Source organism: Python bivittatus, unplaced genomic scaffold (assembly GCF_059951505.1).
Source record: "Python bivittatus isolate LINGU-HERP-01145 unplaced genomic scaffold, Pbiv_v1 ctg000090_np1212, whole genome shotgun sequence".
Lineage (NCBI taxonomy): Eukaryota > Metazoa > Chordata > Lepidosauria > Squamata > Pythonidae > Python > Python bivittatus.
The window spans coordinates 6502043-6627705 of NW_028277046.1; the positions used below are offsets into that span (position 1 = coordinate 6502043).

General features: G+C 56.3%; 10 protein-coding genes and 1 long non-coding RNA gene across 35 annotated transcripts; 4 read left to right on the plus strand and 7 right to left on the minus strand.

Moving 5' to 3' along the window:
- Nucleotides 1-5809: 5809 nt before the first annotated feature.
- On the minus strand, nucleotides 5810-14770 carry ARHGEF19 (Rho guanine nucleotide exchange factor 19). Of its 2 annotated transcripts, XM_088136969.1 has the most exons (10): nucleotides 12277-14770; nucleotides 11282-11812; nucleotides 10350-10510; nucleotides 10063-10215; nucleotides 9634-9763; nucleotides 8910-8984; nucleotides 8677-8769; nucleotides 7728-7888; nucleotides 7408-7569; nucleotides 5810-6877 (listed from the first exon to the last, which is right to left on the minus strand). In XM_088136969.1, the coding sequence occupies exons 2-10, from the start codon at nucleotides 11624-11626 to the stop codon at nucleotides 6835-6837; spliced, it is 1323 nt and encodes a 440-aa protein (XP_087993095.1). In that variant the 5' UTR covers nucleotides 11627-11812; nucleotides 12277-14770; the 3' UTR covers nucleotides 5810-6834. The 2 variants fall into 2 exon arrangements, with proteins under 2 accessions (XP_087993095.1, XP_087993094.1); XM_088136968.1 differs by having other exon boundaries at nucleotides 11282-14770.
- A 2166-nt stretch (nucleotides 14771-16936) lies between these two features.
- On the minus strand, nucleotides 16937-32661 carry LOC103067646 (anoctamin-7). 4 transcript variants are annotated; one of them, XM_088136979.1, is made up of 23 exons: nucleotides 30772-32661; nucleotides 29877-29979; nucleotides 29302-29486; nucleotides 28920-29027; nucleotides 28678-28814; nucleotides 28266-28323; nucleotides 27928-28038; nucleotides 27370-27535; nucleotides 26659-26749; nucleotides 25933-26029; nucleotides 25197-25340; nucleotides 24288-24425; nucleotides 24094-24192; nucleotides 23483-23585; nucleotides 23120-23227; nucleotides 22191-22245; nucleotides 21638-21772; nucleotides 21360-21496; nucleotides 20632-20837; nucleotides 20282-20424; nucleotides 20108-20198; nucleotides 19174-19308; nucleotides 16937-18077 (listed from the first exon to the last, which is right to left on the minus strand). In XM_088136979.1, exons 1-23 carry the CDS (start codon nucleotides 30898-30900, stop codon nucleotides 18051-18053), a joined length of 2706 nt encoding a protein of 901 aa, XP_087993105.1. In that variant the 5' UTR covers nucleotides 30901-32661; the 3' UTR covers nucleotides 16937-18050. The 4 variants fall into 4 exon arrangements, with proteins under 4 accessions (XP_087993105.1, XP_087993104.1, XP_025029891.1 ...); XM_088136978.1 differs by having other exon boundaries at nucleotides 19146-19308; XM_025174123.2 differs by having other exon boundaries at nucleotides 21638-21735; nucleotides 23116-23227.
- Nucleotides 32662-32813: 152 nt separating this feature from the next.
- Nucleotides 32814-34284, minus strand: CPLANE2 (ciliogenesis and planar polarity effector complex subunit 2). The gene is made up of 4 exons (XM_088136992.1): nucleotides 34092-34284; nucleotides 33702-33979; nucleotides 33447-33583; nucleotides 32814-33354 (listed from the first exon to the last, which is right to left on the minus strand). Exons 1-4 carry the CDS (start codon nucleotides 34195-34197, stop codon nucleotides 33108-33110), a joined length of 768 nt encoding a protein of 255 aa, XP_087993118.1. The 5' UTR covers nucleotides 34198-34284; the 3' UTR covers nucleotides 32814-33107.
- A 2140-nt stretch (nucleotides 34285-36424) lies between these two features.
- On the minus strand, nucleotides 36425-49195 carry FBXO42 (F-box protein 42). Of its 3 annotated transcripts, none has more exons than XM_088136980.1 (10): nucleotides 49036-49195; nucleotides 45099-45362; nucleotides 43765-43881; nucleotides 42949-43083; nucleotides 39750-39903; nucleotides 39518-39628; nucleotides 39312-39408; nucleotides 38532-38588; nucleotides 38026-38145; nucleotides 36425-37703 (listed from the first exon to the last, which is right to left on the minus strand). In XM_088136980.1, the coding sequence occupies exons 2-10, from the start codon at nucleotides 45346-45348 to the stop codon at nucleotides 36573-36575; spliced, it is 2172 nt and encodes a 723-aa protein (XP_087993106.1). In that variant the 5' UTR covers nucleotides 45349-45362; nucleotides 49036-49195; the 3' UTR covers nucleotides 36425-36572. The 3 variants fall into 3 exon arrangements, with proteins under 3 accessions (XP_087993106.1, XP_087993107.1, XP_087993108.1); XM_088136981.1 differs by lacking the exon at nucleotides 49036-49195 and adding an exon at nucleotides 48019-48147; XM_088136982.1 differs by lacking the exon at nucleotides 49036-49195 and having other exon boundaries at nucleotides 45190-45330.
- A 669-nt stretch (nucleotides 49196-49864) lies between these two features.
- On the plus strand, nucleotides 49865-56674 carry SZRD1 (SUZ RNA binding domain containing 1). 6 transcript variants are annotated; one of them, XM_088136984.1, is made up of 4 exons: nucleotides 49865-50142; nucleotides 53283-53332; nucleotides 53608-53859; nucleotides 54234-56674. In XM_088136984.1, exons 1-4 carry the CDS (start codon nucleotides 50092-50094, stop codon nucleotides 54334-54336), a joined length of 456 nt encoding a protein of 151 aa, XP_087993110.1. In that variant the 5' UTR covers nucleotides 49865-50091; the 3' UTR covers nucleotides 54337-56674. The 6 variants fall into 6 exon arrangements, 4 of the variants coding, with proteins under 4 accessions (XP_087993110.1, XP_087993113.1, XP_087993112.1 ...); XM_088136987.1 differs by having other exon boundaries at nucleotides 49982-50142; nucleotides 53605-53859; XM_088136986.1 differs by lacking the exon at nucleotides 49865-50142 and adding an exon at nucleotides 51550-52694.
- Nucleotides 56675-56811: 137 nt separating this feature from the next.
- On the plus strand, nucleotides 56812-62028 carry NECAP2 (NECAP endocytosis associated 2). 2 transcript variants are annotated; one of them, XM_088136990.1, is made up of 8 exons: nucleotides 56812-57126; nucleotides 57393-57493; nucleotides 57628-57732; nucleotides 58716-58797; nucleotides 59399-59507; nucleotides 59773-59941; nucleotides 60298-60388; nucleotides 61335-62028. In XM_088136990.1, the coding sequence occupies exons 1-8, from the start codon at nucleotides 56981-56983 to the stop codon at nucleotides 61378-61380; spliced, it is 849 nt and encodes a 282-aa protein (XP_087993116.1). In that variant the 5' UTR covers nucleotides 56812-56980; the 3' UTR covers nucleotides 61381-62028. The 2 variants fall into 2 exon arrangements, with proteins under 2 accessions (XP_087993116.1, XP_087993117.1); XM_088136991.1 differs by having other exon boundaries at nucleotides 60301-60388.
- Nucleotides 62029-62145: 117 nt separating this feature from the next.
- Nucleotides 62146-82014, plus strand: CROCC (ciliary rootlet coiled-coil, rootletin). 3 transcript variants are annotated; one of them, XM_088136970.1, is made up of 36 exons: nucleotides 62146-62311; nucleotides 62888-63037; nucleotides 64384-64569; nucleotides 65206-65289; nucleotides 66079-66176; nucleotides 66344-66509; nucleotides 66713-66819; nucleotides 67307-67534; nucleotides 67671-67767; nucleotides 67991-68083; nucleotides 68225-68413; nucleotides 68884-69083; nucleotides 69755-69937; nucleotides 70253-70397; nucleotides 70675-70821; nucleotides 71207-71437; nucleotides 72556-72749; nucleotides 73163-73290; nucleotides 73583-73749; nucleotides 74140-74319; nucleotides 74754-74888; nucleotides 75189-75332; nucleotides 75487-75725; nucleotides 76235-76394; nucleotides 76736-76903; nucleotides 77125-77488; nucleotides 77573-77766; nucleotides 77872-77992; nucleotides 78403-78566; nucleotides 78906-79121; nucleotides 79250-79474; nucleotides 79584-79733; nucleotides 79990-80190; nucleotides 80433-80564; nucleotides 80968-81111; nucleotides 81201-82014. In XM_088136970.1, the coding sequence occupies exons 2-36, from the start codon at nucleotides 62903-62905 to the stop codon at nucleotides 81285-81287; spliced, it is 5802 nt and encodes a 1933-aa protein (XP_087993096.1). In that variant the 5' UTR covers nucleotides 62146-62311; nucleotides 62888-62902; the 3' UTR covers nucleotides 81288-82014. The 3 variants fall into 3 exon arrangements, with proteins under 3 accessions (XP_087993096.1, XP_087993097.1, XP_087993098.1); XM_088136971.1 differs by lacking the exon at nucleotides 62146-62311 and having other exon boundaries at nucleotides 62320-63037; XM_088136972.1 differs by lacking the exons at nucleotides 62146-62311; nucleotides 62888-63037 and adding an exon at nucleotides 63057-63692.
- Nucleotide 82015: 1 nt separating this feature from the next.
- On the minus strand, nucleotides 82016-86091 carry MFAP2 (microfibril associated protein 2). 4 transcript variants are annotated; one of them, XM_088136996.1, is made up of 10 exons: nucleotides 85951-86021; nucleotides 85674-85738; nucleotides 84280-84357; nucleotides 83918-83992; nucleotides 83724-83756; nucleotides 83549-83629; nucleotides 83389-83427; nucleotides 83070-83157; nucleotides 82656-82729; nucleotides 82016-82455 (listed from the first exon to the last, which is right to left on the minus strand). In XM_088136996.1, the coding sequence occupies exons 3-10, from the start codon at nucleotides 84314-84316 to the stop codon at nucleotides 82352-82354; spliced, it is 531 nt and encodes a 176-aa protein (XP_087993122.1). In that variant the 5' UTR covers nucleotides 84317-84357; nucleotides 85674-85738; nucleotides 85951-86021; the 3' UTR covers nucleotides 82016-82351. The 4 variants fall into 4 exon arrangements, with proteins under 4 accessions (XP_087993122.1, XP_087993121.1, XP_087993120.1 ...); XM_088136994.1 differs by having other exon boundaries at nucleotides 82018-82455; nucleotides 83918-83995; XM_088136995.1 differs by lacking the exon at nucleotides 85674-85738 and having other exon boundaries at nucleotides 82017-82455; nucleotides 85951-86091.
- A 1206-nt stretch (nucleotides 86092-87297) lies between these two features.
- On the plus strand, nucleotides 87298-99620 carry LOC148216408 (uncharacterized). Of its 3 annotated transcripts, none has more exons than XR_015795496.1 (4): nucleotides 87298-87436; nucleotides 88615-88969; nucleotides 89132-89461; nucleotides 99401-99620. It is a non-coding gene; the product is annotated as an uncharacterized LOC148216408 (long non-coding RNA). The 3 variants fall into 3 exon arrangements; XR_015795494.1 differs by lacking the exon at nucleotides 99401-99620 and adding an exon at nucleotides 91177-91759; XR_015795495.1 differs by lacking the exon at nucleotides 99401-99620 and adding an exon at nucleotides 90236-90838.
- On the minus strand, nucleotides 88198-104216 carry ATP13A2 (ATPase cation transporting 13A2). 6 transcript variants are annotated; one of them, XM_007440919.4, is made up of 30 exons: nucleotides 104151-104216; nucleotides 102961-103305; nucleotides 101931-102004; nucleotides 101545-101712; nucleotides 101300-101358; nucleotides 100858-100966; nucleotides 100463-100542; nucleotides 100208-100285; nucleotides 99547-99616; nucleotides 98767-98901; nucleotides 98555-98621; nucleotides 97738-97875; nucleotides 97296-97463; nucleotides 96358-96468; nucleotides 95625-95671; nucleotides 95003-95191; nucleotides 94710-94916; nucleotides 94205-94318; nucleotides 93820-93976; nucleotides 93496-93616; nucleotides 92483-92607; nucleotides 92173-92327; nucleotides 91756-91866; nucleotides 91332-91411; nucleotides 90778-90930; nucleotides 89957-90053; nucleotides 89250-89473; nucleotides 88909-89060; nucleotides 88635-88807; nucleotides 88198-88350 (listed from the first exon to the last, which is right to left on the minus strand). In XM_007440919.4, the coding sequence occupies exons 2-30, from the start codon at nucleotides 102992-102994 to the stop codon at nucleotides 88198-88200; spliced, it is 3549 nt and encodes a 1182-aa protein (XP_007440981.1). In that variant the 5' UTR covers nucleotides 102995-103305; nucleotides 104151-104216. The 6 variants fall into 6 exon arrangements, with proteins under 6 accessions (XP_007440981.1, XP_087993100.1, XP_087993102.1 ...); XM_088136974.1 differs by having other exon boundaries at nucleotides 102961-103450; nucleotides 104151-104185; XM_088136976.1 differs by lacking the exon at nucleotides 104151-104216 and adding an exon at nucleotides 103724-104142.
- Nucleotides 104217-105454: 1238 nt separating this feature from the next.
- On the minus strand, nucleotides 105455-108606 carry SDHB (succinate dehydrogenase complex iron sulfur subunit B). Its single transcript, XM_088136988.1, has 8 exons — nucleotides 108447-108606; nucleotides 108135-108280; nucleotides 107857-107942; nucleotides 107584-107720; nucleotides 106900-107016; nucleotides 106251-106352; nucleotides 105869-105991; nucleotides 105455-105695 (listed from the first exon to the last, which is right to left on the minus strand). Exons 1-8 carry the CDS (start codon nucleotides 108525-108527, stop codon nucleotides 105618-105620), a joined length of 870 nt encoding a protein of 289 aa, XP_087993114.1. The 5' UTR covers nucleotides 108528-108606; the 3' UTR covers nucleotides 105455-105617.
- Between the last annotated feature and the right edge of the window lie 17057 nt (nucleotides 108607-125663).

Consider the following 125663-nt stretch of genomic DNA (forward strand, 5'->3'; position numbering starts at 1 on the left):
TAATGTGAGATGTTAAGCTGAGAGACCTGCTAGTACTAATCAGGCATCCAGCTATTTACTTTTTGAATTTATATCCCAACTTTCTATGAAGGAACGTCATTCAAGAAAGCATTCTTCTGATATAAGCGCGAACTGTTCTGTCCAGCTGCTGTCACTTCGTATTTACAATGCGGAGGGAAGCAAAGCCAGCCGGCATATTTGAGGCTGTAATCTAGCCTCTCGCCCACATCCCCACCCAGGCCTGCTGGCACAGGATTAAAGGAGGGGATGAGATGGGCTGGTGCCATTGTGTTTACGGTGGTTTCTGCTGTCTGGACTTCACAAATAAAAGAAGGTCCTTCCGGAGCTATAAGTACCGTAAATGAGAGGGAATATGTTATGCTCTGTAGGACAACCCTGACCTGCAATCAGGAGGTAATTCTTCTTTCTGTGACGGTCTGAAAAAGCAGAGGTCCCTTTGCACTCCACTCCCAGACTCTCACATAACTAGCATGGCTATAACCTCTGGCACGAGAGGCATTTGGCCTCTCTGAATGTCCCTGGGTAGAGGTAAGAGCTGAAGCGGTTTTTGTGTCGGTGTGTTTTATTTGTAGACTTCCAGAAGCATCTGAATGGTCACTGGGAGGTAGGAGTGTGGGCTAGGCGAGCCTGGGTCTGATCCAGCACAGCTTCAGCATCAGCACGATCTTATAGTTGTGTGTTTGTGAGCACGAGCACAGACAGTGCCTTTTCTCTCATCCCTGCCCTTCCAGTAGCCCGGGAGTAGGGAGCATTGTTCATTGTTTCGATTAAGGCAAGCCTAGCAATTCTTTCCTCTCACCTCCATCATGGAGACAAAAAAACAGGTATGATTTTTTACTTTGTGATCCAAAGATTGGGAAAATCTTATTTTGCCAAATTAGTATTGTATGAAAAAGCAGTATTGGCCACCGTGGTGGATAACTGACGTTGGACCTGATCCTGTCAGACCTCTTAGTGGCGGTCAGTACCGTCAACCGCGGTCTTCTTTCGGACCACCTGTGAGGATTAGGGGCTGGGGCGCTATTTCACGGCGGTGCCGTTCCAGTATGATTTCACTGGCAGCGGTAGGAGAGAGGAGGTCAGTCTGGTGGATGCTGGGTTGTGGGGTGTCTGGGGTTTGGTCATGCTGCGCACGCTGATGATACGCAGCCACACCTCTCCACCCCAGGCTGGCTGGAGATGCTGTAGAAACCTGGAAGCTGTTGGGTTCTGGATGGAATAAATAGGCTGGGGCAAGAGGGAAGTTGTTGGTTGTTCAGAACGGATATCTTTGGCTCTTGTAAGGTGGCATTCTTCTTGAAGGAGGACATTGGCACCTTGGGGCTCCTCCTGAACTCCCCACTGCTAATGGGTGGGCAGGGGGAGGTCATGGCCAGGGGGAGCTTTGCTCAGGCTTGGCCTGTGCACAAGCGGTGGTCCTACCTGGAGCTGAGAGCCTTAGTGGTAGTAACTCCGGCTCTAGGGCTACGTGGGGCTGCCTTGGAGGCCTCCCTGAGTCGGTTCAGAAAGCAGCAGCCCGTTTACTGGTGATCATATGGCACTGGTGCTGTGTGGGTTGTCAGGACGTTTCGAGGTGCAGTTCAAACTGCTGGTTTTATGCTATAAGTCTATGCGACTTGGCTGCTAAGCTCCTGCAGGAGCACCTTCTCCAACTGGAATTAAACCTGTCGAGTGTGTGCTTTCCAGCATAATGGGCGGGCTGTATGGATTTTATTTTCTGTGTTTACTGTTCTTGTTGACATCTCAATCACGGAGAGTCCTTGCTGATTACAGTAGTATATAAAACAAATTCTTGTGCTCCCCCATACTTAACACAAATCAATGCATCGGAGGTAAATAATGGAGATTAGTCAGATCAGGGTTTGTGTCTCTAAAGACCCTCTGGCCAATAAGATGGGGGTGGGTGGGGAATTGGAGCTGTTCTTTGCATATCACAGAAGAAGAGAGAAGGTAGTGAAGCATGTTTTTCCATAAAGAGGATGACAACATTGGAGCTGGCTTATGAGAAAGGTACCAAATCTTAACATGTAGATTTCAGCTATGCCTCTCCCGTTCCAACGCTGGCACAAGGAGTGTTTCAGGAGTTTGCTGATTTCACCTGTCAGAATAATACCTTGGATCACTGGGATCCTCAAGAAAAAAAATGGCTGGATGGGAGAGGATGGCTTAGCGGGGTAGGGGATTTCCTCGAGTGGGGGCTGTGCTGCGCCCCGAGGAAGTCCCAGTCGTGTTAGATTCTGCCAGGCCTGCTCCAAGCCTCCGTTGTGTCCAGAGAGGGAGGGAGACTGACCAGACCAGACCAGACCAGACCAGACAGTGGGTTGGGAGGAGTTGGCTGCAAGCTAGAAATGCCGCGGTAGGTGAATACGTGTGTCTCCTCCTCCTGCTCTCCTGGTGGAAACGTGCCATGGGTACGGAGGCTTGCCTTCCTGTCCTCCTTGCAAAAGAGTCCGTTTGGGCTGCCCCAGATCTGATAGCACCTGGCCCAGCTGGGAGGAAACTGTGCCTCTTTACCCTTAACTGAGGTTCAGAGTAAGAAAGGAGATTTCCAAACGTTGGTTCTTGCATTTCCTCCGGCCCTTTTAAACCCTGACGATCAGGAACTACCAACAGTTAAAAAATAGAGAAATCGGGCAGCTCGTAGAGCCCAGGACATTTCGGCCTAGGTCTTCCCTTAAGCGCTGCCAGTTTTCCCCACTCTCTCTCCTGTGCTCCTTTTGCATCCCTGTTGAAGGACCCAAGCATGTGCCTGTGGCTGCCTGCACTGAGGGCATTACTGAACAGAATGCACAGATGTAGCTTGGCTAGCTTGCAGGAAACATCTGGAAGGGGTTTACCTTTTAAGCGCTGCCTTTCTTCCTTTGCTCACCTGACTGCTGGCGGAGGCATACCTGTGGGCTCAGAGAGGAAAATTGCTCTGGGCATTTTAGGGTTCTTGTTTCTCACAGGACAGACTTGAGGGGCTTGGCCTGTTGCCAGTCATGCCTTCAAGATCATGCTTGTTGACACGATCGGGATCCATTGCTGACCTGCCACATTCCTTCCATTTGTCAAGCAGAACAATCATCCCAGTGGCAATAAAGGAAGGAAGGAATGATGAAGGTAGATGGCAAGCTTAGGCAAGCGGATGATCCTGAGGAGCTCATTCCCAGCGAGGACAGGGAATGGCTGAGCCGCAGAAGTAGGCATGGCGAGGAGCGACAGGAGCACCCCTCCCAGCTCCTCAAACAAACCCTCCCAACATCAAAGGACAGCACTGGCTGAGTAAGAAGAGTTCCTCCCGGGAAGGCCTGGGATTAATTGCCTGACACAGCCCTTCAGAGGCTGCCCCAGTCTGGTGCGAGGGAGGGGTTGCAGCTCGGCCTCCAGTGGAGCCTTTGCTCAGCCTCCAGAAAGCTCTGGGTCACCGTCAGGTGGCCCAGAAAAGCTCTGGCTGAACTCCAAAGAGCTGTAGCTACCAGTCGGTGTCAAGAAAACTGAGGTGGAGTGACCACAAGTCAGATTTTGTATAGGGCAGCCTTGGTGTTTCTTTGCACGAGACCGCAGATGTAATTTTGGGCGGCCTCTCCACCTGGCCGCAGGTAATGTTTTGCCGAGGCCTTCGAGCATCACTGGGCATCGCTGGGCTTGCTGGACCAGCTTCAAATCTTCCCAAATCTTTGGCCCTCGCCAGTTTAAGAACGTATCCTCCTGATATAAAACGAACATTGTCTTCCTCTTCTACATTTCTTTTCCCTCTGATTTCTCTTTTCCAACCCATGTCCAACTATTGGCATATATATGTTGGTATGTATTAATAATGCAAAGTATTTTTTTCATATTTCATTTATTAATTAGATTTATATCCTGACTTTCCTCTAAGGAGCTCGCTTTATCCACACAACACCTTTCTCTAACTGAGAGTAATCTCCATGCGTCTACTATAAACCACGAAAGCTCCTGCCAGAATGAAATAGTCTTTTCTAACAAAAGACGGCAACTGAATGCAAGTACACAACTGCTTCCGATCTGGTTCTTTCCCCTCTTCTAGGCCCACTACAAAAAAGGGCGTTCCCTAAGCTCCGTAGGTTGCTTAAAAGGGAATCGGCTAAAGCTGGTTAGGGCTAACTGGGCGTTAATAATTAGCCTGATCCCGGGCAAAGAACTTGAGATGCCCTTGGGCTGAGGGCCGCGGGGTGGCGTAGAGCTAGAGCGCAACCCTGATTTTCCAGTGGCTGGGTTCGGGTGGGGAAGCGTGGCGGGAAGGGCCTCTCGGCGTGGAGGGATCTTACTCCCGAGACCGAAGCCGTTGCACTTAAGGAGGGAGGAAAATCCCCCCGCGGACCTTCAGCGCTGCCCTTGTAAGTGGCAGAAGGCCGCCTGGGATTCCCCGAAGCACATCCGGACAACGTGGGTCACTTGTTTACTACTTCCCCATGGGGCGCGAAGCTGAATTAGAGCCCTCCGTGCAGTCCCACGAAATGCAGTAGTCCAAGTGCAGCCTCTCCCACGCACTGTCAACGTTAGCTTTCTGACACAAGGGTGGTCAGACCTTTGAACGTTTTCTCCGAGTAGCAGTCACGCTGTTGTAATTTTCACCACCAGCACCAGCAGCCGTGGCAGGATTGAGCTGGGTGCACCCGCGCTGGCCTCGGAGCTCATTCTCTGCACCGTAGCTGCGGTGGATCGGGGAGGTCGGGATAGTACCAAGCGGCCCTCGGGGGTCTTTCCGTCCTCCCTCACCCTACTGCGGACGGTAGCCTCTCTACCTCTGCTGCCCTAGGGGGAGTTGGCGTCCCAGTATGAAGGGGCGATGGGTGGTTTGTGGAGGAGACACAGTGAACCCGCCCCCCTTTTGCAAATTAAAAAGGCAAAAGATGGAGATAAATATATTTAGAGGAGATCTGTAATTAGGGACGTGAAGGGACGCAGGAGTTATATGAAGGTGTTGGGGGAATTGAATCCCCGTATGCTATATGCCTGTGACTTGCTTTAGAGAAATCTAAATTTATGGAACCTTGTCTGCAGAATATGAAGGGCTGAAGCCCAATTCTGTTAGGATATCTCACAGTAGCCTTGCTGAGGAAAGAAGTCACAGCAATGTTTTCTGTGGGTTACATCGCCCGCATCAATCTCACCCTCTCTGTAGTTTTGAATAGGCGGATTTATTTGGAGGATCCGCCTCAAGGCCAGAGATGCTTGCAAATTGCATCAAAGCCGGCTGGAAACTCAGTCTCACACTAATAGCAGGTTGCTGCCTCCTAGTGATCAGGAAAAGCATGGGAAATTCTGTGCTGGAAAACAGAATTATGGTTCAAGTTAATTCCGCTGTTGGAAATTGGCCTTTTGCAGCATGGCAGATTAGAGTCTATAGCTGTCTTTTAAGTTGCCTTGGACAGCCGCTCCGCATAAGAAAGGCACGAAGCTTTGGAGTTACTGCGATACGTTCTGTGAAATCGGAAAGTTTCGTCGTCTAAGCATCACTTCCTTCTCTTGCAGACGCTAGCCTTTTGGATTTGTCAGTATCTACTGAATGGGAGATACTGCTTTATCGTTTTTAGAAAAAGAAGGTGCTTCTTGAAAATTGGCAGGAGGACTTAAGTACGCTGGCCAGGGTGTTTTAGAATGGTTAGAATACAACATCCCCCTCCAAAATGGAGATGTGGCTCCAATTTGTTGCTCTTTTGTTAGTGGGATATTTTTAAAAATCTCATCTTCCGTGTCTAGGCGGCCAAGCGTATGAAAGTCATGCTACTAACTCATGAAATAAATAGAACTTTACAAATAAGCAACTTTAGCAGAGCCTTCAACATTTAATGCTTAAGTGAGCAGCAGCGGGGGAATACCGAGGCCAAAACGCATTGGTCCGGTTAGAACGGTCCCGTGTGGTCCACCCTGAGCATAACTGCATCTCCATGGGGCAGGATTCTCTCGTCGTCATTCCGGCTTTATGACTCTGAGGCCCCTTCTCCGTTTGTTCTCTGCAGGGGTAGTAAAAATGTTTAAAAGGACACCCCCCGCCCCCCAGGTAGAGTGCTCAAGCAGAGAAGGGAAAAGAAGGTGCAAGTAAAGGGAGCGTTTGAGAACCAGTGTTCAGTTGCACACAACGTCACCCTCACACCCCAAAGCTTTTATTGTAGCCAAAGAAAGAAGAATGAGATACTCCAAGGGGGGGGGGGGAAACAGCAGAAAGGGACACTTGGTGAGGCCTGCAGCGTCGGTCCTGTTGGATATCTGGCCCGTCTGTGAGAAGTTGGCGAGACTGTGACAGACAGGGGAAGATGCTGCAGTCTCTCCTGGCCAGGTAACGAGTAACGCAAGACTTCTCTTAGAGGGGCCTTTGTTTAAAGGGGGAAAGCACGGCCCTCTCTGCAGTCTCCAGTCGTCCCATCCACCAGGATACGAAAGAGCGTCTGAGCCCAACCCCGAGAGCACGCTTTCCGGGCGTCTGCCAAGAGGAGGGTGAAGAAGCGGCATGCTTTTGCCTGGCGTGGTCATCTTCTGCAGTGGCACCGGCGTCCCTGAATCGAACTGGAAAACAGCCTGATTCTGGGGCAGGGACACTCGTTTGCAGAATGGGATGAAACAGAGACCCGGCTGCTCACCCCTCGTTTAAAGGTTGTGGAAATACCTGAGGTGCGCCCCCCTCTCTCGAAGAGGCAGTCAAGGCAGAAGCCTCGTTGACCCACGGTTACCCCATTTCCACGCTCTGAAGCCTTCCCCCTGTGGTTCTAATGCAAGACATCTAGTTTGGCCATCAGAAACAATAAGGCCCCTTGGAGAGAGATCCTGATCGAGTCTCCTGAGAATTCCTGTATCGAGGTTTTTAGGAAGTCAGTGGCTTGCGAGCCGTGAGATCCAGTCCTGTCTCTGGGCCCTGGGGGAAAAATGAAAAAACAGCCCAAGGTTAGTTCCACGGTGACGAGGGCTGGCCTGCTTTGCTCCACTAGCAAGCGGGAGTGGGAAGAGGGCGATTCACTGCCTCTGCAGCGAGGGAAGAGGAGCACAGCCCTTCCAGCTGCGAAAGGGATCGTCCTGACTTCCGGCAAGCAAGTGGAGCCATCGGGGTGTGGCTCGGCAACAACAAGGAAATGGATTGCCGTCGGTCTGTTTTGCTTTTGCTTCTCTGCAGTCTATACCACTGGGATTTCCTGCTGGTTTCATGTCCAGCCCAAACCAGGTCTGACCTGCTCAGCTCTTTTGAGACCATCCAGGGCTGGCTAGGCGCTCCCGCCACTTGTGACACTGTTTTGTAAGTTGCTCTAGAGTGACTACATCCAGATTAATAAGGGGGAGTCGTGTCCTGCCCGGTGGTCTAGAGTCCTCTGGTTATCAAATGTATCTTAAATTATAAATATCTCTCATTTACTTGGGAGGAAGATAGCTATCTAGCTCCAGGTCACTCACTCGGTGTCTGCCTTGAGGATCAGCTCTCTGCTTTCATCTCTGTAATTCTGGGAAATGCAGAGGTAGAAACTCCATTCTGGGAGCCCCAAGGATTTTGCTCTGAAAAGCTCAGCTTTAATATGACAGGTCCAGGCGTAGTCCTTCACTAAGAAGCGTCCATCTCTGGAAGGGAGAGAAAGAGGGAGATATTTTAACATTTGTGGCAATATTATAAGATTTCCTTCACCTAACGGACAGATTTTCTTGGAATTCTGATTACTAAATTGCCTAGGTGAGTTTCTGTCGCCTAGAAAGCACCTTTTTTGGAGGGGGGCACTTACTCCTTGTGGTGAGAGAGCAGCAGTAAGTCATTGAAGAGGTGCAGGTGGATGGGCTTCATGCTCAGGTGGGGCCGGTAGCTGAGCCCTGCTTCCTGGACCAGGACCTGCAAGAACTCTCCTTCCTGAACCAGCCAGCGGCCCTGGCTGAATAGAGGAAGGGCCTGGAGAAAGAAGGGATCCACGTTTAGCTTCGTTAAGGAAAATACTAGAGCACAAGGTGACAGCTCTCAGGACTTCTGTTCCTAGCTCTAAGCAGGCCGTGGGACAGAGAATCTGATCCTGGCTTCGTTGAGCAGGTGGGGCCTGATGGGACTAAAAGGAGTGGAGGAAGGTGCTGCTACGGACTGAGCGGGACTTTGGGCTTATGCGTCAGCTCTCCCTCCAAATAAGCGTACGTTTCCCCCTTCAAAAAACAAAGCAAAACAGACCATTGGTAAGAGAGTGGATCTTAGTATTTCCATCATAATTTTCCTTTGAAGTAAAATTGAGAACCGTTTTAGATTGCAAATATTTTGCCAGCTATTTGACTCTGGCACTGAAAGAATGATGGATGAAAATTCAATACACTTTGTTCTCTCCATGTTACAAAGACTGGCAGCCCCGTTGCCCTGTTGGCAGAGAAACAGGCATTGATATGTAGGTGAGTAGAAAGATGAAAACAGAATATAGCAGAAACGCAACTGTTCTGGATCAGACCAGGATGGGTCATTTTCTAGTCCACCATCCTGCTAGTCAGGCACTTAGTATAACAAAAAAAAGAATTTTCTCTTCTGCTCGACTGCTGTGAAAATGCAGGTACGGTAGCTTCTGATCATCTCGTACTGTATATTAAGTTGTCTAGTCCCCCCCATCCCACCCCTCCCCCAGTATTTATATCTGTCATTATATGTGTGGTGATGACTGTACTGCATACATGATAACTCTTGACATGTAGGGAAGCTCGACTCACTTTGACCTTGGAGAAGTCCATCCGTTTTTCCAGCATCACCAGTTCCTCTTTCTGTTTCATGAGCCGGAGGTTCTCGTTGCACTGGGACACAATCTGAAAAGGACAGCACTAGCTTTGTGGGTGCAGGCTGAGTCGCCTCACAATCCCAATCAGGGAAGAAAACTGGAAAAAGAAGCTAGAGAGGGCAAACACGGAAGGATCTCGCCACTCGTCTTTCGTCCGTGAGCGCTTACCTCCCCCACAGCCTTATGGGCCAAGCCAACTGATTTTGCCAGCTCAGAATCGGGTCCGGTCCATTTCAGGATGTTCTGACATGGGGGGCGGGGGGGAAGAAGCACAGGAGTGTCAAACAGTAACGAGTGGAGGAAGACCCCCGATTCCCTTCCCCCACTTCTCCTAGGCAAGAAAAGCCCCTGGGGCTGAACATCCCCCCTCCTCACTTCGGGAGAGCCAGGTTAAGCCGCAGCCAGGGCTGCTTCTCCCCGAAGGAGTCGGGCACTCGGTCTGGGTGATCGTCCAGCCCCGTGCAACATGTACAGAGAACCCCGTCAGCCCCACCAAGCCAGTACAGCCAACTCCCGCTACGCAGGGCCAAGCGGACGAGGCGGAGGCTTTCGTGGCATTTTCCAGGTCGTGCTGCTCTTCTCTAGGCACCAGATCAGCCGCTGGGTCTTCTTTTGGGGTGACCCGGATAGCCTTGTCTTGGCTCGGAAACTAAGCAGGGCCAAGCCTGGTTCCCACTTGGACGGAAAACTAGCAGGCCGCAGGCTGTGCCCGGAAGAAGGCAGCGGTAAACCCCTTCTGCACTGTGGCCCAAACCCTGCACGGTTGTATCCGTGCAGACGGCAGCAGCTGAGCCCAACTCAAAGGTTTCTTCACCTTAAAACCGAAAGGGAAATAAACAGCTGTAACGGGCCAGGCGGCTTTGCAAATCTGATGAAGAAGCGGCCGCCCCACCTGCAGTAAGATTTTGAGCCGAGTGATCCTCTGGAAGGGTAGCACCAGGAAGGATTTCAAGGGCTGCCTCTGGCAGACGGGCTGCTCCTCCAGTTTGCACAGGACCCGGAGGAAGCGGCCGGGCCTCTTCCTGGCTCGGTGGAGGGAACGAAGGAAAGGATGAGGCTCTGGAGGCACTCCAAGTGCTAATGCAGACACCGAAGTGATCTGAGCTTGGCCGCGTGCAGGACGCGAGGCTAGCTCTGTTGAATCAGGTCAAGCCTCCGTCCAGCCCACCGTCCAGCGTGCCCACCGTCCAGCCTCCAAAAGTGGAACGTGGCCAAGGGGGTGCTCCACCTAGAGCAGCAAGCCACCACCCACGGTTGCAGCCTGTCACCCCCCACTGTCAGGTCCCCGTGGCGGCCAGTCTCCACCCCACCTGCTCCTCACATCAGCTGTTGCATGAGCCGCTCCTGGTGTATCTGGTTGGTGACGTAAGGAACGTAAACACGGCGAAAAGCAGGGCAGTGCCTCAGCACCACTTCCCCGAGGCCTGGCAGGAAGACGTCCTGGTCCAGGTGCTCCTCCAGCTGCAGCAAAAACCTGCCGCGGGGAGAGAAAAGGTGCAGCTCGGAGCCCGGCGATGCTCTGCCGGCCGGTTCTGCTCAGGAGTCTCTCTGAGTAGAGAGGCCGGTTAAGAGCCTCGGAAAGAGCGAGGAGAGCAGAGGCCACCCTACCTCTCGCTGACATCCTTGACCTGCGACAGATTGGAAAAGAGCTGCCGTAATTCGGCCCCCGTGAGAGCCCCGCGTAGCCCGGGAGAGAGCTGGAAGTGGGAGACGGCCACCAGGAGGCTGCGCAGGTAGGACGCCTCCGAAGTGACCACCTCGAACATGGCCTGCCGCGAGACAAAGGCAGACGGGCTGTTAGGAGCGGGTTCAAGCCCTGCGGAAATGGATCTTGCTGGAATCGGGAATCGGCAGTAGGGTTGAGCCCCTGCTGAGCCCTCCAAATCAAGGCTGTGGGGACGGGAGCACCACGACCGGGGCCTTGATCTCCAGCATTTCAGAAACACCTCTCCCTTTTGCGCTGAGCTGCACTGAAGTGTGAAAGGCTAGACGGCACAGATTAAGGTTGCTTGGAACGTTTTAAGCTTCTTGAGGAAAGTTTCTTTTGGCTTTTTCTCTAGTAAGCTAAGCAGAAACGTTCTAGGTCGCAGTCCCTAGCCAAAATGATTTCCTGGAGGATAATGCAATGCCGAAAAGTCTTTATTTCTTTTGGCACGGTTAACTAGTTAAGCTAACCTGTTGGACATGCATATCTCCCTCCTTGGTGGTTTAAAATCAGTTTGCGTCCTCAGAGTTGCTAATTCCGAGACTCTGTCCAAAAGGAAGCCACAGCAATTACTCCCTTCGTAGGATTGCCATGAAGTACAACAAGCTGTGGCCAGATATTTTGAGTAATTAATTAAACAATATTTCTTCTCCGCTTTCTTATCCAGAAGCGTTCCGTTATGGCTCGTGCCCAGTGCGCGGCTGCCACGCTTGGCCCAGCCTGCTAGACGTTGCCTCCTGCTCCGTCTGAACCAAGGCACGGCAGCGGCGAGGACAGCTCGTGCCGTCCCCTCTCTTCCCCCCCCCCCCGCCCGCCCGGCAGTTCTTTCAGGTACCTCCTGCAAGCGGCGCTGCTGGGCGGTGAGGCCGTGCAGCAGTCCTCGGCTTTTCACCTCTGGCATCTCCTGCCAGAAGGAGAAGCTGTAGTCCCGCGGGGGGTGGTGTTGCGAGGCCGTCCTCAGGAGGAGGGAGGAGGAGAGCAGCGCGGCGGCGGAGAGGCCGGCATCCGCCTGGAGGGCCTGGGCCGGGGGCTTCTGTTCTGGCGCCTTCTGCCGCTTGGTCCAGTAATTTTGATAGAGGGGCTCTGGCCGGGAAAAGCAGAAGGGAGGGAGGGAGGGAGACCCTCGGTCCAGGACCCCAAAATGCACTGGGCCCCTGCCGTAGTTCTCAGGGGTGTGCATCTTGTCACAGAGTCCTCAGGAACCACCCCACACGGATGGACGTTGCTCGGAGCTAGGGTCCTTCCTTCTACCCCAGAGACAGCCCCATGGCAAGCATTAATTTACATACGGGTCTGGACGTATTTTGATTCTCTGGGCTGATGGCCGGCTTCCTTCTTCCCTTTTCCAAAGGCTCTCCAGAATACTCTAGAAGCAACGAAGAAAGGTTTGGGCGAAGTTGGCTGTGCCAGTCCTAGTTGCCTTCTCTCTTTTCCATCGGTAGAGCTCAGATACGCAGAATACGCTTCAATTCTCTTTGGACAAGATGCGAACCCTACCCCAGTGGGGCTTTATTTTCCCCTTCCTTGAGCGAAGATCTCAAGTGATACACGGATGGATTATTGCTGACATAGGGACAGCAGTATGGTTGAAAAGATTTTTCTAGGGAAAGCTTGATTTGAAGTCTTGCTGATAGCATGAACACTGCTAAAATTGTAATATAGCAAAGCATCGTTAAAACAACCACTCTGGAGCCAGCATTTTCCCAAGCAACAAGGGGACAATGAGGACTGTTAGATGGCAGTGCTTGAGGACGGTTACCCAGAAGAGCGGAGGCATCTTCCATACAGCTTTGCCCCCCCGGCCCCGGCGAAGTAGGCAGACGAAAATACCTGCTGTCTGGGTGCGGTTGTGGGTCTGGCCCGGCCTCGGGCAGGCGCTCGCAGGGAGCGCAAGAGGCCGGCTTCGTGGGCGCCGTTGCCTGCGATCCCGTTGCAGGCTCTCGGGTGCCTGACAGGTTTGGCAGCTGGGGGGTCGCAGAGGATGGCGGTTCCCGTGGGGGCTCCTCCATGTCGACACGGTTGGACGATGACACTGAGAAAAGAGGGGGGTTGAAGCCACCTGGATGCACCTCAGCGCCTGTCGGGAAGAATAAGCCTTAGAAGGATTCTCCCAGCAAGGACTTGGTTGTCAAAACACAAAACCCTCCAAGGGTTTCTCCTCCTGCCACTGTATTCGCTGCTCTGGGGCCTCTCTGCGCAGCTGCTCCGCGGGGAAAAGGCCTTTCTCTCCTCTCTAGTAGCGGTGGCGGTGGTGGCGATACTACGACGTTTTGGTTGTAGCCATGTTTCCAGAAGCCAGATGTCACGTAGGGGCGAGGCTGTTGCAGAGTTCGCAGCAGTGTTTTTTTCTGGCCAGACTTCGCCAGTCTAGAGTGGGCTGGAAACCTCACACCGGCCTCTCTTGGGAAGAGGGTTGCTTCAGTTCAAAGCTCATCGAACTTTAAAGTTGCCCTCGTTAGCTTTTATGTCACTCGATTGGAAAAACAGGGTTTAGAAACTCACCCTCTCGGGGACTGGCAGCACAGGAAAATTGTAGCTGAACGTTGCGTTTGTGAAGGCTGCCATGCCAAAGTATTTGAAGGTAGCAGGGAAAGAGATCATCAGAGTAGATGCAGAGTGTTTTTTCCACACACACCTCCACCTATCTCTTTCTAACTTTCCTTTCCTCTTTGGTTTAGTACCTTTTAGTGAAACTCCCTTCTTGAATGACCGTTTCACAGAATCATCCACTCTATAATTATCCACTCCTGCAGGCCTTGTGGGAGGAAGGTCAGAGCGGTTTTCCTCCAAGCAGGGCAGACTGACAGCAGTTCGGGATGGAGGCTTCCCGTGGGACATCTCGGTGGCTCTGCTGTGTCGAACAAGGTAGTGCTGTCCCCCCAAGATAACGCCCCTGTAGCTGTACCAGCATCTTGAGCCGCGCGGCCTTTCAGAGAGGCGGGATGAGGAACAAAGTGAAGGGGAGACGCTGGAATACGGCATCTTCCTCCAGCCTGGCAGGGGCACCTGGGAATTTGGGGTTCTCCTTTCTGGGCGGCTAAGAGAGCAACCAGATCTACCTGGAGAAAAGTCTCTTGCGCTGGACTCACCTCCCTGGAAAAAAGGCCTGAGGAGTTCCAGACAAAGAGGACGGAAACTGGTCTGTGTGCAGTGGCCGCTGGGGGTCTGACCTTGGCAAGCCTAGTTGGTGACAGACGGGACCCAGATACGGTGGAAAGTCGTCCAGTGCAGGAGGACGGTGTCCCACGCATCCAGGTGGAAGATGTCCTCCTCCAGACACGCCTCCAGGTCATTCTCAAATCTAGGGAGATTGGGCACATGACCAGAACTGAGACCTCACCTCTTCAACACCCGTAGTCACCCTGGAGTTCGTGAAAAACAGAGTCTCTCTCTCTGAGCACGTGCAGAGTATTCCTCTGTCTTCACAGGATGTTGTCCTCAGGATGTTGTCTGATTTTGCCTTCCAACACCTGCTTGCAGCAGCTGCTGTGGTTCCTCTCTGGGGAGGGTCGTGCACTTCGCACGTATTTCAGGGATGCCTGCGTCTTCGTTGTTGTTTTTGTACCTTCAGATGCCTTTCTAAAGGTTCTGTAACGGCGCTTTCTCGGTGATGAAATAGCTTTCTTGGCAGAACAGATTTTTGGCAGCTCTCTTGGGAGAAATCAGTCTGGCCACCTTGCCCGTTTTGTAAGTCTAGCCCTTGCTGGCAGCATTGGTGAAAGGCTCCAGATCTGGAGACTGGGGTAGATCCTCTGTTCCCAGCAGCTCCACGTGACACGGAACTGAACGCAGCCCACTCTAAACTTCTTTCCCCCAGCTCGGTGAGCGTTTCCCGTGCCTCCTACCGTCACCGTGCTTCCAAAGAAAGCGTGCAGATTTTGAAGCCAAAGGCCAAACCACTGACCTTTCCCTGAGGCCCTCGGCCTCTGGCAGCTTTGACGAGACGCTGCTCCTGGGGAGCGCTTGGGTTCTCGGTCAGGGGGAGAATTCCTGAAGTGCCCCACGGCAGTGGGGAAGCTGAGAGTGGAGGAGAAACGAGGCAGGGCCACCTTTTGCCTCCGACCCAGGTGTTCAGGTCTGGAACGGATAGTACCCGGCATGCACGCATTCAGAAGTAGCCCCTGCTTTAAAACCAGTCTGAGGATTCCTCTGAGTTGCCTCCTTCCCTTCCTCTTCGTCTCCACCTGCTCTTCACGCTGCCCTCTCAGCCACGAGGGCTGCACGTCTAGCACTTCGCTGGTCCCTGGGCTGAGGGTGGATCGTTATCGGAACCGGCGGCGATGCCCTTCACGCTCCTTCCTTTCTCAGCCGGTCCATTGGCAAGGAAGACCTGTCAGCAGGGATGTTAAAAGCATTAGTTATTCCTGCTAAGGAAGGAAAGCAACACCGAACCAGCAGCCAGGATTGTGTTCTTAGGACAGAATCAGTCGATTTCCTTTTGTTATCTCCCAGGAGCCGCTGGCGACGGGCTGAATCGGGTCCCTAGCTATTAGCAGTTTGTCTGTTGTACCTTGGATTACTTCTGATCCTCTTGCCACCTGCTCTTCCCCATGAAGTGCTCATTTTCTATCTGTGGGGAACTTTACCCCCAGCGAATACAGCGGATTCCTGCGGGCCTCACCTGCAGCATGAGGCGGTACGGTTCAGATTAACAGGTTGACTAACCCGCTCAGGCTTGGTGGGTTGGAAGATCTCCAGGAGGCACCGGAGACCTCCCACACAGACAAGGACACCTGGATCCTCAGGTGGAAACCAGATGAGGCCGAAATCTCTTTCTCTGGAAGAACGCAGGGTGGAGACCCCAGTCAAAGTTATTTTTCCTTCCTTGTGGGAAAAATGGCAAGCCGCGTGAGCCTTTCTGCACCCTCTCCGTGAGAAAGGCCGTCTCCTGGCTGGCATGGGAATGTCGGGTGGTCTTGGAGGGGCATGGGCGTGCTCAGTCATTTGGGGCATCCCGTGAGCTTGCTTGTCCCGCTGCCATTTCTCCCCTGGACCCAGCGAAGGGCCCTTAGGCTTATGCTAGCCTAAGGGCCCCCGTTCCTTGCAAAGCCCAGGGCGATTTACCCGCAGAGCTTCTTGTTCACTTTCAACGCTCCCAGTCACCCCGAGATCCAGCCACGGAAGCTGTTAAGTTTCCCGAGAGCTGGATTTTTCTGCCTAGTTGGTGGCTGTTGAATAAGGAGCAGAACTGGGACAAAAAGTTGGCAGCTGTAGCCTTGGCTATCACAAATCATGGTGGTCTCCCCCAAGGATTTTTTAAAGGACAGGTTCCATTAAAAAGAAAGCAAAGCAGCGTACCTCATTTAGTAATTAGTGGCAGGGGAGAGAGTCCTGGGAGTTTTGATTCACTTCCAACGTGGGAGAGAAGCCCAGTGTTGCTCACTGGCATACATGGGCAGGAGAGTAAAATACTGTGGAGCTCTGGATACTGGAAAACAGATGATGAAGGAAGGACGCTTAGGGGAGAAGAAAGTATCCGGCAAGACACAAAGCCTCCCGTCCCCATGCCAGGCGAGGTCGGGTGCCCTGCGGCTGACCTGATGCTGGGACGGGCAGGGAAGGGGGGCTGTCTCTGCCCCTTGTATTGGGTTGGGGGGCAGAGGCTGGGAAAGGGGGCTTCACTTCTTTCCTTCCTTTGTAGCCCAACTCGGCCGCAACTACTTGTTGACGTAGTTCATCGCTTCGCTTCCACATTGAGGGAGCCCCCCCCAGGTCATCTAGTTCCGGGTCAGGGATTTGTGCAAGCTGTCCCAAAAGGGAGGGAGAGGGGCTGCCCCCTTCCCTCTCGTTGGAATAGTTTCGATGCCTCCCGCGGGAGCCTTCCCGATCCCAGCGTGTGGCAAGATCCACGCAGCCCCGTATGAGCTGCCCCCTCCCCGGCCCGCCATCCCCGTCTTCTTTCTGCCGCAGCTGGAGTGGGGCGTATCTTCCTTTGGGGCTGGCTGCTTGAGGGGAGGGGGGGAGCATGGCTGGAGGCTGGGAGTCTGCTTTGGCTTAAACTGCAGGGTGACCACATAGCAAGGTTGAAGTGACTCAGCACATGCCCAGGGACACTGTTGTTTGCACTTCTGTTAAGACGTAAGGGGCGTCCTGGAAGTGACCCAGCCAAGTCTTTTGTTCGCTTAAGAAAGCCAGCCAGCCAGCCAGCCAGCCGTGTGTTTTTTATGCCCTTTAGACTGAATCTTGTCTTTTGATTTGCCTTCTATCGACTTCTCTCCCAGATGGAAATTACCAACACGGGGAAATCAAATACCCTTTCATCATATAAGTGCACCAGCAAATGCTTGAGTACACCACAAGTGGTTTAGAAAACTGCCCACGCTAGAGTTTCCCTTCTCCCTGCAGGGCCTTCCAACTTTGTGCTCTGTGTGTTTGTCGCCTATGGTTCCATAATTCCCAGCAGAGCGCTGCTGGTGGCAACTGCCTTTCCCAGAGGAAGGACTGCTGGCTCCCCCCGGCCCCTTGCCACTCATGGAAACAAGACATCCAGATCATTCCAGATTTTATTAAATCCCCTGATGATACAAGCTGTAGAGTTGCAACTCTGAATAACAGACGTGTCAGAAAGGCATAGGATGGGATTTGTAGTGAACTGTGACAGTGCTAAGCGTGTTGGATTTCATTCCCCAAACCGTCAGCGAGAGCTGTGAAACAAGGGAAGGGACGGAAGCACCACCTCTCCCACAATCCACAGCCTTCTTCCCACTGCTTTTGACTGCCTAGGGCTCCTAAGGTTTTTTGGAGATTGCATGTGCGCAGACTTGGATTTTCAAATTTGAATCCCGCCATATGATAATAGTACGAAATGTTAGCTTGTGAAGGCTATCCACGTAACTCCTTGTTTGTGATCCCGAAGTGGAACACATTCCCCGATGGTGACGGTGGTGGAGGATGAACAGAACAGGAACTGTAGGCAATCACAGAGAAGCTGGCCAACCCATCAAGGGCAGGATTTCTCCTCGGCACCCACAATTCCTTATCCATCGCCTTCCGCAATGATATCTGCTGGTTTGATTGAAATTTCATTTTGGGGTACTTGCTCTTTGAGTATTTCCCTGCCCTCCAAGCTAGCCTAGATATCAATGGGAGGGAGTTAGATGTAGACTCAGGTTAAACTCTGCGTGGCCCAGAAGAAGCCACTGCCAACAGAAGCAAAGCCTCCCGGGGGCCTCAGAGGAAGCGGAGCTGCGTTTGCCAGCAGAACCGGTCTCTAGAGCTAGCAAGCTAGCAGCCCTCAGCCCTCGGCCTCGGCCCCAGCGGTGCCACAGTTGAGAAAAGAAGGACTCCAGCAGGACGCAGTCACAGGAAAAAGGCCGGGAAGGGTACGTCACGGTCTCCGTGGGCTTCTTTAGACGGCAAGAGGGAGAAGGAGGGCGAGACAAGCGAGGCAGGAGTGAGCATGTCACGGTGACGCAGAAGCAAAGCCAGTTGTAACCTCCAAACTCAGCGTCTGTGGTCCATCTGCTTTCTGGGTCTCCAAAAGACCGGTGCAGGAGAGGGTTTTCCTCTGCTCTTCGCTGGCGTTCTTCACGCTGCTTCACGTGGTCAGAAATTGAGGGGGATGCACTGATGCCCATGCTTTTGACCTCACCAGTATTGCTAAATCATACTGCTGGATAAAAGGCTGCTTGCTGTACAAAAAGAGAAGAGATAGAAATAAAACAGAATAGAACGTTCAGAATAACAGGGCAACATTTTGCTCCGGTTTTTGTTCAAGATCTGGAGAATAATGCAGAGAGCTGCAGCACAGAATGTGCAAGGAGGCCTGGAGCAAGGGATTGAAAGAGCAGCTATAACGAAACCAGCAATTTTAGCTGGGTATTAAGTGGAGTGTCGTTTATTTAATCCAATAGATAGAGTGTACTGCTGCCAGGTCAGATCTGAAAGGAGAAAGACAGCTCTTGGAAGAGCTTGTGAAGCTCCCAAATTGAGCTCTCTGTGGCTTTGCCTCTTAACGTCCTTTATTTTCTGTTATTTAGACATCTTGAGGACTACATGGATGAAAGGGTCAGAGGAGAGAAAGACATGCCTCCTTCTTCCTACTTGGGTGACGCTTCCGTATTAAATACCTTCTGAGTAAAGAGCCCCACATACCTGTATCCATTTCTAGAGCGGATCTGAGACACCCTTGTGACTGAGAGGAATGAGACCCACTTACCATGAGACTTCCATCTGATCGTGTTGCCGTAGAGAAGCACAGATGGTACAGGCATAACACTACACACTGCACCACAACACAAGATAGATGGGGATCACACCACAGTTACAGTAGCTGAACCCCCAGCTAGGTGTGAAGAGAGAGGCACAGATTCTGCAGTGAAGACACTTGTGCGGGAGAACACTTGAGAATTACCCCAGCGTTAGAAATAGGGGACTAAATCTCCCAGAGTTTCTCAGCTAGAAGTCCGATCTTGCCACGGCGTAATGCATAGCCACTGTTTTTCATGCCTTGTTGATTTTCCAAAACGAGGTGGCTGAAGTGGCAGGAAGGATTAAGGTGAACCAATGTGCCGGCCTGGCGTTGAGCTGTGTGGCCAAAGCAGCTGGTTCTGGTGGAAGATTCTGCCCCTGTCCCCTTTTTGAACCCTCCTCTTGCTGCTGGATATTTGGCACCAACAGCAACACACACACCCAAACACACCCAAACACACACACCCAAACACACACACACTCGCTTTGTGCTCCTGTCATGGACTGACCTGGTGTGGGAGAAGAGTCGTGACTCACCGTCAGCAGCACATCCTGGTTGTCGGCCAGTGCCTGCTTGGCTAGGTAACGCTCACGTTTGATCTTTACTTCCAGGGATTCAGGGACGTCTGGAACCAGCCAGTCAATAAGTCGCAAGCAGAAGAAGACCACGTGCTGGGAAAGAGGAGGAAGAAGAGGAGAGAGCCTTTACCCGTTCTGAGCGTCTGAGGTCTTCTGAGATACCGTCAGCCTTACGACCATCTGGCGAGGTAAGTCAACGTCATTCTTTCTGTTCTGGAAATGAGATTTTGACTGAAAGAAAAGGGTTGCCTTAAAGCCAAGCATCAGGGGCTCTTGTATTCATAAATCAGCTTCAGAGTACAGAAATCTTGGGAATTCTGTTCTTTCATGAAAAACAGATAATAAAAAATGACAGATGAAAAATGTCTTTTCGAACTTGGAAAACGCAGCTGAAGTTAAACAAATTTCATGTATGTCTCGATAAAAAGTAGACACTTCTAAGAGATTATTCAACTGAATAAATCCTGGTAAATCGTAATTTTCAGTTACAGAAGGTTCTTTGAAAAAAACTAACATGGGCAGAGAATTTTTGCCAAACCCTGATTTTACACTGAGAAAATTCAGATGTTACATTTGGCATAATAATGAAAATTCCCAGTCAACTAAGTAAACAAATGGCAATTAAACCTAGGTAAACCAGATAATTATATTCAATCCACGATTTTTTAAATGGGCAGAAAGTTTGTGCCAAAGGATACACTGATGCTGTCCTTGGAATATCAGATACTATAAGTGGAATAAACTATGAACGTTACTGGAGGATTAACTTTTTTGAATATATGCTTTTGTTTGACTTCATGGGTGCTTTGCTTGCTCCCGATAGAGGAGAGCTGCTTAGTCCCACATAGCGATGCTCTATTCCAGCTCTTCCATAAAAATGTGTGAATCTCACCTCAAAGGCGATGATGAAGCCCAGACGAACGGCCAGAAGTTTCCAATAAAAGAGGGTGTAGTTCCCATTTGCATCTCGGAAGGCTTTGTACCTGTTGATAAGCCATGGCAGATCAGCATAGTTGGGGAGGGTGAGACTTAACCATGGTTATTGGCTCAGAGAATCTCTGCTCACCTGCACATGGTATGGTTGTTGTGGACGTAACTGGGTGGGGAGTAAGCCAGGGTGAAGTTCACGTAGCCGTGGAGGTGGCTGTCGTATTCGTATTGGTACAGGAGGCGTGGCAGGAAGTCAGATGTGAAGGCAATGAGAAAGGCCTATGGGCAAATAGATCATAGTTGAAACAATCAGGAATGACTGGGACTGGGATGCGGGGTTTTCTGTTGTATCACTTTTGGCCCAAGAGAACGGGCAAACTAGTTAAATGATCCCCCACGGTTCCCCCAGTGAGGGGATCTTGAGAGCCGCCAATCTGTGACTATTGGGAACAGCTTGAGGATCTCTGCTGCTTCTTTGAGACTCACATTGACAATAACAGATATTTGTGCCAGGACCTCGAGGATGAAGAACCAGACGCTGATGTCCTGGGCACGCTCAGCCACCGGTCGGCGGTACTCGCAGACAAATTTCTGGGCATCCAGACGGATCTCTACCCAGTTGTTGAGCAGGGCGAAGAGAGGGGCCAGTGGAAAAGCAGCCACAAAAATGGTGATGAAACCAAACTGGAGCACTAAGAAAGAACATACCACTTTCAGTGTTAGCATTTACAGAACCCTAAATACTCCTCACAGTGACCGGAAGAGCAAAGCTTGTGTCTGTTAGACTGAAACGATGGTGGGAGTCTGTTTCTTTGGGTGGCTCTTCCTCATCTTGCTTCTGCGTTTCATTCTTGTGGAAGATCAAAGCTTTCTGGATGACCTAACTTTCAGAGAGACAAGATAGAGGAGAACTGGGGAAATTCAGTTATCCTAAACATCTGAAGTCTGTTGAAAGTGGAACATCCAATATAATTTTGACTCACTTTGCTGAAATGTTATCTTTTGGAGGTTGGAAAGATGGACAAGATCTGCTGCCCACAATTTAATTAGTGTACCTCCTGATCTTTGGAAAGCAACTCGTGAAAAGGATCTCAACGTCTTAGTGGACCAGGTGGCTGCCAGTCAGCAGGGATGGTATGAATCTAGACCCCAAGCTACCTTTGCTCATATATGTTCCAAAGTAGTTGAATGCTGTCCAAGAATGGTCTTCTTACCCATCTCCAGGTATTCCTCAAAGAGACCTTCACATTCAATCAGTTCATAATCTTCCTCCCACCGTTTGGACTCCTGGCAGATCTGGGCACCTCGTACCTTGGCCAGCTTCCTTTTCTGCTGCCAAGCTTTCAGCTTCCTGGAGGAGAAGAAACGTCTGGCTGTCCTTGGGGGAGAGGACTGCACTGCTATCTTGGAGAGAAATGCTAGAGAATGATGGGCATTCCTTTGACCAAATCACCCCCCCCCCCTCCGCTGTTAGCCACAGAAGGCAACTCACGGGACAAAAAACTCCTGGACGTTGCTGACAATCTGCTTCCCAACCATGATGATGAACAGCTGCTGGGCCAGTTCAATTAGACACCCACCAGGACCGCACTGCAGGGTGAGAGAGAGAGAGAGGGTGCGGGTGCACCTGCGGCGTTTGTAAGTCATCTCTGTACTTTTGGTACACCGAGAACAGCCGTTACTAGAGCCTCAAGGTGGCCTAGGAAAATCTAGGCACTGGTTTACAAAATGTCGTTTTGTGCTATTACAAAGAATTATTTCAGGTAAATTAATAGTAACCATAAAAAGAAAATTGCCGCTCGCAGTCCCATATTTATTCTAGGTGACCTTGCTTAAATGGGTAAGGCAAAACTTTCTTTGAAATACCTCAGTAACTGACTGAACCCATTTGCTCACAAGTGACAGTGCAGCAAAACAAAATGTGTGTGTGTGATGTGAAATAAAGGCTCTCCCCAATTCTTTGAGAAGTGGTTGGCCAGTGCCCAGAAAAAGGAAAACAGAAATGCCTGCGTGCACACAGTTGAGGGATCCGCTCCTGTACTTACATCTTCGTTCCTCGTGCCCAGGAGCTTTCCGTACTGACCAGGGTAGCCCACAAACCTGCTGGGACAAAGGAAGGCGTTGAAAAGGATCGAATGCCACCTTCGGTTGGGCAGGTCCAGCTTTAAGGATTTTTTTTTTTTTTAATCTGCACTCAGTCGTTACCGACTCTGCAGTGACTGCTTGGACGAGTCCTTGCAGTTTTCAAGGCAATTGTTTCAGAAGTGGTTTGCCAGAGCCTCCTTCCTAGGGCAGAGCCCAGCTGGCGAGCGCAGGAGGCGGGGTTTCCGTTGCTTCGCGCCCTTTTTGGGCGCGCGCGGTTTTTCGCGCTTACCGGCAACTGCTCCCGACTCCTTTTTGCAAGGCGCCGCCAGCATTTTTCCTCCCACCAGAGTGAGAGTCCCCATTTATCTACTCACGTGAGTTTTCGAACTGTTGGGTTGACAGGAACTGGGGAGGAAACAGGAGCTCACCCTGCTAACGCGAAGGCTGGACTCGAACCGCTGAAGCGTCGACCATTTCTGGCCGGCAACTTTCAGCGTCATTAAGCCCCTGCGCCACCGCGTCCCCTGCTTTAAGGATAGGAAACCCCAATTCTTGCCCATAACTGTGTGTTTGGGTCATTAACCTAATTCTGGACAGCCACAGATCTTAAAAGATTTTCAACAGTGAAAGATTCAGATTAGGCTAGTAAGGTTGGAGGAAGACTTCAGGAGGCAGATCCTAAGAACGTAGGCTGAAAAGCCCGGGCACATGTTGCACCTGAGTAAGCCCCTGGTCAACTCAGAGGCTCCTCGACTCTGGCCTGACATCTCAATAGACTTGTAACCAAGAGCGTTTGTGAGAAGGGCCAGATGGTGCAAGGACACCCTCCTAGGAGTCTCCTTCCGCCCCACCTCTGAACGGAAACCTTGTCACTGCGTCCCATACCTGCCTTTGAAGAAAGCCACGTAGAAGGGAGATGAATAGAAGTTCACAAACTGGAAAATGAACACTTTGAAGGTGAAGGCATCCTCGTGCTGCGTTTGAGTCCGGTGCATTTCTAGGAGGGGAAGCAGAGAGTTAAATGAGGACAGTCAGGTCAGTAGAGGATGCAAATGGTCGGGGCAAGAGTTCTGATATGCTACTTTTCCAGCAAAAAGGAAGCACGGTAGCCAGCAGCCAGTGTTTTTTTCACAATTGTCCCAGATGATGTCAGAGAGGGTTTTGAGTTTCCTAAAAGTGAAGCCTCCTGGGCTAATTGACCACCTGTGGCCGATTCATCAAAGAGCAGGAACGACTAAAGTCTTCTACTCACCCCATCGCGTAAGCTTCTCAGCCAGGGAGGTATATACTTGGCTCATGAGCAGGATCAGCACCAGGTTCACCATGGAACTGCTGATGTTTGCAATGTTACCTGCCTGTAGGGAACAGGAAGAAGCGGCTGAACTGTACCAGCCCCTCCCCTCAACAGCTCTCCTCTTCCTCAAGTCCTTTGAGCTTCCCTAAAGTTTAATTTCCACCACAGCTTGAAATTCTCGAGAGCGCATAGGTATAAAGATGCATAAATGGAACGGCTGAAGGTTAAAGCACAAAGAGCCCAAGTGCTTTCAAGATCGTGTTTACACAGAAAGTAATTTCAGATTACCATGGCCACCAACCAGGTTGGAAGGCAGGTGAAGGCCTGTCTTCGTAGCACTGCTGTTGCTACCTCCTGGCCTTTACTGAGTAGTAGAAAACCAAGTTCTGCCTTCACTTACTCTTTCTGCACAAGTACAAAGGCTAGAGGAACTGCCCTTGTTTCTGTTTTCTGTGAAATCCTAAATTCAGGGGAAGGATGTGGAATATCTCTGGGGAGGACCAAAGGAAGCTTTCGTAGGTCTCTTACCGAGGGCAGAATCCAGGCACAACCAACGGCGCATCTCTCACCTGGGTCATCAAAACTCTGTTCCCGGTGTGGTACATCGCGGTGCTTACAATCCCACGGTACATGATCACTGACACCAGAAAGATCATCACAACACAGAGCTATTGGAGGAAGAGGAGGAACCAGGACACGAAGGGAGCGTCAGCCTGGGCCGGGAGTCTCCGTCTCCTCTCCCCGCCCTCGCTCGGTCCCTCACCATGATGACGATAGCCATGGATCCGGTCAGGATTCGTGACAGCCGGTCCTGCTCAGGGAAATGGGGCTCCTTCACCCCTGTGACGGGGTTCTGTTCCAGGCAAGGGGCCATAGCAGCAAACTCTGGGCGAGGGCGTTCCTGGGAGCGCGGGAAAGAGAGCGGGAGAGGAAAGGGAAGGGAAGAAAAATCAGGGTTGGGATGCGCTCCTAAACAGGGAATCACCTCGTTGAGCTCAACAGGAGGGTTTTTTTGCTTTGCTTTGTTTTTCGTGCCTTCGAGTCAGCTTTGACTCCTGGCGAGCGCCTGGACAGGTCTCTGCGGTTTCCTCGGCAGGTTTTCGGACGTGGTTTGCCCTTGCCTTCTTCCCAGGGCTGCGAGAGAGTGACTGGCCCAAGGTGGGACTAAACTCACGGTCCCCCGGCTTCTAGCCTGGTGCCTTAATCCCTACGCTCTCAGTAGGAGTTACTTCCAGTTAAATTAGGACGATGACCTCCACCTGGTATTATTACGGGTTGATTTACGATGGGTATCCTTCCCTGTATTGTGCTGTTTTACTTGAGTTAGCAGTGGCTGAATTCGATGCCTTTCAGCAAGGCAACGTTTAGTTGAGCAGAATTACAGCTTCACTGGCTGAGTCAATCTCTTACACTCTTTTGTAAGCGCCTCTGGGAACGCCTGCTGGCCATCAGAAGACAGAACGTGAGACTTCATGGGAGCTTTCCTAACGCTAATGACTGGCTTGTGTGTGTTCGGCTTGCTGGCACCAATTGGTTTCCATTGGTGTCTGCAGAACCTGGACCGAGCAGGCTTCCTCGCGCAGCAGGGGGAAGGGGTTACGCCCCCCGCCAGCTTGCTTGACGCTTAGTGGCGGGTGGGGCAGTGGGAAATGGGTGGAAAGAGAGCCCTTGCCTCCTCCTCTTGGAAGTCCACGCAGTCCCAGTGGTGAGCCAGGGTGGCGTTTTTCCGCTTCCAGTACTCCAGGAAAGTGACCGCCCAGAAGGACATGAAGATGCTGAAGAAAACTGTCCCGGGATGGTCAAAAAGGTACCCAACCTGAGGACACAGAAAAACAACATACTTTGGAAAAATTCTCCCGGGCCGGAGGACTTGCAAGCGCAGAGCTGGTAACCTCCCATCTTTTCCATTCCCGAGGGAAGAGCAAATTTGTCCTTGGGGGATCTATCCTGCTTTTAACTACAACCCAGGATTCACCAAAAGGGATCTCATTCAAAAGTCATACAGTTAGAACGAATGAATTCTGAGCCCAGGAATTTGGATATTAGAACTGGTTTACCCTCTTGTTCCAGTGAACTCAGGTCCCCCAAAATAGAGCTGTTGTCCTTCGGAATACTAAATGAATGAATGAGGAGTGAACACATAAAAAAAAAAAATGCTGCTAATATAGTTGGACAGTTGTTCCCATTTTACACATGGAGGAACTGAGGTGTCCAGGAGCCGACTGCACCTGCACCGGAGACTGAAAATGACTTCCGTATGCCCGTCTTGGGAGCCGGTGGATCTAAGCTCTTCTCCCTACCTCTCCGTAAGGAGGTGGCTAATTTGTGAGAGGACATGGCAACCCCTGTTCCCCCTCCAGCACTCTCCAATTAAGCACCACCCAGGAAGCTGTGGGAAGCCGCCTCGCCTTTGCCATGGGGCAGATCTCAGAGATGTTCCAGTTGCCGCAAGTATCACAAAGGGGGCACATGAGGAATTGCCCCCCACTGTTGCAGATCTCTTGCCTGGAAAGGGTGGAAAAAGACAAGGGTTACCGGGTTTGGAGGAAACAGCCCTTGCGCGTGGGGATTCTGCTTCCCAGTGCCCTGCTTAATAGGAGTGCTAGATTCTTACAACCCCCACTGAGGGGGCCTGTCTAGTTCCGGATTCTGCTCTCAGTGAGATCCCTCCAGGAGGACCACCGGCAGCACATATTTATGCCCTGGTATTCAGAGATAGTCTGCCCTTAAACCTGGAGGCTACATTTGGCAATCTTGGCTTGCATGACAGTAGATAGAGGTACGTCACTTAAATAATGTAGGAAGAACTTTTTCATTGGGCCAGGATCCTTTCAGCACACCATCCTGCTCCCACCCAGTGGCCAGCAGATACAGTGGGGCATGAAAGGGCTTTGGCCGTGCGCGAGGGCAGGCTTGAGGCATGGACCCTATTTCCCTGCTAGGAAGAGCTTCGTCAACCCCTGTTGTCAGTGTTGTATGGACAGAAAGGTGCTGTATAAATTCACTAAATAAGTTCTCACGCTTGAAAAGGATGTAGGCGTGTGGCAGGAGAAAGCTGTTACTCCTGGATTTCCACAGGCTGCTATGTCCTGTCCTCCCCCCCACCCCAGTGCCCAACGTTCTTCCGCACTCACGCCGGCATGTTCGTATCTAGGGTGAAGAGGCCTGCCAGGAATACAAAACTCCCAACAGCTGCAGCTGGGATCAGCCAGGCTGTGTAGAAGCCTGCAAAGAAGAGAGTCAGGGTCAGAAGGGACCACCCTAACCTCTTCCCCATCTAGAGGGTTTGCCAGTCCATCCCACGAACGTGATTTCCAAAGCAGAGCAGTTTCGGAATCTTCATGGATGGCCCTAGCTCAGAGAATGCTAAATAATTTCAGAGATTGAAATCACTTAACACATGTAAGGCTTCGTTCAGGCCAGGGCTCACACACTTGAGCCCGTGAGCTTATGCAAAGGTCACGGCTTGCCACTTCCAAAATAATTGGATTTGCCTATATTTTTAATTTGCTTTTGCATTAACCCATTTCAGGTTTCTCACAGTAGAAGCATGATCTATCTATGAGCTGAGATTGCACAATACTTTGAGCCACTAAGCAAGGGCAAAACTAATTATTTAAGGTTAAAACTTATAATGTGTTAATCAAATGTGAGTTGTGCAAATGCGTCTGCTTCGTCTTTCACTGACCTTGCTAAGGGTCTTGTGTAACGTAGCCAACGTATTCTGTGGTTTTAAATGGAAGCTTTCTAGGCGTTTGCTCAAAACCTGAGCAGTTTTAAGCTCTGGAAGGGGAGGGGGATATGCAGGGAGAGGGAAGCAAGGCCCCACTGTAGATGCGTCTCACCCAGCCAGGCGAAGTAGATGGCCACCTTCTCTCCAAAGTACTCCCGGATGTGGTCGAGGGGCTGATACTTGTACCAACGGTTCCACTGGGCCCAAAAACGATACAGGATCTGCCGGGGGTTCAGCTCTTCGCTCAGCACCTCGTACTCGGGTAGCTCATAGGGGCCCTAGAGAAAGAGGTTGTGGGGTTGGGTAGTCAAGTTCATCCTCTGAAAGGGAAGGAGTCAGGGCAGGGCAGGGCAGGGGAGAACAATCCCCCCCCAGAAATCAGAACTCTGTTAAGAGGGAGGATACAGAGCAATTCATTTCTGAAAAAGAGAACACAGAATTTAGGGGCTATTACAGGTAAAGGGGTTTTAAACAGGACTGCTTTGCGATGCTCATTTTGCTTTGTGGACGGTAAGAATGCGAGAGAGCCCTTCGCCGCCAAGAAGTCATGACCAAGGGCCACAGTGGGATTCAAAAGGCAGGGTTTCTAGGCAGGCGTGGGGCCAGCCCGTCTGCGTGCAACCTCCCTGCGTCGCCGCTCCCTGTGGGGAACCCTCCTTGACACGCTTACCTCGTGCAGTGGGAAAGCTGCAGAATATACTCCTTCGTTCAACAGCCGGTCGATGCCTATTTCCGCGTGCTTCCGTTTTCCGTAAATAGTCCGTGCCAAGATTTCATACACCTGCAGGTGGTATTTATTTAGGTCATGCACCAGGATACAGAGAACCAGAACAAGAACTGCTGACAGAAAAAAAGAAAAGCGGGATGGCTGTGGCAGGTTTCGGTCATCCCCAAGAAAGTGAGCCAACTCAAAACAGCGGAGGAACAGAGGGCTGCGAGGACAGTGTCCTCCCGTATCTGCCCTGCACCCTGGAACTGGGCTGGGCGTTTTCCCCTAAGAGAGCTTACGATGCGATGCCTTTGCGTGTGGGTGAAGTACGAGTCGTGCAAATCGCTGCCCAGGAACCTGGAAAAGAGAGCAACAGATTCAAACCGGAAAACCGGCCTAAAGCGCTCCTCAAAGCTGAAAGGGACCCGGGAGAGACGGGTCGGCTTTGCGGTGCGCAGGTGTCATCTCCGCCTAACCCTGCGGAATCTGTCCGGCGATCCTCACCTCCTCCCATAACGATAAAACGTACAAGAAGATAGCATCTGTGAAAGTGCGTGGGCACAGGGACGCTCTCTGCGTTCGCTGCTGTGGCGGCTAACGTGCAGCTGGAGCCCTTGCTCCCAGCCTGGGTGACAGGGCGGGCGGGCAGGATCCTCCGTCGGAGGAACATGGGCGCCCTTGCCCCAGCCACCGTTCCCTGCCATCACTCACTTGTCGAGCTTGGACTTGCGGAAGGCACAAGTGTAGTAGTCCACGGGCTTGTTGGGTACCCTCTGATCCATTACGTTGGGGATGCGCAGCTTCCGGAGCAGATCATCTGAACTGTTTCTGTCTGGGTTGGGGTGAGCCTGGGAAGGAGAGCGCTGCTCAGGGGACCCCTGTGGCGGGAGAGAGGGGCAGGCAACGGCTGCACTGCGCCCCAACACGCGCAGGGAAGGAAGCCCGGGGCTTACTTGGAGAGGCGCACGCATGCACAGCTCCTCGGCATAGTACACCAGCACCTCCCATGGGGCGCTCAGCTTCAGGTAGTGGATGCTCTTGTGCTCGCTCAGAGTCTCCTCCTGGAAAAGCAACCACCGGGTCAGGAGGAGGAGGAGGGAGGCAGGGACACCCCCAAGCAAGGGCCACCCAGCAACTTTCTGAATGGGGTGAGGGTGGACCTCAGCAGTCTGCAGAATATGAATGGGTCAGTCCCACTTTAGTGCCAAGATAAGTCAGGGTCGGGGTGTGTTTGTGCTCATGCAAACTGAGGCCCCGATGCCAGCATGGCAGCTCTCCCTATTGCTACTCGTGTGGTGGCCTTTCCAAGCCAGAACTTGCCATCCCCAATCTCACCTTCTCCATCAAGAGACCCGCGTTCCGCAGATTTCTGAGGAATTTCCGCTTCCACCTCTCGTGCCGCCCGTAGCTTTGCTCCCAGCCACCCCTTCTGCCTGCTGTCGCATCACCTTGGCGGTGCGGCCGTTTGCTTCGCCTCTTCTTTGCGGGGTGGGCTTTCTCCTCCCAAACCAGCATAAAGTCTGCAAGCCAACCAGACGGGCATTTTGAAACTTTGGTCCAAAGGCTTTAATGACGTACCACCTCATTAGAAAAGAAGGGTTGCAATTCCCTTGTTTTGACTGTTCTGAATTCTCCCGAGCGCGCTCTCTTGTGCTGGAAGCTACTTTCTGGCTTCGTTTACCTTGGCCATCTGGAAAAGAGCTCCCGGGGAGGACACCTGTTTCATCGAGGATTCTGCTGTTACCAAACCCTCTGGACCAGCTTGTAAAAAGTTTACATTAACTGATGGGATATCACGTACCCTGCAGTGAGCAAGGGTTCGGTTGAGGTGGCCTCTGAGATCCCTTCCAGATTTATAATTTTACGACAGCGGGAAAGCCGAGAAATGGGGTAGAAAAAGACACACTCACCAATCTTTGTTTTCCCGTCTCTGAAGTAATTTCCTCTGGGGCTGTTTGAAGAATCGTAACCGTCTCTGCCATAAATGCAGATTGTGTCGTCCCCTTCTACATCCTGCCAACAAGAGTTTTAAGTGAAAATAGACAGAAAAGGGCCCTGGGAAGCCTCTGGGGCCAGCTGATGCTGTGGTTCTGAAAAATTGACTGCTGGAAAAGACATTGGAGAGTACCACTGTTGTGTGTGTATTTAAAGGCTGTATTTTAAGAGATTTTAACACATCCTACTCGGACCACAAATCCGGTGTGTCCTGTCTCCCTTTTCTGCCTTAGAAACCCAGTACTGCATCAGAGAGGCACTCCTGTTTTGGGGTGATAGGTTGTGCCACACACAGCACTGAGCGCTTTGGCATCGCAGAACGTATCGCCGTGGCAAGGACGCGGCCATCGTGCTCTCTCTTTTCTCTACATCATCCAATTGATGGAGACCTACAGCTAGATAATTTCAGGGCCCTGCCCGAAATTATGGCAGCGCCAAAGGAAACATCTGGCTCTCTTCGTGGTGGAACTCTACAACTCTTCCCATCTAAATTCATTTCTTTTTTACTTGCACGGTGGCAAGTAACACGCTGTCAGGTTATAGAACTTCACGGGTGCCCCTGGGCCTTTGAATCTTTCTCCTGTTCTCTTGTGGGAAACTTCCAGTTGGTCGTGGTCCGAGGGCTTGCATGCTAGAGTTTCACGCTAAGCGCACACAGAATATTTTCACCTTGCTACTCCATCACAACCAGATCCCACAGTCATCCACGAGCAACACAAACCGTGCAAGACAGGAGGTTTTTAAGACAAAACACAGTTGAATCCCATAGTTTCTTGCTTCAGAAAGTATTCACTCTACCCGCGTACTTACCAGGCTACCGGCGGAGGCCCCATTTTGAATGGCACTGACATCGTTGAAGTGGCCCAGGGGGCCCTTTCCAGCGCTGAGAAGCAGATTGGCGTCTGGAGGACCCAAACCAGAGGCTTTCTTGCGGATCATGGTGTTCGGCAGCGGAAGGAAAATTCAAGGTCCTGCTTCCTCCAGATTAGCTCTTGGGCATGCTGGGAGGGGGCACGCAAGCAGTGGAGGGAAGGCTCTGGAGTCCGAGAGGCTTATTGCTGGTCCTGGAACCGTCCGCAGATGTATCCGTGCAGCATCCTCTGGGGGCGAAGCAGCCTTGTCGGAGAACAGCCGTACCGCCTGGTGAAAGGGAGCAGCTACGAGGCTCTGCAGCCCCCAGCCGCTCTGTCTCCCTTTCAGGGCAGGTCCCTGCGCGGTCGCCTGCGTAGCTATGGAAATCGGCTGGAGCTGCAGCGGTAGGAAAAGCAGCAGCAGCAGCAGCAGCAGCAGCAGCAGCAGCAGCAGCAGCAGCAGCAGCTTCACAGCGTGTCTTTCCCAGGCTAGCTCTAGGCAGGGCTGGAGGAGGAGGAGGGGGCGAGCAGCAGCAAGCCGGAAGTGGAGGCGCACGGCATCAGCCAGCCGGTTTCTGTAGGGAGGGGAGAGGGATGGCCCTTCCTTACTTGGCGGGCAGAGGGGCGTACGCAGGTTTCCTCATCCTTGGACACAAAGACGGTGGTTTAGTGTGGCGATGAAGGCGAGGGGAGGCTTGAAAACCAAGCTTCTGATTCTTACCATTTCAGCCAGATCGTGGCTCCCTGTAGACTTTTACAACTGGTGGAGGGGGGAGAGGGGGGGAGTTTAGGTTCAAGGAAGCACTGGATGCTCGAAAGCGCCCATCAGCGACCCTGTTCATTGTTCAGCTGTAACATCACAGGACGCTCAGAATCCAACTGTTCTGTGGACCACTGTCGAGACTTTGCCTGTGCAAAGTCCCCATGAGATGGATTGGAAGATGGACTGATACTGGGGGACCTATTGCAGCCTAAAACCAGCAGCATTGCTCTCACGTTGGCACCAAGCGTACCTCTCCAGGGCAACGGCCCATTAAATATTAACACTGGCTGGGTGAAAAATGTGCAGGAAGGAAGTCTGCTGTTAATTCATTGCTAAGGCGGGAGGCCAGGAAGCCGCCTGCATCCATTTCGGGTGCGTTAGACTCGCTTGAAGCTGCTTAGATCACAACAAAGAAAACCGAAAATGTCAGCGGGAACAGAGGCGGCTTTGGCGGCACTGCAGCGTTCGCACTTGGAGGGAAGAAACCCCTACCAGGTCTTGGGGCTCCGGGTGCCCCCTCGCTACTGCAAAGACACGCATCTGGCAGGGCCCGCCAGACTTTTGGCAGGAAATGCTGGCCTTCGCAAAGCAACCGAAATCGCTGCACCGAGAAGAGTACTCGTTGTGCTGCTGAGAGCAGCTGGCTTTGCTCAGACGCTACGCGTCCCATGTCCCATGGCGCCATCTCCGTGGCCCTAGAGCGGAGCTGCCATATCCTGCGGGCACTTACCGAATGTCAGATGCGGCCTCGTATCTGGACTGTGGAGCAACACTTTCACGTGCCGGCGCCTGCAAATTTATTCCACTTTTCCCCCCACCTAGAGTTGTTAGACTAGGTTATGCTATAAATCTAACTTAACGCCGCTAACACCGTGTTAGGCAACGGTTGGGGAGAACGCGCACGCTGAGCCGAGCAGAAGACAGTCCTTTGCGGCAGCGCAGCAGGGGCTGTGGACGGCGCTCGCTCCGGCGGGCGAGGCGACGTGCAGTGAGGCCGCTCTGAGCTGACCGCTGCTCACGCGCGGCGGGCCGGGAGTGGGGCACCCACCCTGGAGGAAGGCGGCCCCGGAGAGACGCACCTTTTAACATTGGCCCCGGGCCGGGAAGAAGCCGGTGACCGAGGAGCGCGGCAAGTGCAGCTGCTCGGATGCCGGCACGAACGGCAAAATTAAAACGAGCGCGTCGCAAGGGAGCACAGATATAACGGCTGTACACAGGGAAGGCCGTAGACGGTCCCATCTATTTCAAAATATTTATTTAGGGGGGGCACGAAGACAGCGAGACAAGGGAAAGAGCCCGTCCAGCAAGAAGCGCGAGTCGGCCGTCGTGGCGAGATCATGCAGGCGCAGACTCTTCTCCCGGCCCGTCCGTGGCTAGAGAGAATTCAGGGCAAGGCGGCCGTCGCCCCGCTCTTCCCGCAGCAACCGGGCCGGAGGCGGGAGGCCTGCGACACGCGTCCGAGCGCCCGCGTCTGTGACCCGCCGAGCCCCGGGCTCCCGCCGGCCGCCGCGGTCGAGGGCTGGAGGACGGCGTCACGGAGCCGCGCCCTCCGGGAGGGCAGGCGGCGGCCCCGGAGGGAGCAGCCCGGCCGCCGCCTGGTCCCGCCGCCAGAGGTGCTCGACGAGCCCGTTGAGGAGGGGCGCCACCTCGGCCAGCCCCGCGAGCCCGTCCGGGGCGCGCCCGCCGGCGCCCCTCGCCCGCAGGACCGGCAGGCCCCAGGCGCGGCCGAACGCCCGCAGGTCGGCCTCGGTCACGTCGGCGTGGGCCAGCTGGTCGGACCTGGCGCGGGGTCAAGGAAGCGCAGCCGGAGCGGAGCGGAGCGGAGCGGACCCCCCGCGCGCCCCCCCGCGGCCCCTTCGCCGGAAGGATACTTGGTGCCGACCACGATGCGCAGCGCGCCCCCGGCTCCGCCCGCCAGCCGGGCGATCTGGCCGGGCAGGTCGTCGAAGGAGGCGCGGTCCGCGAAGGAGAACACGAGCAGCAGCGCGTCCGCCCTCTCCCGGCAGGCCTGCGGGCGGGAGCGAAGGGGGAGCGGGCGGGCGGGGGCGGAGGCGCCGGCCGAGCCGAGCCGAGCCGAGCCGAGCCGGGCCGGGCCTCCCCGCCCCGCCCCGCCCCGCCCGACTCACGGGCAGCAGGTGGCCGAAGCGCCTCAGCGCCGCCTCGCCGCAGTCCCAGAAGCAGAGCCGGAAGAGGAGCGCGCGGCCGCTCTCGCGCAGCCGCGCCGGCCAGAACAGCGCCGTGGTCTGGATGCCGGCCGTCTCGTGGTGCGCCGCGGGCGGCTCCAGGCCCGCCAGCCGCGCCACCAGCGCCGTCTTGCCCACGCCGCTCCTGCCCGCGACGAAGACCTTGTAGCTGGCCACGTCCGCGGCCGCGCGCGGGGGCAGCGCCGGCCTCTCGATCAGCCCTGCCGCGGAGAAGGCGCCAGGTCGCTCGGCCGCCCCGCCCAGCCCCGCCCCGCCCCGCCCGCCCGGGCCCCGAGGCGGGAGCGCCCGCTGGCCCGCCCGCGGGCGGCTCACCGAAAGCCCGGCGCCGCTTCCGCCGCAGGAGCGCGGCGAGGTAGCCCCGGCCCTCCTCCGTGCGGTGCCACTCCGGGTCCACCACCGACCCCGGCGGCACCAGCATCTCCGAGCGGCGCCTCGCACTGCCGGAAGGCGCTAGGGCCGGGGGCTCGCCGCCGCCGCCGCCGCCCGCTCCCCTCCAGCGCGCATGCGCGAACGGGCGCCGCGGCCGCGTGCGACGTCAGGCGCACGGATCGCCCCGCCCCCGGCACCCCGGCGCTGAAACGCCGCCCGTCGTGGCCGGCGCGGAGGGGAAGGGGCCGGGCAGACCCGGCTGCGGCCAGGCTTGGGGGGCCGCGGAGCGGTTCCTTCTGTGCGCATCGGGGGTTCGGTGGCACGCGCAGCCCGCGGGCCTCGCTCTTCGAGGCGGAGGGCGCTTAGTTTCCGCCCCCCGCGCTTGCGGGAGCCCAGAGCCCTGGAGGGCTTCCGCCTTAGGGCGCCGGCTTCGTGTTTCGCTCGCTGTCCTGGGGGGGCAGCGGGGGGCGCGGAGGAAGCCGCCGAGGGCGCTTCTCCTGCAAGGGGAGGCTCCGCGCCGAGAAACCGAGCGAGCGAACTGGCCCGCGGCGGGAGGGCGCTGCTCTCTAGGTCGCCGCCGCTGGCAAAGCCCGCGGGCGGGGCGGGGCGGGGCAGGCTTGGGGCGAGGAGCGGCGCCTCCCCCGAGACCCGCGCTCCGGGTAGGACCACGACGGGGGTCCCGCAGCTGTCCGGCGCGTGCATCGGTCGGTCGCGGACTTCGCGCAGAGATCGCTGCACGACCGGAGGCGGGGCTGTGTGAAGCGGGGGGGGGTTGCTGCAAATGCCTCCTGCGCCGTGTGAGGCCCCCCTGCCCGCTGCCCCTGTCAAGCACGGGGGGCCGGGGGGCTCCGCGAGAAAGTCCCCGGTGGTCGTCTTGCTCCGTCCAGTAGGTACAGGGGGGCGGGCTCGGCTCGGCTGCTCCGGCCCCAGAGGCTGTCGCGGCTTCGCTGGGGAGAAGCGCGCCGCCTCCTGCCGAGCTGCTCCTGGCGGAGCCCCCAAACCCTCCTGGAACCGGGGATCTTGGCCGCCAGCCTGGGAGCTCGAAGGTGCAGCTTTCCGTCCTCCGGTGGAAAAGGGGGGGCCAAGCGCGACCCGGCCCTCCCGGGGAAAGGCGTTCGCGCTGAGCTCCGCAGCAGCGCGGAGCCGACCGTCGGCGGGGCTGCAAGATCCGAGGGTCGCACGGGGGCCCACCCTCTCCCCCTTCGCTGAGCTCGCTGCCCAAATGCTCTCAACCGTCAGGTGGTCTTATTCGTGGGTGGCCGGCCGGAGGCAAAGACGGGGGGGAAAGGCGCGGGTTTCGAGAGCGCGGTCACCCTGTATGCCAAGCAGAAAGAGAGCGATCCTTGATGTGATTACCCCAGCCCCCAAGAGGTCTTTCCTGGGGTTCTCCGCAGCCTTCCTACGATGAAGGTTCCCCCCTCCCTCCCCCGAGCCACAGCCTCTCAGGGACTACGCGCTGAAGGTCCCCAATCAGGGCCGCCGAGGTCTGGGGAACAGCCCTGCCTGACCCTCACCTGAAATGCAGCTGGTGCCGCCCTCCCGCTTGCTTCTTTCTCGGGGTGTGCCAGGTAGCTGATAGCAGCTGTGCTCCGCTCTCGTTCGCCCTTTTCCTAATCTGGGGTTGCCGAGACTGACGGGGTGATCTAGGCCTCCCCGCAGAAGCCTCGTGGCATATCCTGTCCCCAAGAGGCCGCTCCCACAGCTGCAGCACAGGAGTGGGAACAGCCGGTCGGTCTCTCAGCCCCCCTCGCTGCTCTGTCACAGGTTGGGGCTTCAGCCCACGCGCGGCCCTCCACCCCGTAAGTGGAGAGCGAGGCCTTGGCTCCCGGGCTGGTGCGACGGCTGCAAAGCTCCTGGCCCGGGGGGCTTTGGCTTCTCCTAGAGGTTGCTTTCCAGAGGTCAGCTCCAGCCTGAGAACTAGGAGGAAGGCCGCAAGGGGGGAGGGTGCCTATCCCTAAGCCCGGGGTGGGCTCTCCTCCTCCTGGCTGTAGTTTCCTGTCTGTGCCACGGGGCTCAAACTGGGCCCCCCTCTTTGAAACGTGCCGGCCTGGAGCTGACGGAGGACCGTTCTCCCCGGATGGCTTCCGTGCGCAAGACAGCCACCTTGACGGCCTGCGGCACCTGGCTCGGAGGCAGCCTGAGCCACGGCTGGATCCCGCTCAGCCGGGTTTCCTGCAGCTGATCTTTGAGCCTAGAAGGCTCTGTACCTGCTGCTGCGGCGCTCAAAAAGGGGCTTCAGCCCTCGCCGGGAATTGGAGGAAACCATTTGTGCCGTTTGCTTAGATCTCTTTATTGGTGGGTGGGATGCCACATTCACAACCTGCTTGACAGCGCACCCAGGGTAGGGCAGATGGGCTCGGTGGGAGCCGCGAGGCCAGGGCAGGGGAGGGCAGGGCAGGGGAGGGGAGGTCGCCCACGGCCATGTTATCTCTTTGCACGCACAAAGTACAGGGCATTTGTTTTCGGATAGTACTTGACGTTCTGCTTCTTGTCCATCAAGCCGCCAAAGATGATCACCTCCCCCCGCCCCTGAACCACAGTGTGCAGGCTGGTCTCGGGCGGCCCCACCACAGCGCTGCCGTGGAACACTTTCCACTGGACCCGCCCGCGCACCTTGGCGTCCTTGACGTCCAGCACGTACATCTGCATGGGCTTGCAGTTGACGCTCTGATACAGGGGCTTGCCGACGTTCAGGGACTGCGGTGGATGGTGGCCCAGGCGACGAGCAATGGGTGGTAAGGCGTGCCCGTCTCCTTGAGCAGAGCTGGGTCGAGGGGCAGCGGGCACAGCTGCTTCAGCAGTGCTGGTAATGCTCTGGCTGCCTGGGGATCCGGGCGAGGACGCCACGGGAGGGCTTCGGACTGCCAAAGTGGGCAGGGCCTTTGAAGAGAGCGCTTGAACTGCCTCCAGACTCCGCCGCAGCGCACTAGGAGAAACTGCCCCCATCAAGGAGCTAGACATATGAGGCGGGGTGTGAATGCCGTTTGTGTGGTCTGGCGGGTTCCTGAGGCCTATCGTGCTGACCGTCCTGCTGTCTGCACCATCCAGCTGGCAAACAAGAGAAGGGGGTTTTGGCTCCCAGTTCAAATCTACAGCTGCCAGTCGCAGGTCCTTTTGATCAGGGAGAGAGCCCCGTCTTGGTGCCAAGGAAATGCCAACCTTCAGATCATAGCCTTCTGTCACAGAAGCTGTGCTTGGCGAGAGCAGCTGGAGCGGGCTGTCTGGAGAGGCCCCACCCACGGCTGTGGTGCCAGGAGAGAAGGCCTCGCTGCCGTTCAGCACTGGCGAGCTATCGTCTCTGGCCGGGGAAAGGCTTCCTTCTCGGGACCCGGAAGGTGTCTGCCTCTGCCCCCGGGGCCTAAGGGTGCCCCAGCGGCCGTTCACACAGGGAGCCTCGTCTGTAGTCCGAACGGGGGACTGAGAGCGGTATTCTCGTGTCTCAGGAAGCAGGGCTGGTGGAGTGGCGCTGATGGGAGAAGGGCGAGAGTTCAGACTAGGGCTGAGCGGTGCTCTCCCGCTGGGGGCTTGGCTGAAGACGACCACGCACTGCCCCACCTGGAAGAGAAGAAGCAACTAGCACGGGACGGCCGCAGGATCCCCCAGGCACTCCTGCTTATAGCTGGTCTCTGCCTAATGTGGGAAGGGGCGGACGGAGGAGAGGACCCCTCTGAATGGTGCAACAAACCTGTGTTCCAGCCCACAAGAAAACACTGCACCCCTGCTCAGGGAGAAGATTAGCCAATCGAGGGACTCACTTTTAGCTTATTCCATACATCACACCCTTAACAGAAGCTGTCCCCCTTTTTGGCTGATTACGAGGCGCGGAAGAGGAAGGAGAATTTCACCAAGGGTTCCTCTTGCTTTCCCTCCCATTCACCTTGCACGCTGGGTGACACCACAGCTCAGGGGCTCCTTGGTCTTCGTTCTCTACCTTCAGGGGCTGCCATGCCCAGGGACGGTCGGAGCTCATATGCAGTAGCCAAGCATCCTTGAAAAGCTGCAAAAGCAGGCAAACGCGTAAACATCCGGATAACGGGGCACTCTACAGTTTTTCTCTCAAGAGAAGGCTTTGCAATCCTCAAAGCTCACAGAATTTTTGGCCATTTGTCCATTGTGCTCCATCTTTTTGTCTTCTTCAGGAGAAGACAAGCAGTACAGCACAAGGGAGCTTCTGCGTCGTCTCCCCAAGAAGGAGACGTTGGCAGTGGGCAAATCAGACCTGGTAGCCAGAGGATGCCAGCAAGCCGTGTGTTGCCCGTGTGTAGACCAGAGCCTTTTCAAATGGAAGCAGTCCCAGACACAAAGGTCTTGAAAGGGCAGAAAAGAGACACCCTGGGGAAAAGGGAATCAATGGCCAGAGCAACCCTAGCTTGGTCTACTCACCGCATTTGGGCCCCCACAGCCCCCAAGGACCAGGATGGTTTCGTCATCTATGACAATCTGAAGAACAGGGAAAGAAATGCCCACAGACGTCAGCCACTGAGTCCAGAGAAGGCCTGGCTAGCACAGGCAGCGATGCAGGCCGCTGACAGGTGGGTCCTGGGGGTACTCATCCCCCCTCTTTCTAAGCCAAGCTTAATCTCCGAGGCCTATCGGGGGAAGACTAATCTGCTCCCTCTAACAGGGCAACGTTACCTCAAATGGTCTCGCGGTGAAGGCTCCGGGCTAGAGGGCAGGAGATGGTGAGTTCTAGTTCCGCCTGAGGCACGAAAGCCGGCTGGGTGCCTTTGGGCCAGTCTCTTTCTCTCAGCCCAACCCACCTCACAGGGTTGTTGTGGTGGGGAAAATTGGAGGAGGGAGTATTAGGTACGTTCACCTCCTTGAGTTGTTTATGAAAATAATAAAGGCGGATAAAAAAACCTTTAAAAAAAAGTGAACGGGAAACGCTCCACCGATCCCTACTCCATCTGGGACCTGCTTGGCTCTGGCTCTGAGAAGGCCCTTCTCTGGGTATAAATTTGTGTTGAACAGTCCCCGCTGTAATCCTCAGCGTCTGCTCAGGCCAGGAAAGGGTAGTTTCCTGCCTTCCTTTAGTTGGAGCTGCGGGAAACGCCAGGGCTTTATCTGGGAGCCTCAAGGCTTGCTCGTCTGTGAGGAGAACGGGGACACCTCACCGCCTGCACCATTTCTGGAAAGAGCTGCTACTGAAGCGGGGGGCCTTACCTGGGACTGGCCTCCTCGCGGGTGGGGCCCAGGCCCAGAGATGCTTGGCTTCGACCAGGTCCAGTGCTCCAGATCTAGCACCCAGACATCGCTGCTCCTGCGGGGAAGAGCAAGACGCAAGGGCCTCAGGGAGCTTTTTAGAGATCGTGGAAATTCTTTATTCATAAGAGGAGGAAAGCTGGCCAGGGAGGAGGAGAGAGACTTACATCTGCCGGGACCCGAGAGAGCCTCCAAAGACAATCATCCTGTCCTGTATGACGCAGGAGGAGTGGCCAGCCATGGGAGGGGGGCCGTGGGTTGTCACTACGCAGTTCCACCTGGAGGAGGACGACGCATGGAGCCGGCTCAAAAGGCATGCACGTACCTGCTACACACCTCTGTCCTCAGCAAAAACAAGGTGCTTGAACTGGAGGCTGAAAAACAGCCACGTGCTCTTACCAATTTTTGGAAGGCGAGTAGGTATGTATTTCATCAAAGAACCTCTCTGGCTGGTGCAGGGGGTAAGGGCTTGGCCGCGTCCAGCCGCCAAACAGCACCAGCAAGTCCTTATAGACGACGAGGGTCGCTCCAGCTTTCGGCGACGGGTAGGAACCTGCAACAGAAAAAGAGCATCTTTAGGCGGCGTCTGCAAAGGGATTCTGGGCACCGCCGTGGTGGTCTGATGTCACGGCAAACAAGGCCTGACGATCCAGCCGAGGGGCTTCCTCCCTCCCCTGCCGACTTGTCAGAAACAGCCAGCCAGCCTACTTGAGTTGGGCAACCTTTTGCCACAATCCATAGCTTGCCTTCGTTGGAGGTGGGTGTCCAATTCAAGCAGAGCCGCCTGCCCGCCCCTGCCTTTCCTAGGGGTGAGGTCTTTGTGCTCCTTGAGAGCTCTCCTGTGAAAATGGGGCTCTCTTCGAACCCAGAGCCGTTCCCTCCCTGCAGCAGAAAACTAGAAGGATGGTAGCCCTCCGTGTTTGCCGGAGAAGGGGCCAGTAAAGTGGCCACTTGCCATGATTCAAAGGGGAGCAACAGAGGCAAAGGCCACCTCAGAGACCCTCTGTTGGCAGGGGGGATACAGGGACCCTCCCTCCAGATAGAGCATGACCCAGGGTGGCCAGGGATTCCCAAGGGAAGGGGCCAATGATGCACAGGCTGGTTTCACTGGGAGAGAGCACACTAGGTCTCTTAAGTGAGAAGCAGCAGGTTGGCGGGGTGCTCTCGGCCACTGGGTTAAAAGCTGAACCCCAGCTATCCTCTTTCCAAATTTCAGGGATGCAGCGGAAGGAAGTTCCTGGCAAGGGGCGCAGGAGACCCACTGCTGGGTGGAGCGGAGAACTCAGAGCCAGAGGAACTGGGGCTCCGTCTGCCTTAAGTCCTGCGTCCAGAACCTCCCAAGACATCCAAGGACAGCAAGCCGGTGGCCGAGAATACACAGCCGGGGAAGTGGGGGTGGCGACAGTCCACCCCCCTCCAAATGCCCATGCGCCCTGCAGTGCAGTAAAGGTAAGTGCACAGGGGGAGCCTTGACTTGCTCCTTGAGAATTGGCACTCTTGACACATGCAACATGACCCCAAGGTCAGGCTGACAGGAGGAGGAGGACCCCACATCAAAATTGGGGGCAGGATTGTTTGTAGCCTGGGCCTACCAAATGAACCAGCCCAGACTTTTCAAAAATAGGTACCTAAAGTTAGACCCCTGAAGCCCCGGGTGTGGGGCGGGGGCTGGTTCAGCATATCCAGCAATTCCCAGGAGAAAGTAACTGAATTCCGTAGGAGGCGAATAAGGCAAGAACAGGGCATGAACAAAAATAACCACCCCTGCCTGCTGGAAACACTGTCGAACGCTCAGAAAACAGAACCTAAATACCAGGGACTACAAGCCTGTGTGAACAAGCCCGTCACTCTGGAAAAGCAAGAGAACCACAGCAACGAGACCAGCCTGCCCCTGGCCCAAGGGAGAAGACTGGAGGCACAGAGGGCCTTCCAGGCAGCGCCAAGGCCCGCTTCTCTGTGGGAGGAAGATGTCGGCTCCTTTTCTCCCCAGGGTCCCTGCAGGTTCAAGCTTCTATCAACCTGATGCATGTCATGGAACAGGCTGCATTTCCAGGACCCCCTAAGAGACTTCTTGCCTTCCTTTGCAAGAAGCTGAACTGTCGGTTGAGCAGAGAAGGGAATTCAGCTCCCACTGCCATTTAATAATGTAGATGGGGGAAGAAAAGGGCCTGGAAGCTATGCTTGCTGCTCTTACTAAGTGGTGCAGCTTTTCAAAAGGCAGTGTTGCAGCTCTAAAGGAAAGGGTGAGAAAGGCCACGATTGACAGGAGCTTGGGCCATGAGGAGGACTGGAAATGCATTTTGTTTTGGACTCTAACTACTTTCTCACTCCCAGAACCTCCCTCCTCTGAAAAAGATCTGCCGCAACTGGAGAGCAGCACTGGCTTCGAAAAGATTCGCAGGGAACTCGGGCGTCGCGGTGGCCAGTCGCGCTTCCTCCCGAGCCAGCCGAGCTCCAGGAAAACCCTAACCCTTTGGACCCGCTCTTTGAAAACCACAGGCTGCAGGGGGAGGAAGCCAGCCGATCCATTCCTGCACTGTCTCGTCTCCCCAAAGAGATGAATGTTCTCCCCAGCTGCCAACGTCACCCCCCCTCCTCCAAAGGGCACAGCTGGCAGGAAAGCACAGGGAGAAAAGCTGGGCTGGGTTTAGGGAAGGAGACCGTCCTTGGCCAGGTTCCTCAGCGCTTCCGGCTCTTGCGGCTTCGCCCTATGCTCAAAAGGCCTCCCAAACACCTAGCAAAAATGTATTTTTTATTAACATGCAAAGTCAATCACTTGGGATTGGAATGGGAAAAACGCCTTTTGTTTACAACAATGGATAGCCCTCATGGTGGGAACCTGAGGACGGTGAGAACACACTGATTTCCCACACTCTTTCTGGCTGGTGGGTGTTAACTAGCAGAGACACGTCTGATCAGCTCGGTCAAATACCTGTCCCGGGAACGCCCAGAACGACGGGGAGTCCTCGGCTGGGGAAGATGGTGAGAACGCTCCTGACCTCACCAAGGCAGCCCGAGTTGCACTCCAGGGTGGGGGGGGAGCAAGAGCTGCTGCTTCTGCCAAGAGTCTCCCCCCAGGAGTCGGTCAGGGGGGCTGCCTGAGTGTGGCGTTTCCTTACCCCCAAGGGAGAATCGGATGTCCTCAAGGAGGCCACACGCAGGGGAGTGGGGGGCCTCCCTCTCCTCCCAGCTCTTCGCAGAGAGGCCCTCTGTTCCCCCCCATAACACCGTCCCACTGTCCCCAGCAACTGGGAGAGCTCTGGAGGAGAGTTGGGAATTGGGGCCACCAGAACTGGCAGCAAAGCAGGAGTGGAGAAGATCAAAGAAGGCCAGGCTTCAAAGAGAGAGAGGGAAGAGAGGGAAGGGGTTCCAGGCAGGCCGGCATCCACCCTGCCGAGAGTGTCAGCCTCCCTCAGGAAGAAGGTGCTCCCTGGTGGCCCTCCTGCTGATCTGGAGCCAGCAGCAGCCCAGGGCCAGTGTCAAAGCTGAGAAAGCCCCAGAGCCAGCTCCACCCTGGCAGCTCTTTTTGCAAGAAACTGTTCTCAGGCAGCTGCTGCAGCGATGGGGCGAGCAAGAGAGAACACCCAGCCCTGCTCACCTGAAGCCAGGGGCCGGATCCATTCCTTGCTGTTAAGGTCGAGTCGCCAGAGGTCGTTAAAAGCTGCGTTGCAACTGCTCTGGGTGCAGCCCCCAAAGACATACATGGACTGATTGGCGTCATAGTAACAAGCACCTAGAAAGCACCAGACCAGAATCAGGCCAACTTTAAAGCTGTTCCTGCCGAAACCACAATTTCTCCCTCCTCCAGTTCAAGACCTCAGGGAAAGGCCCCAAAGCACGTGTTACTACAATGGTTCTTTTCCGTTTCCCTTGCTCCCCAGATTGAGTATTATTTAACGGCCTTTTGCCCTGAACACCGTCCTGCAAGAGCAGCATGGCTGTTTGAACTCCTATGAAACTGAGGAAACTTGATCTAGATGTGTCTTAGGTTCTCTGACTTGAGACTTTATGGTTGCCCCAGCTGATGTTCCATGGTGACACTCTCCTTTGAAAAAGATGCTATTTTATTTACGTAGCTATCCAATCTCAGCATTTCACTTATCATATCTCATCTGAGACTCTCTCATAAATCAGAAAAGCATAAACACTTAAAAATGAAAACCTATCTTTCTTCCAGGACTGACGTTTACTCCTTTCCCCTAGGATCAGTGTTTAAAGGGTGAGAGGTGTTCTCTGCAGAACCTTCCGCTTTCCAGCAACGTTGGGGGCTCACCTCTCTCAGCTCCTGCAGCCTCAGCCGCATCCAGACTCTTTGCGAAAGGTAAGAGCGTGGGGTTCTCCACAGGATCCTAGGACCCCCCTCCCCACCCTGTGGTCCTCTGAGCAGGACACCTTCTGCCAGTTAGGTACCTACTGTGCGAAAAGCGCTGAGTGATGGGGGTACCAGGATAGGGGTATGTGCGGCTCTCCCACTGAATGTTCCCTTCTTGGACTGACTTGATAAAGCCGTGGTAACACTGGTGGGCTACGCCTGGAAGAGGAGGAAGAGCAGCGAGACATTGTGACAGGAAATGAGCGGGCTGAGGGGCTACCGGATCTGGTTTGATTCAGGACAGCAAATGTGCAAAGCCAGAGTCTCCTGGGGGAGCTTTTAGGGCCCCTTTTTGGAGGGGGAGGCAGCATAACAGAGGAAGCAACAGACACACTTTCTGTTCCCATGCCTGAAGACAAGCAGAAGCCAGCAGCTCCAGGGAAGTCCCCTCCAAATGTCAGAGAAAAGCCCAGAGTTGTGGAGTCTTGTTTCTTCTACAACAGGAGGAGGAGGGTAGAGGCCGCCCCCATCCAGTCTTTCCAACTCACTTGGCAAACTGGTCCCAAATGAGGGGTAAGTAGCGGGGGGGCGAGAGAAGAGGTTTATAATTGCGTTTAGCAATGTTTGGAACACGTGGGGCTTGAAATGCAGGCCAAGCCAGTTTCCTAGAAGGACTGAATTTTCCATTCTTTGGAACACGTTCTCCGTCTCGCACGCCCACTTAGGCACATCTCTGAATCCAAAACTTCTAGCTGCAGCATTCAAGTACATGCATAAGAGCCCACGTGTTGCTCTTATATGCTACAGATCTGGGGTTTAAAAAATCATTACTACACCCCCCCCCAGAGATCAAAGTGGCCCCCAAACAGCCACCCTGCCACACGGAATGGCTGAGAGAAAGGGACTGGCTTGGCCCCCCGGTGAACCACGCGGTTGATGGGGCTCAACCTGGGCCTCTCCGGTCCGAGTCCAATTCCTGAACCCCACAGGGATCTTTCAGCATTCTGTTAAAAGTGCAAAAAGCAACCGACCCATTGTACAGCAATACTAACAAGACAGCTTCTACTTTTAAGGAAAAAACAGGCAAAAACCAGAAACCAAGGGAAAGCAACCAGCCAGGCCGACAGAGGAACCCGGAATGGTGCACGTGAAGGCAGTGGCGGCACGGGCTGCCCACCTCTTGCTTTGCTCCTGGGAGCGCAGGAAAGGATGAGGGAAACGGAGAGGCGTCTCCCTCCAGCCCCCTGGCAGCGCCCCCTCTCTGCTTCGCCCGTTTCTGGCATTCTCAAGGGCTAGAAATACTTCCCGGAGCCTCTGGATTATACAACCCTAGCCCCATTTGCTGCCCAGTTCCCATCACCGCCTTCTCGCTGAACAGCCAAGCTTTCCTCGAACCTGTCTGGGCTAGAAGAACACGAAGGAAATCCTTGCTGTACCTTTGATGAGTCGATACCACTGCTTGCAAACAAGGGCGGCGGTTTTGTGCTCCTGATACGGCGAGAGGAAGGACAAGATATACTCAAGCACCTCTTCTGGCAACTCCTGCATGGACCGGTGAAGCCGAGCCCCTCCCTCCTCGGCAGGGGCAGCGCACGTTCCCTCGTCCTGATCCATGGCCCCTTCTGCCGCAGCGTCCTCGGGATCCACAGCCATGAAGTTGTCATCGTCACTCTCCGAGTTAGCCATGGCATTCCACTCCCCTGCTCCAAAAAGGGGAGGGAAAAGGCTATAGGTTACAGGCCGGTCCTCGTGCAGAGGGGCCCTTTCCTTAGCAGCCCCTCCCGAACGCTGACAATGAGTTTAGCAGCAGCTAGACAAGTCGGGAGCCCTAGGCTCGGAGGCAGCCATCGGCTCAATCCCCTGCCAGCATGGACCAGTCTGTTTTCCTGCGAGGGTGCGTGAGAAAGGAGGAAAGGCCCCTCCCGCCCTCCCTCCCTCCCTCCCCAGACGTCCCATTGCACCCGCCCCGTGCTGCAGGAGCGTCTGGGCAACTCGGGAGCCGCTGTGGTGGGGGCCGCTCTGTTGACGCATACCATCTTGCAGATCCTTAGGCTACAATTCTGAGAGCACAACAGGCATTCGTCTGCCTCTGGCTGAGACTGAGAATACAAGCAGCCTCTCAGTCAAACCTGCTCCACGACTGATCTTCCAGTTCTTTTGGCCTACGCGGTTGCCCCGAGTGGCCTCCCAACCTGTTCTTCCCTTGGGATGACCTTGCGGTAGTCATTCCTTGCTCACCCTGGTTAAGGTCAGCCATGCAGTCAGCTCAGGGCTCTCCCACAAACTCCAAGGAGGACACAGGCCTCACCTGGATGGATGGGGAGAGGGAGCTGTCCTGCATCTGCAGAGAGGAGCCGGAACACCTCTATTCCCCACTGCTCTGGAGTAATCGGGGAAAGACTTTGTCTTGTGGAGCGAACCTCTGGTTTAAATCCAGGGTTTAAAGACAAGAACCGTGGTCCGGATCTCAAGCCTGTGAGAAACAGCTGGATTCGCAGGTGAAGCCCTGCTTACCGTCTGCCCCCAAGTGGACACGCACACTGAAAGGTCATCTCTGGACCCTCCGGGCTTCCCTTGGACCACAAGAAACAAGCCCCTCCAAAGGCTTAGTGTGGCATACCACCTGGGGGCGGCAAGGTAGAGCTCTCCAAAGCTCCTCTAGAAGTCGAGGGCCAAAAGGGAAGAAGCTTCCAACTTTCTGAGCCTCCTAATCCGACCCCCCCGCCGCCGCCACCCCGGTTGGGAACAACGAGCAATCCCACTCCTGCGGCCGAGAGAGCCGCCTTCTTGGCAGACGAGCTGTTTGGAGGTGTTTCTTGCCTGCTGCAGCTGTTGACTAATTACACCCTCTGAGATGTAACACTTTCCCCGGGAAGGAATCAAAAGGGCAGCAGAACCACTCACCCCCCCGAAAGGATCAGGGAAGACGTCCGCCCCCTGTTCTCCTGAGAATCTCCCAGGCTGTGCAAAACACACCCAGTGAATCACTGCTTTGCACGAGGCCGCCGGCTCGTTCCCCTAGCCCTAAGGAACTTGGAATGCTGCTCCCGCTTCATCCGCGCGCTTCCTTTCCTGAGCTGGGAACAGTCGGCTCGCTCACGAGCCCCTTCTATGGTTCCTGGGACAGCCTGGACGGGCGAGCGGAAGAGGGAGCGCACGTGCGGGGAACCCATCAGGTTTTCCCTGAGCTGCTTGGGGAACCCTGTCCTACAAAGCGGGTGGGGGGGCTATCTCATGCAGAAGCCCTGCTGTTTCCGGGGCTTTGAAGCCTTTTAGCTTCTGAATGTTGGATCCTGCACTTGACTTCCTTCTGAACGGGCCTGCAAATAGGCTGCCGTGGCTCCCGGCACTTAACGGGGGGGACCCTTCTCGCGCACTCCGTGCTGCGGCAAGTGTCATTTCCGTATAGAGCTCATCCCTCCGTCTGCAGGAAATCGGGGATGTAAATGCAAATCGTTTAAGCTTAATAGGAAGGGGGTGCCTGTATTAAGTTTGGTACAAAACTACGCAAGTGTTAAAAAGCAGAGCCAGTTGTCCAGCAACCTCGAAAAGGAGCCAGAAGAGGCTGCCCCGCCTTAACTCTGCCTGTGGCAGGACCCCTTCCTTTTTGAGCCCCAGGGCAGAAAAGACCTGGCATCGGACCCAAAGGCACTCGCTTTTCTCAGAGGGAGAGAGGGAGAGAAAATGAGCGCCCTTCGTTGCCAGGTTGTTCCGACGTTTCTGATCGTTTAATGGGTGGGTGATAAAGCTGAAGTTCTGAAAACTTCCCATTCCCAGATGAACCAATGACCGGCTTACTGCACCCTGCTCACCCCTTTCTGCAGAAGGACCCACGAGAGGGAGGCCTGCCTCTCGGGCCTTCCCTTCCCCTGCCCTGCTCAAAAACTGCGGAAGGCTCAGATCTGCCGGAATTCCCGAGGGCAGCGGGTTGGGGAACGCTGCCGCTTCCCTTTCAAGTAAGAGCAACTGAAAACGTGCTCGCACAACGTGCCGCTGAACTCCCCCAGAAAATGAAGTACTAAAGAGCAAACTGGGTTGATCCAACAAATTCCACTGCCTTCACCGGTGCCACCAGTTTCTGCACACAGACCAGGTGCCCCTCCCTCCCTCCCAGCCAAAGCGTTTGCCACATAAGCCGCAGGGCAGCAGACCATCTGAGCCGAGCCCGGCAGCATCCAGGCTGCTTCGTGGGCCCGCCCGGCTGGAGCCGAATCCTCGGCGGCCGCCTGGCAAGGCTGGCCGACTTTGGTAGGCAGCAGCAGCGGGCTTCGGAAGAGGGAAGGGGGAGGGGAGAAACTGGAGCCGGAAAGACCTCCAGCGGGCAAGAGAGACCAAATGGCTCGCCCACTCCCATACCCGGCGAAATCTCCCCGCTGCAGAGACCCTCGCTCCGGATCGGTGCCCCTATTCGGCCCCAAGGGTGCGCACTTAGGGCAGCTGGCCGTGGCACGCTCTCGTGCCTCGGAGGGGAGGCGGCCAGCTGTCTTGCCCCGTCCTCTCCGGAGCCCCCGGGGTCGCCCCGCGGCAGAGGGCCGCGCCAGTCCCAGCCGGAGCCAGGAGGGCAAAGTCGCCCCAGCCTGCCAGAGGGCCGCAGCCTGCGCTGCGAAGAGCCCCGCGCCCAGCGAGGCTGGCCTGAGCGGGCCGCGCCCGGGGAGGCCTGCGGGAGTCCGCGCCGCGAAGGCCGCCCGCCAAGACCGCCGGCTGGGGACCGGCCCCCGCTCCTGAGTCATGGGCCGCCGCCGCAGAGCGCTCCGCTCGGCGAGGAGCTGCCCGCCCGGCAGGGAAACGCCCCGCGCAGCCCCGCCGCCGGGCGCCGCCCCCCAAAGGCCGGACCCCAACCGTCGGCAGGCTGACCGTCCCCGCAGGGCGCGGCCTTCCGCGGCCAGGACGGGGCGGCCCGGGGGGCGCCGGCTGGCCGCCTCCCCTCCGTCGGGGCCGCCGCGCTGCGGGCAGCCTCCCCTGACCGGCTGCCGGCCCTCGGGGACTTCGGGCGGGGCGGCGAGCTCCCTGGGAGGGGTCCCGCACGCTGGCCTCGGGCGCAGCGGCCGCCCGGGCTCTCTCGCGGCCTCGCAACGGCGAGGCGCGCGCCCGTGGCCGGGGCAGGCCGCCTCCCCCCGGGCCGGGGACCCGCCCGATGTCGCGCTCGAGGCGCCCCTGGCCGGCCGGGCGCCCTCCGCCCGGGCGAGGAGGCGGCGCGTCCCGGGGCCGTGAGGCCGCGTGCCAGCCTCCGGGGGCGTCGGGCAGGGCACGTGGGCCCGCGCCGGCCTCCCGGGCCGGGGGCGGCGCTCCCGGGGCGGCCCCGGGGTGCGGAAGGGCGCCCGCCGCCTGGGGCGCTGGGGCGCCCCGCCCGCGGATCCGGGGCCGCTGCCTCACCTGGGCTCGCCCTCCGCGGCTCACAGCGCTTCCTGCCGCTTGGGCGGGCGCCCGCAGCCCCCGCGGCCGACTTCGCGCAGAGCGTGAGCCTTCCCGGCCACCGTGGCCGCCGCCATCTTGATGCCGCCGTCCCAACCGGGAGGGGAGGGGCCGCGGGCGGGGCGAGGCGGGTTCCCAATGCGCGTGCGTGCTCCGGCCGCTGGGCGGAGCCAGAGCCGAATGAGCCTTTGCTCCGCGGGGGGAGGGGACGCGGGCGCGTGTGGCTGCCCTGCGCGCTGCCGCCATCCGAAGAAGGTCAGGCCCGGCATAGTCGGCGCCATGTTAGGAGTGGCGGAAGGATATCCTGCGGAGGCGCCCTGCCTTGGCAGAGATAGTTGGGCGTGACGGGAGGCACGGATAGACTGCGCCTGCAGACGCAGGCTTGCCCCGCGGTTGCATATGATGGTTGGCAGGGAGGCTATGCCTCTCCTCCGCACTACGAATATCCACGCTGCCTGTTTCCCATCTGGACACTGGGAGCTAGGCTGGTGGCGAGGTTTCTGGCTCGGTATGCGGCCTATTGGATCGTGCCCCCAAGGCCGCATACTTCCAGTTTCCTGGGGGTGGGGTAGGTGAAAGTCCCGCTTTTCTCCCCCTGAATTAGCATTTAGGAATACTCGTACGCATAGGCTTAAACCTCGCGATAACGAAGATTGCCAGGACGCACGAGCGCCCCCTAGGGACAGAACTGGTTGTATGAGCATGAGCATGCGCTGTTGTGATAATTCGGAACGTAAATGCGCATGTGCAACAGTTCCTGGGGCGTCTACCCTATGAGCTCTTCTGAGGTTGGCGGACGAAGGAGCCGTGCGTGCGTAGACAGGAAGCGCTCGGCAGAGGGCGCTTCATTTGCAGCCCCCCCGTCTATACCCGAGCAGCTCAGGAAGACAGCTGGCGCAAGCGCGTTGGCGCGAGCTGACGCCAAAGGCGGGGCCGACCAGCCGCAGTCGCCGACAGGGTCGGGATCCGCGCCGTGCGCATGCGCCTGGAGCGGGCTGGCGGCGGAGGGGCATTACAATGGAAGATGAGGAGGTCGCCGAGAGTTGGGAGGAGGCGGCCGACAGCGGGGTGAGTCCTGGAGCCCCGCGGAGCCAAAGGGAGGCCCCAGAGGGCAGGTGGCCCGTCGCCGGGTGGGGTCATGAGGTCGGGGGGGAGGCATCCCTGGGTTCGCGGAGGCTCCTAGGCCTCTTAAAGGGGCCGTGCCCCCATTTCCCCGAACACGTGGTCTCCGGGCGGCCGGCTCCCCGGAGCGGGCTCCCTCTGGGCGGGGGCACCCGGCGCCCAGAGACCCCGCCCGGCCTCGCTGCAGCTCGCCGCCGGCGCGGCCGAGGGACGCCGGTGGACCGCGATGCTGGGCGCCTGGGGGGCGTTGCAGTCCGGCGGGGCAGCGGCGGTCCGGGCGGCGAGTCCTGCGGGCTTTCCGCCCGGGGCAGGGGGGGAGGGGGCTCCGCCTGCGCGGCCCTCCTCCCCCGAAGAAGCCCCTGCGAGGTCTGCCCGGCGGCCCTCCTGGCGGGTGGGCGCGGCGCGGCGAGACGAGGCGGCGACGCGCTGCCGCATCTCGCGCCCTCTGGAGGTGGACTGGCCTCTAGGATCGCGCGCAAGGCGCTGCCCCTGTTTCTGGAGCAGCCGCCGGGGGGCGCGAGGCGGCTGTCCGCCCGCCCGTCCTCCAGGAGAGCGGGGGCGATCTCCCTCCGCTGGGGCTCGCCGAGCGCCGCTGTGGCTGGGCTTCTGCCCCTGCCGCGCCCCGGGGCGGAGACGAGCTTTCGGTCCGCGGGCGAGCGGGGAGACGAGGGCGCCTGTGCCGCGGCCGCGCCTGGTGCCCCGAGAGGCCGGACTGGGCTCCGGCCCTCGGCGTGGTCCTCAGGCCTCCGGTGGGCTCAGGCGCCCCCCGCTGCAGATGACAGTCCCAGGCGGGGCGGGGCGCGGGGCGCGGGGCGCGGGGCTCGGCTTTGGAGGCGTCCGGAGCCCGTGCGGAAATGGTCAAGGCCGTAGCTTCCTGAGAGGGCTGCCCCGTTGCGTCTGGTTGTCCCGCGGCTCGGCAGCTCCCACGCACCGATGGTGTCCTCGGCCTCGGGCATTTGAGCGCAGGACTTCCTTGCTCGGAGGGCAGGCCGCGTGCCCGTTCAGGCGATACGCCCGGGGCAAAAGAAGGCCGCTCTGCTGTCTTGCTGCGCGGCTTGGGCCCTTGTTTAACTCCTCCGGATTGCGGAGCGCTGGCCAGACGCGCGTACAGCGTCTGCCCGCCCGCCCTTTGTCGCCCGCCGGACTTCAGGCAGCGGTGGAGGGAAGCCTGGAAGCCGAGGAGGGAGGGGGGTCGCGGGTGTGTTCCCGGACCCCCGTCTTCTAAGGACGCAGAGCTCCTGCTGCTTCCAGCCGCCGCCTCCTTGCCCAGGGTGACCCTCTGAGCGAACCGGGCCCCGTGAAGGGCAGAGACGTCTCTGGGAGAATCTGAGACGCATCTGGGGTGAGGTGGGGTTTTTTTTTCCTTCAGACTTCCAGAGCCTGAAATGTAGGCTTGAGAGTCGGCTGCTGGGCGTGTGTCTGTTCCCCCTTGGCTGACAGAGGTTTGTGCTGGACCTGCTTCCCAGAGCCCAGTGCAGTCATGTTGCCTGTTCCTCCCACGCACACGCATACTCTGGATTAATTTTGCTATTACCTTTGGTATTCTTAGTCATTATACTTAATTATCTGTCTATCTATCTTATCTATTTATTCATCGTATCTATACAGCCACCTGTCTCACGTACTGACTTTGGGTATATACTGGCTTGAGGAGCAGATAATTTAATGGCGGAGGCGGGGCAGCTGTAGGGAGAATCCATTCTCTGCCTGAAACTCATGGGGGCCATTCTTGCCACTCAGAATAGGCAGCACTGGGAAAGGTGGTCCAACCTGGGCAATGCCAGCAGCCAACGTTCCCCGTAAGATGAACGCAACTGACGCTTGGGTAGACAGAAGTCCGCCTGTGTGCGTGTGGAGGGTGTGCGTGTTTCAGCTCCCCAGAGGAGAAAGCTCCTTCAGCTAAGTGAGTGTGCCTCCACGCTCAAAGATTAACTCAGCCTCCAGACTTTGGACTACAGAGCAAATTCAGTTACACCTCAGTGGGGAAGGCCTCTCTTATTGCAAAAGCAGCAGCCGCAGAGCAGATGGGAGGCGGGACGGCCGGAGAGCGCTGGCACCTGGGCCCTGGCCTCCCCCTCCGTTAAGAAAGTGTCACTGGAGCAACCATTTCCTACGAGAGCCAGCAAGGCAGCTCCAGAAAGCCGCCTTGCTTAAGTGCCACTGTGGAGAACTGCAACCCTTCAGGCACGCCATCTTGCCAAGGGGGAGTTCGGCCAACTGAGTTCCTCACGTGTTCATCGGCGGGGGACGCTGGATGCTGCCTGCGTCCGGTCGGGCTGTGGGACCACCTCTGGCAGCCTTGGTTGCTTTGAACGACCGAAATGGTCTCCCGGGTCTCAGGCACGGAAGGGATGCTCATATTTCTGCTTCCCACTGGGACTGGTCTTAAATGGTGACTGCTGGGGCCCTTGGGTGGAAGAGCTGCCCTCCCCCAACCGCTGGGGAAAAAGGCTCGTTTTGCCCATGGGATTGACTAGGCATGCATTGACCTCATTATGGTAAGTGGAAGTTATCTGAGGAGCCTGAATTGCAGGGCTAAAGGCACAGCCCCTAACTGTAGCTGAGAACTAGCAGAGAAGCTGGTCTGTGATCCTCAGCTGCTGTGTTTGGCCAACCTGTAAACCAGGTTCTAATTTTATCTCACTGTTTGCACTGCTCAAAAGGAGAAGGGTCAGCAGATGCAGCTGCCAGTGGATCTGATGTCTGGCAGGAACCAGTTTTAATTCTGGTCTGTGGATAAGGTTTACCCTGGGCTCCCTTCCCAGGAGGGCCTATTCTCAGCTTTCTTCATCTGGAAAAGCAAAGGGCCGTGGTTTTATCTCTTTTTATAATCAAAACGCTTCTCCCTCCTGGTGGATTCCAGTGGGGTCGATAGCCCTGATCTGTTTTGTGGGATCTCTTGGTACTTCAAAGATGAGTTTGTAACTGATGGTGAGATGTTGCATCGCCTTGCGGGCAGGGAGGGAGGGGAGAGGAGGGTCAGGCTTGTCACTTGGTACAACGAGGTGTCTGACCTGCTTGGTATGGTCCAGAGAGGGCTGTACAAAGCGGTAAATGGAATTTGACCAACCAACATTGCCTTGCAGGAAATAGATAGGCGACTGGAAAAGAAATTGAGAATCACCCAGAAGGAAAGGTAAGACTGTTCACTTGTTCAGCAGCGCTCTCGCTGGGGCTGGCCAGGAAAATAGGGTGTTGTTCAGATATTTTCTCTGCCGCTGGCTGAACCCAGAACTCTGACTGTTCTGAGTAAATCAGAGAAAATCTGGATGGGCAAACCAGAGAACGAGCTTGACGGCCTTCCAGCCTTGCCTCTCGGTGAACAGGCAGAGGGGCTTAGTTCAGAGGGTGGGTTGAGCTTTTTTGGCCAGTAGTACAAAGCAGCGACTGCCCGCTCCTTTCGTGCAGCAGGAAATCCAAGTCCCCGCCCAAAGTGCCGATTGTGATTCAGGACGACAGCCTTCCTTCGGGCCCGCCTCCACAAATTCGGATCTTAAAGAGGCCCACGAGCAACGGGGTGCTGAGCAACCCCAACTCTACCAGCCGACCTGCCTTCCCAGTGAAGTCACTGGCACAGAGGGAGGCCGAATACGCAGAGGCCAGGAAGCGGATTCTGGGCAGCGCCAGCCCCGAAGAGGAGCAAGAAAAGCCAATCCTTGACAGGTAAGGGAGCCCTGGGCGGCGGCGGCTGCTGCTGCTGTTTTGGCGGCAGGGGTCCTGGCTGGGTCTCTGCAACGCACACTTGCCAAATTTCCCTGTGCCGGTGGAGGCCATCTTCCGGCCTCTGGGTTCATTCCTCTCTTTTCCATTCGGGGCAAAATTCTGTCTGCGCCCGGAAGACGCTGATGTGGGTCTCTGCAGGGCAGGACCTACCAACGCAGGCGGTTGTCCCATCAGGGATTCAGCCTAAGAGGCCCGGGGGGGTGGGCAAGCTTAAAGGCTGGGCGGGCGTCCTCTTCCTCTCAGAGCTGGGGCTGGGCTCCCATTCAGACCACCGGGGGCAGCTGTTGCTGGACTGAGCGTTCTTCCCCCGCCAGGCCCACAAGGATCTCCCAGCCGGAAGACCCCAGACAGCCCAGCAATGTGATCAGGCAGCCGCTGGGCCCGGACGGTTCGCAGGGCTTCAAGCAACGCAGATAGGTCGGCTGGCCGACCAGCTGGTATGAAAGCGGGGTACTCCCCCTCCTCGGCAGACCAGTGGACCTCGGCTGCAGGGGCGTGACTCGCACCAGGCGTCCCCTTGGCTTTCGGCCTCCTGTGACCCTCAGCCCAGGCCCTGGGACTCCCGCGCCTCTGTAGGATTGACATGCCAAGGAGGGTGCGCCACGGGGGCAAGGAGCGGGGCAGGCTTCTCCTGCGGGGTGCTGGGTTTCCGCAACCGCCTGCCTGCTGAAGTGAGGGCCCACAAAGGAATGACTTCTCCCGCTGGCTCCCCCTGGGATTGGAAGCAGGAGGGGGCTCTGCTTCTCGAAATGTGCATGTGGGTGCGTGTTACATTTGGAGCAAGGTGCGAATGGGGCGGGTGGGCGGAAAGTGCACACAAAGGTTTGATTGTTTGCTTTGGGGAATGGGATGGGTTTGGAGCCTCACGCATGGGAAGAAGAAAGGGGGTGTGTTAGCTGTTAACTTCTTTATCTGAGAAATGGTAGTTGGTAGTGTTCAAAAAGAAGGGGAATTGGGAGAAAGTGACGGCGGGCCAACTCTATCTCCTCTGCCCGCTGCCGTTCCTGAGTGAACGGATGGAGGATGCTGAGGCCTGTCTTCCCGCCAGGCCAGCTCAGCTGCTTCAAGGCCCATGAGCCAGCACGAGCCCCGGCGCCTCTGCCTCTGTGCGGCGAGCTTCGGCTCATCTCCCGTCTCGGGGCAGGCGGGATTGCCATGCCCCCTCGTCTTGGGCAGCGCTCCCTTTGCCTACTTGCGCTGCTTCCGGACAAAGGGGGTGGTCCGGTTTTGCCACTAGGACTCTGAGCTAGGCATAGGCTAGTTCCTAGCTCCCATCGTGCTGGGCCCTTGGGAGGATGTGGGGGGAGGAACCCAGCGGCCAAGCGGTGCTTGGGCTGGCCACGGACATCAGGCGAGCTGCGAGCCCCGGGCGGTCAAGAGTTTGGCCCGTGCGCTTTGAGCTCTGTTCCTGGTAAATGCGCTGTTTGGAGGGCAGAGAAGTGGGGTACAAGCAAGGTTCAGAAGTGAGAAAGGGCAGAGATTGGAGGTCCTCCCCTCGCGAGACGGGATGGATTACGAAAGGCTTGAGGTCTGGCGGCGTAGAGCCATTTTTAAGGTGGCATGGAAGAATGGATTTGCAGCGATGGACGGTCACATTGCGGCTTGTGGGCCCCAAGCAATAGTCTAGCTTTTTCCCAGGTGGTTGGACAAAAAGATACCCACGAGGCTGGTGGGTGTCAGGAATCCTGCCACGCGATAGATGCCTGCACGCGCCGAACCAGCTGGGGCTTTGCGCCCTAGCAGCCATGGGGGGGCAGGGGTAGGCCTTGGGCCTCCCTCCAGCGCCACCCTCAGGTGCCCGGGCTAGCTTGCTTCGCTGTTTCCCGAGTCTGCCTTCCGGTAGTCTTACCGTCTGGCTTTGGAGGACAGGGCCGGCGTACAAAGGGACACCTCTGCCGCTTGCCTGGGTTGCGGACCCCCGCGCTTAAAGACCCCCCCTCTTTCGCTGGGACAGAAGGGAACCTCGGCCCGCAGGGGTGGGGAGGAGCGGGGGGCGCTGGAACGTGTCTCTTTGTACATCAGCACAGGACGTGTACAAAAACACTGCAAAATAAGCAGCTGGTCAAAAGAGCAATGATAGAAATAAAACTACCTGTGTACAAAAAGTGAAAAGCGTGGCTGACCCTTGCGTGTGCATCCTCTCTTTCAACCCTGCCTCCGCATTCGCTCGCCGGGGCGAACCTCGTCGAAGCGTTTCTTTCTCCGCTCCTCCGTTAATGTCTGGGGCGGCAGCCGCCCGGGGGCGGCTTCGCCCTTCCTCCCGGAGCTGCGCGCAGGTTGACGCGGTCGGGCGCTCAGAGAGCCGGCCGCCTTCCGTGCGGGGCTTTGCCCGGGGGTCCCTCGCTCGCGCGCGCGCGCGCCTTAGACGTTCCGCGGGCGGGCGGGCGGGCGGGCGCCAGGACGGCCTTTCCCGGCTGCTGCTGCTGCTGCTGCATTGGGTGGGCGCTTGCCCGACCGCCCCCCCGGTCCGAAGACTGGGCCCCGGGGAGCCGAGGGGGAGCGCCAAGGCCCTCCCCTGGGAAGAGGGGGGCCGCCGGCGCAGCCGCGCGCAGGGGAGCCGCGGGCGGGTTTGCTCGCCCTCCCGGTAACGGGCGGGGGCGGGGGCCGCTCGCGCGCGGCCGAGCCCGGCGGAGGCGCTCGGGGGAGCTGCTCCGCGGGGCGCGGCGGCCGCGAGCCAGGCACGGCTTGCGCGAGCCGGCCTACGCGGGCGACAGATTTCTAAACTGTATTTGAAATAAACGCGTTAACTTTTGAACGTGTGGCCTCTTCGTTACTCCCTGGGGCGAGCGGAGGTCGGCGACGGCCGGGCCGCCGCGCCAGCCCGAAGAGGGCTCCCTCCGGCCGCTCCCCGCCGCTGCGCCAGGTGGCGCCGTAGCCAGGCGGGCCGCCTCTGTGAAGACATAAAGGCGACGGCAATCCCCGGCTGTGCGCGCCGGCGCGCTCGGCGGCAGCGGCCCTGCAAGGACCAGGAGGAGCGACGCTTTACCGGACCACTTCCGGAGTGGAAGCCCAGCTCGGAAGTGACGACAGACGCTACCTCAAGGCGGAAGCGGGTGTGCGCATGCCCGAGAGGACCGGATTTTCGGCGTCTCCCGCGGCGGTGGCGGCCAAGATGGCGGAGGGCGAGGATTACGAGTCGGTCTTGTGCGTGAAGCCGGAGGTCCACGTCTACCGCGTGCCCCCGCGCGCCTCCAACCGTGGCTATCGGTGAGGCTCCCCCGGCGGGTGCGGAGCGTCGCCTCCCCTCAGGGACGGTGCGGGATCGCCCGTCCCATCTTCCCCTGACGGAGCTGATGGGCCCCGCGGCCGCCCCGACGCTCTTCCTGTGAGGAGGAGAGCGGCGAGGGGTCCCCGGGCGTGCGCAGAGGGCCCCCCTGCGAAGGCCCGCGGTGGGAGGGCGCGCCGCGCCGCCCCGCCCCGGGGAAAAAGGCGGGGCTGACGGGCGGGTCGCTCGCCTTTCCTCCCGCCGCTAGCGCCGCGGAGTGGCAGCTGGACCAGCCGGCCTGGAGCGGCCGTTTGCGCGTCACCGCCCGGGGGAGCGCGGCCTACATCAAGCTGGAGGACAAGAACTCGGGTAAGGCGCCGAGCGGAGCCCCGAGCGGGTGCTGCGGCGCTCCCTGGCGGCGCGAAGGGGCGGCGCGCCGGGGCGCGGGCAGAGCCTTCCCGGGAGGCGGACTGGCCCCGACCCGCGTCTCTCCCTCCCCGCAGGGGAACTCTTTGCCCAGGCCTCGGTGGACCAGTTTCCTAGCGGCGCTGTGGAGGGCGTGACGGACTCCAGCCGGTATTTTGTCATCCGGATCGAGGACGGGAACGGTACGCGCACGCTGGCTTGGATCTTGTCCTCTCGGGCAGGGCATCCTGTCTTTCTCGGCCGAAGCTGATTTTAACGTGCCTGCGAAGCCTCTTCCTGTCCTGCCGCGCTCCACCCTTGTCCTTGCTGCCGATGGCGGAGCCTTACCTGCTGTTGCGAGAGCGGAAGAAATAGTTCTTAGCGAACTGACTGGCTGACCTCGTGAACGCTCTTTTTTCTTCCTTACGTGGCCTGCAAGGCTGCGGCAGCCCTTCTTTGGGCCATCTGCCTCCCCCTTCTCCATTTCTCAGGCTGCTTCCCCAGCCCCGGCTCTTCTTGGTTCTCCCAGTTTCAGCTTGGCTCCCCTCTCTCAAAGCTGCTCCCTGTTGACAGCCCGATTCTTCTGTGCTGCACACGATAACCCTCACTTAACTCACTCGTTACGTGGGAGCCTGAGTTGCTACAGCCCGTCCTAGGTAGTGATTCGCTGTGAGAATGGAGGTTGGACTCTTGGCGCCCATCCCCAGTGGGCCTGCTGCTTCTCGCCAGATATAACGGCACGCGGGAAAGACCTTGGGAGACGGGGCCAAGAGACGCCGCCAAGGGAATGGTGAAATAAGAGACAGCATAGCCTGCAACTGGAGAGCGGGCGGGGCAAGAGCCTCAGAAGAGACCCTCCCTAGCTTCTTGGGGCACAAAGGAGAAGGCAGGAGAACTGTACTTTTGGACGTGCAAGATTCTGTCACTGTAGCTTTATGATGAAGTAGAATTAGCCCATCTGGCCCTGTTTCCTGTCTGTCTACCTGGTAAGGCTGACACCAGGTCACCAGCCTGTTTGGACAGGGCCACTTCAGGCACCTCTGCTGCAGTTCAGACCCCTTTTGGAACTGCACATGCGATGCTGTGGTACAACTCGCCTTCCTGAAGTCTTCGTTTCAGGTCTCCCAATGGGGTAGCCAATGGCCAGTGACCTCCGCTACCTTCCTGAGCCTAGTTTTCCTTGCAGGGCGCCGCGCGTTCATCGGAATTGGCTTTGTTGACCGAGGTGATGCTTTTGACTTCAATGTGGCACTGCAAGACCATTTCAAGTGAGCGCTCTCTCTTTGGTGCCAGGACTCTGCTGGAGGCTCTTTCTTCCAGGGAAGGAAATGGGTAGGGGGGCTTACCATGCTCCATCGCAGCTGATTCTTCCGGACTTGCATCTGCCTGTCAAAACCTTACCTGGCATCCAGGAGCAGTGTTGACAACACTTGCAGAACAACATTTGGACAGCATTCCTAAGTGTCGCCAGGGAGGGCGCCCTCCGAATCTGCAGGGGAAGGCCATTCTAAAGGGACAGGGAAACAGCAGAAAATCCTCCAGTTCTCCTCCTTGCCAGCTGCCTTCAGCTGCTCCAGACATATCTGAGAGCCAGACCGGGGAGCAGCTATCTGGGCCAGCAGAGGGAAAATACCCGAGCAGCGGTGGGGGCGGAGGTTCCATCAGTGGCCACTTCTCACACCTTGCTTCCTCCTGCAGAGGGAAAGACGGGACTTGGAAGGCCACCTTTGCTGTGCGGATTTTTTCCAGGAAGAGAACGCACCTGCCCTAAGTAACTTGCCTCCCCTAGGCGGAAGGCTTCCTTGCCGCTTCCGTCTGTGCCTTTTCTCACTCCCTGCCGGAAAACCCCTTTTCTCTCTTTCTCCGCAGATGGGTCAAGCAGCAGGATGAGTTAGCCAAAGAAGCCCAAAACCCAACGCAGGGGCCCAAACTTGACTTGGGCTTCAAGGAAGGGCAGACCATCAAGCTCAGCATTGCGGTGAGGAATGCCTTGGGGGTCGTCCTAGGCTGGAGAAGCAGGACGGGCGCCCTCGGATTGCGCTCCTAAGGCTCAGCAGTGGCCCGCTGTCCGCTTGGCGGGTGTTTTCTCCCAGCTTGTGAGTTGGGGAAAGAAACCAGACTGAAGCCTGATGGGAAAAGAAGCGAGAGCGAACCCCTCCTCCGTGGGCTGAGTTCCATCATCATGTGGAAGGCTTCCGAGTGGTTTTCCATGTGGCACTGAAAGCTTTTTGGTCTCCCTATAGAATGTGAAGAAAAAGGACAGTTCCTCGGGAAGTAGGCCACGACCTGCTGACTCCACGGGCCTCCCCCTCCTCCCTCCCCCTCCAGGAAGCAAGACACCCCTCCTCCACCCACTTGGAGGACAGCTTCCCTCACCTCTTCCTGGAACCTCAGCAGGTGTCATCCAAACAGGTCCGTGTGACCCCTTTGGCTCCTTGGGGCGGGGGGGGGAGGGGTTGGCTTTTGCACTGAACTGGAAAAGGGAGCTCCTGCTTTGGCATCGCTGGAGCTCTTTGGCAGTGGATGGAATCGGCTGGGGTCTGTCAGGCCCACCCCGAGGACCTCAGTGTCTCATTTCTGCCAGTCACTCAGCAGTCCCTGAGCAGACGCATCTGTCATGGGAAGGTCCTTTAAAGGAAACCGGCAGATACTAAGTAATAGCACTCTGAAGTAGCTCCAACGAAAGCCCTTTCTGCGGGGGTCTGGAAATGGAAAGAAGTCCTGAAGAAAAAGCTAAACTCCTTTTCTCCCCATGCTCTGTTTGCCAGCAGATGCTGCCTGGTCTCAGCACTCACAGCCCCCAAGTTCTACAACAGAAGCGTCTGCAGACATTTGGGGAGATTTCACCAAAGCTTCCGGGTGAGGAGATGCCCCTTCTGTCGTGCCTTGGGAGGATAAGCCCTGCCCCCCACCCCATCTTCCCAAGCACAGTCTCTCTTTTGGCTCTGCCGGGCAGTGGCACCGCTGTGTCTGTACAGCGGAGAATCGTCTTGAGGGTTGTGTCCTCTATTTATTTTTTTTTAGGCAATATAGCCTAGCCCTTATCAAAGAAATTGTCAGCCCCAGACCAGACCACGAAATCAGGTCCACAGGAAGGATAACACTACTTTTATTGAGACTGGAAATAAAGTCTGACCAAGCTGTGCCATCTCCCCTTCACGCTTCAGTGAATCAGGGAGGCCTCTGCCTGAGCCGTTCCCAAATATTACTGCCTGGACTTCCAGAGAGTTTCAGCCTCTCTTGCCCAGCCAACAGCTTCTGCCTGTCTCTGTCATCTTCCTTACTCTACAGAAATGCTCTACATCTGCATTTCCCTACCAAGGCAACTTAACGTCGTGTGGTCTTCAACTCCTAGAATTCGCCAGGCCACATGGCCGTTGCTGAGAATTCTGGGAATGCAGGTCCGCACAGTTTAAAGTTGTCCAGGTTGGGAAACGCCGCTCTGAACCACAGTACTGAACTCGAGCGAGGCCTACGCTGGGCTTCTTGAGCCTGTACAATGCACGGTTCACCAATTCTGCTGTAAGGTATTTTAGATAGCGTCATCGAAGCAGGCAAGTCTTTTTCTCAAAAGAAAGAGATGGAGAACGAAGGGCAGATTAAAAGGAAGATTTGCTGATGTCACGTTTAACACAGTAAGGGCATCTCATTCGGCTAGTTTATAGAGCAGACTTGGAGTTTTATCCTCTTTCATCGGGAGAGGTGAGTCAAGGTAGGCGCCGCCTGCCCCTGCCCAAAAGAGGAGCCCCGTTTTCCCCGGGGAAGTCCGCCTCTCACGGCCGCGCCTGTGCTTGTCTCCTCCTAGGTCCGCCTCTCAGCCGCGGCAGAACTCGGGCTGGGTCCAGTTCTGAAGGCCCGGAGACCAAGGGGGGCCTTCTCCTTTCCAGTTGAGGGGCCCGGGGACGGCTCTCGGCCCCCCAAGGGATCCTGCTCCCGGACTCGGAGGAGGGAGCTGCGCCAATCCTCTCCCGCACCCGGCGCTGGACCTTCGGTGGGGTGGGGGCGAGGCGCCGACTGCCAGCGGACGGGGAAAGACTCGTTCCTGCTTCTGAAGCGAAGCTCTTCGCCTGCCCTCCTGCCTTTCCTTCCCTCCTGAGGGGAGCATCGTACTTCGGGGCCCCCCGCAGGCCGCACCCTTTTGCTGACTCCGCCTGGGGAACGACCACGGCCGCCGGGCCTCTGGAGCTCCGGGCCCCGCGCCGGGTTCTGCTGCCGCCTCAAGCAGGCCGCGCGGCCGCCGGGGCCTTGCGGGTTTTCCCCTGGACCGCCGAGCGCTGGTCCTTGTGCTCGGAAGGGGCCGCCTTGCCTCCCCGGGGCCCTTTCAGGGACTCCGGCCGCCCCTCCGCGTGTCTTTTCTTCGCTGGGGCGCCCCCCTCGCCGGCGAGGCGGTTTGGTAGGGCCCGCTCTGCCGGCCGTCTGGAGATAACGCGCTTCCTTCCGAACTCTCGCGGCGGCGGCCCTTTCGCGGTCCTTGTCGGAAATAAACCTGTCTCGCCAGCCTTTTTCGCAGTTCCTTGATGGGCGGGGCGGGGCGGGGCGGGGCAAGAGTGGCCTTGGGCGGCCTCCGTAGCTGGAAGGGGGCGGGCCCGAGAACGCGCTCGCGCACCACGGCCCGCCTCCTTGTTCGGCGCCATAGCAACCGGCGGCGGCTCCAAGGGGGTGCCGGGAGGCGCTCTCAGGCGGGCGGCCTCGCGCCCCTCTGCCGCCGACGCCCTCCCGCTCTGAGGCCGGCCCGCGAGCGCTCCGGAGGCGTCCGAGCCGGGGCGGAAGGCCGCAACTGAGGTTCGGGGAGGGGGCAGCTGTGGAGCTCCCGCGCAGCGTCGCCGGAGAGGCCTCGGTGGGCCCTTCCCGCCGGCCCGAGCCCCTGAGGCGGGGGTGTGGCGCGCCTGGCCGCGCCGCGGGCGGCGGAGGGGCGCTGGCTCCCGTGCCTCGGGGCGGCCCCTCTCGCTCTCCCCCCGGCCTGTCTCCCGTTCTGCGGAGTCCGCTTCCGCGCGCGGGGGGGGGCGGCCGTGCGCCGGTGGGCTCTCGGCCGGCCTCAGGCACTCCCCGCCTCGACTTCCCTCGCAGAAGTTGCAGCGCGGCGCCCCGAGCTCTCCCGGAGGGCAGGCCTCTCCGCCCGCCGAGGCCCGCGGATCCCTTCTTTGCTAAGCCGTCGAGGGAGGGAGGGAGCGGGGGCTGCAGTCGCGGTTGGCTGCCCGTTTTCCCCCTTGCGTGGGATCGAGCCGAAGCGGGGTCTCCCAGAAGGCCTGGCCCGCCGCGGGGGATGCTGGGAGGCGCGGTCGGAGGTTGCCGTTGCCAGGCGGGCGCGCGGGCGTCCGTCGCGGGCCGGGGCTGACCGCCGGCCCGCCTCTCCTGCAGCGCCTGCCCGGGGAGATGTCGTCCTTGCTGTCTCTCCAGGAGGAGAACCGCATCTTGCAGCAGGAGCTGTCCCGCGTGGAGGACTTGCTCGCCCAGAGCCGAGCGGAGCGCGATGAGCTGGCCATCAAGTACAACGCGCTCAGCGAGAGGGTAGGGGGGCGCGGCGTGCGAGGGGAAGGGGCGCCGGCGCTCGGCTGCCCAGCTGATGCTGCCCCAGGAACGAGGGGGCCTCGCCCCGGGGAGCTCGCGGTTTCAACCGGGGCGAGGTAGCTGCTGTTTTGGAAGCGGAGCGCGAAGAGCTGCGGTTCGGGTTGCAGTGATGTTTGTTTCGCTGTTTTTTCTCCCCCTTCACATACGTTTTTTAGGGGTTCAGGCACCTCTTTCTGTGCCTGGAATCCACGTACCTTCCAGGATGGCCTCTCTCCCCTCCCCTCCCCTCCCCTCCGAGGAGGCCCTTGGGATGTGCCTGGTGGGTGGACAGCCTGGGGACCTTGGCGCGAGCCGCCCTTTCTCTTTCCGTCGCAGTGCAAGGGAGCGGGCCTGTCTGGACCTGCCCGGTGCCCAAAACGGATCTGGGCTGGCTCAGGCTTGTCTTCCGGCTGGGAAGCCTGTGAAGGTTAAGTTTTTTCTGGGGTTGAATAAGTGAAGTGTTTAAAAACACAAAACAGCTGCCACAAAAAGGACAGAAAAGAGTCCTTTTTTCAGCTGCTCAGAACCGGCTAGGCTAAGTATGTTTTGGAATTTCAATGAATTTGTGGGCTTGGTTGTGCGTTTTTCTTTGATCAGAAAGCTGTGCTCAGATGGGGTGAGTCTTCTGGATAATTTTCATTTAAGGGAGTACTTGCAAGGGGGGGTTTGATACTACCACTCTTGGAAAAAGTCCATAATTTTACAAAAACAACAGGTGCTGCTCATTTATCATTTTCTTAAATAGCTAACAACAAGCACCTAAATTTTAAGGTGGTTCAGCAATCATTACAGCAGCAACCCAGCGTGCAGTGATCCTCTCCTCCAGTGTGCGGGGGTGTCTGCTACAGAGAGGCAGAGGCACCTGGGGCAAGCTCTTCCTAAGCGACTGCACCTAGGAGTTTGGGTGGGTTAGAGGGATGTAACTGGAGCTTCTGGCTCTGAAGGGCCGTCCTGTCCTTCCTCTGCATAATCTGCCGGTTGCCTTCTTTGTGAAGGGTGGGTTAGTTCGTAGGAGCTCTGCTTGTTTTCTGAGCAGAATTGTGATTTAAGCAAAAGAGGGATGGGGTGGTTCTGCTGAAAGGAAGGAAGCTTGTCAGGAAAAGCAGCTGAGTGCTCCTTCCCCCCTTGTGAGAAGGGATGGAAAATGAGCTCCAGTCCTCCCTTGGGCTGGTTCCTCTCTCAGCCCAACTCACTTCACAGGGTGGCTGCTGTTGTGGGGAAAATTCACGTGTGCCATGTTAACCTGAACAAAATAAGGGTGGGATAGAAGTCCAGAAAGTAATTGAGGTCCTTGTGCTTTCTCTCAGCTGGAGGAAGCGTTGCGTCTGGAGACTGGGGAGCGAGAGATCCTGGAGAATGAGAGCTTGGCCAAGCAGAACATTGAGCTGCGCCGGCGGCTGGAGGAGGACCAGGCATCCTACAAGCGCAAACTCCAGTCCTACCAGGAGGGGCAGCAGCGGCAGGCACAGCTGGTGCAGAAGCTGCAAGCCAAGGTGGGTTGGGCAGCTGCTGAAGGTTCACGGCTGGAAAAGCCTCCTGTGAGCCTGTAGCTGTTTCAGGGTGGTGCTCCAGCTGTCTTGATTGCAAAGAGCTTTCCTGTCTCTTCCTTCTCTTCGGTCCCAAGCTAGGGCACGGCTCTCGATTCCAATTCACCGAGGCCAGCCCCTGGGGTTCAGCTGGGTCACAGGGTGAAGTTTTACTGGTCCGCGAGGCTTTTCTCTCTCTGCTTACGCTGCCAGGAATTTTAACTGTTTTAGGCCCGGGTAGAACTGCTTAGAACTGCCATTATTTTGGAGGAATTCTGGGTCTCCCGCTGTAATTTCTGAGGCTGCTTTAGGAGGAGGGAGAAAGAGGAACCATCTTAAACTAACTTGAAACCAGTATGCCTTTCTGCAGAGGTGCCTCTAAGTTAACACTGGAAGTGTGAGATGAATCAAAGCAAGATGCTTCCGCTCTGCCCAGGAGCGAGCGAGCGAGCTTTTAATGCAAGAGGATCTGCAGCTATCTGGGAAGCCACCAGCACATAGCTGCAAGGTCTCTGCCTGCTGCTCTCTCTGCTGGGCCAATATCCTTTCAGCCTAGCCATCGTTGCGTCTGCTTGGCACGGTTTTCTTTTCCTTCCCTTCTAGGTATTGCAGTATAAGAAAAAGTGTGGAGAACAAGAGCAACAGCTGCTGGAGAAATCCACGGAGCTGGAGCAGCAGCAGCTCGTGGTGAGGAGCGTTTTTCTCTATTCTGGCAGGCCAGCGCAAGCACGCTGGGCCTCTTCGCCTCTCCACTTTGGTTAACCTGCAGTGTTTTCGCAGCTGGTGCCGACTATCTTTGTGCAAAGGTCTCTCTGGATTTCAGGGCTGTCTGTGAACTGTGGGGGCAGCCCTCTGCCTCTCTCCCGGGATGCTTTTTTCACAGACTCCAAGGCTCTGCTGTCGCTACCAGCACGGCCTGTTTTCTCTGCCTTGGAGCCGATTAACCCTGTAGCCCATCGGCACCAAGTTTTCAAGACAGACACGAGTCCTTGAGACATGACACCGTGAATGGAGGGCCCGAGGAGGTCACAGACTGAATCTTGTTTTTTGAGCTTGAACCTCACTGGGTCTTAAAGCTTCCCCAGAAGATCCTGGGAGCTCACGAGTTTCAGCTGTGCAGTGCCCCCCACTGCTGTCCCTGAGCAGAAGGAAAGCGCCTCTGTCCTGTTTGGATCTGTGGCATCAAGGATCTGTTTTCCCCAGGGACTGGTATCTCAGGGTGAGGGGACTTTGGGGTTTTTCCAGACCTAAGAAGCGGTCTGGTAAGGTGTGGGAAAAGAGCTGGAGGCTCAGGATGAGCACGGGCTACTGACCCCCATAGCTTGGGTGAGGGGTTTGCACTGAAAGGGGAAGAGGCTGGGATTAAAGAGACGTTCAGGAACCCTGGCTTCCTCCAGTTTGGAAAAGCCCCAGCTGAGCCCTAACAGGGACGTTGGGACCCTGTTCTTCCTTTTTTCCTCTGCTGCTGCCTTCTAGGGCCACTTGGACGCAGCTGAGTCATATCTATGTCGCGATGAAGATCACAGCAACGACCTGGAAAATGCTTTGATCCGTTTAGAGGAAGAGCAGCAAAGGTAAGAGGGTGAAGAAAAGCTGTGACCACCGCTCAGCTGCTTTATTAGCGTGCCTCCCAGCACGTCAGCTTTGCCTTGGGCTGCCTCGAACACACCCAGGAGTGGGCTGAATCTCTTGGCCTGCTGGGCAAGGGCAATGATGCCCCTGCACCTCTTCTAACCTTTAGGAGTGCCAGTTTGGCCCAGGTCAACGCCATGCTGAGGGAACAGCTGGACCAAGCCAACGTGGCCAACCAGGCCCTTAGCGAGGACATCCGGAAGCTGACCGTGGACTGGAGCAAAGCCCGAGATGAGCTGCAGCAGCGAGAGGCAGAATGGAGGCGAGAGGAAGAGGTTCGGGGCTGGCCGCCTGGGGAGATCAGAAGGGGGGCCTTGCTTTGCGTGGGGTGGGTTCCTTTCTGGTTGAATAGGCTGGGCAAAAGCTTGACCCAGGACGGGGTGTGGGGCAAGGGAACGTACCCGAGGGCTGCCTGGGGTGCCAGGGCCTGAGATTCTTCCCAAGGTCACTGCGGTTCCCTTCTCTTCTCCCTCCTTAGTCCTTCAACACCTATTTCAGCAGTGAGCACAACCGGCTGCTCACCCTCTGGCGACAAGTGGTCAGCCTCAGGAGGCACTTCAGTGAAACGAAGACCATGACGGAAAGGTCAGGGCCAGGACCCCGGCGCAGGGGGCACGTGCGAGTTTTAAAGTGGGATTGGCAAGGCGAGAGTCCTCTGGAATCTCACGTTTTGCCTGGCGACCCGCTTAAGAGAGCTAAAGAGGTACTTCCCCAATTAAGGATGGGTGCAGATAATGTTCTGCGTGCCAGGAAGACCGGTGCCTGTATATCATGATAGAGCTCTGTATGCTAAGGCCCCGTAAGAGCCACTTCCTGGGCTGCTTGAGCCCAGCACGGACCGTACTGCGCTTCTACGCTTGTTTCCGCCAGAGAGTTCTTTTCTGAGGCTGCTCAGCTTTGTTCCCTGCTCCAAAAGCTCTGCTTTTCTTGTGCTTGCCTGGAATCGCAAAGCACCTTAAGCAACAAAGTTGTAGAATTGCAGCCTCGCACTTCCACGCGTGGCCTCCAGGGAATGCTTTTAACTGGGACTCTTCTTGTGTGCTTGTGAGGCAAAGGGTTCTTCCTCCTGCAGGGACCTCTTGGAGCTGAACAGCGAGCTGTCCCGGTCGAGCCGCACAGTGCATGCCACCTGCCTGAACCTGAGCAGCCGCCTTCGCCTGTCGGAGAGCGGGGCCAGCGCAGCCGTGGAGAAGCAGGCCCTCCTGACAGCTCAGCTGGAGGAGCAGCTGAAGGACAAGATCCGTGACGTGATTCAGCTGCAGGTCCGGTGTGACACGGAGAAGGCAGAGCTGAGCAGCAGGTGGGCTCGGTGGGAGAGAGCTTCCTGGCTCAGAGCTTGCTCCAACAACGGCTCCGCTTGAGGGCCGTGGAGGACCAGGCCCTGGGGTTGCAGCTGCCGCCGCGAGACTAACTTGGTGACTTTGCTCTGGCTTCAGGCTCGGCGAAGCTCTTTCGGGTCTGGAGCGCCTCAAAGGGCAGAACCTGGAGAAGGGCAGGACGATTGAAGTGCTGACCCACAAGCTGGAGACCTTGGTGAGAAGCAGAAGCAGGGGGTTGGCACTGGGGGGCGGACGGGCGTCAGGTGCTGTGAGACTGAGAATGTCATTTGGACCGGTGTGGGGAGGTGAGGTGAGGAGAGGGACTACGTGACCCCTGGAACTGAACTGGAAACGTTCAGGCCAGATCTTCCTCTGGGTCCCGTTCCTCCAGCCCACATCCCCGACGTGCTTGACTAGTCCTGCCTTTACGGCTGCAGGAAGCCTCCCGTGCGCAGGAACAGGCTGCGGAGGTGGAAGCTCTGCGGACGGAAGCCGAGAAGCTGCAGCAGGTGCTGCGAGATCTCACCCAGGTACGGCTGGGCAGCCCGAGATGTCTAGGAGGTGGATTGTGCACGCATCTCGCCTCTGCACGGGCATTGAGAGAGCGGGCGGTGATAAGCGAGGCGCTTTTGTGCATTGCAGTGGGTAGTTTGGTTTGGCCCATCTCGTAGGCGGTGATCTTGGACACAGACACCACCGGCCCCCTCCCGGCCCCTGACCAGACAGCTGACGTTTCAGGCAGCGACGGCACCCGCACACGGCACTTGTCCTCTCCCCGGCGCAGCCTCTCTCCCGTGTTTGCAACCTCCACCCTGGCTGCCATACAGTCTGCCCTACGGAAGCGCCAGCTGCAGCTGCAGGTGAGGCTGGGGTGGCGGTCCCTGGCATGCACGAGAACGGGAGCAGCCAAGAAGCCCCGGGGCCAGGGGGAGCATCCTGCTTCCCTCTCCATTGGATGCTTGAGAGGGGAAGCTGACTGTGGTCCTGCATGTTTTGTGCTCTAGATTCTGACTCTTCTGCTTTCCCCAGACCAGGCCCTCTGGCCATCTTAGCTTTCTTTTCTTTTCTTTTTTTGGTGTAATCTCCCAGCCATCCGTGGGGATGAGAAAGTTTTAAAAAGGAATGCCAAAGAAGAAAAGGAATTCTGTCTCTATGGTTTTCCGTGGACCCCTGGGACAGTGTGCTTGGCATAGATGGACTTTCTTTCCTGTATTGGTTCTGCATACTTGATTCTGCTTTCCTTGGCCCTGAGCGTCCATGTGGCCGGGGTGGGGAGACCATTTCCCCTTCGCCTGTCCCAGCATGTAACTCAGTTTGTTTTTGCACCCAGGAACTCCGCGGAAAATACGAGGCCGCTCAGGACCTGGTGTCTTCCCTGAAGAGGCAGCTGGCCGAGAGTGACAACGAGCGACGGTCTCTGGAGCAGATAGTCTTGCAGCTGCGAAACGAGGCGGAGAGTCTGGCTCAGGCCAGGGAGGACGCGGGCCAGGACGCCAGCCGTTTCCGGTCTGCGGCAGAGCTGCTGGGCTGGTAAGAAGAGTCCGGGCTCACTTGTCCCCAAACAATGCTTGAACTTTGCGGGGAGGGAGGAGGCCTTCTCTGCCTTTCTGGGGGGACTGCAGGTTGCCTCAGTTGGGGTTGGCGTTTGTGCTCTGGGACGGAGATCTGCTCGGCCTTTGTGCTCGGCCTTTGTGCTTTGCCAGGTGTGCGGAGGAATATGGATTGGAGGCTCGTGGAAGAAAACAAGGAGTAGATAATCCCACCCCTTTTTCCCCCTGAACTTCCACCTTTTTGTGGTGACACTGTACTGCAAGTTGAGTGTGGGAAGGCTATTCCAGGATTCTTTCTTGGGGGCATTGCCAGAACACTACAGCTTACTCTCAAGCGGTTCTGGATGGAGTCCTTCGCTTGATTCCAAGAGCAAGCAGTTTTGTAGTTTTGGTAGCTAGTAAGTGGATAAAACCTGCGTTGTACCCGCTGAGCTCTTCATTAAAAGCGTGATATTGGCTGCAGAGGCATCAGGAAGAGGCTCTCTCTGGCCAAATCTGGCTGCTGGTGGCCCTTCCTGTTCCTCCTCCGCTTTTGAGAGGCCACCAGGGTGAGCCTTGGGAAGGCCAGAGCTGCCTTGGGCAATGGAACGGGTGCTACATGCTGTTCCCTGCTGTGGGTGCCCACAAGGCGGTGGCTTTCTCCCCTGTCAGTGAGAAGCTGTCCTGGGAGAAGAGCCTCCGGGATGCGCAGCAGGAACTGGAAGAGGTGCGTCAAGAGAAGGAGAAACTGCAGCTCACCGGCAGCGACCTCCGGCACCGGCTCGATGCCCTGGAGGAGGAAAAAGAGGACCTCCTGAAGGATCAGGAGCGTGCCTGGAAGGAAGTTGAACAGAGGTGGGTGGGTGCTGGGTTGGGAGGCCCCCACGTGAAGGCGGAGGAGAGAGGCCTCGTTCGGGTCTGGCTAAGCAAACGGCAGGACACTGGTCAGGGAGACCGTGGAGGAGGCTCGACTCTCAGGGTTCCAAACCTTGTGAGAACAAGTCCCTGGTTCGGGGGAGGAGGTCTGCTGACGGCGGGGGCTCCGGCCTGGTCTCCGTTGGGCTTGTCCTGGCTGTTGCCGTTTCAGGGACAGGGCCTGTTGAGTTTGGCCGTGCCCCCCGTAGTCTCTGAAAAGCCCTCGTGATCCTCCTTTCTTTGCCCTGCTGACAGCCATGAACAGCTGGAGCAGCTGGAGGCTGGCAAGTCCAGTCTGAAGAACGAGCTGGTGCTGATGAAGGAAGCCCTCAGTAAAGTAACACTGGAGAAGGAGGTGCTGGAAGACGAGAAGGCCAAAGGAGCCGAAGCGCTTGCCAAGGCAAGGCGCCCCGCTGGAGGTCTCAAGGCCCGGGAGGGATCAGCAGCAGCCACCAGAGGTTTCTGAGGGGGGAGGCCGTCCTTTTCCAGCAGCCCTGAGGGGCCCACATTGACTGGAGCAAGGGGACCGTTTGTGAGCAGCACTGGCCTTGGCACCAGAACCCATCTTAGCTCCTGAAGCTGGTAGAGGCCCACCGTGCTCTCTTTGGAAAGGCCCCTGTCGCTGCTTGGCTCTCACAGGCTGCCTTCACCACCGTGGCCCTCTTCCTCCCGTCTAGAACGAGGTGAGCCGGGCCGAGCTGGAAGTGGCTCTGAACCGTCTGAAGGCTGAGGAGGCTTCAACGCGTGACTCCCTTGCCAAAATGAGTGCCCTCAATGAAGGGCTGGCACAAGACAAAATGGAGCTGAGCCAGATTCTTATCCAGGTAAGGGTTTGGAGGGGTGACTGCGGGCCGGGTGATTGCCCTGTGCCCAGCACGGTTGCTGAGGCACCCCTAATGCTCCTCTGCGTGTCTTGCGGCCCCGCCTCCGTTTTTCTGGAGAGCCATAGAGTACTCGCAGTGCGGAAGCCGGAGGTCAGGCACTGCAGTGTTTGCTGGCCTTCCGTGGATGCCTCTCGGTGCAAAGTGTGTCCCGTGTTCTGCAGTGGCTGCTCCTTGCTCCACGACAGTGGCCTTAAAGGGAGAGGTGGGGACGTTAGGAGATGGCTGCATCCCAGCTGGCATCTTTCTCTGGAATACGCCAAAGGGAGGGGGAGAGGAGCAGCACCCGCTGTCCCTCACCGTGGCCTTGGGTGTCTCCTTTGGGCAGCTGGAGGAGGAGAAGGCTTCTCTCCTGTGCAAGAAGCAGGAGGCAGAACTGGAGAAGGCCAGCATCCGGGATGATCTGGTCCGTCTGGCACAGGAGAAGCTGGAGCTCGACTCGGAGCGCCGAGGGCTGGGCCACTCCCTGCAGGTGGTGGAGCAGAGCCAGGAGGCTCTGGAGCAGGAGCTGCTGGCCCTGCAGAAGGAGAAAGGCCAGCTCCAGGAGCAGCTGGGGCAGGTAAAGAGCAGCTTAAGCGGGGACCCTGGGCAGAGAGGGTTCAGGGCCAGGCGCCTTCTGTTCAGAGCAGGATCCTGTTCTGCTCAGTGCTTCCTTAGCAAAGGTTGGGTTGCTCTATGGGCAGGACATCGGTTCTTCTGTGAGCCTTGCCAAGCTTCTGCTGCTTGGAACTGAAGTGTAAAGTCCTCGAGGTTCTCTGAGCTTGGTGGTTTTCTTGCAGACGTTTCTCTTCAGTGCTAGGAAGGAGTGGGGTTTGCTCTCTGTTTATATACGGTAGCTTGCCCTGTCCGCGTTGGAGAGGGTGTTGTTTCTTCCTTGGTAGCTCCTAGATTAGGCTGTTGTTTACTGCTTGATTGTGTGTCTGAGTTGGTAGTTCCTTGATTAGGGTATTGTTCACTGCTTGATTGCGTGTCTGGTGTTAATCCCTCTTTATCTGGGTGCTGATGGCTGGTGAGGAGGAGTTCTGGTCTTTTTGTTTCCTTTTTATTGCTTTTTCTGAATAGCATGTAGATGTTGTTTATCTCTGTGTGCCTGTTGATGGCTGCCTTGTCTGAATACCAACCTTCCAGGAATTCCCTCACGTTTTTGGATTTAGCTTGGTCTAAGATGCTGACGGTTTCCCAGTTGAAACTGGTTGAGTCTGTCCACGTGTTGTGAGATTAAGATGTTTCTGTCCTGTCTTCTGACTGCTCGTCGGTGTTCACGGATGCGCTCTGCTAGCCCTCTGCTTGTCTGTCCTACGTAGCGGCTGTTACAGTCCATACACTGTATGTTGTGGATGGCTCCTGTTTTTTCTTCTTGGGCTACCGGGTCTTGTCCCGGGCTACTAGGAATTGAAATTGAGTTGAGTCCAGCAAGCCCTCCGTGCGGGGTCTGAGCTGCTTTAAGGGAACCTTTTACCGGACTCGAGTGAAGGAGGCAAGGGTGGCTCTGCGCTCAACAGCATTCGCAACACCCGTGCCTCCTTCAGACCTGGGCGTTCAGTTCCCTGATTCTGGTTCCCCATGGTCTGCCCTGTGGCAAAGGCTGCTTGTCTCGAGGATGGGACGTCTCATCCTCTGGCTCCGAATGGCAGAGCCTCGGCAACTGCCATACTGCCTTTCTCACCCCCTTCTCAGCTGTCCCGCCAAAGGAACACAGCCAGCGAGGAGCTGGGCCAGGCCCGCCAGGAGCTGGAGCGCCAGCAGGAGTCCGTGCTCCGGGTGGCCCGGGAGAAGGAGGCGCTGATGAAGGAGAAAGCCAGCTTGCTGGTGCAGGTCGCAGCCTTAGAGCGGGAGAACCGTGGTCTGGCGGAGGAGCTTGCTGGCCTCAGGTGGGTGGCTGCTGGAGCCTGGAGGAACGATTGCCAAGCGGTAACCAAGGTGCACTGGTGTTTGCAAACACATTATGGCATGGCAGCTCCTGCGTTTGGGCCACAGAAGGAAGAGCAACAGAGGCTTGGTGCAGGTCTTGCTCTCCTTCCTCAAGGACTGTTGCCAGAATCAGATCTTGCAGGAGAGTCATGCATCGCTGGATGGCTTTTCCGTCCTGGGGAAGCAGCGCCGAGGCTCAGCGGGTATCCTTGTTGTCAGTATCTGGTGGCGAACAGGCCAACAAGTGGAGCGGGGTGCGGGCAGGGCGGGAAGAAGCTTAGCGCTCCAACCGCAGCTGGAAGGCCTGACTGAAAAGGGGGCGAGATGTAGCCTAGCGCCCCAGCCTAATTTGGGCGGTCCTTGTGCTGGCCAGGTCTGGAAAGGACTCTTTGGAGACCACGCTGTTTGAGACCCAGCGTCGTCTGGCTCACCTGGACTCCCAGAAGGGGCAGCTGGAAGCTGGCAGCCAGAGCATGCTTCTGGCCAAAGAAGCTTTGCAAGGTACCGGGGCGGGGGGGGGGGCGCTTTCCCTTTCTGAGCTCGTGATTCTCCTCTAACCCTAACCCTTTTAATGGGTGTGGACCCAGTCAGGGAACCCCTTGTCTTCCTCCTGCCCAGGGAAGGTTTGCCCCCCAAATGCAGAGAGGAGACACACACACACACACACACACACACACAGGATCTCCCCTTTGCCTTTGCACAGAGTCATGGCCCTTGACCCTTGGGCAGAGGAAAGGTGGGGCATGAGTTCTTTGCAGCCCCCCACCTCCACCTCTTTATCCTACACCCCCAGTGGAGCTTGCCAACCTCCGTAAGCAGATGGCGACGGAGGTGAGCCGTCTGGAGAGGGACAAGGAGCTTGTGGCCCAGAACCATGCCCTGGCGGAGCAGGAGGCCCAGGCTGCCCGGAGGAGCGTGCAAGCTGCCCAGGAGGAGGTTGAGCGTCTCCAGCGGGAGAAAGTAGGATGGAATTTGAGGCCTCGTGCTGGGGGTGGGAGGCTGCGTGGGGGCCCCTTCAGGAAGCCTCCCCTTTTTGCTTCTCCCCAGCAACTGCCTTTGGGGCAGGGGAAGTCTGACCTGGAGCTTGCGGCAGTAACTCCTCTCCCCACCGTCTTGCAGCAACGAGTTCCGTAATTTGTTCCCGTGCTTTTTTGAAAATGCCCCTCTGAATCTGCAGCCTCCTGGTTTTCTCTGGCCTTTCCCCACGGGGAGATACTGTTGAAGCTGCAGCGAGGGGAGAAACCAGAGCTCCCCGGCCAGTCTCGGGATGTGTTTGTTGTCCCTGAGCGGTGGAGGGGGGACCTCCTGGCCACCCCCTCCAAGATCCCCGTCAGTCTCTTGTCCGGGCAGGAAGCGCTGCGGCAGGAGCTGGAGGCCGAGCGGGAACAGTTGCTGCACCGGCTGGCGCAGGAGCGGGAGGAACTGCTGGCCCACCACGAGGCTGAGAAGGAGGAGCTGAGCGCTGAGGTTACGGCTCTGCACCGGGAGCGGGATGAGGGCCTCCTCCTGGCCGAAAATGAGAAGCAACAGGTGGGAAGAGGACCCGCGTGGGGGCGCACACGCTTCCTGCTGAAATGCGATGACAGGCTCTGGAAGGGGCAGGGGAGAAATGAGAATAACGTCATCCTGTGCTCTGGAATTGTCGCTGCTGCCGCCGAAGAAGTCAAGGAGGAGATAAGAGAGGGTTTCTCTCAGCGGAGACTAGAAGCATGCTTTGCTCGGCCCCCACGGAGCAGAGGCAAAACTCCTGGGTTGTGTAAAAAAAAAATTCCAGTTGGGTTACAGGGGCAGGAATCTGGCCGCTTGGGAGCATCGCAGGAAGCCGCCAGCTGGCCGCCTGGTGGGAGGTTCCTCTACCGCCAGAGGTGCTGGATAGGGGGTGGTGGTGAGACCTCCTCCACCGCACCAGCTCTTTGGCTGGCCAGAGAGGCTCACTGGGTGACCCGGTCCTGCTCCTTGTCCAGGCGCTGTCTGTGAAAGACTTGGAGAAGGCCGTCCTCCTGGAGAAGCTCCTGGCCACCCAGCAGAGCTTGGCCGGTGTCACCGTGGAGCTGGAAAGGCAGAAGCGCGAGAGGCATGGCCGCCAGGAGCAGGAGCGGGTAGGAGGACCTGCGGGCTCTGGAGGGAAATCCAGGGCCGGGCCAGGCCGGGCCGTTCCCTGCAAACGGGACGCGCTTCTGCGCCTGCACAGGTTCCTCCGAGGCCGCCCTGGGCCGCTGGGGGGGCTTAATGAGGAGCGGACTGCCCAGTACGTAAACCGCCCAGCTTAACAGGAGGTGGAGTTTAGCCGCAGCGGGGGCACCGTGGCCTCTTCCTTTCTGCCTGCCGGTGGGTCTTCGTGGGTGGGGCATTTCTGGGCGGGCATGGAGTGGTTAAAGGACTCGCCTCTTCTTACCCAGAGCACTGTCAGTGCTTTGAATTCGGAGCTACGAAATCTGCGTTCGCAGTCGGAAGATGCCATCGCGGGGCACAAGCGAGAGGCGAAGGCCCTGCAGGAGCAGGCCAGGGAACTGGCAAAACAGCGCGAGTCTGCCCTCTGCGAGGTGAGGGGCCGCAGGGGCAGAAGCGAGGAAGGCGCCTGGGTGCTGCGGAGGGAAGGGCTGCGTTCTTAGATACTCAGCTGTGGCCCTTTGGCGGAAGCCCCGCAGATCTCATGTCCTGCGGCTGCAAAAATAAAAAGGGAATTCGACTGTCCAGGTGGAGGAGCTAAAGACGCGGCTGCGGCTGCTGGAGGACGCCCGGGAACTAATTCGCCGGGAGCTGGGGGAGGCCCACCGCAAGGTGCGTGAGGCCCAGGAGGCCCACGATCTCCAACGCAAGGAGGCGGTGGACCTGCGCCGTGGCCTGAGCGACGAGGGGAAGGAGAAGGAGGCTTTGCAGAGGTCCAATACAGAGCTGCGCGTTGCCCTGAAGCGGGCTGAGAGCGAGCGCATCAGGTGGGTCTGAGCTGCTCCTGCTAGCCCTTTCTGAAGGAAGAGGCGCTGTGGCTGACGGGGCTTCTGGCCAGAAGGAGGCCAAGCGGAGGGGGGCTGTTGAGGGGGTTGGAGTCTTAGAGGCCTGTCCTCTAAGAGAAATGCTGCTTTCGCCACGAAGATGCAGACTGGATCCGGGAGCATCTCCAGCAAGCGATTCCTGCTGGATCATCAGCAGAGGGGAAGCTGGCGAACCTGTAGACGGGGCCTCAGCTGTAGGCTCCCTTGACTGCTGCTCTGTTCTCTTTTCCCCTTACGCCAGCCTTCCCCTTCCCCTAGCAGATCAGTGACAGAGCGGCTTCGTGGCGTTTGGGCCCGGCCAGGGCCTAGAGGCTTCTTCCCATGCCTCCAGAGCCTCCAGCAGTTTTCAGGCTTCCTGGCCTGGTCGGGAGCGACTGCTGAGCTTTGCCCCTTTGGAATGGGATGGGCTCGTGGATTCCCGAAGATGGTTCCCCCTTTTTTTGTCTCTCCAGTTTGAAGCGCGCGACTGAGGAGAAGGACCAGAAGATTTCAATCTTGGAAGAGGCCCAAGCAGCTGCCAGCAAGGAGGCCGCAGATGTGCGCAGCGGCCTCCAAGAGGTGGAGCAGTCACGGCTGGAGGCCCGTAGGGAGTTGCAGGAGCTGCGGAGACAGGTGCGGGGTGTGAACAGGAGAGACCTGGCCGGGCGGGCTGAGCAAGGGTTGGCGGTGGCTGACAGGAGCCCTGCTTCTGTCCAGCTGGTGGCTGCAACTCTGACATGCTACACCCCTCTCCTCCTTGTCATTCCCAGTGGGTGGGTGGTTTCTTCCTTCTCCCCGTTCTTTCTTTCTTTCTTCTCTGTCTTTTCGCCTTCCTGTCTATCGGGGCGGGGGCCATGGTAGGCTTTGGACCAGGCCATGAGCTGGGCGAGCCCACTCTGCCTCCTGGTGGAACACCTTTGGAGCACTCGCTCTCCTGCCTTTCCCAAGCCTTTTGCTTCGTTTTCTGTTCTCAGGTCAAGATGCTCGATAGCGAAAACAGCAAGAAGAGCAAGGAGGTGGCGGAGCTCCAGGCCCGGGTTGCGCTCGATGAACAGCGGGAGGAGGAGAGCCGGCGGGAATCCTTTGGACTCAAGCAGAAGATCGTGGAGAGCGAGGCCAGCCGGGAGTCGGCCCGGAAGGAGGTGAGGCAGGCTCGGAGTTGGGTTCCTGCTGGGGCTCTTCCTTGTGCCTAGCACTGCCAAGAAATAACAACTGTGGCTCTAACAGCCTGTTGTTCTCGTGCATTTAAAGTGTCCCCGTCTGCATTTGGCCGGGAAGGCAGGGGTTTGGGCCCCGTGGCCTCCCTGTCCCCTCGATGCCGAGAGGCCTCGGAGCGTCTCCTGCGGCATGTCTCTCCTTTCAGCTCCACAACCTGCACCGGAAGCTCACAGACCTGGAGCACGAGTCCCGCCTGAGGGAAAAGGGGCTGCTGGGGAGCCTGGAGGAAGCCCGAGTCAAGGAGAAGAAGCTGCTGGACAATGCCCGCAACCTGGAGATCAAACTGGAGAAGGCCCAGGCGGAGGGGGCCGAGCTGGGCCTGCGGCTGAGTGCGGCCGAGGGGCGTGCTCAAGGCCTGGGAGCGGAGCTGGCCCGCGTCGAGGGGCTGAAGCGAGAGGCGGAGCACAAGCTGGGCAGCCTCCACTCGGCCCTCCGGCGTACCCTGGGTGTCGGCCACAGGGGCCGCGCTCGCGGTGGCTCCCCGAAGAGGCTCTTCCCCCCGCCTAAAGGTAGATCTCTCGGAAGTCTCCTCAAGGGCTCCATTGGGCTCTGACGCTGGGCAGGCGACAGCTGCCTTCTCTTGCCCTCTGTAGGCACCTCTGCCAGCGAGGGGCCCAACGGCAGCTCCACCTCGTTGGCTGGTGGCCCGATCCCCCTCCCCCTGTCGCCGGAGCACCCCCCGTCTCCCAGCCGGGGCGAGCAGCTGGTGGCAGACGTCGACCCGGAGGTGGTTCGGAACGTGCTGCGAGACTTCCTGGAAGAGCTGAGGGAGGCGCAGCAAGACCGGGTATGAGGAGGGGAGCCAGGATGAGTTGTGCTTTGGCCAGCTGCAGCAGCCGATGCCTCCCCCCTGAATCTTGGCTGCGTTTTCCTCCTCTCTTTTGGGATCCAGGATGAAGCTCGTTCCCAGCTAGGTGCCCTGAACTGTCAGCTGGCTGAGATGGAGTCCCAGCGCGATCTGGCCAGCAGCCGTGTGCAGCAGCTGCAGAAGCAGGTGGCGGAGTGCGAGGAAGGTAGCTCCCTGCTTCCCGTGAAATAAGCGGCTGTGCCCCTAAGCGCAGAGCCTGGGTTGAATGCTTGCTTTCGTGCTCTGCTTTTCACGGACATGCCTTTCTCTCTGGATGCTTCTGGATACTTCCAGAAAGAGAGGGAGAATAAGCAGAGCACCTTCTCCTGAATAAACACAGGTCAATTTCCGTAAAACGAGCTGTTAAGAAAGCCCAGTGGTCTTTCAGTCTTGCCTACACGATCTGGCACCTGCTGCCCGTCGGTGCTCAGCCAAGGGGACATCCTGTCATCTTTCAGCGTGCGCCCTTGAGAAATGGGGGCTCAGCCCGCTGTTCCCATAAGCTGCCTGCCTCAGAGAAGGAGAAGGCGGCACTGGAGGTCCCACTCCTGAGCACATGCAGTACTCTTTCTGCAGAGAGGCGCAGCGTGGATGGGAAACTGACGGGGGCTCAGACAGCCCTGATGCTTCAGGAGGAGACCCTGCGCTGGAGCGAGCGGGAGCGCAAGGCCCAGGCAGAGAAGCTGGCCACGCTGGAGCATGACCTGCAGGCGGCTGAAAGCGAGCGGAGGGCCGCGCAGGTGGGTGCGCAGGGGAGCCTCGGAGTGGGCGTGTTTGCCCTGCTCCCCACCTTGGAAAAGGGTGGAGGTGGAAAGAACCGCTGCCCCCGCCTAGCCTTCTCTGTGCCGAGTCCCAGGAGGGCTTCCCCGTCCCGGCTCTGTCTCCTGAACTCCCGGCTCCCTCCCTCCAGGACGCAAGAACCAGCCTGCCACGACAGAGCCAGCTGTGCTCCTCCAGAGCTTGGCTTTCTCCAGGCTGGTCGTCTTCAGACCGGCTCAGCCCACCCCTGCTGGTTCACTGGAGGCTCGGGGAGCCAGAGGCAGCTGGGATTGCCCCTTTTGCCCTCTCGCCTATTCCAGGAGAAGCTCAGTAAGATGAAAGCCAACGAGGCCAAGCTGGAGACGGACAAACGGCGCCTGAGAGACGCCTTGGGTGCTTCAGAGAGCCGCAGCACCAAGCTAGAGCTCCTACGACGGTCGCTGGAAGGGGAATTGCAGCGGGCCAAGGTGGTGCTGAGCGACCGGGAGGCTGAGCTCCAGCTTCTGCAGGAGCGCATCAACCTTCTGCAGAGGCAGGTGAGCTCGCCGTGTGACCACGGGCCTGAGGACTATCAGGCCCCCCCGCCCCCCCACCCCCTTGACAGCAAAGCACAGAGTGGAGGCTTTTCTCCCCCTCTGCCAACCTGACCAGTGCCTGCCCCCAGGTGACCGAGAGCGAGATGAAAGCCGGTGCGCTGCAGCACTCCCTGGACCGACTCAACCTCTCGCTGGCAAAGGCTGCGGATTCTGAGAGCTGCCTGAAGGAGAAGGTGCAGGGGCTGACGGCCACCCTGTCCGAGAGCCAGAGCAGCGCTGCCTCGGCCCAGGAGAAGGTGCTGCAGCTGCAGAAGGCCCTGGCGGCCGGGGCGCACGAGCAGAGAGTCTTGCAGGTGGGTGCGTCCTGAGGGGAGGGCCAGGGCGCACCGGGAGCGCCTTCCGCCGCCAAAGCCACCCATCGGTCTACTGGGAGGACCCATGTTCACCTTCCTGCCATTTCAGGAGCGACTGGATGCAGCCCGCCAGGCCCTCTCGGAAGCGAAGAAGCAGAACGGGATGCTTTCGGAGCGCCTCCAAGCCCTGAAGGGGCGGCAGGCTGAGCTGGAGCTCCAGAAGGAGGAGCTAGAGGGGCTGGGCAGGCAGCAGGAAGAAGTGAGTGGCTCGAGCCTGCAGAGATCCCCACGGTTTGCTCACTGCGCACACTGAAACAGGTAGAAGGTTGCCCCCGGTTGTTGGTGGCAGAAGGAGCAGGCCTGTGAGGCAAGAGCTGAAATATTTGGGTGGGGCAAAGAGTGTTGTCTGGCATTGCTGAAGAGGTGGCGCTGCTCCTGAGACCAGCTGGCAGGGGCGAGTCTGGAGTCTGTTGCTGGAAACTCATTCTCACGTGCCCTCTTCCCCCTGCGCGCAGCTTCTGCACCAACGCCAGGAGGGGGAGGCGGCTGCCCTGCGGAACCTCCAGAAGGCGCAGGAGGACCGGCGCCTGCTCCAGGAGCGCCTCGGCAGTCTGCAGAGGGCACTGGCCCAGCTGGAGAGTGAGAAACGGGAAGCTGAGCACCTGTCCCTGCGCCTGGAGAAGGAGAAGGGCGCCCTGCGGAGGACCCTCGACAAGGTCAGCGGCTACGTGGGAAGTGCGCGCGAGAGGCCTCATGGAGGCTTGGAGAGGAACAAGAATGAGTTCTTAAATCACTGCTTGGGTTTTCCAGAGGAGAGGGAATGAATTGGGCACGTGGCCCACGGCTTGGAGTTATTCTTGCAGGGTGCTCTTCTCCAAATTCTCTTTCGCTGCTTGTGGGACTAGAGGGTCGCGGGGCCCCTTCTGCAGCAACTGAGAAGATTTGGTGGGCTTGATAGGTGGAGCGTGAGAAGCTAAAGACCCACGAGGACTCAGTGCGACTGTCTGTGGAAAAGGGGCGCCTGGATCGTTCCCTCACCGGTGCGGAGCAGGAGCTGATGGAAGCCCAACAGCAGATCCATCGGCTTGAGGTAACCCCTCGGAAGGCACGGCGGCAGCGGGCCCTGGCAGGAGGCAGCCCAGGGAAGTAACCTCTGCCGTTGCCAAACGGATCCTGGCTCTGCGTGCCTCCTATCTCCAGCACGGGGGGGGGGGTGTTCTTTGAGCCTCCCCCAGCAAACGGAAGGAAAGGGCCCTCGGCTGCCTGGCCCGTTGGAGGAGGACCTTGAGCTGCAATCCCGCGGGCTTGCCAGAGGCCAGGCCTGGCCCATGGTTGCCAGCCCAGTGGAAGGGACAGGACCCGACAGCGAAAGCAGGCGCTGTTGGACTGCTGCGCTGCTGCGTGTCCCAAGAGCCTGTGGGAAAGGGCTGGTCCCGCGTCTCTGCGAGGGAGCCAGGCGGGCTTTAGTGCTGATGGCCTCTTGCCTGGCTCAGGCGCAGGTGGCAGAGCTGGAGCAGGCCCAGGGAAAGAAGCCTCTTTGCGAAGCTGTGTCTGCCCCACAGCGGCAGGAGGGCCAGCGGGCGGTTGAGCGCCTGAGCGGTTCCCGCTGTCATCGAGCCAAAGGGCTGGAGGAACAGGTGAGCTCCCTTGCCCTCCGGCCGAGTTGCCGTTCCGCTCCTTGTCCCCGCAGCCTGGATGGTACAGTGAAGGGGCCTTTCCCCCACAGATCTCGACTCTGAAGGAGCAGTTGCAGCATGGCGTCCAGAAGGGGCAGCCCCCTTTCCCTGCTTCCTCTCTCTTTTCCGGACACTAGCCATTGTGGCCGCCCCACTGACGTGCGGAGTGAGCGAGCCCCTGGGTCCCTAAAGGGTGCCCTGGCAAGAGGGGGCTGCCGACCTCCAGCACCTTGGGGTCTAGACTCGAGCGCAACAAGGTATTGCGAACTGTTACCTTATTCTTTTCAAGAAGGTAACCATGGTTGGAGCAGCCTCCTTACATCTTGGATCCAAGCTGGATCAGAAGGAAAATTCACCCCTGTAAAGGGGACGGAAGAGAAGCACTGGGGGGAAATGTGTGGCAGTCCTAGTGCCAGAGGACCGTCTCGTCTGCCAGAAAGGGGGTGGCTGAGCCGGTGCTGGGCGAGTCTCTGGCTTGAGAGGGGGAGGTGGGCCCCACTGGTTTGGCATCCCAGGATGGGCCAAAGGGCGTTGGTGGCTGTTGCCTGCTGGGACCAAGTTTTTTTTTATCTAGCTGTAGAGGCCAATCAGGTATGTACTTTTCTCTGCTGGGGTTCTTTATGGAGCAGTCAGTCAAGGAAAGTAAGAAGTCATTTTTGTATCAGTGGAACTGTTGTTACTGATTTTGCTCCTGGTGCTTGTTACGCAGAAGGGGAATAGTTTGTAATAAAAGACTTGATTGGTAGCCCCTTGGTCCCCCTCCCCCCTTTCTATTTGGAAGGGCCATGAAAATGCAGGGAGGAGGGGTCCTATGGTGCCACCATCTTCTCTCAGAAAAATTCTCTCTCATGAAACCAGTTGTAACAAGTTTGGTCTATTTATTTTTAAAACATTTTGTAGAAAAGTAAGGGCAGGGGGAGAATGGTTCATACAAAAAACAGGTTACAGTTGCAAGACAGTAAACCCACCCGGTAGCTGCGTGACAGTTGGCATGCTGGAGGGACAACGTTGGGTCCCTCGTGAGACCGCCGGGCTGCGCTGCCCCTGCGGGGTCCCAAGAGCCTCAGAGCCCTGGGCTGCTTGTGGAAAGGCCGAGTCACGCGTAGAATGAGCAGCCCCGCTGGGGCTGCTGCTCTGGGCACGAACAAGGTGCGTCCGTGGTCTGGAAGCACCTCCCTCACTGCCACGACCCCTTCTCTGCTCAGCAGCCACCGCAACTCCTGGCACAAGAGGAGGCCATGGTCTGGCAAAAGCCGTTGGTCGCCATGATGGCACATTTGGAGAATCTGTCGCGACAAAGGTCGGCTGGGGGGGCAGAAGGCAAGGCGCTGTCAGGAGCAGAGCCCCCCCCCCCAGGTTTTAGGCAAAGCTGTTCCAACTCCTGTTGGGAAGGCGGTGCCCCTGAACAGCCTTTCTGGCTAGTGGCTGCCAGCTCCCCTATAATCTTCATGCCTCCCCCCCATTTGGAGCCCAAAGGTCTGGGGCTCCTTGCTCTTTGCGCATACCTCTTAGGAGTTCTTCATGAGCACAGACTGTACGAACGCAGATTTCCTTATTGATCACGTAAACCCTACGGAGACTGAAAAGGCATGAGAATTAGTTACTTTGCATGTCTCTCAAATAACTGTTGGAAGTGTGGAAGCTGAATTTAAACAGATCCCCCACCCATGCACACACACGTTGAAATGCCGAAATTAGCAGGCAGTCTCTCTTCCCTCCCACCGGCAAAGCTTTCGGTAGGATCGGCTGGAGCATTTCTCACAGGCTGATCGCAACACGCAAAGCCACAAGAACGTCTTGGCTTCGCAAGCTGGATAAGGAGTGCAGCCTGGCGTGGGACAGACATGAAGGGGGATCCTTGGTGGGTTTCAGTCCAGGTACAGGGGAAGCTGCTGCCTGGCATAACTGCAGCCCCTCACCTGTAGAAGCAGATCTCATTCAAACACTGCTTGCAAGGCTTGTAGATGGAGTACAGCCTGGTGCAGGGGTACTGCTCCTCCTGGCAATCTGGAGACAAAGAACAAGATGGCGACGGGGGCAGCTACGTTCAGTCCTGACTCTATAGCTTGCTTTGGATGAGCCCCCTCCCCACCCCACCCCACCCCGGTAGGCCAAGGAGTTCAATGCAGCTCTTAGTGATAGAGGTATATTGGGGGCATTTCAGCCCTCCTGAGAAACGAAATTGTTTGTTGCAGACATCACAAGGAGTGACTGATTTCAGAGCTGGCAACCTCTTACCAAGGGGCCCTGGTTCGGTGGGCTCTGTCTCAGAAACATCTAGGGAAAAGCCGAGATAGTAACTGTTAGCCGTTATGTGAGTAACCGTTAGCCTGGCGGAGCCAGGGGGGCTGGTTGGCAGGGAGGGCTTCTCTTCCGAGGCCCAAGCAGGCGGGCTCACCCGGAGTCGGGGCAGGGATGACCTCCTGCTGATTCTGCTGCTGGGACTGGAACTGCTCCTCTGGGCTGTGGGGGGAGAGATCTGCAGGGGAACAGGAGGAGGGGTGTCTTGCTTTAGCCAACCCGCCACTGAAGCAAGGGGGTCGTGTCAGGTCTGGCTTTCGGAGCAGACTCACCATTCCCGGCGTAATCATAGTAATCTTGGCTTTCTAAAAACAAGGAAGAGGCAAAAGGGTATGATGCTACCGAACATGAGCAGATAGAACAGCAAAGATGATGGTCGACCCTCTGATCAGGATCAGCCTTTGCAAGCTGGACAGGGGCCTGGACGGCAGCGTGGACCCCCCTCCGGCCCCTTGCTGGTACTCACCAATTTCATAAGGGGCGTATGGGGGCTCGGGGTAGGTGGAGTCATCGAGGCCATACTGTCCCTGAGCCAGAAGTGCTGCTGAGAGGAGGGAAGAGCACTCAGGCTGTTTTTTTCCAGGGTGACCCCACAGCTAGACAAGTCCTGATACCAGGATGCTCCCTCCACCCAGTTGGCGTGGGCTGGGAAGAGGCCTTATGTTTCACTGCCTTGGTGCACTGTTCTGGGCATGCCATTCAAACCATGTTTGTGGGGGGGGGGGAGGCTGGATCCCTTTCTTCAAACAAGGAGAGGTTTTGCTGAGGCAATCTGGGATGTGTGGACCCAGGAGGAGGGAGGTGGGCATGGTGCAGCTTGCCCCTCACCTGGCAGGCAGAGGAGGAGAAGGCCCAGAGTCCTCATGCTTGTCGGGGGGCTCCGGAGGTAGCTGAGTCAGAGCCGAGCTGAAAGATACGTGACCTCATTAGCTCTGGGCCCCGCTTGCTTGGACTGGAGGGCAGAACCGCCACCCACCCTTTTGTGGCCTTTAAAAATTTGCCGCCGACACAGAAGGAATGTTGGCACGGCCCTCAGGCTTTCAGGGCTAGCGGGGGAATTTGTGATGCCTCTCTGGCTGGGCTGGTTCAGAGGACCTCTGGGTTACTAAGGTCCTCATCACCAGCACAGGCCAGATTCTCTCGGCAAGGGATGCTGGGGAACCCTCCCTATCGCCGCATCTTCACGGGCCTTTGCCAACCCAACTTTGTCAGTCTGTCGAAGGAAGCGTGGGCCCAGCGGGCATCGACAGTAGCAAAGGCATTGCTTCCAGCTGATCTCTGGGGACCCAGCGTGACTGAGGGCCCCCCGGAGCATTCTTGGAGATCTCTTTTTTCTAACTGCTTGGATTTCTCCATGCCCAGCCCCTGCAGGAGTGGCGAGGGAAGGAGGGCGGAGGAAGGAAACCGCATCCCTTTTCTTTGTCCAGGCCAACAGCCTGCTTTGGCCAAAATCACTCCAGGCCAAGTAACACACTTGCTTCTCGCTGCGGAGATTAAAATAGATCCTGGAGCAGATCCCGCTTGGTACTTGAGGAAAGTTTCCTGGATGGTTCATTTCGTGCCCCAGTGGAAATCTTTCGCAGGTGCACCGACTCATTCTCTCGCGTGCAGAGGGGAAAGAGGAGCTGAAGGCAAGGGCTGCCCGTGAGGCTCTCAGGGCCAGGAAAGCAACCGAGAAAAGTCCAGACTGGCCCAGCTTACCTTTCTGGGCCAGGTGGGCTTGGCCACACGCTGCTGGGGGACGAGCTCCCTGCGTGCAGGCAGAGGTAGGGTCAGGCTGCATAGGGACCAGGATGCTGGTCCTGGAGCTGAGCCCCCTTTGCTTCCCCTGCACTCGGCCACAGAGGGCCAGGCTGATGAGGGGAAGGGGCTCGCTGCCCCAAAGGCAGGAGGCTCACGCTTTAGAGAAACCAGATGCTCCTGCGAGGCACATCTGGGAGCAATCAGCCAGCTCCTGCAAAGCCAAGAATGGCCGACAGCCCTCCACAACTCCACCTCCCCATCCCCCCCCCCGCACAAGTAGCAGAACAAAAGGGAGCCCTCCTCCCTGGCCACAAGGACTGAATGGTAAAATTCATGGCTGTGAAATGACCCCCATCCGCTGACAGACACCATTGCCAGCGCTTCCAAAAAGTCACTTTCTGGAGAAAGGAACCCAGGCCAAAGTCCAGACGTCAGGAAATGGGGGGAGGGGGGCTTCAAGATCTGCAGAACCCACTTACTCGTCAAGCTGTGGAATTCAGATTGACTGCTCTTCACCGTGGTTCCTGCCTTTGGGGATCTTTGCCTGGCATTGAAAGGGGGAGCAGGAGAAGGGATCCACTGGGTATTAGCTTTTTGTTGCTGAGGGTTTGTTTGAAAGCTCGCGTTTCCCTGAATGAAGAAGAGGGGCAACTCCGAGGACAACCCTGCTGCATTCATCCTCGCACCCCTTCCTGGTTCTGGCCGTGAAATGCCCCCTTCCTGCCACACAGCCCATTGCGCCCCTTGCCCGCTTACCAGCCTGGTGGTCGTCTGTCTTCCTCTGTGGTTGACTTTGCTCTCCTCGCAAAGCCTGGGTCTCCTCTGTTTGCTTTCCAAAGAGGCAGAGGAGCCAGGCCTCCAACGAGGCAGCCTCCCTCCTGGGTCCTAATGCCAACTCCTCTCAAGGCAGCAGGATCTAAGCTTTTCCAGAAGATGAAATTGCAGCACGCATAATTATCCCTGCTTGAAGGGGAGACTGGCACACGTTTATAGTTTATCTGGTCAGCTTATTTCAAATGTCCGCAGTGGAAAATTGCCCAGAGTCCACCAGACATGACTGTCTGCTGTGACTCTCTGGTGCAATATGGCCTCTGGCTGGAGGAGGAGGAGGAGGAGGAGGAACTGGAACTGGCCAGCTCTTTCAATGGTGGCTCTGAGCCAGAAGCTGATCCCAAGCCTCAAGGCCTAGAGGCAGTCTACCCTTGTCAGAGATGGGAGGAGATTGTGCCTTCCTGTCCCGCTGATACGCTCCTTGTGGAAGCAAGAGCTGGTGGCGTGGACATACCGCGGCTTGCCCTGCAGCGGACGGCCCAAGCAAGCTGCCGCTGCTTTGTCTGGGCACTTTCTCCGCCGACGTCAGGAACGCCGCGGGTGCGTGTGGAAGGCTCCCGGGCGCCGCCGAGTGACTCAACCGTGGGGATGCTCTGCCACCTGCCCTGGAGCAAATCTCCTTCTGAAAGGCCCCTCGGCTGCTCCCCTCTTGAGGCAGAGAGCAGCACCAGCGTTCGCACGTGCACCCAGGCGCCTCAAGCCCACAGAGGTTCTTCCGGAAGCGCTTCAGCCTTCAGGAACGAGCCGCCTCTGCCAGCACCCAGCTCTGGCAGCAAAACGCCCCTCTCCCTGCATGACTCGCATCGGCTCTTTGCTCGCCTGCCTCTCCGGCCAGGTCTCGCCGTGCCAGCTTTTAGGTAGGTCTCCTGCCAGCTTCGTGGCATCTTTTTCTATGTTTGTGAAAGGCTTTCTTTGTGCAAAGTTTCTGGTTTAATACATTGCTGATGCTGTTATCGTTATCATCATGATTCCATTGCGAACTCCTTTGAATATCCAGTCAGCTAAAAATAACTGCTAATATTAAGAAGAAAATCAGGTGTATGCATGCGCGCGCACGCACCCCCCCCCCAATCAAACTGAAGCCGACTCGGTTAAGCTCTTTCTGGTCCTCTCTTGCACAGGCTCCCTTTTTTCAGGTGTGGGGGAGAGTCTTGGAGGCGTGCACTGACTGCAAAAGCACCATCCCTGAGAGAGCCTGTCCGTCGGAAGCTGATGAAGAAGAATCTTTAACGGCTAGAAACGGCACCAAACAGGAAGCAAGGTAGATGGCCAGAGAAGCACAGGTCTGTGTTGCAGTAGAAAGACGACCGTCTGCTGGCCTGTGGAATGGAGCAGATTCCAGACTGGCCCGGGAGCAGCCCTGTGTCTCGAGTCGACACCACTTTCCCTCATGCCTGAAGTTCTGTTGCGGGTAAGCTGCTTGTGCTAAAATTCTCTGTCTGGCCATCAGAAGGTATATGCGCAGCCCACCAAAGGTCATCACGCAAAGGGGACAAAAGCAGAAATTGACCCCTTGTCTTCTTATTGCCTTTGACGAAAGGATGTCACGGCTGGCTTTCTCTTAGCAAGCGTGCAGTACAAAGGGCTGCTCCGGGGTTTAGGGAAGGAGGAGAGGATTCAAGCAAGACCTCCCAGACTGGCTAGAAACGTTGGCACTGCAAGTGGGTCGGCTGCCTTATTAAATACTTTGGGAGGTGACGAATCTCCAGGAAGGACTGAAGGAAGCCGTCCTTGGAGCACGTCAGCGTTTCCGCAACGTAGCATGCCCAGCCTCTGAGCCCAGATAGACAGGATTCCCAGCATCCGTCAGACCTGTTGCAGGTTGGAGAAGGTCAGCGGATGAAAAAGCGCGAGATGCAAATCTCCAGTTCCTGAAGATCTCTAGTGGGGCTTCTAGCTGAGAGGCTGGTAAAAAGGGTTCTTCTGTTCTCTGCAGCAGAGCAACTCTGCTATCGATTGCATGGTTTGGAGAGAAAGTGAAGTTCGAGAGGTTTCCATCTCCAGTGTTTTTAGAGGATGAGAAGCGTCAAGGGGAGGGGAGTCCCAGAGTTGCCCTTATCAGTTGGTGGAGGCATTAGAATGGACAGGGTTGGCTGCTGGGAGAAATGAACTTGACCCAATGAGAAAACGCAGCGGAGACCTGACCAGCACACAGAAAGCCACAGGCTGGTATCATCTGGTGAGGGCAAAGAGAGGTGTGTTTAGAGGCGGCCACAAGGTCTTCTCCTGGCTCAGCTCCAACTGCAGCCGCTTGTACAGCTTTTTGGATGCCTTCTTGCAAAACAGCTTCCGAAAGCCATTCAGCAGGCCGTGGTCCAAACCCACCTGGAGAAGAAGCAGGGCGAGAAAGGGTGACCTGCTGGGCCGTGCTTGGCTGAGAGTGGCAGTCTGATGCTTCGAAGAGACCCGCCACCAGTTGCTTTCCTCACCTGGCCCTTGGCTACTCATCCAATCCATTCTAAGAAGCCAACTCTGGCCCAGCCACACAAAAGGGACTTCTGGTCTACCTTCGCTTGGGCTTTACTGAACTTAAATGAACTTCTTCCATTTCCATTGCCCTGTGTAATTTCCTAAATTCTGCTTTCCTAGATTCATTGCCTCTTAGTTACCTCCAATATGAGAGCCATGAAGAAGTGGAGGGCAGCCATTCCCAGCAAGATCCCTTTGAAGCCCAGATCACCAGCGTTCTTCAGATAGAAGAACTTTTGCATGAAGGGCAGTGGATAGATGGTTAACCAGACCATGAGACCACAGAGCAAGATCAAGGCGATCAAAAATAGCGCTGGGGAGAAGGAGACGGAGAGAAGACTCAGGCCCGCCTTATCGTTTGCCTTCTTCAGAGGAGAGCATCCGCCCGAAGAGCTGCTGCCCAGAAGGACTTACCATTCGTATAAATCCGCTTGCGGAAAGGGGGGCCTTTGGACACGACTACTGCCAAGATGAGGTACTGGAAGCCCGAGATGCAGAAGACTGCTGTATTTTCATAATTTGGGAGGTTTGCGGGGGCTGTGACAGTGCTGTTCAAAGGGATGAACCTGAGAGGGAGGCAGGTGGCTGAGGCTGGGTTGACAGCAACTCTTTCTTCCCACCCCCTCCCTGATCGCAGAGGCCGGAAGAAAGGCTGCCCCATAGCAGTGTCGGCCAGCTGAGGAACCGGCCTCTGTGAGACCGAGCGAAAGCAGCCAGAGAGATTCATCTGCCAGGCCTCGTCTCCCCTCGCTCACCACTGCTGAGAGATGGTGATGAAGTAGACGACGGTCAGGACGGCGATGACGAGGGCCATTTGGAGGATAAGACTGCCCAAAGTGACGATGCTGATCAGGGCTCCCTGTGGGCGTTTGCGGCCCAAGTCCTCAGCAGGCTCTGTCTTGCCCATCAGGGTAACCATCGTGGTCGTGATGACGATGTCAATGAACAGGAACTGCCCATCGCTCAGGTTAGTGTTGATCTAGACAAGGGGGAGGGAGGGAGGAAAGGAACGGGGAGACGCGATGGCCTCCTTGTGGTCATCCCAGGAGACCTCCTCTGGTCTCGAGGCCTCCTAGCCAGGTGGGCTGTTGGCAGGGCTCTGGTCCAAGGCCTCCCTCACGGAGCCCCAAGCCCCCCTTGTGGGGTCTTAGTGCATTGGGTGGGCTTGGTGGAGGCTCTTGTTCTTCCAGCTCTTTTGAATATCGCTATTTCTGTTCCCGTTAAGAAGCTTTCTAATCCCGTTGAACCCAATTCCTTTATTTTTCTCTGCTGGTTTAGCCATGCATTTTGTTTCGTGTGGGTGGGGTTTTGTTGCCTTGTGTGCTTCCCCATCTGTGATGTCATCCCTCGGTCAAATCCCATGCCTGGCCTACAGGTTTCTAGACCTCACTGATTGCAACAATCGCCGCGAACCCTGAGAGGCAACAGGCCAAAAGGGTAGGGAGGGAAATGGCTGCCTTACCGTGTACAGCAGGAGCACCGAAACGAATTGTATGAGGCTGTAGAACGCCATGTATTTGAAGACGCCAAAGGAGGTGACCAGGGAGCATCTCCCTTCCCTAAAGGGGAGAGGCTTCCAGTCATCCTTCTGGGGGAGCTGGGATTGGGCTTATCCAGTGAGTTAACTTGAGAGAAATTCTGCACTCAGAAACTTCATCCCTGAGCTTTGTTTGTAAATGGATTTGAGAGAAGTTTACATCTTAAACAAGGCAGCGGCTTATGTGTCTTGAATTTCATGCAGAGCCTTTCCCTGAGTGTTCCCAAGGAGTAACTGAACCAATTAGAGAGGTGACACTTGACCAGTACCCTGCCCAGAGGCCCACGCACAGAATCGGGGGCCTGAGAGCTATAGGAAGACCTGCAGGGCCTCGTTTCACACAGATCAAAACTCTGTTGAAACCCCACCCAAAGCCAACATTTGCTTTGGTTCCACTGCTCTTTGAATGGAAACTCTGATGGATTTGACTGAAGGAAAAGGGTCCCCCCACTTCCTAGTTCTGGGAGGTAGCCCAGAGGGAAAAATTAAGTCTGGATTCTGGATGGGAAGTCCTCCTGTACTTCAGACACCTGTTACTTAACCAGATGTTCAAAGGCAGGGAGGTGGTCAATGTAGCTTACTGCAAGGATGCAAGATTTGAATTTCCCTCTCCCAGTGAAGTCAGCAAGATTCCCAACCCATTTCAGGAAAAGGAGGATCTGGATGGGAGCCATTGTGCCCCCAGAGAAAGATGGCCATTGATCAGTCACCAGCGGCTCCTGAAGAGGTAGATCCACCTCACCTACCTTATGGTGATGGGGACGCACTCGATGTCGGCCTTTTGGGAAGTGAACGGTGATACTGCCGAGGCCTCTGCTTCAGAGAGTGAGATCCCCACATCAGCTGCCTTCAGAGCCCCACAGTCGTTGGCGCCATCCCCACACATGGCCACACAGTAGCTGTAGGCAACACAGACCAATTGTTCCCTAAAGTGAAAGACTGATTCCCACCCTCTCTTGCTCTTTTTTCCAAAAAGGAAAAGGGGGATGGTCAACAAATCCAGACTTTAGTGTGGTTAGTATATTTCAGCTGACAACCTCAAGCCAATCCAGCGGGCTGCAACTCCCACTGCTTTTCCACTTGCTTTGCTGCTTTTCCTTTCTCTCTGAATGCAGCAGTAGTGCTGACTACTCTCAATCTTGCAGGCCAAGCCCTCATTTGGACTAGGAAGCCCCCCGGGCCTTTGGTTTGCAAGAGAGGGTCTGTTCAGGACCAGACTCTTCATGTGCTTCCACTCTCCCTTCCTTCCGCTCCCACAAGAGGGACGTGGAGAAATCTTGCCACCAGCCTCCATACTTACTTCAGATTTTGCAAATGCTCAACCAAGCATGTTTTCTGGTCAGGTAACATCTGTGCAAAAATGGTGGTTTGGACTAGTATCTGCAGAAGACATCGAGAGAGGGTGAGCTGTGCCGTTGCCTTTCTGGGAGTGGGAAACAACTAGGACGATCAGGAAAGACACTGTTGGGAAGAGCTGAGAGAGAGGCATGCCCTGCCTTTGTGGGCAGAAGGCCCAGGTGAAGTCCAGACACCCATGATCAGGGTGCCAGGTGGAGGCTCGGCTCAGCTCACCTCTCCTGTCCCCAGCACCCTTCCTGTCAGCCCAATGCCGGAAGGCAGAGAGTAGACCCAGCCTCTCGACCGGGAACGGCAATGTCCTGCAAGAAGGGTGGCTGGTCTAAGGAGAAAAGACAAGCGGACCCATTCCTGTCCCCCAGCATTACCTTGGGCAAGAGGTCTGGAAAGTACTCGCAAAGGATTGCAAAGGATTTCCCATTCAAGGCAAATGAGCACGACTGCTCTTCCTGGAAGGCATTCTCCTGCTGGTGAACATCCTGAAACAGTCCAGCACCCAACGGCTTTTGCATCTGTGCTCAGCAGCATGCGTCAGCACCAGCCTGCTTTCAATAGGCTTCTGCCCCGCCCCTCCCTCCCTCAGACACACACACGGATATCTGGAGATCCCGATACCTTCCCCTTCTTTCTAAAAGGAAACGTGGAGCAGCTGGTGGTCCAGCCAGATGCCCAGACTTGCAAAGGTGAGACAGGCCCTTCCCCCAAAGAGCAACTGCAGTCTGAGGAGCAAGCAGCAGACGGACGGGCCAGCGGTCAAGGAGGGTTTAGCCAGGAAGAAGTCTGACCTCGACGTGCTCTGCAGGGGCATCCGAAGGAATGAAGGTGAGGGCAGCTGGCTTGCCACACCTGGGAGACGCCGCATTCACGAAAACCACGCGCTCCTGCGGCTCCATCATTTGGCAGCTTTTTGCCACGTTTACTGCTGTGAGCATGTTGTCCCCTAATACCAAAAGGGAAAGGAGACCTGAGCCTGCCGGCCAAGAAGTTCATCTCCAGCTAGAAGCCATCTGCGGTCCTCCCATGGCTCGAGGTCTTGCAGGCAGAAGAGGATTCCCCCTCTGCCACCACTTTCAGCCCCTTCTCCCTTTCTGTTACCTGTGACCATGACAGTTCGGATGCCCGCGCTGTGGAGCACGCCGATGACAGGCGCCGTCTCAGGCTTGAGGACGTTCTTCAGGACCAGGAGCCCAAGGAAGATCATGTCCTTCTCCACACAGTCTCTGTTTGCCCAAGGAGAAAGCTTCCGTCAGCGGGCCCCTTGGCAAGACCCAGAGGATCCTACGGTCGTTAAGAGATGGAAGGGCTGGCACAGCTGACCTGCTTTGTACTGAAATCCAATTGGAAGTCACTCTGTCCAGCCTCCTCTTCCAGACACCTTTTGGGAACTGTATCAATCCTAACACAATTTGAGTTTTTCTTACACCGGGGGGCGGGGGGCGGGTAAGCGGGAGGAGGGCGGAACTGGATGCAGCATTTGAATGAAAGTCCAAAAATGCAGAATATAGTAGGTTAACTACTTTCAAAATTGTATTTCTGTGGATTAAATTTAACTTTGCCTTTGACTGCACAACCACCTCATTGCAAGCTGGCTCGTATTTTGCTTGTAACGAACTACAATTCCATAATCTTTTTCACATATTCCAGGTATCCCTCAACCTGTCTTTGCATTTTATCTCTCCCGCCCCCAATGAAGAATTTTGCATTTTTCTCCATTTAGTGGTGAATTTCAGGCCATTTCTCTAGGACAAATCTTGTGGGATTTTGTTGCTGTTTTCTATCCCGTCCACGTGCGTCATCTATATGGTAAGTGTTCCCTCCATCGATTTTCCATCATTTAATGAAAATCCGGGTCATTAATAAGAATTTTAATGGTCACAGGGCTCTAGCATGCCACTGATGTGTTCGGCCAGAGCGCTCAGCGTGGCCTCCGTGCCTTCCCACGCTTAATTACCTTGGTCATCAAAATATCATGGGTACTTTATCTGTGGTATTCCCATAGTCTTCTAAGGAGGTCACCCAAAGAGTGAAATGATGAGTTTGCCAGGGAGAACTCTGGAACCCAGGCTGGTATGACAGAAGTGCAAGGAGACGGAAGTCCACCCACCCACCTGGTCACATTCTGGGCTTCTTCAAAGCTCCCAACGGCCACAAAGGGCTTATAAGCAAGCCCCAGAACACGGAATCCATCGCTTGTGAACCGATGCAGCTCCTGGGAAAAGTCCTGCGGGACTGCAAGGCCGAGAGACAAGAGCAACCATTTAGGAAGAGGGAAACCCACACTCGCAAGACCTGAAGAAGAGGTCCCGCCCTGCCCCCGGGATCGCACTGGACTCCTCTCCCAAGGCAATGCTGAACCTCCCAGGGACTCCTTAGCCAAACACCCCCCTCTGGGACGGTTCAGCAGAGAGCAAGCCGGGGATGAGCACAGGCACCTGATTCTCTCTTGCAGAGGCTGACCACTGTCTCCGGAGCTCCCTTCATGAAAGCCTCCACGGGGCTGTTGCCTGGAGCCTTCCCCAGAACACTCATCCTCCGCAGAGCTGAGGAAAATGGGAAGCGGCAGAGGACAGCCATGGGGACAGCATGCTTCTGTGGAAGAGATGCCACGGCTGAGCCCCTGAAAGCAGCCAGGAGAACGGGATGGCTTCTGCGGGGCCAGCTTGTCTTTAGCCTTTTGCCTTGCGAGGCAGGTGAGAGACAGCGGGCCAGATCTTCCTCTCCTAGACGCTCTGCAAGCCACCTTTGCCCAAGTGGCCTCCTGTGCTGCGCTCAGCCTCCTCTGAGGAAGGTCACGGCTGCAGCGTCCCTGTCACTCACCACGCTGGGAGGCTGCTCTCTCAGGAGCGGAGGAGTCATGACAAGCAGGGCTCTGGTCCCAAAATCCGAGGCCAGGCAGGCCTCCACCTCAGGCCCTTCGGTTTCCACCAGAGACTGGAAGAAGCAAAGAGGAGGCTGAGAAAACCAGGCGCTCTGCCCTTTGCAGTCTTCCCCTGCAGGAAGGGGCTGCCTTGTCCCGCGATAAGCAGGTCTGCACCTCGAGTGGACTCCAGGCTAAATCTTAGGAATGGGATTGGGGAGCAGGGCTTACAGTGGCAAAGAGGACCAGAATCTTTTTCTGTTCCTGAAAAGAGAACAACTGAAAGGGGCGGCGACTGGACCCGGAGTCACGTAGGATGCCGATTCTTCCCTCTTCAGCAAACGGGACAAACCCCTCACCCTTTCTCCCATTTGTGTCCACGTGGGAGAATATGGTCAAACTGGTAGGCAACCCTGGAAATGAGTGTCCACGTTCCCCAAACGACAAGGCGCGTTTCTTTCTCACCCATCCTGTAGACTCCAGCACCCGAAGATCCACTGGGTCACCTACAGGCTGATCTCCAAACAGAGAGAGGGTGTGGCAAGTGGCCAGGCAGCGGAGCAGTGGCCCGTCAGTCAGGCGGCGCAGCTCACGGACGATGGGCAGGAAAGAGTTGTTTGCCTGGGGAACGACTCCCCAGACGTCCATGCCGTCAGCGGTGAGGGTCCCTGTCTGGGAGGGAATCCCAACCGAGTGAGGGTGCGGCTGAGATCCTTGGCCAGGCAGCCCGGGACCCAGTTCTCTTCCAGCGGTCTCACCTTGTCAAAGCAAACCAGGCGCACCTTCCCACAGAGGTCGATGCGCTGGGGACTGACGCAGAAGATGCCCTGGCGTTTCAGCCGATCTTGGGCGTACATGGTGCCGATCGTCATTGCAGCTGGCAAGACCGGGGGGACAACCACTGTCACAATGTCCAGAGCACGGAGGGCTATCAACCACGCAGAAACCTGCCAATGGCAACTGCGTGAGAAACTCAGATTGGTGCAATGGCTTCCCAGCTACCCAGAAAGGCCAACAGAGACCGAAACAATTGCGTTAAGGTTCTTTGATGTTTGGTGCCAAAGCTTCCAGATGGGGAAGGCCAGTCACATCCGATCCCATTGAAAGAGTATTCCTCTTTGTGCCTGCCTGGCCTCCAGACCTGCTGCCATCCTTGCCATCCGAGAGCTGACTGCAGGCACCCCCGATAGCGGAGGCTTGATGAGCGGCTGGCCGAAGAGGGCCTCTTCCCTTGGGGCCACCTCTCTGTCACCCAAGCTGCGAGGGCTGCGTGTTCTGGCACAGAGACCGTCCATCGTCTGCAGCGGTGCTCAGCTGGAGGCCTGGGGTGCAGGGGGAGGTGGTGAGGGGGACGCTGAGGCCTTCCGGCACCGGACTTACCTGGTGTCTCCTTAAGATGATGATGCTGTAGACTGTTCCAACGGAGGCTGGAGGGAAGAGAAATGAAAGTCTTGGGACCCCAGCAAACAAGGCCAAACGAGCATCAAAGGAGCCAACGGAAGCCCACAAGGACAGAGCTGAGGCAGAAGAATAAGCCGGCCCGAAAAACTTCCAGTTAGACGAGGGAAAGAAGGCGCAAGGCCCAAAAGGCAGGAGATGTTGCGGAGAAGTGGCCAGAGGCTGAAGGGCCCAGCAGCTGCTCAGCTGTGGTGGGAGCAGCAGAAGTTTCTGTGCCGCGTGGGACGTGCTGAGGACGGAGAACAGGAATGGCAGCAGCTTGCTTTTATTCAAACTCCCGGTAATGCAGTGCGGCGATCCCAGCAGAAACTAATCGACTTGCACCCCGAACACCTAAACGTGCTTAGAGAAAGTCGGCCAGCCAAGCTCCAGATGGGCTGCTGGGTGATGAAAACCGTGGAAGCTCTCTGCTTTTCTGAAGCACCGTCTGTAACCATGCCCTGTCCAAGACAGGCTTGAGTTCTGCCTTCCTGAACTTCTTGGCTCAAACCAGTGATAGCGGTGAGGCACCCTAACCCTGTCCTGACTCTTGAGATGGGAGTATTTTAAACCTACAGAGGATGGCATCTTTCCGCATCTCTAAAACTGGAGCCCCTCAAACTAGAAGGAACAGCTGGTGCCTTTTCCTATCTTTTGAAACCGTGTCTCGACTTACCCAAGATTGCAAGGAAGGCGACAAACTTCCAAGCATCGTTATGAAACCTGAGTTTCAGTGGCTTGGGGTGAAGGATGGAGCTGATGAGATCCCCTTTGGCTGTGCAGAAGCCTGGAGGGGGAAAAAGGAAGAAAGCAAGGCTGGCGTGAGACCTGGGCAGACACTTCAGGAGACCCACAGGGAGCAGACGAAGGAAAGTGGAATGCATTTGTGATGTGCGCATCTCACGGTCAGCTGTCTTGTCTGAAAACTTGGGGCAAAGAATGGGTCTGACTCTTGTTTATCCTTTTGCAAGTAACAATGATGTTTTCATGCAAGGGGTGACAGAAAAAAGCCTGAGATGCAGTTGAATTACTTGTCATAGACTAGCAACAGCTGCAGACTCCCACTAGTTTAATTAGTAAGCAAATTAGAAAGAACACAGTTGTTTCTTCTTTCTCTCCCTGTGCCTGGCCTGGGGTCACTCATTTTTCAGACCTGGCAAACCCTCCTGTAAAATGAGAGTGTGAGCTGGTTGTTTGGACTGTATCTTTATTTTTATGGAGCTCTGAGTTCAAAACTCTGAGCTGTGCTACCTCCCCTCAAAACTAATGGAACTGAGTGGGTTGAACCACACACAGAGCTCTGGAGATGAATCTTAGGTTTTCAGCCAAAACGAAATGTATCTGACATGCTGGAAGTCTGCCCACTCTTGTGCTACAGGATGGTGGTGGCAGCCTCAGGCAATGGCCGTTCAACTTCTGCAGTGCAACTGTGCGAGGAGAGGATGGACCCTCCCACAGAAAACACAGTTGCCCACAGAGTCCTGACTTAATCCTGCTCTTTTGAAGTGCCTCACTGGACAGCCCGGTAGCCTCCCTGGGTGCTCCCTAGGACAGGCTCAGCACAAAGAAACGCTAGCGGTGGGTGGGAGGAGAAGCATCCCGAACCACACTCACCAGTGCGGGTCACAACTGCAAGGATGTCGGTGTCTCCAAAGGATCGGGCCTGGATGACCCGCGTCCCACAGAACAGGGTGTGTCGCTTGTGATCTTCGGAGGAATAGGTGGTGCCGGCCATTTCTGGGCTTTTGGGCAAAGGGGTCTTCAGGACTGGCGTGCTCTCCCCTAGGAAAAAGCAGATGAGTTAACTGCTGGGGAGCTCAAAGGAAAACGTGTTCAACATAACATAAAAGCTTTGAAAGCATGCTGAGCCAGCTGGTGCCCGAGTGCCGTTGAAGGCTCTGCAAGCAGGAACGCACCGACCAGCGGCCGCCTGGAAGGGACTGCAGTTCAGGGCCCAGGCAGGTCACGATGGGCCAGCTGCCCCAGGCTGTCTGGGGCTTTAAAGGAACAAGCAGCCTCGGCTGCCCACGTGTGTCCCCCCCCCCCCCCGGCTTACCAGTCAGAAGGCTTTCGTTGACCATGCACTCGCCATTCAGCAACACGGCATCGCAGGGGACCAGCATCCCTTCTGGGCCTGGAGAGACCACCAGGACATCCCCTGGCACAAGGCTTGTGGAATTCACCATCGGTGTCTCTGTCACCCAAGAAAGCAAGGAGGTCAGTCTGTGCCAGCCCCAAGGGCAGCGCTTCTTGGGAGCAACCCTCGCGGGAGGTTCTGCCCCCTCCCCAGCTGCCCACCCACCGGTTGTGTCTTGTCCCTCGAGGCACCTGCGTTCCCAACCAGAGTGCCGCCTGCCTGATGTCAGTCCTGCCTGAGGACTTTCTGGAAGACCTCAGAGAGCCCGTGGAGCCCTGCCAGAAGGGCCACCTGGCAACCGCAGAGCTGTGCCAGGCCCTCCTTGGCCCTCGGAAGCACATCTCCCTTTTCCAGCTCCTCTTGGCAGGAATGGAGATGGGAGGAAAGGGGTTCATTCTGGGCAGCTGGATTCGACTATCCTGTTTGAGGGATCAGTGGGGTTTCACGACGGTGCCTCAGTTCCCAGCTGTTGCTGCACGGGGCTCCTGAGACCAAGGGGCTGCTTGGAGAGGCCTTGCATTTGGCCCCCCGAAGGGGCAAATAGATATCAAGACAGTGTGCAATGGGAAGGAGGACAAGGCGAATGAACACACCGCAGAGAAGCACAGCCTAGCAGAAAGATACCAGGGCGTCTAGAACCGTGAGTGACCGCTTACGACCCGGGCCTTCAGGGCGGAGCTGCTCTTGAGATCTGCCTGAGAGAGCAACGTGCGTTTGCTGGCAGCGGCTCACTCACCTCCAGACGCTCGGCAGACCTGCACGCTGGTCACCACCTTGGCCATGTCCCGGAGCGTTCTGTTTTGCTGAAGGAACCAAGGGATCTGTAAAAGCACCCGCGAGAGCGAAGCAGCCTCCGCCGCCGCCACAGGAGGAGGGGGCCGCAGGGCCTCTGTTGCCCCTCCCAGCCCTTGTTCCCACTGCTGCGGCAGACCTGTGGCCAGCACCCACCTTTCTTGTGGTGTAGAGGGACAGACTTATCGAGATGACGGACATGATAAAGATGCAGGCAGCAAAATAATAATAATCTTCACAGATCCACAAGGCGATGCTTAACAGTTGAAAAAGGTAGAACAGATTCAAGATCTGCAAGATGGGGGGAGGACAGGAAGTGGGCAAGTTTAGCGTTTCATCGGTACTTCAACCTCCACGGTTTCAGTCTCTGCAGAGACCCCTCCACCCCCAGCAATTGAGCCCCCATGGCACGCAGGGTGGGCCAGCCTATCGTTAGCAGGACAAGCTGGAAAGCCCTCCCCTTGCCCATCACCGTAGAGAATGTCCTGGGACCGAGAAAAATGGCCTGCAGACGCTCTTCACGCGTCCCTCTTTGCAGAACTATAGAACACGTTTAACAGGGACCGGAATATCTGTAATTCACGAAATAGTAACCCAAACGCTGCGCTGACGATTCAGAATCGCCCCTTTTAAAATGTTTTTTAATTCTTAATTTTCACCTTTGTAACTTCTTTGTTTGATTGTTGTGAGCCGCCAGAGTGGTTGGGAGTCAGGTGGCATACAAGTTTAATCGGTTATTACTGTGAGTTATTGTTCCCTCTGTTGTTGTTCTCTCTGTTTGCAAAGCCAGACATGCAGGGACAGAAGCGGAAGCCTCTACGCGCCCTTCCGGCCGAGGACAGCATCCGAGCAGGCCAGCCCCGATCTACCGGTATGGTCTGAGGACGGGCAAGGGGATGGGCTCTCCTGTCCACAGCGGGCTGAACTACAGCTTACCTCATCCATCAGCAGCCGGAGGTACGACTTCATTGGTATGTCAATCAGGTTTGGTCCGTAAACCACCTTTCTGTGAACAGTGTACAAGAAACACATTAGCTAGTTTTAGGAAAGCTGCGGCTGTCCTAGGACCGAAAGCCCACTTTTCAAAGCCAGCCAATGTCTTTAAAAATCAAAGATTCAGTGTAGGAAATGTGCAGTCCCCTTCCCATCAGCTCCCTGCTACTTCCTCATATCAAAAAAGGTTTAAATTTTGGGGGTTTAAGATTGTGGGGAACTCTGGTGGAGGGGAATTTGGCAGTTATTAGTCAGCTCTTGAAGCTCGGTGTGAACAGCCCGCAAGCTTCAAATCCCCGTAAGGTTGCCCTGATCCAGGAGATGAGACCCCAAAAGTCCCCTCTGGGCCAGCTGTCCGCCACTGCCGTGCTGCAACAGCGAGGCCCTCAAAGCAGGGAGACCCCTCTGGGAGCGGCAGGTGGATTTTAATGAGGCTTGGTACAGCTCTCCTTTTTACTAAGGTAGAAAGAAAAAGGGAATGATTTCAGCCAGTCTTGCAAGAGCCTTTCTTTCAAACGATCGCCACAGAAATTGGGTTACCGCAGTGCTAAAGGAGGGAAATACTTTTCCCCCTCCCTCTCAGCGGAGGGCTGCGCTTCCTTACCTGGCAGACTGCTCCTGGACACTCAGGCCACGGCAGAAGAGATGGATATCGGAACACGTCCATGCTTCGTCTAGCGTGCTGCAAAACGTGGAGAAGGAAAGGGACGGGCTGCATTTGTTCTCGGAGGCCAAGTGCTGGCTGGCCCGCCCGCGCTCCTGAGGCCCAGGGGCTGGTCAGCTGAACCAGGGTTGGGCGAGTCCACTGCCAGGGCAGGAAGAAAGCCTCTGGCGCAGAGGGGCGTGAGCGACTCCTCACCTGGCCTTGCAGTAGGCCTGGCGTTTCTCCACCCAGAGATAGCGCACGCCTTCGAAGATGTAATAGCGCAGGACATTTTTCTGAAGGGAAGAGAGGAATGGGCTAGAAAAGCCTGCTGTCGAAGCAGCAGCAAAAGAGCAGGGAGGTGGGGAAGGGGCCCGGGTGGTCCAAGGGGCTGGCCCTGGCTGGAGGAGCCTCGGAGAGCCCGGCAGGGAAGCTGCCTGCTTCGTCCGCCCAGCCCGCTTTGTGGCAGGGACAGCATTCGCGCCACTGCCGAACGGGGCTGTCGCCTGAACTTTAGGGAGACGTGCCCGTTCGCAGGGCAGCCTAGTCGGGAGACCGCATTGGCAGGCTGCTCCAAACGGACCAGGGTCGTCCAGCCTGGGGGTGCCGACCTCTTCCTTCCGGTGCAGCCGTATTGTGTCCTGGCTTCCCGTTTGGCCATCCGAAACGCCCACGGCAACGCTGCTTCTCCCATCGTCTCTTCCACCCGTCTCTTCGAGGCTTCCCGAGAAAAGGGAGGAGGGGGCACAAGACATCCCAGAAATCAGGAAGGTGATGGCCGTTCTCTTTTAAGAGGACCGACCGTGTGAGGTCAGGAGCAAGCGCAGGGGCAGTCCAAGTAATCAGACTCGAAGCTCTGGATCCTTCGACCCGAGGGAGGGTTAGGGCTGCGATGGCTCAGTGCAGAAGCACCACCCCCAGCTGCTCCTCTCATTTCCGCATGAAGCCTCGGAGCGCTCCGTATTGGCAGCAACCAATGTCTCTCTCCATACTGACTTGTTAGGGTTCCCCCAGCCCCCCCCTTCAGGGAAATCCACAGAAAGTCTTGCTCACCTGCTTTCCTCCATCTGCTCTGTTTGGACCCTGGCTGTGAAATACCGTCCCAGCTGATCCTAGAAAAATACGATGAAGACTGCTTAAAGACCAGAAGTCCATCTTGCGTGAGCGTATCAAGAGATGGGTCGATCTCCTCAATTGTCACTGCAGCCCGTGTTTCTGCCCTGGGAGCTGCCACGATTACCCAGGCACCTGCTCCGGTGCCCAGGCCAGCCAGGGTCCTGCTCCCCTCTGCCACTTACTTGGAAGACCACCTGATCAGCCTGGTGGAGGGGGCAGCGCGTGCATTTGGCACTGACTTCCAGGTGTGGCTTCCAGTGAAAGATGATGAGTGGGATCCCCAGCGTGAGCACAGAGAAGAAGTGGCAGAGGACAATCTTCCATGTTTTTCTCTGGTAACCCTTCACTTCCTGGGGAGTGAAGAAGCGAGACTGGCTGGTCACTCACCACCCCCGTCCCCCCTCCCTCTGCAAAAGCAGAGGAGTATCCCTGAGAAGCACTGGAAGACCGATGTTGGCCGGCCCCCGTCTTTGGAAGGGCTCCCTTCCGATTCCTTGTCACGATTCTCCCGCTTGGGCCTCCGACCGCCCCCTCCTCCTCCCCAGCCTCAAAGGTGCCCTCTCCTTACTGTGGAAGGTTTACAGGGGCTCTGCTCCAGAGAATGGTAATTCAGCTGCGGGTCTCCCGACAGGCTGCTGCTACCTGACAAAGGAGAGGAAGCAAAAATCTCACCACCGTGTCAAGACGGAACTCAAGATGCTTCATTCTTTGCTTGATTGTGACCCTAAGCTTTTTGAGAGTCCTGCCTAAAACATCTGTTCTCCCTCGTTGTGCTAAGCTTCAGCTCCAAGGCAGCAAAGGAGGCCTGAATTTCAGTGGAAGAGGCCAACACTTTGAGATCAATTAGCTTGCAGAGGAACGAGGAGCCAAGGCTTGCTCTTGTACAGTCCCAGCTGCAAGACGGGCAGACGGGTTTCTCGGCCCGAGTGGGAAGAGGAGTCTTGGGACGGGACAGGCGCGGTGCACAGGGAGTTGCTGACTGGTCCCTTTTGGCTTCACGCTGAGGTTTTGGAGGCAGAAGGAGCCCCGCCACAAATGTGCATGTGGGGCCTATAAGGAAGCACCATCTTCCTTGCCCCATCAGTGTTAGAGTGGTAATACTCTGGGCACAGATCTGGCTGTTTCATCATTCTTCAAGGACCAGCTGGGCTGAAGGTGCCAGGTGTAACATCAGCAGTCATGGGGGCAGGCCCCCAGAGGCCCACGTCATCTGGATTTGTATGCTGAATGAAATCGGCTGCATTTCAAAAAGCAATCGCTCCAGCAAGGGGGAAGCAGGAAGGTTTTTTTAAAAAAAGATGGAAGACACCCTTAATGCTCCCCAAACCTAAGCGAACTTATCTTAATGCCAAGATAAATTGAGTGTCTGCTCCAGCCCTTCATACGTAGACTCAGTTTGGCCACAGCCTCCCAGTTTTTGGGCCATGTGGTGCCTGTTGGAGCACTGACCCTCCCTTCCACTGGACGGATCCTGCAGGTTGCACGAGACACAGAGCGGAGCTGGCCCTGAGCAGGGAGCACTAGCTGGGGGTTTGGCTCAGTTACTTCCTCCCCTCCTGACCTCCCTTCTCTTCGAAACCTCTTTCTTCTTCTCTTACCGGGCAAGATCCTGGCCCGTTCAGTAGCCTCCATTGGACAATCCAGCCTGATAAAAAAATCCTTGAGGGAATTTGATTCTTAGACCCAACAGTTGCTAGAAACAGCCAGTCGGGACAAGCGATTCTGCCGCAGGAGAGGCGTCTCTTGGCTGCCGGCGCGGAGAGAAGCCGCAGCGGTGCCTGCCTTGCCCTTGGTGGGGGGTCACAGCCGGGGGCCGAAGCAGACCCTTCGGTCAGGTTCGCTTGGCATCCTTCTCCTGGCAGGCCGGCCAGCCAGCCAGCCTCTGCCCCGCTCGCATGCCTGGGACTTTCCGAAGGTGAGTGTGCTGGACAGTACGCTGGCGCCTGCGCAGGGCGAAGAGAGCAGAAGCTGCCCGGGGTGCAGGGAGCCGGCGGGATGGGAATCCGAGGAGGGGAGAAGGGGCCAAGGTCACACCACGACGCGTCGCGTCGCGTCTTAGGGAAGCGCTGCTCCGTGGGCTGGGAACGGCTGCCTTGGAGAATGAGGGAAAGCTGAGCACGTGCAGGTGGACCAGCAGCGGGCAAGACCGCCACTGGGCAAGGCGCTGCAAGGAAGGCCGTGGGTGGCGCTGGTTGCCTTGGCACAAGCTGGGACGCCCCCTCCGGCCGAGGCTCAGCGCCACGGAGAGGGAGAGGGAGAGGGGGCACTTCCCGGATCTGCTTCCCACCAAAACCGCCGCAGCAGCGGCCGCCCCCCGCCCAAAACCCCCACGTGGCCTGGCAAAGCCCCCCGCTTCCTCACCGGTGGGCTCCCCCTCGCTGCTGGCCTCCCGCCGAAACCTGGGGCCGCCCGCAGGGCTACGGGTCGCCTCCACCCCTTCCCGGTCGCTTGGCCCGCAATCAGCAGAGAGGGAGAAGGGAGGCGCGCCGTGGCCCGGAGGAGCGGCCGAAGCCGGCCAGGCTGCCTTCCGAGCAAGGAAAGCAACCGGGACGCGTCCGCCGAGAAGCTCCGGGGGGTTGGGGAAGGCAGCCGGTCTGCGAAAGTGAAAGTGAAGCTGCCCGTTCGTTCGCTCGCCCGCCCGCAGGGAGTCCCGGGCGTTGCCCGCCGCGCAGAGGGCTGGCCAGGTGGGCCCCGCAGGAGGGTGCCCCCGGGCCCCGAGCAGCTGCCAAAGCCTGCCTGCCTGCCTGCCTGCCGGCCGCGGCTCCAGGACGCGGACAGCTCCGCTCACCCGAGAGGCTGCCCGGCGAACGGAAGGGCGCGGGCGACTTCGGAAGTCTCTGCAGCGGCTGATCTCGGAGGGGTGGTGCCCTGCGCTCGCGGAGGCTGCTGGGAGCAGTAGTCCCAGCAGAGTCGAGGGAGCCCCTCCCGCCAGCCGGGCAGCCGAGGGGAGCCTTCCTTTCCCGATATGGGGGAGGAGGTCAGGGCACGCGGTAACGTCGGCCGTCCGGTTCGTCAGCAGAGCGCCAGGGACGCTGCCGCGCCCCAGGTTCAACGTCTGCAGTTCCCTCGATTTGGAGGATATTCCGTACGCGTCTTCAAACTGTTCCCAAAACCAAGGGCAAGCCTGTTTCAAATGGGGGTCCCTTCCGTCATTTTACACTCCCAATGTAATGATGTTAACGACCAGCCCATATTAAATATTCTCTGAAGTTTCCAATAAACGAGGGGAAACCACTTTGCTGAATTAATCTCATTTTAGTATCCTAAGAAATTAATGTTCTCCAAGACCCCTGCCAGCCCATTTGTTAGCACGCGGCATTCCGACTCTGCCCCCAAGTTCTTGCAAAAGGGTAAACGCTTCCCTCACTTGAACCCCCTCTAGCTAAGCCTGTGCGTGCAGCAGGAGCAGGAGTCTGGGGTCCGATACAATCGCCAGCTTGCCTGACGGCGGCGTGGTTGAGTCCAGTCCAGGCAATACAGGCAGCAGGGGCGTACCCGAGACAGGGTACATGGCAGCGGTTTCCACAGGAGACACGAGCGGGTAGCTAGACGGTACCAAAGACTCCCTTCCCACTGAGCCTTATTTTACAACAGAGCCAGTGTTCCTCGTTTCTGAGGGTGAGGTCCCCGTCTCGCGAGTAACCTTGCTGAACGCCTTTGCAGCCTTCTCTTTTTAGCGCGCCTCGTTCTAGCATCAGATGGTTTCACACTTTCCGCCTCATTATCTGAGGCTAACCCTGGCTGTTGCGCGCTGTCCAGCCCCACCCCGAATGACCGCTCAGCCTGCTGTTCGTCCGAGTCAGAGCAAACCATGACAGCCCCCTTTGTTCGAGAAAGCTTATAGGCTCATTTGTGGACTGAGCAAAGGGAGGTTTCAGCCAAACAGAAACTCCAGAGGAGCTGCTCTTGAGAAAGAGGGTTCCTGCCTGGGGAGCTGGGTGCCCACTGCCTCTGTGCCGCCCCACCCCAGGCACCCCCAGCTCAGAAACCTTTTCAGCTGCCCTGTTCTAGAGAGCTGCGGGTGGCGTTTGTGCCTGCTCAGAGAGGAGCCTCAAGAGAACCTGCCCGCAGCCACAGGGAAAAAGAAAGGGGCAAAGAAGAACCTTTTTTTATTAGTCCTGGCAGCTGTCGCTGTACAAGTATGTCAAGGGAGAAAATCCACACAAACAAGGTGGAGTCTGAGACCCCACTGAAAAATCAGATATAAGTTAGAGAACTTCCAGCAGAAAGGCAGGCGGTGCACGTGGTGGAGCAGTTAGGCGTGGGCTGCCTTCTCTTTATACGTGGCCATCATCTTCTTAATTTCAGCAATTGCCTTCCCAGGATTCAGGCCCTACGGAAGAAAAGTGAAGCGCACAGCTGGGGGTGGTGGTGGCAACTCTGGGCTCTGGGCACAGTTCTGTAACTGCTCGCCTCGCCCTTGCCCAGCTTGCTCCCACCCCAGCTGAGTAACTTGTCCAGGAGGAAAAAGAGAATCGGAAACCCAGGGTCAGAGAGAGCACCCACCTTGGGGCAGGTCTGGGTGCAGTTCATGATGGTGTGGCAGCGATAGAGGGAGAAAGGGTCTTGCAGCTGTGCCAAGCGCTCCTCCCTGTACTCATCCCGGGAGTCAATCATCCAGCGATAGGCCTGAGAGAACAGCTGCTCTTGGAAAGAATTCTTCCTTCTCCACAACTTTGGTTTTCTTCCACCCTGGATCTTAGAATAGAGGCCCAAGTCCCCCCTCCCCAATCCAGCACCTGCTCAGGTAATGGCCAGCCAGGCGCTGTAAGGGGGAAGCCCACCGTCAGCCATGGCCAGCTGAAAACTCCCTCGGACGTTGCGGGCGGGCAGGGAGATGGCCGTCTCCACAAGCAGCCATGGGTCCCCCGCTGAGGGGGCCAATTACCTGCATGAGCACCGCTGGGCCAAGGTACTTGTCACCGTTCCACCAGTAACTGGGGCAGCTGGTGCTGCAGCAAGCGCAGAGGATGCATTCGTAGAGCCCGTCCTGGGAGAGCGGAAGAGATGCTGTGTGAGGCAGAGAGTGGCTTGAGAGCTGCTAGAGCCTGGGTGGGAAGGCACTGCCCCTCCTGGACTTGTGAGGGTGGCAGACCCCCGTCCGGGCAGCCTGAAGAGGGAGCAAGGGCACTGCTTTAGCCCAGCGGCCTCTATCTGCCAGAGGGAAGGCAGATTCCACTGCCCTGCTTATAATCACAGTGCCCCTTTGTGACTTGGATGCAAGGGCGGGGTGTGTGTGTGTGTGTTGTTCCTGTGGAAGAGTTTTAGGGCTGTGCCGGGGGACAACCCCTGTCCCAGGAGGCACTCTGAAAGCCACGTAAGCCAGCGACTGCCACACATTTGGGGAGCCAATTCCAGCATTCAGGTATTCCCAAAGAAGAGGGGAAAAGGAGAAGGTGCATTCCTATCCGTCAGAAGTGCTTAGCGGGGCAGCAAGGAGCTATAATGGCTGGCCAGGAGAGGCAGCAGCCCCCCAAAGCAGCAGTGAACAAAGCACAGCTGTCAGCTAAGAGAGACATGAAGAAAACAACAATGACCAGCTTCTCCCGATCTTCAATGGACTGGAAATACTGCTCTTTGCCTTGGTTTGACTCGTCCTTCTTTTTCAAGTAAGGCTGGATAGCTTTGTATTGGGCATAGAAGTTGCTCATGTCCTGGAGAAAGGAGAAGAAATATAGGCCGAGTTCACACATTGTACCATGCCATGATCTGAGGGAAGCAGTTTGTGGAATAAGCCATGATTGGTAGTTCACATGAAACAATGTATAGCTTGCAAATACAACAGCTCGCATGTACCACGCTAAGCCCAAACCACACAAAGCATGTTCAGGCCAAGCACAATGTGTGAAAGCAGCTGTAATCTGTGTGGTTGGATAGCAGTGAGGTGGAGGCTGTCAGGCATGACACGCAAACTCCACCCAAACCTTCTGCCAGTGCCCTTCTCCCTGCTCCCAAGGGCTGGGTCATTTCAGGCCTAGAATCCACGGGGGCAGGGAGAACCGCCAGGAGGCCTGCACGGAAGCCAAATGCCTGGAATACATGGCTGCTTCACACAGGGCAATCGTGTAGAGATCCAGGCTGCCATCCCCGGAAAGAAAGGCAGATGGAGGGTTGACCAAGCGTGGCCGACACAGGACAGACGCTCGTCGGCTGGGGCATCTGGTTCAGATAAATACCCCTACGTCCTCTGCACTTAGGAGGCCACCCTCCTCTGAACTTACAGGCACGAGGTCTTTCACCACATACATGTGAGGGAGGGGATAGATCTTGGTGACCTTGTTGAGATCGGTGTTGATTCTCTTGGTGCAAGCCAGAGTGTTCCCTCCATTTATGTTCATAGCGCACGAGCCGCAAATGCCTGCGGGGGGAGGGCAGGGATCAAGTATTCGAGAGCAAAAAGCGAGATGTTAAGATGACCGTAAGGCGGCCGCCTCCCCAGACTCCCCCGGAGCTTCTGCCCGTCAGAGCCAGACCACAAACGAGGCAAGTCTGACCTTCTCTGCAGGACCTGCGGAAAGTCAGGGTGGAGTCCATTTCGTTCTTGATCTTGATCAGGGCGTCGAGAACCATCGGGCCACATCTGGAACGAGAACCGGCCAGATGCTAGAAGGTACGAGCCCCCGTTTCGCTCGGCCCGCGGACGGGAGGCTTGCTAGGCAGCAGCGTCGCGGTTCGCGCTTCCTTCGAGTCGCCGAGCCGAGCCGAGCCGAGCCGAGCCGCTGCCCCGCCCCGCCCCGCCCGCCCCGCGCGCCCTTCGGGAAGCGGCACTCACTTGTTGAGGTCGACCTCGTAGGTCTGCATGCGCGGCCTCTCGCCGGGGTTGTCGGGGCTCCACCGGTACACGGCAAACCTCTTGACGCGCGCAGACGCCTCCGTGGCCGGCGCTGCTGCCACCCCGCTGTGGGCTCCGCGGCGGACCTGCAAGCCGGGCAACGAGGCGAGGGGAGGCCGGCGCCCAGCGCGCGGAGGGGGCCTCGCCCGCCTTCGGGGCGGAGGGGAGCGGGGCGGCGCCCCTCACTGCGGACTAGAAGTGTGGGACAACTCGAGCCCCCGCTCGGACGGCGCCCCCTCGCCCCTCGCTCACCTGAAGCAGGGCCCAGCCGCTCCTTCCCCTCGCCGCCGCCGCCGCCGCCGCCGCCCAACCGGCCGCCCCGATCAGCGCCATCCCGCGTCCTCTGAGCGACGAGCCCGCGTCCTTCCGGGGAATGGGACGAAGCTACAGGAAGTGGAGGGCACCCACTTCCTGTTCTCTCGCATAAGCCGTCCTCCAGTTCCGGTCGAGTCCCTTCCCAGCATGGCCGACGCCCACTTCCTGTCCTCCCCACCTTGAACTCCCCTCCCCAAATGGCCGAGCCTTACTTTCTGACCGGCTGGAGGAGGGTCCCGTGTTTTAAATCCTCGGCGAAGCCCTGCTGCTTCGAACGCGCCTCTTCCCATCGGCCCTCGTGGCCGCAGCACCAGCGGCAGTCAGCACGTGCTCCAGGAAAGGGGCGGAGGGATTGGATCTGGGAGCCGCGATGCGTGGCTGCCGCTGCTGTGGGGAGCGCCTGAGAGCCGGTAGTGGCGGCGCGCGGCTGCGGGAGACTGGGTCTCTTTGGCGTCCTTTCCTTCCTGAACGCCCAGGCGAGAGGATAGAGCTAGCGTTCTTTGGCCGCCGCTGCAGACATCGCGGTTGTTTTCAGAGGGCTAGCCGCGGCCTCTGCCCTTCGCGTCGGGGGACGGCTGGGCGGAGCGGGGCGCCCAAGCTAGAACCGGTGGCAATGGTTCCGGCCCGCGTCGGGGCTCCCTGCGCTCGCTTCCGAACACAACCCTGGCGTTATGATGCTTTGCACGATTTCCACGCTAGGATACTACGGCGCGTGCCGCAGTGCGCTGCTGTGCATTCAGTCTGATTATTGTTATAATTATTAAGATGTCTTAGGGTTCAGCCCTAACGCATACCTCATCCTGCCCCATGAAACATTTTGGGGTGAAGCAGGTTTTTATTTAACGGTATTTTTGCTTAATGTTAATATTCGTTAAACGGGGGTGTGTATTTAGATACAATGCACAATATATGTATGATCTTATTGGAGTGTTTAAGGATTCAAACTTATTAAGACAAATTAATTTCTGTATTGTTTAGACTGGAAGCTTTAATTTGCAGCATTCCGTTTTCAGCGGAGATGAAATCTCCACGGGCTTAGCGTTAGAGATAGGGCAAGGGTTAGGGATAGGGTTAGGGATAGGGATAGGGATAGGGCAAGGGAAACGTGTTTGAGCGAAACAGCCTGCTGCAACTGCGAACACGCGCGAAGGAATACTGTATCAGCTAATGCTGCCCTCCAGTGGCTCAGGCTGGCATTGCACCTGGGAAGCGCTCGGTTTGCGGATGCAAAAGCAACTAACTACTCCTACTCTAAGTCTTTCTGAGCAGCTGTTCAGTTTTTGCTCTCTTAAGTGCAATTGCCACCTTGCGGCCCCAGTGTCAGAACCTGCATCAACCAACGTTGTTAATTTACAAAGCATAGCAGTCAATGGGAGCTGGCTTGATTTGCCCCTGCCAATTGTGACTGGGGAGGGGGGCTGGTAGTTAAGGGTTGTCATAGAGTAGTCCCGGGAAATGGTGAGGAGCTTTACCTCATATGGGCAATGAGGCCGGGTCGGATTGCAGGCCAGGCCCGCGGGGGCCTGCTGGCCAGGAAAGAACTGTGTATCCCTGGGAGGAAGGGAAGAGGTCACCACCAGGTGAAGAGGAATTGAGGCGCCAGGGCAATTAGGGGAGGGGGGATAAATAGAGGGGAATTTTTCCAGGCTTTAGTTTCAGCAATGTTTTGTTCAAAGCTACATGTACCACAAAATAAAGGAGCATTTTCTGAACCAGGCCTGGTTGCATGAGAATTCTTTGGGATTGGGGCGTGGACATTGTGGACTTGACACCCAGCCTGCGGGGCAGCCCATCACTGGTGCCTGGATGCTGGCTGGATGCTGATTCCAGCGCTCTAGTCCCCTCGGTCACCCTCAGAGCTGCTGACCTGCTCGGTGGAGAAGTCGGCCCGGGAGGGATTCCTGCGCCGAGAGGAGGGAGCAAAGCGTATCAGACTGAAAACCAGGCCTCTTGGAGAGGCTTGAGCCTCTGCAGACTCCTCTGCTTGTGCAATGGGCTTTCCCAGGGCCAGCTGCAGGCACTGATCACCAGGGATCAGTCTGAGGGGTCTGAGTGGGAGGGAGGGGCTGCTGCTATAAGGGCCTGCCGGGTGCCGCTTTTGGCTGTGGGATTTGCAGATGGAGCTTTGCTCTGCCTGGATCTCCCTGTGATTGAGCACAAGGTAGTGGACGATGCCCTTTGTATGCTGTGCCTTCCAGCCCTTTGGGCCTCGAGTTTCTGCAGACTTTTCTGGCTGCAGAGCTGATTCTGTGAGCTGGCAGGAGGGCAGGCCCTAGACCTCTGAAGAAGAAGAAGGGGTTAATGTGGGTTGGGGAGATGGAGGGTGCTTCTCTGCTTAGGCCTCCTGAACAAACGCTTCTCAGAAAGGACTGTGTTGTGTGTGGCAGTAAGATCTTATTTAGTGCAACACCACCTTGAGCGTTGACATTCTCTGTACATTTGGGGTGGGTTTTTGAAATATTAGAAATTAGCTGTGAACTAATCCTTCCTGTCCCTATCCCAAGTCTCAAAGAGGCAGGTGCAAATTTTGACTGTGCCTTCTCTCCTGGCTCAATTGCCACCTGAGCTTGCTACCAACCTACCTGTCTGACCACCTCAGGTTGTTCCTCCCTTGATTCTGCTGACTTGTCTTAGTAGGCCAAGTGCCTGGCCTCCTTGAGTCTCCATGTGTTTTGGAGCCCATTGCTTGTCGGGTCTTCCCTGCCCCCTGCCTTCCCTCCCTCGGTTTGGTCCCGCCGTTGACGTTCTCGCTTTCGCTTGCTGCCAACGTATCTGTCGGATCCTGCCAGCGCGCTGCCTACCCGCCGGTCCAACCTTGTCAGTGCCTGCCTCCCTTGCTCTTGGCGTGGGCCCCGCAGGGCGTTGACTGTCTGACCTTGCCACTCTGTCCCTTGGTGGTGCTGCCTGTCTTAGGCCTTTCTTCCTGTCCTTGACTCAGCTGCCACTGTCCTAATGCCCTCAGTCCCTGAACTTGCCAGAGACTTCTCCTGATTCCACCACCTTCTCAGCGATGCCTTACTTGCGCCTTCCATCCCTGAAAATGAAGCCAGAAGTGCGCAGATGCCTAAGCCTTTTTGGGAGAAGTGGTGTCCAATGGCTGCCATGCTTCCTGAAATTGTACGAAGTTTCAAGTTCAAATCAGTTCTTGTTTCCACTGATTCTGTGTTTGCAAAGCAACGTATAGGCCAGTTTTGAACCAGTGAGAGTCCTTGGTCTCCCAGTGCCGCTGGTGTAGAATGAATAGATTGGTGTGTTGTAAGAGAACTGTTAAAACCTGGCTTTTCCAGAACTTCCTGGGTGCAGGTCTAGTGTCAGCTGAAACTCCACTCTGGGTTGTATTTGGACTTTTTTGTGCTCAGTGATCTTAGCTGTTTCTTATTGTACATTTGTTATTTTATTGTGTGTATTCTTATTTTAATCCTTTTATTGTAAAAGGCAGCCTAAGCTGCTGAGTCTCGTGGAGTGGGATATAAGCCTAATAGCTAAATAAAAGGTAACTGACCGTTGCTTCATATTTTATAGGCCTGTCCAATCCCAGCAGACTTGAAGTACTGCTTAATTTGCCTCTGCCGGGTGCCAGCTTAGAAACCGCTGGTTGGAAGCAAGGGGGTGTTATTTCCTAGCCTTGTGTAGGGCTGAGAGGAGAAAGCAGAATTGTTGTATGGGGAAATGCTTTCTGGGTACAAGGATTTCCGTCCTACTTGATTTTATTATTAGATCTTGTGTACTATTAACCATTGCCCCATGTCTGGCAATTGCTCCTTTATACCTGAAGCTGTTAAGGAGAAGTACAAATAATTCTACGTAATTTGTTTGAGAAAGATGTGCATTGTAAGAAAGGAAACAAGATTGTTTAGCTGGCTTGTGAAAAGTCTGAGCAAAGTGCTGAGCCTCTCAAAATGTGGGAGGAATGTGGGCTTTGTGGGTGTTGGGGCAGTCTTGTCGGGTAGCGGAGGAAGGAAGAGCGACTGATATGCTGAGGGAAACCTCTTGAGTTCTTGTGAATAATTGGTTTGTATCTCTCTGTCTTCATGCTGGGCAAGCAAAGGAGCACTCCTCCTTCTGAAGCTTGTGGAGGTCACTCCAGATGCCTTTCCTGTCATCTGTGGTCATCCTTGGAGGACAGGTGTAGCAGGGGAGAACTGAGGAGGGTCGATTGTTGTTTCTGTCTTCAAAAAGGGTGGGCAGGGGGAAGAATTGGGTAAGTGCAAGACCGGTCAGGTTGACATCAATGTTGAGCAAAACTTTAAATGTAGACTTAAATATTTAGTTTGTGTGCAGTTATGAAATAATGCATTGTGTGCTAGAAGCGGATGGGACTACTCGTGAGTCACTTACCCAGCCGGCTCTTACCTATCCCACTGCAGCAGAGATGGAGGCGGGGGGCAGCCCGGCTTGTACCAGGGAGGATGAGTCCTCAACCTCTCACCCTCCAGTGGCAGCTGCGTTGATTTTGGGGCTGCCGGGACTGTCGCTCACCCAAGACGTAGGCAGACAGAATGGTGGGTGCACAGGAATCATGAAGGGGCTGGAGTCCGCCCTGGAGGCCCCATGGCCTGCTGAGTGGGGGTACATGCCCACTTTGAGGAGAGGGCGGTGGTGGCCTGGCGCTCCCGCATGGTCTCCAGCAGCCCCAGTATCTGACTGGACGCACAAACACACCAACCCTGGGTTAGGGTTAGGGTTCAGCTCCCTTGAACTCAGGGCCCAAATCCGACTGGATGCTAATATTCGCCCCCCCCTTCTATGCAAAGGACCACGGGAAGCTAAACTTTCTGACTTATTTTGGAGCGTGGGCACAATGCATGGGAAAACCCTATTCCCAGGCAGCTTCCCTAAATTAGGGTTAGGGTTAGGGTTCGGCCTCCTTGAAGTCAGGGCCCAAATCCAACCGGACGCTTATAATCGCACCCCCTTTCTATGCAAAGGACCACGGGAAGCTAAACTTTCTGACTTATTTTGGAGCGTGGGCACAATGCATGGGAAAACCCTATTCCCAGGCAGCTTCCCTAAATTAGGGTTAGGGTTAGGGTTCGGCCTCCTTGAAGTCAGGGCCCAAATCCAACCGGACGCTTATAATCGCACCCCCTTTCTATGCAAAGGACCACGGGAAGCTAAACTTTCTGACTTATTTTGGAGCGTGGGCACAATGCATGGGAAAACCCTATTCCCAGGCAGCTTCCCTAAATTAGGGTTAGGGTTAGGGTTCGGCCTCCTTGAAGTCAGGGCCCAAATCCAACCGGACGCTTATAATCGCACCCCCTTTCTATGCAAAGGACCACGGGAAGCTAAACTTTCTGACTTATTTTGGAGCGTGGGCACAATGCATGGGAAAACCCTATTCCCAGGCAGCTTCCCTAAATTAGGGTTAGGGTTAGGGTTCGGCCTCCTTGAAGTCAGGGCCCAAATCCAACCGGACGCTTATAATCGCACCCCCTTTCTATGCAAAGGACCACGGGAAGCTAAACTTTCTGACTTATTTTGGAGCGTGGGCACAATGCATGGGAAAACCCTATTCCCAGGCAGCTTCCCTAAATTAGGGTTAGGGTTAGGGTTCGGCCTCCTTGAAGTCAGGGCCCAAATCCAACCGGACGCTTATAATCGCACCCCCTTTCTATGCAAAGGACCACGGGAAGCTAAACTTTCTGACTTATTTTGGAGCGTGGGCACAATGCATGGGAAAACCCTATTCCCAGGCAGCTTCCCTAAATTAGGGTTAGGGTTAGGGTTCGGCCTCCTTGAAGTCAGGGCCCAAATCCAACCGGACGCTTATAATCGCACCCCCTTTCTATGCAAAGGACCACGGGAAGCTAAACTTTCTGACTTATTTTGGAGCGTGGGCACAATGCATGGGAAAACCCTATTCCCAGGCAGCTTCCCTAAATTAGGGTTAGGGTTAGGGTTCGGCCTCCTTGAAGTCAGGGCCCAAATCCAACCGGACGCTTATAATCGCACCCCCTTTCTATGCAAAGGACCACGGGAAGCTAAACTTTCTGACTTATTTTGGAGCGTGGGCACAATGCATGGGAAAACCCTATTCCCAGGCAGCTTCCCTAAATTAGGGTTAGGGTTAGGGTTCGGCCTCCTTGAAGTCAGGGCCCAAATCCAACCGGACGCTTATAATCGCACCCCCTTTCTATGCAAAGGACCACGGGAAGCTAAACTTTCTGACTTATTTTGGAGCGTGGGCACAATGCATGGGAAAACCCTATTCCCAGGCAGCTTCCCTAAATTAGGGTTAGGGTTAGGGTTCGGCCTCCTTGAAGTCAGGGCCCAAATCCAACCGGACGCTTATAATCGCACCCCCTTTCTATGCAAAGGACCACGGGAAGCTAAACTTTCTGACTTATTTTGGAGCGTGGGCACAATGCATGGGAAAACCCTATTCCCAGGCAGCTTCCCTAAATTAGGGTTAGGGTTAGGGTTCGGCCTCCTTGAAGTCAGGGCCCAAATCCAACCGGACGCTTATAATCGCACCCCCTTTCTATGCAAAGGACCACGGGAAGCTAAACTTTCTGACTTATTTTGGAGCGTGGGCACAATGCATGGGAAAACCCTATTCCCAGGCAGCTTCCCTAAATTAGGGTTAGGGTTAGGGTTCGGCCTCCTTGAAGTCAGGGCCCAAATCCAACCGGACGCTTATAATCGCACCCCCTTTCTATGCAAAGGACCACGGGAAGCTAAACTTTCTGACTTATTTTGGAGCGTGGGCACAATGCATGGGAAAACCCTATTCCCAGGCAGCTTCCCTAAATTAGGGTTAGGGTTAGGGTTCGGCCTCCTTGAAGTCAGGGCCCAAATCCAACCGGACGCTTATAATCGCACCCCCTTTCTATGCAAAGGACCACGGGAAGCTAAACTTTCTGACTTATTTTGGAGCGTGGGCACAATGCATGGGAAAACCCTATTCCCAGGCAGCTTCCCTAAATTAGGGTTAGGGTTAGGGTTCGGCCTCCTTGAAGTCAGGGCCCAAATCCAACCGGACGCTTATAATCGCACCCCCTTTCTATGCAAAGGACCACGGGAAGCTAAACTTTCTGACTTATTTTGGAGCGTGGGCACAATGCATGGGAAAACCCTATTCCCAGGCAGCTTCCCTAAATTAGGGTTAGGGTTAGGGTTCGGCCTCCTTGAAGTCAGGGCCCAAATCCAACCGGACGCTTATAATCGCACCCCCTTTCTATGCAAAGGACCACGGGAAGCTAAACTTTCTGACTTATTTTGGAGCGTGGGCACAATGCATGGGAAAACCCTATTCCCAGGCAGCTTCCCTAAATTAGGGTTAGGGTTAGGGTTCGGCCTCCTTGAAGTCAGGGCCCAAATCCAACCGGACGCTTATAATCGCACCCCTTGTCTATGCAAAGGACCACGGGAAGCTAAACTTTCTGACTTATTTTGGAGCGTGGGCACAATGCATGGGAAAACCCTATTCCCAGGCAGCTTCCCTAAATTAGGGTTAGGGTTAGGGTTCGGCCTCCTTGAAGTCAGGGCCCAAATCCAACCGGACGCTTATAATCGCACCCCCTTTCTATGCAAAGGACCACGGGAAGCTAAACTTTCTGACTTATTTTGGAGCGTGGGCACAATGCATGGGAAAACCCTATTCCCAGGCAGCTTCCCTAAATTAGGGTTAGGGTTAGGGTTCGGCCTCCTTGAAGTCAGGGCCCAAATCCAACCGGACGCTTATAATCGCACCCCCTTTCTATGCAAAGGACCACGGGAAGCTAAACTTTCTGACTTATTTTGGAGCGTGGGCACAATGCATGGGAAAACCCTATTCCCAGGCAGCTTCCCTAAATTAGGGTTAGGGTTAGGGTTCGGCCTCCTTGAAGTCAGGGCCCAAATCCAACCGGACGCTTATAATCGCACCCCCTTTCTATGCAAAGGACCACGGGAAGCTAAACTTTCTGACTTATTTTGGAGCGTGGGCACAATGCATGGGAAAACCCTATTCCCAGGCAGCTTCCCTAAATTAGGGTTAGGGTTAGGGTTCGGCCTCCTTGAAGTCAGGGCCCAAATCCAACCGGACGCTTATAATCGCACCCCCTTTCTATGCAAAGGACCACGGGAAGCTAAACTTTCTGACTTATTTTGGAGCGTGGGCACAATGCATGGGAAAACCCTATTCCCAGGCAGCTTCCCTAAATTAGGGTTAGGGTTAGGGTTCGGCCTCCTTGAAGTCAGGGCCCAAATCCAACCGGACGCTTATAATCGCACCCCCTTTCTATGCAAAGGACCACGGGAAGCTAAACTTTCTGACTTATTTTGGAGCGTGGGCACAATGCATGGGAAAACCCTATTCCCAGGCAGCTTCCCTAAATTAGGGTTAGGGTTAGGGTTCGGCCTCCTTGAAGTCAGGGCCCAAATCCAACCGGACGCTTATAATCGCACCCCCTTTCTATGCAAAGGACCACGGGAAGCTAAACTTTCTGACTTATTTTGGAGCGTGGGCACAATGCATGGGAAAACCCTATTCCCAGGCAGCTTCCCTAAATTAGGGTTAGGGTTAGGGTTCGGCCTCCTTGAAGTCAGGGCCCAAATCCAACCGGACGCTTATAATCGCACCCCCTTTCTATGCAAAGGACCACGGGAAGCTAAACTTTCTGACTTATTTTGGAGCGTGGGCACAATGCATGGGAAAACCCTATTCCCAGGCAGCTTCCCTAAATTAGGGTTAGGGTTAGGGTTCGGCCTCCTTGAAGTCAGGGCCCAAATCCAACCGGACGCTTATAATCGCACCCCCTTTCTATGCAAAGGACCACGGGAAGCTAAACTTTCTGACTTATTTTGGAGCGTGGGCACAATGCATGGGAAAACCCTATTCCCAGGCAGCTTCCCTAAATTAGGGTTAGGGTTAGGGTTCGGCCTCCTTGAAGTCAGGGCCCAAATCCAACCGGACGCTTATAATCGCACCCCCTTTCTATGCAAAGGACCACGGGAAGCTAAACTTTCTGACTTATTTTGGAGCGTGGGCACAATGCATGGGAAAACCCTATTCCCAGGCAGCTTCCCTAAATTAGGGTTAGGGTTAGGGTTCGGCCTCCTTGAAGTCAGGGCCCAAATCCAACCGGACGCTTATAATCGCACCCCCTTTCTATGCAAAGGACCACGGGAAGCTAAACTTTCTGACTTATTTTGGAGCGTGGGCACAATGCATGGGAAAACCCTATTCCCAGGCAGCTTCCCTAAATTAGGGTTAGGGTTAGGGTTCGGCCTCCTTGAAGTCAGGGCCCAAATCCAACCGGACGCTTATAATCGCACCCCCTTTCTATGCAAAGGACCACGGGAAGCTAAACTTTCTGACTTATTTTGGAGCGTGGGCACAATGCATGGGAAAACCCTATTCCCAGGCAGCTTCCCTAAATTAGGGTTAGGGTTAGGGTTCGGCCTCCTTGAAGTCAGGGCCCAAATCCAACCGGACGCTTATAATCGCACCCCCTTTCTATGCAAAGGACCACGGGAAGCTAAACTTTCTGACTTATTTTGGAGCGTGGGCACAATGCATGGGAAAACCCTATTCCCAGGCAGCTTCCCTAAATTAGGGTTAGGGTTAGGGTTCGGCCTCCTTGAAGTCAGGGCCCAAATCCAACCGGACGCTTATAATCGCACCCCCTTTCTATGCAAAGGACCACGGGAAGCTAAACTTTCTGACTTATTTTGGAGCGTGGGCACAATGCATGGGAAAACCCTATTCCCAGGCAGCTTCCCTAAATTAGGGTTAGGGTTAGGGTTCGGCCTCCTTGAAGTCAGGGCCCAAATCCAACCGGACGCTTATAATCGCACCCCCTTTCTATGCAAAGGACCACGGGAAGCTAAACTTTCTGACTTATTTTGGAGCGTGGGCACAATGCATGGGAAAACCCTATTCCCAGGCAGCTTCCCTAAATTAGGGTTAGGGTTAGGGTTCGGCCTCCTTGAAGTCAGGGCCCAAATCCAACCGGACGCTTATAATCGCACCCCCTTTCTATGCAAAGGACCACGGGAAGCTAAACTTTCTGACTTATTTTGGAGCGTGGGCACAATGCATGGGAAAACCCTATTCCCAGGCAGCTTCCCTAAATTAGGGTTAGGGTTAGGGTTCGGCCTCCTTGAAGTCAGGGCCCAAATCCAACCGGACGCTTATAATCGCACCCCCTTTCTATGCAAAGGACCACGGGAAGCTAAACTTTCTGACTTATTTTGGAGCGTGGGCACAATGCATGGGAAAACCCTATTCCCAGGCAGCTTCCCTAAATTAGGGTTAGGGTTAGGGTTCGGCCTCCTTGAAGTCAGGGCCCAAATCCAACCGGACGCTTATAATCGCACCCCCTTTCTATGCAAAGGACCACGGGAAGCTAAACTTTCTGACTTATTTTGGAGCGTGGGCACAATGCATGGGAAAACCCTATTCCCAGGCAGCTTCCCTAAATTAGGGTTAGGGTTAGGGTTCGGCCTCCTTGAAGTCAGGGCCCAAATCCAACCGGACGCTTATAATCGCACCCCCTTTCTATGCAAAGGACCACGGGAAGCTAAACTTTCTGACTTATTTTGGAGCGTGGGCACAATGCATGGGAAAACCCTATTCCCAGGCAGCTTCCCTAAATTAGGGTTAGGGTTAGGGTTCGGCCTCCTTGAAGTCAGGGCCCAAATCCAACCGGACGCTTATAATCGCACCCCCTTTCTATGCAAAGGACCACGGGAAGCTAAACTTTCTGACTTATTTTGGAGCGTGGGCACAATGCATGGGAAAACCCTATTCCCAGGCAGCTTCCCTAAATTAGGGTTAGGGTTAGGGTTCGGCCTCCTTGAAGTCAGGGCCCAAATCCAACCGGACGCTTATAATCGCACCCCCTTTCTATGCAAAGGACCACGGGAAGCTAAACTTTCTGACTTATTTTGGAGCGTGGGCACAATGCATGGGAAAACCCTATTCCCAGGCAGCTTCCCTAAATTAGGGTTAGGGTTAGGGTTCGGCCTCCTTGAAGTCAGGGCCCAAATCCAACCGGACGCTTATAATCGCACCCCCTTTCTATGCAAAGGACCACGGGAAGCTAAACTTTCTGACTTATTTTGGAGCGTGGGCACAATGCATGGGAAAACCCTATTCCCAGGCAGCTTCCCTAAATTAGGGTTAGGGTTAGGGTTCGGCCTCCTTGAAGTCAGGGCCCAAATCCAACCGGACGCTTATAATCGCACCCCCTTTCTATGCAAAGGACCACGGGAAGCTAAACTTTCTGACTTATTTTGGAGCGTGGGCACAATGCATGGGAAAACCCTATTCCCAGGCAGCTTCCCTAAATTAGGGTTAGGGTTAGGGTTCGGCCTCCTTGAAGTCAGGGCCCAAATCCGACCGGACGCTTATAATCGCACCCCCTTTCTATGCAAAGGACCACGGGAAGCTAAACTTTCTGACTTATTTTGGAGCGTGGGCACAATGCATGGGAAAACCCTATTCCCAGGCAGCTTCCCTAAATTAGGGTTAGGGTTAGGGTTCGGCCTCCTTGAAGTCAGGGCCCAAATCCAACCGGACGCTTATAATCGCACCCCCTTTCTATGCAAAGGACCACGGGAAGCTAAACTTTCTGACTTATTTTGGAGCGTGGGCACAATGCATGGGAAAACCCTATTCCCAGGCAGCTTCCCTAAATTAGGGTTAGGGTTAGGGTTCGGCCTCCTTGAAGTCAGGGCCCAAATCCAACCGGACGCTTATAATCGCACCCCCTTTCTATGCAAAGGACCACGGGAAGCTAAACTTTCTGACTTATTTTGGAGCGTGGGCACAATGCATGGGAAAACCCTATTCCCAGGCAGCTTCCCTAAATTAGGGTTAGGGTTAGGGTTCGGCCTCCTTGAAGTCAGGGCCCAAATCCAACCGGACGCTTATAATCGCACCCCCTTTCTATGCAAAGGACCACGGGAAGCTAAACTTTCTGACTTATTTTGGAGCGTGGGCACAATGCATGGGAAAACCCTATTCCCAGGCAGCTTCCCTAAATTAGGGTTAGGGTTAGGGTTCGGCCTCCTTGAAGTCAGGGCCCAAATCCAACCGGACGCTTATAATCGCACCCCCTTTCTATGCAAAGGACCACGGGAAGCTAAACTTTCTGACTTATTTTGGAGCGTGGGCACAATGCATGGGAAAACCCTATTCCCAGGCAGCTTCCCTAAATTAGGGTTAGGGTTAGGGTTCGGCCTCCTTGAAGTCAGGGCCCAAATCCAACCGGACGCTTATAATCGCACCCCCTTTCTATGCAAAGGACCACGGGAAGCTAAACTTTCTGACTTATTTTGGAGCGTGGGCACAATGCATGGGAAAACCCTATTCCCAGGCAGCTTCCCTAAATTAGGGTTAGGGTTAGGGTTCGGCCTCCTTGAAGTCAGGGCCCAAATCCGACCGGACGCTTATAATCGCACCCCCTTTCTATGCAAAGGACCACGGGAAGCTAAACTTTCTGACTTATTTTGGAGCGTGGGCACAATGCATGGGAAAACCCTATTCCCAGGCAGCTTCCCTAAATTAGGGTTAGGGTTAGGGTTCGGCCTCCTTGAAGTCAGGGCCCAAATCCGACCGGACGCTTATAATCGCACCCCCTTTCTATGCAAAGGACCACGGGAAGCTAAACTTTCTGACTTATTTTGGAGCGTGGGCACAATGCATGGGAAAACCCTATTCCCAGGCAGCTTCCCTAAATTAGGGTTAGGGTTAGGGTTCGGCCTCCTTGAAGTCAGGGCCCAAATCCGACCGGACGCTTATAATCGCACCCCCTTTCTATGCAAAGGACCACGGGAAGCTAAACTTTCTGACTTATTTTGGAGCGTGGGCACAATGCATGGGAAAACCCTATTCCCAGGCAGCTTCCCTAAATTAGGGTTAGGGTTAGGGTTCGGCCTCCTTGAAGTCAGGGCCCAAATCCGACCGGACGCTTATAATCGCACCCCCTTTCTATGCAAAGGACCACGGGAAGCTAAACTTTCTGACTTATTTTGGAGCGTGGGCACAATGCATGGGAAAACCCTATTCCCAGGCAGCTTCCCTAAATTAGGGTTAGGGTTAGGGTTCGGCCTCCTTGAAGTCAGGGCCCAAATCCGACCGGACGCTTATAATCGCACCCCCTTTCTATGCAAAGGACCACGGGAAGCTAAACTTTCTGACTTATTTTGGAGCGTGGGCACAATGCATGGGAAAACCCTATTCCCAGGCAGCTTCCCTAAATTAGGGTTAGGGTTAGGGTTCGGCCTCCTTGAAGTCAGGGCCCAAATCCGACCGGACGCTTATAATCGCACCCCCTTTCTATGCAAAGGACCACGGGAAGCTAAACTTTCTGACTTATTTTGGAGCGTGGGCACAATGCATGGGAAAACCCTATTCCCAGGCAGCTTCCCTAAATTAGGGTTAGGGTTAGGGTTCGGCCTCCTTGAAGTCAGGGCCCAAATCCGACCGGACGCTTATAATCGCACCCCCTTTCTATGCAAAGGACCACGGGAAGCTAAACTTTCTGACTTATTTTGGAGCGTGGGCACAATGCATGGGAAAACCCTATTCCCAGGCAGCTTCCCTAAATTAGGGTTAGGGTTAGGGTTCGGCCTCCTTGAAGTCAGGGCCCAAATCCGACCGGACGCTTATAATCGCACCCCCTTTCTATGCAAAGGACCACGGGAAGCTAAACTTTCTGACTTATTTTGGAGCGTGGGCACAATGCATGGGAAAACCCTATTCCCAGGCAGCTTCCCTAAATTAGGGTTAGGGTTAGGGTTCGGCCTCCTTGAAGTCAGGGCCCAAATCCGACCGGACGCTTATAATCGCACCCCTTTCTATGCAAAGGACCACGGGAAGCTAAACTTTCTGACTTATTTTGGAGCGTGGGCACAATGCATGGGAAAACCCTATTCCCAGGCAGCTTCCCTAAATTAGGGTTAGGGTTAGGGTTCGGCCTCCTTGAAGTCAGGGCCCAAATCCGACCGGACGCTTATAATCGCACCCCCTTTCTATGCAAAGGACCACGGGAAGCTAAACTTTCTGACTTATTTTGGAGCGTGGGCACAATGCATGGGAAAACCCTATTCCCAGGCAGCTTCCCTAAATTAGGGTTAGGGTTAGGGTTCGGCCTCCTTGAAGTCAGGGCCCAAATCCGACCGGACGCTTATAATCGCACCCCCTTTCTATGCAAAGGACCACGGGAAGCTAAACTTTCTGACTTATTTTGGAGCGTGGGCACAATGCATGGGAAAACCCTATTCCCAGGCAGCTTCCCTAAATTAGGGTTAGGGTTAGGGTTCGGCCTCCTTGAAGTCAGGGCCCAAATCCGACCGGACGCTTATAATCGCACCCCTTTCTATGCAAAGGACCACGGGAAGCTAAACTTTCTGACTTATTTTGGAGCGTGGGCACAATGCATGGGAAAACCCTATTCCCAGGCAGCTTCCCTAAATTAGGGTTAGGGTTAGGGTTCGGCCTCCTTGAAGTCAGGGCCCAAATCCGACCGGACGCTTATAATCGCACCCCCTTTCTATGCAAAGGACCACGGGAAGCTAAACTTTCTGACTTATTTTGGAGCGTGGGCACAATGCATGGGAAAACCCTATTCCCAGGCAGCTTCCCTAAATTAGGGTTAGGGTTAGGGTTCGGCCTCCTTGAAGTCAGGGCCCAAATCCGACCGGACGCTTATAATCGCACCCCCTTTCTATGCAAAGGACCACGGGAAGCTAAACTTTCTGACTTATTTTGGAGCGTGGGCACAATGCATGGGAAAACCCTATTCCCAGGCAGCTTCCCTAAATTAGGGTTAGGGTTAGGGTTCGGCCTCCTTGAAGTCAGGGCCCAAATCCGACCGGACGCTTATAATCGCACCCCTTTCTATGCAAAGGACCACGGGAAGCTAAACTTTCTGACTTATTTTGGAGCGTGGGCACAATGCATGGGAAAACCCTATTCCCAGGCAGCTTCCCTAAATTAGGGTTAGGGTTAGGGTTCGGCCTCCTTGAAGTCAGGGCCCAAATCCGACCGGACGCTTATAATCGCACCCCCTTTCTATGCAAAGGACCACGGGAAGCTAAACTTTCTGACTTATTTTGGAGCGTGGGCACAATGCATGGGAAAACCCTATTCCCAGGCAGCTTCCCTAAATTAGGGTTAGGGTTAGGGTTCGGCCTCCTTGAAGTCAGGGCCCAAATCCGACCGGACGCTTATAATCGCACCCCCTTTCTATGCAAAGGACCACGGGAAGCTAAACTTTCTGACTTATTTTGGAGCGTGGGCACAATGCATGGGAAAACCCTATTCCCAGGCAGCTTCCCTAAATTAGGGTTAGGGTTAGGGTTCGGCCTCCTTGAAGTCAGGGCCCAAATCCAACCGGACGCTTATAATCGCACCCCCTTTCTATGCAAAGGACCACGGGAAGCTAAACTTTCTGACTTATTTTGGAGCGTGGGCACAATGCATGGGAAAACCCTATTCCCAGGCAGCTTCCCTAAATTAGGGTTAGGGTTAGGGTTCGGCCTCCTTGAAGTCAGGGCCCAAATCCGACCGGACGCTTATAATCGCACCCCCTTTCTATGCAAAGGACCACGGGAAGCTAAACTTTCTGACTTATTTTGGAGCGTGGGCACAATGCATGGGAAAACCCTATTCCCAGGCAGCTTCCCTAAATTAGGGTTAGGGTTAGGGTTCGGCCTCCTTGAAGTCAGGGCCCAAATCCAACCGGACGCTTATAATCGCACCCCCTTTCTATGCAAAGGACCACGGGAAGCTAAACTTTCTGACTTATTTTGGAGCGTGGGCACAATGCATGGGAAAACCCTATTCCCAGGCAGCTTCCCTAAATTAGGGTTAGGGTTAGGGTTCGGCCTCCTTGAAGTCAGGGCCCAAATCCGACCGGACGCTTATAATCGCACCCCTTTCTATGCAAAGGACCACGGGAAGCTAAACTTTCTGACTTATTTTGGAGCGTGGGCACAATGCATGGGAAAACCCTATTCCCAGGCAGCTTCCCTAAATTAGGGTTAGGGTTAGGGTTCGGCCTCCTTGAAGTCAGGGCCCAAATCCGACCGGACGCTTATAATCGCACCCCCTTTCTATGCAAAGGACCACGGGAAGCTAAACTTTCTGACTTATTTTGGAGCGTGGGCACAATGCATGGGAAAACCCTATTCCCAGGCAGCTTCCCTAAATTAGGGTTAGGGTTAGGGTTCGGCCTCCTTGAAGTCAGGGCCCAAATCCGACCGGACGCTTATAATCGCACCCCCTTTCTATGCAAAGGACCACGGGAAGCTAAACTTTCTGACTTATTTTGGAGCGTGGGCACAATGCATGGGAAAACCCTATTCCCAGGCAGCTTCCCTAAATTAGGGTTAGGGTTAGGGTTCGGCCTCCTTGAAGTCAGGGCCCAAATCCGACCGGACGCTTATAATCGCACCCCTTTCTATGCAAAGGACCACGGGAAGCTAAACTTTCTGACTTATTTTGGAGCGTGGGCACAATGCATGGGAAAACCCTATTCCCAGGCAGCTTCCCTAAATTAGGGTTAGGGTTAGGGTTCGGCCTCCTTGAAGTCAGGGCCCAAATCCGACCGGACGCTTATAATCGCACCCCCTTTCTATGCAAAGGACCACGGGAAGCTAAACTTTCTGACTTATTTTGGAGCGTGGGCACAATGCATGGGAAAACCCTATTCCCAGGCAGCTTCCCTAAATTAGGGTTAGGGTTAGGGTTCGGCCTCCTTGAAGTCAGGGCCCAAATCCGACCGGACGCTTATAATCGCACCCCCTTTCTATGCAAAGGACCACGGGAAGCTAAACTTTCTGACTTATTTTGGAGCGTGGGCACAATGCATGGGAAAACCCTATTCCCAGGCAGCTTCCCTAAATTAGGGTTAGGGTTAGGGTTCGGCCTCCTTGAAGTCAGGGCCCAAATCCGACCGGACGCTTATAATCGCACCCCCTTTCTATGCAAAGGACCACGGGAAGCTAAACTTTCTGACTTATTTTGGAGCGTGGGCACAATGCATGGGAAAACCCTATTCCCAGGCAGCTTCCCTAAATTAGGGTTAGGGTTAGGGTTCGGCCTCCTTGAAGTCAGGGCCCAAATCCGACCGGACGCTTATAATCGCACCCCCTTTCTATGCAAAGGACCACGGGAAGCTAAACTTTCTGACTTATTTTGGAGCGTGGGCACAGTGG

Excerpts from the sequence above, each read along its gene's own strand:
- ARHGEF19 (XM_088136969.1), bottom strand. The coding sequence starts at position 11,626 with ATGCACACCCCTGAGAACTACGGCAGGGGCCCAGTGCATTTTGGGGTC. Across the intron at positions 8,985-9,633 it reads GGCTCAAAATCTTACTGCAG|AACATCCTGAAATGGACCGG; the intron begins GTGGGGCGGCCG and ends CCCCCATGTCAG. Across the intron at positions 8,770-8,909 it reads CCCATAAGGCTGTGGGGGAG|ATTGTGTCCCAGTGCAACGA; the intron begins GTAAGCGCTCAC and ends TGTCCTTTTCAG.
- LOC103067646 (XM_088136978.1), bottom strand. The coding sequence starts at position 30,900 with ATGATCCGCAAGAAAGCCTCTGGTTTGGGTCCTCCAGACGCCAATCTG. Across the intron at positions 24,426-25,196 it reads TGGACTTCCAAGAGGAGGAG|GAACGCCCTCGCCCAGAGTT; the intron begins GCAAGGGCTCTC and ends CCGCGCTCCCAG. Across the intron at positions 20,425-20,631 it reads AAATATCTGTTATTGTCAAT|GCCTTTCTCATTGCCTTCAC; the intron begins GTGAGTCTCAAA and ends ATTTGCCCATAG.
- CPLANE2 (XM_088136992.1), bottom strand. The coding sequence starts at position 34,197 with ATGCTGGTGCCGCCGGGGTCGGTGGTGGACCCGGAGTGGCACCGCACG. Across the intron at positions 33,980-34,091 it reads GAAGCGGCGCCGGGCTTTCG|GGCTGATCGAGAGGCCGGCG; the intron begins GTGAGCCGCCCG and ends TCTCCGCGGCAG. Across the intron at positions 33,355-33,446 it reads CGCATCGTGGTCGGCACCAA|GTCCGACCAGCTGGCCCACG; the intron begins GTATCCTTCCGG and ends ACCCCGCGCCAG.
- FBXO42 (XM_088136980.1), bottom strand. The coding sequence starts at position 45,348 with ATGGCTAACTCGGAGAGTGACGATGACAACTTCATGGCTGTGGATCCC. Across the intron at positions 38,146-38,531 it reads GCTGTGGGGGCCCAAATGCG|CTTTTCAAGGATGCTTGGCT; the intron begins GTGAGTAGACCA and ends CTGCTTTTGCAG. Across the intron at positions 37,704-38,025 it reads GGTGTCACCCAGCGTGCAAG|GTGGGGCAGTGCGTGGTCGT; the intron begins GTGAATGGGAGG and ends CTTCTCTTCCAG.
- SZRD1 (XM_088136987.1), top strand. The coding sequence starts at position 50,092 with ATGGAAGATGAGGAGGTCGCCGAGAGTTGGGAGGAGGCGGCCGACAGC. Across the intron at positions 53,333-53,604 it reads AGAATCACCCAGAAGGAAAG|CAGGAAATCCAAGTCCCCGC; the intron begins GTAAGACTGTTC and ends CCTTTCGTGCAG. Across the intron at positions 53,860-54,233 it reads GAAAAGCCAATCCTTGACAG|GCCCACAAGGATCTCCCAGC; the intron begins GTAAGGGAGCCC and ends TTCCCCCGCCAG.
- NECAP2 (XM_088136990.1), top strand. The coding sequence starts at position 56,981 with ATGCCCGAGAGGACCGGATTTTCGGCGTCTCCCGCGGCGGTGGCGGCC. Across the intron at positions 59,508-59,772 it reads CCATCAAGCTCAGCATTGCG|AATGTGAAGAAAAAGGACAG; the intron begins GTGAGGAATGCC and ends GTCTCCCTATAG. Across the intron at positions 60,389-61,334 it reads GATTTCACCAAAGCTTCCGG|GTCCGCCTCTCAGCCGCGGC; the intron begins GTGAGGAGATGC and ends GTCTCCTCCTAG.
- CROCC (XM_088136970.1), top strand. The coding sequence starts at position 62,903 with ATGTCGTCCTTGCTGTCTCTCCAGGAGGAGAACCGCATCTTGCAGCAG. Across the intron at positions 66,510-66,712 it reads AATGGAGGCGAGAGGAAGAG|TCCTTCAACACCTATTTCAG; the intron begins GTTCGGGGCTGG and ends CTCCCTCCTTAG. Across the intron at positions 72,750-73,162 it reads GAGGAGCTTGCTGGCCTCAG|GTCTGGAAAGGACTCTTTGG; the intron begins GTGGGTGGCTGC and ends TGTGCTGGCCAG.
- MFAP2 (XM_088136994.1), bottom strand. The coding sequence starts at position 84,316 with ATGAGGACTCTGGGCCTTCTCCTCCTCTGCCTGCCAG. Across the intron at positions 83,757-83,917 it reads ATACGCCCCTTATGAAATTG|AAAGCCAAGATTACTATGAT; the intron begins GTGAGTACCAGC and ends CCTTGTTTTTAG. Across the intron at positions 82,456-82,655 it reads TCATGAAGAACTCCTAAGAG|CCGACCTTTGTCGCGACAGA; the intron begins GTATGCGCAAAG and ends CTGCCCCCCCAG.
- ATP13A2 (XM_007440919.4), bottom strand. The coding sequence starts at position 102,994 with ATGGAGGCTACTGAACGGGCCAGGATCTTGCCCG. Across the intron at positions 98,902-99,546 it reads TCCGGCTGCTGATGGATGAG|ATCTTGAATCTGTTCTACCT; the intron begins GTAAGCTGTAGT and ends CCCATCTTGCAG. Across the intron at positions 91,867-92,172 it reads CCCCTGCAGAGCACGTCGAG|GATGTTCACCAGCAGGAGAA; the intron begins GTCAGACTTCTT and ends GGACTGTTTCAG.
- SDHB (XM_088136988.1), bottom strand. The coding sequence starts at position 108,527 with ATGGCGCTGATCGGGGCGGCCGGTTGGGCGGCGGCGGCGGCGGCGGCG. Across the intron at positions 107,943-108,134 it reads TACGAGGTCGACCTCAACAA|ATGTGGCCCGATGGTTCTCG; the intron begins GTGAGTGCCGCT and ends TTCTCGTTCCAG. Across the intron at positions 105,992-106,250 it reads GCCCAGCGGTGCTCATGCAG|GCCTATCGCTGGATGATTGA; the intron begins GTAATTGGCCCC and ends CTGTTCTCTCAG.